The sequence below is a fragment of the Somniosus microcephalus genome, unplaced genomic scaffold (genome assembly GCF_052327205.1).
Source record: "Somniosus microcephalus isolate GS21.2 unplaced genomic scaffold, FLI_Smic_1.0 unresolved_chr2, whole genome shotgun sequence".
Lineage (NCBI taxonomy): Eukaryota > Metazoa > Chordata > Chondrichthyes > Squaliformes > Somniosidae > Somniosus > Somniosus microcephalus.
In genome coordinates, this window is record NW_028225180.1 from 8,267,798 (window position 1) to 8,411,676 (window position 143,879).

At 51.2% G+C, this 143,879-nt stretch overlaps 2 protein-coding genes across 4 annotated transcripts; both read left to right on the forward strand.

Annotated features, from left to right (window-relative positions):
* Positions 1-7,733: 7,733 nt before the first annotated feature.
* On the forward strand, positions 7,734-67,164 carry LOC147092070 (membrane-spanning 4-domains subfamily A member 12-like). 2 transcript variants are annotated; one of them, XM_085975813.1, is made up of 7 exons: positions 7,734-7,930; positions 25,369-25,443; positions 26,997-27,110; positions 48,501-48,557; positions 49,179-49,292; positions 56,332-56,457; positions 66,883-67,164. In XM_085975813.1, the coding sequence occupies exons 2-7, from the start codon at positions 25,402-25,404 to the stop codon at positions 66,889-66,891; spliced, it is 462 nt and encodes a 153-aa protein (XP_085831939.1). In that variant the 5' UTR covers positions 7,734-7,930; positions 25,369-25,401; the 3' UTR covers positions 66,892-67,164. The 2 variants fall into 2 exon arrangements, with proteins under 2 accessions (XP_085831939.1, XP_085831940.1); XM_085975814.1 differs by lacking the exons at positions 7,734-7,930; positions 25,369-25,443 and adding an exon at positions 25,515-25,617.
* A 34,398-nt stretch (positions 67,165-101,562) lies between these two features.
* LOC147092071 (B-lymphocyte antigen CD20-like) lies at positions 101,563-129,682 on the forward strand. 2 transcript variants are annotated; one of them, XM_085975614.1, is made up of 6 exons: positions 101,563-101,637; positions 103,617-103,730; positions 106,272-106,328; positions 114,222-114,335; positions 125,350-125,442; positions 129,394-129,682. In XM_085975614.1, exons 1-6 carry the CDS (start codon positions 101,563-101,565, stop codon positions 129,394-129,396), a joined length of 456 nt encoding a protein of 151 aa, XP_085831740.1. In that variant the 3' UTR covers positions 129,397-129,682. The 2 variants fall into 2 exon arrangements, with proteins under 2 accessions (XP_085831740.1, XP_085831741.1); XM_085975615.1 differs by lacking the exon at positions 125,350-125,442.
* Positions 129,683-143,879: the final 14,197 nt, after the last annotated feature.

Below are 143,879 nucleotides of genomic sequence, written 5' to 3' on the forward strand. Positions count from 1 at the left end.
GAATGGCCTACTCCTGCTCCTATCTTCTATGTTTCTATGATTTCATTCCAGAGCACTGAGTCACCGTTTACAAGTGGATGGATTGTAAACATAGCTGAAAGAGGGAAGTAACTAGGAGATACAATGAGCCAGTAGCCCATCCTTGAACTGGGTTTGAATCCAGCACCAAACATTCACATGCTTCAACTTAATGAGCACCAACCAGGAAGAAGGTGTTTGCAGTAAGGTATCTTCCAAAGGTGTTCAGTCACACACTCATTCTGACCTCTCTGTCCTCGGCCTCCTACACTGTTCCAATGAAGCTCAACGTATGCTCGAGGAACAGCGCCTCATCTTCCGATTAGGCACTTTACATCCTTCCGGACTCAACTTCGAGTTCAACAATTTCAGACTATAACCTCTGCCCCTATTTTTTCAGATGGCCTCTGTTGATGATTCTGCTATTCCCATTTACACCTCCTCTAGACCCATCTTTTGTTACTTTACTTGTCCCATTACCATCTCCTTTGCCTTGTACCATCATCCCTTTCTTCTTCTTCCTTCTTAGGCAGTCCCTCGGAACCGAGGAAGACTTGCTTCCACATTATAAATGAGTTCTCAGGTGACTGATGAGTCCAATGCGGGACCTACAGTCTCTGTCACAGGTGGGGCAGACGGTGGTTGAAGGGGCGGGTGGGTTGGGGGTGCTTGGGTTGACGTGCACTCCTTGCGCTGCCTGCGCTTGGCTTCCGCTTGCTCCCGGTGAAGAGACTCAAGGTGTTCGGCGCCTTCCCGGATGCTTCTCCACTTTGTGCAGTCTTGGGCCAGGGATTCCCAGGTGTCGGTGGGGATGTTACACTTTTTCAAGGAGGCTTTGAGGGTGTCCTTGAAGCGTTTCCTCTGCACACCTGGGGCTCTCTTGCCGTGCCGGAGCTCCGAGTAGAGCGCTTATTTTGGGAGTCTCGTATCAGGCATGCGGACAATGTGACCCGTCCATCGGAGCTGATCGAGCGTGGTCAAAGCTTTGATGTTGGGGATGTTGGCCTGAGCAAGAACACTGACGTTGGTGCGCCTATCCTGCCAATGGATTTGCAGGATCTTGCGGAGGCAGCGTTGGTGGTACCTCTCCAGTGCTTTGAGGTGCCTCATCCCTTTAGTCATTTAATCTCTCCTGCCTTCCACCTTTATCACAGACCTTCCCTTTTGTTCGTTCCTCCCCACCGTCCCTGCCTCTGTACTTGCTTAAAACCTGTTATATCTCTAACTTTTTCCAGCTCTGACAAAAGGTCATCGTTTCTCTCTCCGCAGATGCTGGCTCACCTGAATATTTTCAGCATTTTCTGTTTATAATATAAAAAGTATTCACAGGTAACTACAGAAGTTATCCACAGCCAGGTGTCTACAGAAGATGTTCACAGTAAGGCTTCTACAGAAGATGTTCACAGTCAGGTATCTGCCACTGAGCTACAGCAGGCATTAGGTTGGGACATTCCAGGATATTGACCCAGCGACGATGAAGGAACGGCGAAAAATGTCCAAGTGGGGACGGTGCATGACTTTTGGAGAGGAACTTTGAGGAGATGATGTTCCCACAACATTGCTACCCTAGTTTTTCTAACACCTCAATTTAACAATTCTCATCCTTTTCAACTCCCTCCAAAGCCCTCGCTCACCCACCCTATCCCTGTAACCTCCTCTAAGATCTCTGTGCTCCTCCAATTCTGGCCTCTTGTGCATCCCCCGATTTTAATCGCTCCACCATTGGTGGCTGTGCCTTTAGCCACCAAGGCATCGAAACTCTGTCATTCTTTCCCCAAACCTCTCCGCCTCTCTACCCCTCTCTCCTTTAAGACGCCGTTTGTTCAAGCTTTTGGTCACCTGTCCTAATATCTCATGTGACTCAGTGTCAAATTTGTGTCTGATAATCGCACCTGTGAAGCACCTTGGGATGTCGTACTACATTAAAGGTGCTATTTAAATGCAAATTGATATTGTTGTAGTGGTTGCGGATGGACGGAGATGCCGTCAAAGCAACGTTGGTGAGTTGCTGCAGTGCATCCTGTAGATTGTACACGCTGCAGTCCAGTGCTGGAGTCATGGAAGGGGGTGGATATTGAGTTACAGTGGTGCCTATCAAGCAAAGTCCCCTGACCTGGACAATGCCAAGGTGCTTGAGTCTTGTTGCAGCGACACCTGTCGAGGGGAGCGATAAGTATTCCACCACACTCCTGACTTGGGGCTTGTAGATGGTGGAGGGGCATTGTGGAGTGCTCCTTGATATCGTATGATATCACTTGTTGCCTTTCAAAGGCGTTATGCGTTAACCCATCCCGCTATTAACTCAACGGTGGCTCCCCTAACCACCAAACCCAACTTTTACAACCAACCCTAACCCTGACCATTAACCCCAACCCTAGCCACTAGCTCCAACTCTTAAGACCCAAGCCTAACCCTAACCACTAGCCCCATACCCTAATCATTAAACCTATCCCCGACTACTAACCCCAACTCTTAATACCCAAGCCTAATCCTCACCATTAACCCTAACCCCATATCCTAACTATTAACCCTATCACCAACTACTTACCCCAAATCTAACACCCAAACCTAACCCTAACCACTAGACCCTAACCACTAACCCCATACCCAAACCATTAACCCTAACCACTAACACATACATAACCATTAACCCTAAGTACTAACCCTAACCATTAACCCTGACCACTAGTCCATAACCATTAACCCTAACTACTAACCCTAACCATTAAGCCTAAGTACAAACCCTAACCATTAACCCTGACCACTAGTCCCTAACCATTAACTCTAACCCTAACCATCAACCCGAAATACTAACCCTAACCATTAACCCTAAGTACTAACCTTAACCATTAATCCTGACCACTAGTCCCTAACCATTAACCCTAACTACTAACCCTAACCATTTACCCTAAGTACTAACCCTAACCATTAAACCTGAAGACTCGTCCCTAAGCGGGGCACAAAGCTGGGTGGGCGTGTGTGCTGTGAGGAAGATGCAGAGAAACTCCAGTATGATTTGGACAGGTTGGGTGATTGGGCAGATGCATGGCAGATGCAGTATAATGTGGATAAATGCAAGGTTATCCGCTTTGGTGGCAAAAACAGGAAGGCAGATTATTATCTGAACGGCAATAGATTGGGAAAAGGGGAAGTGCAATGAGACCTGGGTGTCCTTGTGCACTAGTTGCTGAAGGTAAGCATGCAGGTGCAGCAGGCAGTTAAGAAGGCAAATGGTATGTTGGCCTTCATAGCAAGAGGATTCGAGTACAGGAGCAAGGATGTCTTGTTGCAGTTGTACAGGGCCTTGGTGAGACCACACCCTGAGTATTGTGTGCAGTTTTGGTCGCCTTATCTGAGGAAGGATGTTCTTGCCATGGAGGGAGTTCAGCGAAGATTCACCAGACTGATACCTGGGATGGCAGGAATGACGTATGAGGAGAGATTGGGTTGATTGGGCTTGTATTCGCTAGAATTTAGAAGAATGAGAGGGGATCTCATTGAAGCGTATAAAATTCTAACAGGACTAGACAGATTAGATGCAGGAAGGATGTTCCCGATGGCGGGGGAGTCGAGTACCAGGGGTCACAGTCTAAGAATAAGGGGTAAGCCATTTAGGACTGAGATGAGGACGAATTTCTTCACCAAGAGAGTGGTGAACCTGTGGAATTCTCTACCACAGAAGGCACTTGAGGCCAATTCATTAAATATATTCAAGAAGGAGTTAGATATATTTCTTAAGGCTAAAGGGATCAAGGGATATGGGGAGAAACCAGGGACAGGGTACTGAGTTTGGATGATGTGGAGATGCCGGTGTTGGACTGGGGTGGACAAATGTGAGAAGTCGCACACCAGGTTATAGTCCAACAGCTTTATTTGAAATCACAAGCTTTCGGAGCGCTGCTCCTTCGTCAGGTGAAGTGAGGAGATGCATATAGGCACAGCATATATAGTCAGAGAGCACTGCCAGATGATTACACATAATCTTTCTAACTGCCCTTTATCACACCTCGGCAGAGAGATAATCACAGCAATCAAAGGTGTGGATGGCGTCCAAACAGGCCAGTCAGGAAAACATTACATCAAAGAACAATGAGGTGGGGTCACAAGGGGTCAAAATTTTTTTTGCTGGAAATCACAGCAGGTCCGGCCGCATCTGTGTAGAGAGAACAAGCCAACAACGACTCGAGTCTGGATGACTCTACGTCAGGTGAGGTTACATGTAGCGTGACATGAAGCCAAGATCCCGGTTGAGGCCGTCCTCATGGGTGCGGAACTTGGCTATCAGTTTCTGCTCGACAATTTTGCGTTGTCGTGTGTCTCGAAGGCCGCCTTGGAGAATGCTTACCCGAAGATCGGAGGCTGAATGTCCTTGACTGCTGAAGTGTTCCCCGACTGGGAGGGAACACTCCTGCCTGGCGATTGTTGTGCGGTATCCGTTCATCCGTTGTTGCAGTGTCTGCATGGTCTCGCCGATGTACCATGCTCCGGGGCATCCTTTCCTGCAACGTATGACGTAGACAACGTTGGCTGAGTCACATGAGTATGTACCATGTACCTGGTGGGTGGTGTCCTCACGTGTGATGATGGTATCTGTGTTGATGATCTGGCATGTCTTGCAGAGGTTGCCGTGCCAGGGTTGTGTGGTGTCGAGGTCGCTGTTCTCTTGAAAGCTGGGTAATTTGCTGCGAACTATGGTCTGTTTGAGGTTAGGCGGCTGTTTGAAGGCAAGTAGTGGAGGCATGGGAATGGCCTTAGCGAGGTGTTCGTCGTCATCGATGACATGTTGAAGGCTGCGAAGAACATGGTGTAGTTTCTCCGCTCCGGGGAAGTACTGGACGACGAAGGGTGCTCTGTTGGTTGTGTCCCATGTTTGTCTTCTGAGGAGGTCTATGCGATTTTTCGCTGTGGCCCGTCGGAACTGTCGATCGATGAGTCGAGCGTCATATCCCGTTCTTACGAGGGCGTCTTTCAGCGTCTGTAGGTGTCCATCGCGTTCCTCCTCGTCTGAGCAGATCCTGTGTATTCGCAGGGCTTGTCCATAGGGGATGGCTTCTTTAACGTGGTTAAGGTGGAAGCTGGAGAAGTGGAGCATCGTGAGGTTGTCCGTGGGCTTGCGGTAGAGTGAAGTGCTGAGGTGTCCGTCTTTGATGGAGATTCGTGTGTCCAAGAATGACACTGATTCTGAGGAGTAGTCCATGGTGAGTTTGATCGTGGGATGGAACTTGTTGATGTTATCGTGTAGTCTTTTCAGTGATTCTTCGCCGTGGGTCCATAGGAAGAAAATGTCGTCGATGTATCTGGTGTATAGTGTTGGTTGGGGGTCCTGTGCAGTGAAGAAGTCTTGCTCGAACTTGTGCATGAAGATGTTGGCGTATTGGGGTGCGAATTTGGTCCCCATGGCTGTTCCGTGTGTTTGGGTAAAGAACTGGTTGTCAAAGATGAAGATATTGTGGTCAAGGATGAAGCGGATGAGTTGTAGGATGGCGTCTGGAGATTGGCTGTTGTTGGTGTTCAGTACTGAGGCTGTCACAGCGATGCCGTCATCGTGGGGGATACTGGTGTAGAGTGCCGAGACGTCCATCGTGGCGAGGAGTGTTCCTGGTTCAACTGGTCCATGGGTGCTGAGTTTCTGTAAGAAGTCTGTAGTGTCACAACAGAAGCTGGGGGTTCCCTGTACAATGGGTTTCAGGATGCCCTCGACGTATCCAGAGAGGTTATCACACAGGGTTCCATTGCCTGATACGATAGGACGTCCGAGTGTGTTGGCTTTGTGTATCTTTGGGAGGCAGTAGAAGTCTCCCACGTGGGGAGTACGTGGGATGAGAGCGCGTAGGATGCTTTGAAGGTCTGGATCAAAGGTCTTGATCAGTCTGTTGAGTTGGCGGGTGTGTTCTTTGGTCGGATCTGCGGGTAACTGTCTGTAGTGTTCCTGGTTGTCCAGTTGTCGGTATGCTTCTTTGCAATAGTCCATTCTGTTCTGTATGACGATGGTTCCTCCTTTGTCCGCTGGTTTGATGACGATGTTGCGGTTGGTCTTGAGAGCGTGGATGGCGTTGCGTTGTGCTCGGGTGACATTCTGGACTGTCTTGTGAGTGCGGCTGATGAATCTGGCGTTGATGCATCTCCTGACAGCTTGAGCATACATGTCAAGCTTAGGGCAGCGACCCTCCGGAGGGGTCCAATTTGACTCTTTCTTCTTAGGTTGCTGCACCGCATATCCCTCTGTCTGCTGTTCCGGATCACTGATTGTCTCATTGGGTTCGCTGCTGACATCTTGGGATTTGTGGAAGAATTCCCGGAGCCTCATTCTCCTGATGAATTCCTCTGTGTCTGCCGCGAGACCGATGGGTCCATTTTGGTGGTGGGGCAGAAATTGAGCCCTCGGCTGAGAACTTCGATTTCATCTGGTTGAAGGGTGTGGTCGGACAAGATGACGATGGACTTCCCTGTGGTTTCAACCGTGGTACCGGGGGAGGCTTGGTTGCTGCTGGTGGTGATGCCGAGTTTCTCAAGCTTCCTGTTCTTGGTGTGCATGTAGGCAGCGTAGATTCGTTGCCTCGTCTGTTTGGCGGTGTCTCGTAGCTGGTCTGCTGTGTCCTGAGCACAGGCTGAGAACATGGACTCTATCTTGGTTTCGAGGTTGCGGCGTTTGGATGATCAGCCATGATCTCATTAAATGGCGGAACAGGCTCGAGGGGCTGAATGGACTACTCCTGCTTCTATCTTCTATGTTTCTACCATTAACCCTAACTACTAACCCTAACTACTAACCCTAACAACTAAATCTAACTACTAACCCTAACCATTAACCCTAACTACTAACCCTAACCATTAACCCTCACAACTAAATCTAACTACTAACCCTAACCATTAACCCTAACTACTAACCCTAACCATTAACCCTAACTACTAAACCTAACCATTAACCCTATCTACTAACCCTAACTACTAACCCTAACCTTTCACCCTAACTGCTAACCCTAACTATTAACCCTAAGTACAAACCCTAAGTACGAACCGTAACCATTAACCCCGACCACTAGTCCCTAACCATTAACTCTAACTACTAACCCTAATCATTAACCCTAACCATTAACCCTAACTACTAACCCTTCACCCTATCTGCTAACCCTAACTACTAACCCTAACCATTAACCCGAAGTACAAACCCTGTTAACCCCAACCACTAGTCCCTAACCATTAACTCTAACTACTAACCCTAATCATTAATCCTAACCATTAACCCTAACTACTAACCCTAACCATTAACCTTAACCACTAACCCTAACCATTAACCCTAACTACTAACCCTAACCATTAACCATAACCAGTCCCTAAATGGCGCGCAGTCCCCGAGCCATTGTGACACCATGGACGATTCAGATGCCGGCCGCGTGCCCACCCTCCCCGCCGCTTTCCTGCTTCACCTGGTTCGCAAGCAGCTTGTGCGCATGCGGCCTGGCCCTCCCCGCCTGTAGCTCCACATGACTCGCAGCAGCGCCCTCCCCTACTCATTATCACGTAAAGACGCAACGTCGGCCGCGTGACCTCTTCCCCCTCGCTCCAGCTGCTGCTGGAACAGCCTTACGCGCGCATGCGGCTTGGCGCGGCACGCGCTCCACGCCCACGCGTCCAAGTGATGCTCAAACAGCCCGCCCCCTACTCCTTGTGACGTCGTTACACGGGCCGCGCGGGGGCCGGGCGACCCCCAGTCTCCTTGCCCCACGTGACTCAGCCGCTGCGCGCATGCGGCCGAGCCCGGTCCGCCACGCGGGGGAGGTTGGCGAGTGGCGGTTGAGGACGCGTGGAGCGCGGACTTCTTCAAACACAAAGACGGAGCCAAGTCTCCTCCACCCTCCCGCACCCCGGGCGCGGAAGGAGGCGGCAGCGGAGAGAGAGAGACAGCCGGCAGGTAACGGGGTGGGGGAGCGGGTAGAATAATGAGCGAATGACATGAACCAATATCAATGGAGGCGGCAATAAGAGGGAACCGCTCACCCAGAGAGAGGGGGTGCGGGAGACTAGCGCCTGGGCGTTAGGCCGAAGAGTGGGAGGTCGGCAGCGGGTTGCGCCTCAGGGCGGCGCCTGAGGGGAGGTTCATCCTTTTAGGTCCGCATTAGCCCCGCCCTCCGACACGTCGCGCTCGACCAGAGGCGTACGGCGCATGTGCGCCCCTATTGGACACTCGCGGAACTGCCCCCAGAGTGACTATTCCCCCTGATATACACCAGGTTCAGGGGGCAGTGTGATCCTGGAGCAATGTGGAACTGTCCCCAGAGTGACTATTCCCCCCTGATATACACCAGGTTCAGGGGGCAGTGTGATCCTGGAGCAATGTGGAACTGTCCCCAGAGTGACTATTCCCCCTGATATACACCATGTTCAGGGGGCAGTGTGATCCTGGAGCAATGTGGAACTGTCCCCAGAGTGACTATTCCCCCCTGATATACACCAGGTTCAGGGGGCAGTGTGATCCTGGAGCAATGTGGAACTGTCCCCAGAGTGACTATTCCCCCCCTGATATACACCAGGTTCAGGGGGCAGTGTGATCCTGGAGCAATGTGGAACTGTCCCCAGAGTGACTATTCCCCCTGATATACACCAGGTTCAGGGGGCAGTGTGATCCTGGAGCAATGTGGAACTGTCCCCAGAGTGACTATTCCCCCTGATATACACCATGTTCAGGGGGCAGTGTGATCCTGGAGCAATGTGGAACTGTCCCCAGAGTGACTATTCCCACTGATATACACCAGGTTCAGGGGGCAGTGTGATCCTGGAGCAATGTGGAACTGTCCCCAGAGTGACTATTCCCCCCTGATATACACCAGGTTCAGGGGGCAGTGTGATCCTGGAGCAATGTGGAACTGCCCCCAGAGTGACTATTCCCCCTGATATACACCATGTTCAGGGGGCAGTGTGATCCTGGAGCAATGTGGAACTGTCCCCAGAGTGACTATTCCCCCCTGATATACACCAGGTTCAGGGGGCAGTGTGATCCTGGAGCAATGTGGAACTGTCCCCAGAGTGACTATTCCCCCTGATATACACCATGTTCAGGGGGCAGTGTGATCCTGAAGCAATGTGGAACTGTCCCCAGAGTGACTATTCCCCCCCTGATATACACCAGGTTCAGGGGGCAGTGTGATCCTGGAGCAATGTGGAACTGTCCCCAGAGTGACTATTCCCCCTGATATACACCAGGTTCAGGGGGCAGTGTGATCCTGGAGCAATGTGGAACTGTCCCCAGAGTGACTATTCCCCCTGATATACACCATGTTCAGGGGGCAGTGTGATCCTGGAGCAATGTGGAACTGTCCCCAGAGTGACTATTCCCACTGATATACACCAGGTTCAGGGGGCAGTGTGATCCTGGAGCAATGTGGAACTGTCCCCAGAGTGACTATTCCCCCCTGATATACACCAGGTTCAGGGGGCAGTGTGATCCTGGAGCAATGTGGAACTGCCCCCAGAGTGACTATTCCCCCTGATATACACCATGTTCAGGGGGCAGTGTGATCCTGGAGCAATGTGGAACTGTCCCCAGAGTGACTATTCCCCCCTGATATACACCATGTTCAGGGGGCAGTGTGATCCTGGAGCAATGTGGAACTGTCCCCAGAGTGACTATTCCCCCCTGATATACACCAGGTTCAGGGGGCAGTGTGATCCTGGAGCAATGTGGAACTGTCCCCAGAGTGACTATTCCCCCTGATATGCACCAGGTTCAGGGGGCAGTGTGATCCTGGAACAATGTGGAACTGTCCCCAGAGTGACTATTCCCCCTGATATACACCAGGTTCAGGGGGCAGTGTGATCCTGGAGCAATGTGGAACTGTCCCCAGAGTGACTATTCCCCCTGATATACACTAGGTTCAGGGGGCAGTGTGATCCTGGAGCAATGTGGAACTGTCCCCAGAGTGACTATTCCCCCTGATATACACCAGGTTCAGGGGGCAGTGTGATCCTGGAGCAATGTGGAACTGTCCCCAGAGTGACTATTCCCCCCCTGATATACACCAGGTTCAGGGGGCAGTGTGATCCTGGAGCAATGTGGAACTGTCCCCAGAGTGACTATTCCCCCTGATATACACCATGTTCAGGGGGCAGTGTGATCCTGGAGCAATGTGGAACTGTCCCCAGAGTGACTATTCCCACTGATATACACCAGGTTCAGGGGGCAGTGTGATCCTGGAGCAATGTGGAACTGTCCCCAGAGTGACTATTCCCCCCTGATATACACCAGGTTCAGGGGGCAGTGTGATCCTGGAGCAATGTGGAACTGTCCCCAGAGTGTCTATTCCCCCTGATATACACCAGGTTCAGGGGGCAGTGTGACACCCCACAGTGTAATCTTGCAGAGAGCTTTGAACTTCAAATCAGGACAAGCATACCCCTTGTGCAGTGCGATAGCACTTTTATGCAGCAATTATTTTTGCCAAGTTTTTCCCCTTCTAGCCACTTAATCTGCTTTTCATGCTCTTTTCTGCACCCCACTTCCTCCCTGTGCCCTCTCCAAAATATCTAGATGGGTGCTTTCAAAATTGGCTGTCAGGTCCAAAAGCCCTGTACTCAAATTTTTCATGCATGTGCCTTGACAGTGTCAGCCGTGACTCAGTGGGTAGCTCTCTCGCCTCTGAGTCAGAAGGTTGTGCTTTCAAGTCCCACACCAGAGGCTCGAGCACAAAACTCTAAGCTGTTACTCCAGTGTAGTACGAAGAGAGCGCTGCACTGTCAGAGGGGCGGTACTGAGGGAGCGCTGCACTATCGGAGGGGCAGTACTGAGGGAGCGCTGCACTGTCGGAGGGGCAATACTGAGGGAGCGCTGCACTGTCGAAGGGGCAGTACTGAGGGAGCGCTGCCCTGTCGGAGGGGCAGTACTGAGAGCACTGCACTGTCGGAGGGGCAGTACTGAGGGAGCGCTGCACTATCGGAGGGGCAGTACTGAGGGAGTGCTGCACTGTCGGAGGGGCAGTACTGAGGGAGTGCTGCACTGTCAGAGGGGCAGTACTGAGGGAGTGCTGTACTGTCGGAGGGGCAGTACTGAGAGAGCGCTGCACTGTTGGAGGGGGGGTAGTGAGGGAGCGCTGCACTGTCAGAGGGGCAGTACTGAGGGAGCGCTGCACTGTCGGAGGGGCAGTATTGAGGGAGCGCTGCATTCTCGGAGGGGCAGCACTGAGGGAGCACTGCACTGTCGGAGGGGCAGTACTGAGGGACTGCTGCACAGTCGGAGGGGCAGTACTGAGGGAGCGCTACACTGTCAGAGGGGCAGTACTGAGGGAGTGCTGTGCTGTCGGAGGGGCAGTACTGAGGGAGCACTGCACTATCGGAGGGGCAGTACTGAGGGACTGCTGCACTGTCGGAAGGGCAGTACTGAGGGAGCGCCGCACTGTCGGAGGGGCAGTACTGAGGGAGCGCTGTGCTGTCGGAGGGGCAGTACTGAGGGAGCGCTGCACTGTCGGAGGGGCAGTACTGAGGGAGCGTTGCACTCTCGGAGGGGCAGTACTGAGGGAGCACTGCACTGTCGGAGGGGCAGTACTGAGGGAGTGCTGCACTGTTGGAGGGGCAGTACTGAGGGAGTGCCGCACTGTCGGAGGGGCAGTACTGAGGGAGTGCTGCACTGTCGGAGGGGCAGTACTGAGAGAGCGCTGCACTGTCGGAGGGGCGGTAGTGAGGGAGCGCTGCACTATCGGAGGGGCAGTACTGAGAGAGCGCTGCACTGTCGGAGGGGCAGTACTGAGGGAGCGCTACACTGTCGGGGCAGTACTGAGGGCACGCTGCACTGTCGGAGTGCAGTACTGAAGGAGCGCTGCACTGTCGAAGGGGCAGTACTGAGGGAGCGCTGCACTGTCGGAGGGGCAGTATTGAGGGAGCGCTGCACTGTCGGAGGGGCAGTACTGAGGGAGCGCTGCACTGTCAGAGGGGCAGTATTGAGGGAGCGCTGCACTCTCGGAGGGGCAGTACTGAGGGAGCGCTGCACTGTCGGAGGGGCAGTACTGAGGGAGTGCTGTGCTGTTGGAGGGGCAGTACTGAGGGAGTGCTGTACTGTCGGTGGGGCAGTACTGAGGGACCGCTGTGCTGTCGGAGGGGCAGTACTGAGGGAGCGCTGCACTGTCGGAGGGGCAGTACTGAGGGAGCGCTGTGCTGTCGGAGGGGCAGTACTGAGGGAGTGCTGTGCTGTTGGAGGGGCAGTACTGAGGGAGTGCTGTACTGTCGGTGGGGCAGTACTGAGGGAGCCCTGCACTGTCAGAGGGGCAGTACTGAGGGAGCGCTGCACTGTCGGAGGGGCAGTACTGAGGGCATGCTGCACTGTCGGAGGGGCAGTACTGAGGGAGCGCTGTGCTGTCGGAGGGGCAGTACTGAGGGAGCGCTGCACTGTCGGAGGTGCTGTCTTTCGGATGTTCAACCGAGGCCCTGTCTACTCTCTCATATAAAAGAAATAAAAGATCCCGTGGCACAATTTGAAGAAGAACAGGGGTGTTATCCCCAGTGTCCTGTTCAATATTTATCCCTCTGTCAACATCACTACAATCAGATGATGTGGTTATTTTCACATTGCTGTTGCGGGGAGCTTGCTCTGCAAACTGGCTGCCGCGTCTCTTACATGACAACAGTGACTGCAGTTCAAAAAGTACTTAATTGGCTGTAAAGCGTTTTGGGATGCCCTGAGGTTGTGAAAGGCGTTATATAAATGCAAGTCTTTCAAGTCATTTTGACAGTGAGGGCTAAAAGTTCGGTGGCACTTGGGGTGCCAGTCTCGCCTGGGCACCGGAAGTCCCGCCCCAGAAGGAGCCGCTTGCGCCAGCCCGATATTCAGTTTCAGCGCCCCAAACGGAAGCGGGGCGCTGCTCGAAGCGCCCCGCATCCGTCTTGGGGCGCTGCAACTGAATATCGCCGCACAACGTGCCGCAGCGCCACACGCTGCGGCACGGCACGCTGCGGTACTGCAGGCCTTCCTCCCCTTCTTAAAGGGGAGGGGCCTACAACAGCGCGATCAGAGATAGCGAGTGCCGGCAAAAGAGCCCGGCACCGAGGAGACATGCCGGGCTCTTGGGACACAGCCGGCATTGCCCGGTGGGGGGTGGGCCTCAGGAGGCCGGGGACGGCGGCGTGAGGAGGTGCTAGCAGGTGGCCAGCAAAAAAAATGGCCGCCCCGCACCTCCCCTTTAATTATAGCGCCACTACCGCCGCAGGTAGGCCCCCCTGAACCGGTCGCAAATTGCGACCGGTGTTACAGCAGGGGGCGCGACCAAATATCGCGATCGGGACGGTAGCGGGGCACTGTGGCACACCGATGATGTCATCGGTGGCGGCGCAGCGCTACAGGCTAACACCGCCATTAGCGCCCCTCTAAATTTCGCGGGAGGCGTGGCCAGTGGCGCTAAACCCACTAAGTGCCCTCTTTGGGCGCTAACTGGTGGTGCAGCCCACCGAATTTCTAGGCCCGAGTGTCTAATCACACACTGAGCATCAGGGCATGCTCAATTCCGCCCTCAACTGATTTACACTCACATGCTCGGTACAGCATGCTGGTGCTCTCCCCCGATAGGAGTATTGAGTCAAATTACAGCTTCCCCAGCCTAATCCAAGAACTGAGTGGTTATACCTATCAGGAAAGGCTGAACCGGCTGGGGCTCTTTTCTCTAGAAAAGAGAACGCTGAGGGGTGACCTGATAGAGGTCTTTAAGATTATGAAAGGGTTCAATAGGGTAGACATAGAGAAGATGTTTCTACTTGTGTGGGGAACTAGGGACCATTAATATAAAATAGTCACTAATAAATCCAACAGTTCTGGTCTCCATATCACACTTGGAGTTACTGTGCATAGTTCTAGTCTCCGTATCATACTTGGAGTTACTGTGCACAGTTCTGGGCTCCATATCACACTTGGAGCACTGTGCGCAGTTCTAGTCTCCATATCACACTTGGAGTTACTGTGCACAGTTCTAGTCTCCATATCACACTTGGAGTTACTGTGCATAGTTCTGGTCTCCATATCACACTGGGAGTTACTGTGCACAGTTCTCGTCTCCATATCACACTTGGAGTTACTGTGCACAGTTCTGGCCTCCATATCACACTTGGAGTTACTGTGCACAGTTCTGGTCTCCATATCACACTTGGAGTTACTGTGCACAGTTCTGGTCACCATATCACACTTGGAGTTACTGTGCACAGTTCTGGTCTCCATATCACACTGGGAGTTACTGTGCACAGTTCTGGTCTCCATATCACACTTGGAGTTACTGTGCACAGTTCTGGTCTCCATATCACACTTGGAGTTACTGTGCACAGTTCTAGTCTCCATATCACACTTGGAGTTACTGTGCATAGTTCTCGTCTCCATATCACACTGGGAGTTACTGTGCACAGTTCTGGTCTCCATATCACACTTGGAGTTACTGTGCACAGTTCTAGTCTCCATATCACACTTGGAGTTACTGTGCACAGTTCTGGTCTCCATATCACACTTGGAGTTACTGTGCATAGTTCTCATCTCCATATCACACTTGGAGTTACTGTGCACAGTTCTGGTCTCCATATCACACCTGGAGTTACTGTGCACAGTTCTGGTCTCCATATCACACTGGGAGTTACTGTGCACAGTTCTGGTCTCCATATCACACTTGGAGTTACTGTGCATAGTTCTCGTCTCCATATCACACTTGGAGTTACTGTGCACAGTTCTGGTCTCCATATCACACCTGGAGTTACTGTGCACAGTTCTGGTCTCCATATCACACTGGGAGTTACTGTGCACAGTTCTGGTCACCATATCACACTTGGAGTTACTGTGCATAGTTCTCGTCTCCATATCACACTTGGAGTTACTGTGCACAGTTCTGGTCTCCATATCACACCTGGAGTTACTGTGCACAGTTCTGGTCTCCATATCACACTGGGAGTTACTGTGCACAGTTCTGGTCTCCATATCACACCTGGAGTTACTGTGTACAGTTCTGGTCTCCATATCACACTGGGAGTTACTGTGCACAGTTCTGGTCTCCATATCACACTTGGAGTTACTGTGCACAGTTCTGGTCTCCATATCACACCTGGAGTTACTGTGCACAGTTCTGGTCTCCATATCACACTTGGAGTTACTGTGCACAGTTCTGGTCTCCATATCACACTTGGAGTTACTGTGCACAGTTCTGGTCTCAATATCATACTTGGAGTTACTGTGCACAGTTCTGGTCTCCATATCACACTGGGAGTTACTGTGCACAGTTCTGGTCTCCATATCACACTTGGAGTTACTGTGCACAGTTCTGGTCTCCATATCACACTGGGAGTTACTGTGCACAGTTCTGGTCTCCATATCACACTTGGAGTTACTGTGCACAGTTCTGGTCTCCATATCACACTTGGAGTTACTGTGCACAGTTCTGGTCTCAATATCATACTTGGAGTTACTGTGCACAGTTCTGGTCTCCATATCACACTTGGAGTTACTGTGCACAGTTCTGGTCTCAATATCATACTTGGAGTTACTGTGCACAGTTCTGGTCTCCATATCACACTTGGAGTTACTGTGCACAGTTCTGGTCTCAATATCATACTGGGAGTTACTGTGCACATTTCTGGTCTCCATATCACACTTGGAGTTACTGTGCACAGTTCTGGTCTCCATATCACACTTGGAGTTACTGTGCACAGTTCTGGTCTCCATATCACACTTGGAGTTACTGTGCACAGTTCTGGTCTCCATATCACACTGGGAGTTACTGCGCACAGTTCTGGTCTCCATATCACACTTGGAGTTACTGTGCACAGTTCTGGTCTCCATATCACACTGGGAGTTACTGTGCACAGTTCTGGTCTCCATATCACACTTGGAGTTACTGTGCACAGTTCTGGTCTCCATATCACACTTGGAGTTACTGTGCACAGTTCTGGTCTCCATATCACACTTGGAGTTACTGTGCACAGTTCTGGTCTCCATATCACACTTGGAGTTACTGTGCACAGTTCTGGTCTCCATATCACACTGGGAGTTACTGTGCACAGTTCTGGTCTGCATATCACACTGGGAGTTACTGTGCACAGTTCTGGTCTCCATATCACACTTGGAGTTACTGTGCACAGTTCTGGTCTCCATATCACACTTGGAGTTACTGTGCACAGTTCTGGTCTGCATATCACACTGGGAGTTACTGTGCACAGTTCAGGTCTCCGTATCACACCTGGAGTTACTGTGCACAGTTCTGGTCACCATACCACACTGGGAGTTACTGTGCACAGTTCTGGTCTCCATATTATAAAAAGGACATAGAGGCATTGGAGTAGATGCAAGATAGATTTACAAGGATGATACCAGAACTGAGAGGTTACACCTGTCAAGAGAGCTAGAACAGGCTGGGGCTCTTTTCTCTAGAAAAGAGAAGACTGAGACCTTTAAGATTATGGAAGGGTCAGAAGAAACTTCTTTGCCCAGAGAGTGGTGAGAATGTGGAACTCGCTCCCATTGGGAGTGGTTGAGGCGAATAGTACAGACACATTTAAGGGGAAGCTGGATAATCACATGAGGGTGAAAGGAATAGAAGGATTTGTTGATGGGGTGAGATGAAGTGGGGTGGGAGGAGGCTCGTGTGGAGCATAAACACTGGCATAGACCAGTTGGGCCGAATGGCCTGTTTCTGTGCTGTACATTCTGTGTAATTCTATTTTAATCAGGGCAGGAATTGAACCTTCTGGTCTTGTATAGCTTGGTGCGGCCTCCCAGCAGTGCTTTTACTCACTAGGCTACTGGAGGGAGCTATTCTATGACTCCCAGCAGAGACCATATCCATCAGATGGAGTATAATGTAGGGAAATGTGAGGTTATTCACTTTGGTTGGAAGAATAGAAAAACAGAATATATTTTAAATGGTGAGAAACTTTCAAATGTTGGTGTTCGGAGAGATTTGGGTGTCCTCAAGCAATGAGGAAGGCAAATGGAGTGTTGGCCTTTATTGCAAGGGGGTTGGAGTATAAGAGTGAGGAAGTCTTGCTACAATTGTACAGGGCCTTGGTGAGACCACACCTGGAGTACTGTGCACAGTTTTGGTCTCCTTATCCAAGGAAGGATATACTTGTCTTGGAGGCGGTGCAACAAAGGTTCACCAGTTTGATTCCTGGGATGAGAGGGCTGTCCTATGATGAGAGTTTGTGCAGAATGGGCCTATACTCTCTGGAGTTTAGAAGAATGAGAGGTGGCCTCATTGAAACATATAAGATTCTGAAGGGGATTGACAGGGTAGATGCTGAGAGGTTGTTTCCCCCTGGCTGGAGAGTCTAGAACTAGGGGGCATAGTCTCAGGATAAGGGGTCGCCATTTAAGACTGAGATGAGGAGGAATTTCTTCACTCAGAGGGTGGTGAATCTTTGGAATTCTCTGCCTCAGAGGGCTGTGAATGCTGAGTCTTTGAGTATATTCAAGGCTGAGATCGATAGATTTTTGGACTCTAGGGGAATCAAGGGATATGGGGATCGGGCTGGAAACTGGAGTTGAGGTCGATGATCAGCCATGATCTTATTGAATGGCGGAGCAGGCTCGAGGGGCCACATGGCCGACTCCTGCTCCTATTTCTTATGTTCTCCTGGAATGATATCGCACTGCTGCCATCACAGCCCTTCATTCAAATTTTACTTTAAAAAGGGCAACACTTCTCATCTACCTAAATCACACCATATGATGTCAGTATGGGACGTAAAGGCGAGTGATTAAGAGTAACAGCTCGCACCCGAATTGAACTCCACCCGCCATTTTAACAAATCTATTAGCCTGAACCGGGTTCAGATCGGGGCTTAGAGGCGGCTCGCGTATGGCTCCTCACTAGCCCGCCAGAAGTTCCGCTGCCCACACCTGGCTGACTGTCTCCGTGATTGTAAAATCGCCCTTCCTTTCGCAGCTCTCTGTCTCTGCCTGCAGTTATCAGACGTTTGGTGTCCATTTATAACTAGCGGCGATTCCTAGGTCACCAAAAATTGGAGTATGACCATATGGTGAAGGATGACGCTTAGAGCCAGCCAGGTCCCTGGTCTGGAGCTACTCTGATAAGTGGGGGGCAGGGGGCAAATGTTCCATTGACAAAGAGGCTTGGTTAGGCTGCGCTTGGAGTTACTGTGTGCAGTTCCGTTCTCCATACTACGAGAATGGCCCAGAAATTCCGTTCGCAGGCCTCCCGCGGGCGGAGGGCTGCCATCTGGAAAAATCTGCGCTTGGACCAGAGGGATCCTGGGAGGCGCAGAGTTCCGTTGCTGGGCCTCTCCAAACTGCCGGTGCGCAGAGCCCACGTTTCCCAGAGGCGCAGGCGGTTGGCAGCGTCCCTGGGATCACGTGGGCCATGGGGAGCTAATCAGAGAAGGGAATCTCCCTTCATACATTTGACAGGAAGACCTGTCAAATATATGAACATAGAAACATAGAAGATAGGAGCAGGAGTAGGCCATTCGGCCCCTCGAGCCTGCTCCGCCATTCAATGAGATCATGGCTGATCATACAAATTCAGTACCCTGTCCCTGCCTTCTCCCCATATCCCTTGATCCCTTTAGCCTTAAAAAATATCTCCAACACTTTCTTGAATATATTTAATGAACTGGCCTCCACCGCCCTCTGTGGCAGAGAATTCCACAGGTTCACCACTCTCTGGGTGAAGAAATTCCTCCTCATTTCAGTCCTAAATGGCTTACCCCTTATCCTTAGACTGTGACCCCTGGTTCTGGACTCCCCGACCATCGGGATCATCCTTCCTGCATCTAGTCTGTCCAGTCCTGTCAGAATTTTATAAGTTTCAATGCGATCCCCTCTCATTCTTCTAAACTCCAGCGAGTACAAGCCCAATCGTCCCAATCTCTCCTCATACGTCATTCCTGCCATCCCAGGTATCAGCCTGGTGAATCTTCGCTGAACTCCTTCCATGGCAAGAACATCCTTCCTCAGATAAGGCGACCAAAACTGCACACAATAGTCAAGATGTGGTCTCACCAAGGCCCTGTACAACTGCAGCAAGACATCCTTGTTCCTGTACTCAATCCCTCTCGCTACGAAGGCCAACATACCATTTGCCTTCTTAACCGCCTGCTGCACCTGCATGCTTACCTTCAGCGACTGGTGCACAAGGACACCCAGGTCTCGTTGCACTTCTCCTTCTCCCAATCTATTGCCATTCAGATAATAATCTGCCTTCCTGTTTTTGCCACCAAAGTGGATAATTTCACATTTATCCACATTATACTGCATCTGCCATGCTTTTGCCCAATCACCCAACCTGTCCAAATCAACCTGGAGTTTCTCGGCATCCTCCTCACAGCACACACGCCCACCCAGCTTTGTGTCGTCTGCAAATTTGGAGATATTACATCTAGTTCCCTTGTCTAGATCATTAATATATATTGTGAATAGCTGGGGTCCAAGGACCGATCCCTGCGGTACCCCACTAGTCACTGCCTGCCCCTTGGAAAAAGACCCGTTTATTCCAACTCTTTGCTTTCTGTCTGCCAATCAGTTCTCTATCCAAGTCAATACCTTGCCCCCAATCCCATGTGCCTTAACTTTACACGCTAATCTCTTATGCGGGACCTTATCAAAAGCCTTCTGAAAGTTCAAATACACCACATCCACTGGTTCTCCCTTATCTATTTTACCAGTTACATCCTCAAAAAATTCCAGTAGATTAGTCAAGCATGATTACCTTTTGTAAATTTATGTTGACTTTGTCCGATCCTGTCACTGTTTTCCAAGTGCTCTGCTATTACATCTTTTATAATGGACTCTAGCATTTTCCCCACTACCGATGTCAGACTTACCAGTCTGTAATTCCCCATTTTCTCTCTACCACCTTTTTTGAATAGTGGGGTAACATTAGCTACCCTCCAATCCATGGGTACTGTTCCAGAGTCTATCGAGTTCTGGAAGATGACCAGCAATACATCTGGGACAAATAAAATTAGAGAGTTAAATGCGTGGCTCAAAGACTGGTGTGGGAGAAATGGGTTTTGCTTCCTGGGACACTGGCACCAGTACTGGGGCAGGAGGGAGCTGTTCCGTTGGGACGGGCTTCACTTGGCTAGTGCTGGGACTAGAGTCCTGGCGGATCATATAACTAGGGCTGTAGAGAGGGCTTTAAACTAACTAGTGGGGGAGAGGTTCCTAGAGAGCAAATAATAAAAATGACAACAGAGAAGGTCATAGACTTAGGTAGCAGTGGGGAAATTAAAAACCAGAGCGTGTCAGGAAGGGGCAGAAGGTATGGAGTAAAAGGTAAAGTAATAAAAAGGGCAAAAGCAGGAACTAAGTGTCACAAAACATATTTGAAAGTTCTCTATCTGAATGCACGTAACATTCGTAACAAAATAGACGAGTTAATGGCACAAATAACTACATATGGGTATGATCTTGTGGCCATTACAGAAACATGGCTGCAGGGTGACAATGCCTGGGAATTAAATATACCAGGTTATTTAACGATCAGGAAGGACAGGCAGGAAGGAAGGGGAGGTGGGGTGGCTATGTTAATAAAGGAAGGAATCACTGTAATACAGAGAAATGATATTGGGTCAAAAGATCAGGATAATGAAACAGTTTGGGTGGAGGTAAGGAATAATAAGGGGAAAAAAACACTAGTGGGCGCAGTCTATAGGCCTCCGAACAGTTGCAACTATGTTGGACGGAGTATCAATCAGGAAATAGTTGAGGCTTGTAATAAGGGAACATCTATAATTATGGGGGATTTTAACTATCATATTAATTGGACAAATCAAATTGGGCAGGGCTGCCTTGAGGATGAATTCATTGAGTGTATTAGGGATGGGTTTCTTGAGCAGTATGTAACTGAATCGACCAGGGGGCAAGCAACCTTAGATCTGGTCCTGTGTAACGAGACAGGATTAATTAAAAATGTCCTAGTAAAGGATCCCCTTGGAATGAGTGACCATAACATGGTTGAATTCCATATTCAATTAGAGGGTGAGAAGGTTGGATTTCAAACAAGCGTGCTAGGCTTGAATAAAGGAGACTATGAAGGTATGAGAGCGGAGTTGAGTAGAGTGGATTGGGAAAATAGATTAAAGGGTAAGACGATACATGATCAGTGGTGTACATTTAAGGAGTTATTTTACAACTTCCAAAAAAATATATTCCACTGAGAAGAAAAGGGTGTAAAAGAAAAGACAGCCATCCATGGCTAAGTAAAGAAATTAAGGATAGTATCCGACTAAAAACAAGGGCATATAAGGTAGCCAAATCTAGTGGGAGGATAGAGGATTGGGAAAACTTTAAAAGACAGCAAAAAATAACAAAAAGATTGATTAAGAAAGGGAAGATAGATTATGAAAGTAAATTAGCAAAAAATATAAAAACAGATAGTAAGAGTTTTTATAGTTATATAAAAAGAAAAAGGGTGGCTAAAGTAAATGTTGGTCCCTTAGAGGATGAGACCGGGAAATTAATGGTGGGAAATATGGAGATGGCAAAAACACTGAATGAATATTTTGTATCAGTCTTTACAGTAGAAGACACTAAGAATATCCCAACACTGGACAAACAGGGGGCTATAGGGGGGGAGGAGCTAAACACGATCAAAATCACTAAGGAAGTGGTACTCGGCAAAATAATGGGACTCAAGGCGGATAAATCACCTGGACCTGATGGCTTACATCCTAGGGTCTTGAGGGAAGTGGCGGTAGGGATTGTGGATGCATTGGTAATAATTTTCCAAAACTCCCTGGACTCAGCAAAGGTCCGGCAGACTGGAAAACTGCTAATGTAACACCCTTATTTAAAAAGGGCAGTAGACAGAAGGCTGGAAACTATAGACCGGTTAGCCTAACATCTGTGGTAGGTAAAATTTTGGAGTCCATTATTAAGGAGACAGTAACAGGACATTTGGATAATCATCATTTAATAGGACAAAGTCAGCATGGTTTTATGAAGGGGAAGTCATGTTTGACAAATTTGCTGGAGTTCTTTGAGGAAGTAACATATAGGGTGGATAAAGGGGAACCAGTGGACGTAGTGTATTTAGACTTCCAAAAGGCATTTGACAAGGTGCCACACAAAAGATTATTGCTTCAGATAAAAAATCACGGGATTGGGGGTAATATTCTGGCATGGATAGAGGATTGGCTCTCTAACAGAAGGCAGAGAGTTGGGATAAATGGTTCATTCTCAGAATGGCAATCAGTAACTAGTGGTGTTCCGCAGGGGTCGATGCTGGGTCCCCAACTCTTTACAATCTATATTAACGATTTGGAGGAGGGGATCGAGTGTAACATATCAAAGTTTGCAGATGATACTAAGATGGGAGGGAAAGTAGTGAGTGAGGAGGACATAAAAAACCTGCAAGGGGACATAGACAGGCTAAGTAAGTGGGCAGAGATTTGGCAGATGGAATACAATACTGGAAAGTGTGAGGTTATGCACTTTGGCACGAAAAATCGTAGAGCAAGCTATTATCTTAATGGCAAGAAACTGGAAAGTACTGAAGTACAAAGGGATCTGGGGGTCCTGGTGCACGAAACTCAAGTGCAGCAAGTGATTAAGAAGGCCAATGGAATGTTGGCTTTCATTGCTAGGGGGATAGAATATAAAAATTGGGAGGTATTGCTTCAGTTGTACAAGGTATTGGTGAGACCGCACCTGGAATATTGCATACAGTTTTGGTGTCCATACTTAAGAAAAGACATACTTGCTCTCGAGTCAGTACAAAGAAGGTTCACTCGGTTAACCCCGGGGATGAGGGGATGGACATATGAGGAGAGGTTGAGTAGATTGGGACTCTACTCATTGGAGTTCAGAAGAATGAGAGGCGATCTTATTGAAACATATAAGATTGTGAAGGGGTTGGATCGGGTGGATGCGGGGAGGATGTTCCCGATGATGGGTGAAACTAGAAGTAGGGGGCATAGTCTTAGAATAAGGGGCTGCTCTTTCAAAACTGAGATGAGGAGGAACTACTTCACTCAGAGGGTGGTAGGTCCATGGAATATGCTGCCCCAAAAAGCTGTAGAAGCTACATCATTACATAAATTTAAAACAGAAATAGACAGTTTCCTAGAAGTAAAGGGAATTAAGGGTTACGGGGAGCGGGCAGGAATTTGGACATGAGTCTAGGTTTGGATCGGACATGGCCCTGTGGGTAGCGGAGCGGGCCCAGGGGCTGTGTAGCCTGATCCTGCTCCTATTTCGTGTGTCTAATTCTGTTAGATTCAGGAGATGGTTCTGTGATAGTAGATTGGCGGTTAGGATCAGATCAGCCATGATCTTATTAAATGGCGGAGCAGGCTCGAAGGGCCGATTGGCCTACTCCTGCTCCTATTTCTTATGTTCTTATGTCTTATGTACTATCTCTAGGGCCACTTCCTTAAGTACCCTAGGATGTAGATTATCAGGCCCTGGGGATTTATCCGCCTTCAATCCCATCAATTTCCCCAACACCATTTCCCTACAAATACTGATTTCTTTCAGTTCCTCCCTTTCATTAGACCCTATGTTCCCCGGCATCTCTGGGAGGTTATTTGTGTCCTCCTTTGTGAAGACAGAAGCAAAGTATGTATTTAATTGGTCTGCCATTTCTTTGTTCCCCATTATAAATTCCCCTGATTCTGACTGCAAGGGACCTACGCTTGACTTTACCAATCTTTTTCTCTTCACATATCTATAAAAGCTTTTACAGTCAGCTTTTACATGAATGGAGATCACCCCCAAAACATAGTAAACTTTAAATAAATTTTTTTTAAATCACATTTTTAAAATGACTTTAAATTACACAAATTAAGTATTTTAAACAAAAATTTTATGTTTTGAAAAAAGTAATTAAAGCTCTACCTTTCTTTTAAAAAGGTAGTTGAGGCCAATTCATTAAATATATTCAAGAAGGAGTTGGATATATTTCTTAAGGCTAAAGGGATCAAGGGGTATGGGGAGAAAGCAGGGACCGGGTACTGAATTCGGATGATCAGCCATGATCTCATTAAATGGTGGAGCAGGCTCGAGGGGCCGAATGGCCTACTCCTGCTCCTATCTTCTATGTTTCTATGTTAAAGTATTTTTAAATGATAAATCAGTGGAAACATTTTTTTTTACTTTTTTCAACTCTTATCCTGGTAAGAGAAGGCCTTACGCCTGCTTTTACCAGGCGCAAGAATCGTAAGTGTTTTCTGCAGGCGGAGGGTCTCCAAAAAGCGGAACTCTCCGCCCGCAGAGGCCCTGCTCCCGGGCAGGCGGAGAATCTGTCAAGAGCTTTCTTGACAGATCGGAAATGCCGGTTTCCAGCGCATGCGCAGTGCAGGCCTAAAACCGGCATTTCCGATGGCCCTACGGGTGAGTACACAGCGCATACACACTCCCGTAGGGACCGGAATTTCTGCCTCATTCAAGCACCGGAGAAAGTGCAGACAGAAAGATTTATTCAGATGTTAACCAGAATTTTTTAAAATGCAACTGTCAGGAAAGATTGAGCAGGCTGGGGCTCTTTTTTCTGGAAAAGAGAGGGTTGCGAGGTGACCCGATAGCGGTCTATCTGCGGAGGCTCAGTCGGCGAGTATATTTAAGTCCGAGATCGATAGATTTTTGGACACGACAGGAATCGAGGGCAATGTTCCCTTTAAGCTGCGAGGGCGCGCGGCGCTGTGGAGGTCCCGCGCAGCCAGCAAGCCGGCTTTTAAACTTAAAAAAGACATGCTGGCGCAGTATTTTGACTGGGGCGCGCAGCCTCCCAAAAAATTGCAGGGAAGATTGACCAAGGGATGTGGGGATAGTGCGGGAAGGTGGAGCTGAGTCAGAAGATCAGCCGTGATCTTATTGAATGGCGGAGCAGGCTCGAAGGGCCGAGTGGCCGACTCCTGCTCCTATTTCGTCTGCTTTTATGTCTTGAAAATGAGGAAGGGGCTCCATCGGGTGGGCGTGGAGAAGATGTTTCCACTTGTCGGGGGGGGGGAGTCCAGAACAAAGAAGCATAAATATAAGATAAATAAAGAACATAGGAGGAATTTCATTATACAGTGAGTGGTGAGAATATGCAACTCACTGCCTTGTGGAGTGGTACGTGAGGCAGAAGGGAATAGAGGGATATGGGGGCAGAGTGGAAAGAGGTAATTAGAATGGGAGGAGGCTCGTGTGGAGCATAGGCCAGTTGGGCCAAAAAGGCCTGTTTGTGTGCTGTAAGATGCTATGTAATTCCGTGTAGACCTCCACTGACTGAGTGTCCACAGTGCGTATCTGTCCAGAACTGGAGAGCTTGGGGTCAACTTCCAGAGGGAGAGAGAAAATAGGCATTGAAATGGGTCTGTTGCTTTTCTGCATGTTTTCATTCATAAACACTGTGCTTGCATAATCGTTATTTTGACCACCTTTTCCTTTTGCCCGTGCAGCCCATGTGAAGTGCCAGACCAAGAGACTCTGCCATGGCGTCAAAAGGTTTAAGTAGAGAACTGGGTGCTCTAGGAGTAAGGATATATTGTCTTCTGTTCAATCACTTGAGATACACCAGATAAATGGCATGAAATGTTTTTCTTACCTGCAGATTGAACTCCCAAAGGCCTGTTTCCCCGACTCCCCAACTCCCCACTACACAAACTCCAACTTGATCCAAACCACGTGGCTTGAATCCTGCCTCGTGAGTAAGTCCTGCTCGCCTGCCACTCACCATTGGCTCCTTGTCTCCCAATGCACTGAGTTTAAAACTCGCGTCGTCATTTACAAAGGGTCGTTTCCCCACCTTACATCTGCAACCAGCTCTAGCCCTACATCCTAAGTTGTGTACTCCCTGGTTCTTTGACTCTGGCCTCCACACCCATCTGTTGCCCCCTGCCTCTTCCCCCTGCTTCACCATCGACAAGGGAGCCTTCAACCTTCTTGGCCCTCCCGTCAAGATTCCTTTCAGCCTCTCTGCCTTGCTGCTTTTATTCATGCCTTTAAAAGCCGCCTCAAAACCTGTGCTTCCGTCAGATACAGTGCACAGGAACAGGAGCTGGCCACTTAGCCCCTCAAGCCTGTTCTGCCATTCAGTGAGATCATGCCTGATCTGTATCTTAACTCCATCCACCTGCCTAGGCATCATATCCCTTTATACACATGTCTAGCAAAATATAACCTTCTCTAGCAAAAGGTACCCTTGACTAGCAAAATATACCATTGTTTAGCAGAATAATACCTTTTGTCACAAAATAATACCCTTGTCTAGCAAAATATGACATTGTCTAGCAAAATATACCCTTTTGTCACAAAATAGACCCTTGTCGAGCAAAATAGACCCTTGTCGAACAAAATAGACCCTTGTCGAGCAAAATAGACCCTTGTCGAACAAAATAGACCCTTGTCTAGCAAAATAGACCCTTGTCGAGCAAAATAGACCCTTGTCGAGCAAAATAGACCCTTGTCGAGCAAAATAGACCCTTGTCGAGCAAAATAGACCCATGTCGAGCAACATATACCCTTGTCTAGCAAAATAGACCCTTGTCGAGCAAAATAGACCCTTGTCGAGCAACATATACCCTTGTCTAGCAAAATAGACCCTTGTCGAGCAAAATAGACCCTTGTCGAGCAAAATAGACCCTTGTCTAGCAAAATAGACCCTTGTCGAGCAACATATACCCTTGTCTAGCAAAATAGACCCTTGTCGAGCAAAATAGACCCTTGTCTAGCAAAATAGACCCTTGTCTAGCAAAATAGACCCTTGTCGAGCAAAGTAGACCCTTGTCTAGCAACATATACCCTTGTCCGGCAAAATATACCTTTGTTTAGCAACATATACCCTTGTTTAGCAAAATAATACCCTTGACTAGCAAAATATCGCGTATTTATTAGCTTAATTCACAATCCAAAAAATGTCAAGATCGTAAGGTGCTTATTTTATTGTAACACTCTTGTTTACACGTTTATGCAAAGCATCTCATTCATAAAAAGTTCATATTTTAGTGTACAAGTAAAGCTGGTGTTTTTTTCCATTGTGGCTAGTTCTTGTCTAATGGTGCCTGTGTAAACTTGCTCCGATTCGCAGGTCACACAGATAATGCTGGGAGTAATCCAGGTGACGTTTGGCATTCCCCTGTACTTCGCCGCAAGGAATACATTTGGATCCGATCTTGCGACCCCCTGGTGGACTGGATTATGGGTTTGTGGACAGTTTTATAGTCAGCGACAGTTCAAGGGTAGTTTTCTCAACCGTTCCTCATTTGCCATCGACGCACGTCAAACAATATCTGTAGTGTTGATTCTCTGTCGTACTCTCCTGTTGAGCTGCGAGTGGGCTGGGGACCCGTTTCTCTAGAATCATTGGTTACAGCACAGAAGGAGGCCATTCTGCCCGTCGAGCCCGAGCCGGCTCTCTGCAAGAGCACTTCAGCTAGTCCCACTCCCTCGCCCTTTCCCCGGAGCCCTGCAAATTTTTTTTCCTCCAGGTACTTATCTAATTCCCTTTTGAACACCACGATTGAATCTGCCTCCACCACCCTCGCAGGCAGTGCATTCCAGATCCTAACCACTCGCTGCGTAAAAAAGTTGTTCCTCGTGTCGCCTTTGGTTCTTCTGCCAATCACCTTAAATCTGTGTCCTCTGGTTCTCGACCTTCCACCAATGGGAACAGTTTCTCTCTCTCTACTCTGTCCAGACCCCTCATGATCTTGAACACCTCTATCAAATCTCCTCTCAACCTTCTCTGCTCCAAGGAGAACAACCCCAGCTTCTCCAGTCTATCCACGTAGCTGAAGTCCCTCATCCCTGGAACCATTCTGGTCAATCTTTTCTGCACCCTCGCTAAAGCCTTCACATCCTTCCTAAAGTGCGGTGCCCATAATTGGACACAATACTCCACTTGAAGCCGGACCAGTGTTTTATAAAGGTTCATCATAACTTCCTTGCTTTTGTACTCTATGCCTCTATTTATGAAGCCCAGTATCCCGTAAGCTTTTTTAACCACTTTCTCAACTTGCCCTGCCACCTTCAAGGATTTGTGCACATATACCCCCAGGTCTCTCTGTTCATGCACCCCCTTTAGCATTGAACCCTTTAGTTTATATTGCCTCTCCTCGTTCTTCCTACCAAAATGTATCACTTCACACTTTTCTGTGTTAAATTTCATCTGCCACGTGTCCGCCCATTTCACCAGCCTGTCTATGTCCTCTCGAAGTCTGTCACTATCCTCCTCACTGTTCACTATACTTCCAAGTTTTGCGTCATCTGCAAATTTTGAAATTGTGCCCTGTACACCCATTAATATCTATCAAGAAAAGCAGTGGTCCAAGGACCGACCCCTGGGGAACACCACTGTATACCTTCCTCCAGTCCCATAAACAACTGTTCACCACTACTCTGTTTCCTGTTACTTAGCCAATTTTGTATCCATGCTGCCGCTGTCCCTTTTATTCCATGGGCTTCAACTTTGCTGGCAAGCCTATTATGTGGCACTTTATCAAACACCTTTAACAAATCCGTAATAACAACAGAAAATGCTGGAAAAACTCAGCAGGTCAGGCAACATCCGTGGAGAGAAATTTGAGTTGACGTTTCGGGTCGGACTCTTCTTTTGAAGAAGGGTCCGACCCGAAACGTCAACTCAAATTTCTCTCCACGGATGTTGCCTGACCTGCTGAGTTTTTCCAGCATTTTCTGTTGTTATTTCGGATTTCCAACATCTGCAGTATTTTGCTATTTAACAAATCCGTGCTGGCTTTCCTTAATTAATCCACACTTGATCAAGTGGGTGATTTAATTTTCCTGGAATGGTTTAACCCTCTGTCGTGGCGGGAAGTGCAGCTGAAAAATTTGTCGAAAATATACAAGACTGTTTCCTGACTCAACATGTTAATAAAGTAACTCGGGATGATCATATATTAGATCTAGTGTTTAGTAGTGAGCCTGACCTCGTAGCGGGCCACCATGTGGGGGAACATCTGGCCAACAGTGACCACAACATTATACGGATGCCCTCTGAAATGGCCCAGCAAGCCGCTCAGTTGTACCAAACTGCGACAAAGAAGCACGGACTGCAGCGGTTCAAGAAGGCGGCTTCTCAAGGGCAATAAGGGATGGGCAATAAATGCTGGCCTTGCCAGCGATGCCCACATCCCGTGAACGAATATAAATAAAAGAGACGGGTGAGAGGAGATTTGATGGAGATGTTCAAAATCATGAGGGGCCTGGAGAGAGTAGATAGAGAGAAACTTCCCATTGGCGGAAGGGTCAAGAACCAGAGGACACAGATTTAAGGTGATTGGCAAAAGAACCAAAGGCGACATGTGGAAAAAAAATTCACACAGCGAGTGGTTAGGATCTGGAATGCACTGCCTGAAAGGGTGGTGGAGGCAGATTCAATCACGGCTTTCAAAAGGGAATTGGATAAGTACTTGCAGGAAAAAACTTTGCAGGGCTACGGGGAAAGGGCGGGGGAGTGGGACTAGCTGAGGTGCTCTTGCAGAGAGCCGGCATGGGCTCGATGGGCTGAATGGCCTCCTTCTGTGCTGTAACCATTCTATGATTCTATCAAGCAAGGGTGGCATTTTATATTAAAAGTGTTTGCAATCTGTTTCCCCAGCTTGCGTCCGGAGGAGGCAGGGGTCCCTAGTGGAGGGCTCTCTACGCGGGAGTCCCTCCTTTACCTGTTGGGGATTTGGCGTGGACAGTGTCACACGGGGCAATCCTGTGCAATAAGGTTTTAAGTAGGTTCACGGACTCCCAGGCCACCTGCATTATCTGAGGCCTGGAGGATTGCGTGTTCCATGTACATAGAGTGTGAGAGATTGCAACCCTGCTTCCACTATTTGAAGGGGCTGCTCCTCAATTTTTGGCTGCACTTCACTCCCACGCTCCTGATCTTTGGTCACCCGGTTGGGGGCGGGGTGGAGTGGAGGGGGGCGAGTGGGCAAGTCGGAAGACCTCCTCGGTAGGACTGCTCCTGGGTCTGGCCAAGGTGGCATTTAACAGGTCCAGGCAGTCGAGGGGGTCGTTCGGCCCGACTGCCTGCCTCTCTTCCGCGGCTACGCTGGCTCCCGGATGTCCCTGGAGATGAAGCACGCCGTGTCCGCCGGTACACTTGAGGTGGGCACCGGAGGGACTTTTCACATAGACATAGAAGATAGGAGCAGGAGTAGGCCATTCGGCCCCTCGAGCCTGCTCCGCCATTTAATGAGATCATGGCTGATCATCCAAATTCAGTACCCTGTCCCTGCTTTCTCCCCATATCCCTTGATCCCTTTAGCCTTAAGAAATATATCTAACTCCTTCTTATAGTAATCAGAGATGTTATGATTAAGGTTATCCACCAGGTGGTGCTGTAGCCAATGCTGCTGCTAAGGTCAGGGGATTGCTTCCTGTTAAGGTCAGCAAAAGTGGAATGTAAAGGCTGCAGGCCGGTATGTTGTTATCCAGTTGTTAATAAAGTACTCGTACTAGTTCTAAGATATTGCCTCTTCGAGTTCCTTGTTTCACGACATGGATTTATCACATTTGGTGACGAGGTAAAAAAAAAGGACCCTGAATAAAGAAGAGAAGTCTGCCAGGACGTTTAAACAACAAAATCACGAACTACAGTTAGCTACCAGTTGGAAGAGAGCATGGCTGCCACGGTAGGAACGGTCTCCGCTTTTGATATTCAAGCACAAACTTGGGAGGAATACTGTGAAGTGTTGGGTTATTTTTCCAAAGCAAATGAAATAAATGATGCCGGAAAAAGGAAAGCCATTCTGCTTAGTTCAGTGGGAAGCCAAATCTACAGTCTGATGAAGAATCTGCTCAGTCCTGAAAAGCCTGGAGACAAATCCTTTGTTGAATTAGTGGCCTTGCTAAAAGAACATTTCAACCCTAAGCCTAGTGAGATTGTACAGCGGTTCAAGTTTAATTCAAGGAACAGAAAAGAGGAAGAGAGTGTAATGGACTATGTAGCGATGTTGCGTAAATTAGCACAAGATTGCAATTATGGGAACAACCTGAAGGAAATGCTGCGAGATAGGCTAGTTTGCGGAATTATGGACGATCGAATGCAGCGTAGATTATTATCCGAGACTGGGCTTACTTATGAAAAAGCATTGGAACTTGCTCAAGCCATAGAGACAGCGAACCGAGATGTAAAAGAAATACAGGATTCAGACAGGGCTAATGCTAAGCAAGTTGCAGGTCAGGTTATTGTGCACAAGTTGAACATGCGTCAGAAACCACAATGTGAGCATGTGAAGGCATGTTTAGATGCAAGGGCGATCACTTTGCCGGTTTCGGGAGGAAAAGTGCCACAAGTGTGGGAAACAAGGACACATAAAACGAGCATGCAGGGCAAAATCACCTGTGGAGGAATTCAAACCAAAAGGGGGAGGACAGCAAAACCAAGGGAGAGAAGTGAAAAAACATGGAGCACACCACATCAGCGGGGAAGCTGAGGAAGAAGAGGACATGTTCATAATGTATAGCATGTTAGAGAACATTCCAAAAGTGGCTCCTATCACATTGCAACTGACAGTAAATGACTCTAAGGTGAACTTTGAAGTGGATACAGGGTGCGGTGTGACCATAATGAACAAGGCAGAGTACTCAAAATTGTGGAACCGTGCAAAAGTTCGAGTTAAAGCCTTGCTCTCTGCATGGTAAAACATACAGGTGAACGAGTAGCGACATTAGGTACAGTTAATGTAACTGTGCAACACAGGGACACAGTGGAACAGCTACCTGTAGTTATAGTATCAGGTACCGGACCAAACCTGTTGGGTCGGGGCTGGATAAAAGAACTTAAATTAGACTGGGGAGCAGTAAATCAAATAGATGAGGGCAAACAGTTGACTTTGCAAGAAGTGTTGAGTGAACATGAGAATGTGTTCAAGGAGGAACTTGGCACATTTAATGGCCCCCCAGCTAAGATTTATGTAGACAAGGAGGCACCGCCAAGGTTTTTTAAACAACGACCTGTGCCTTATGCCATGAAACCAAAGGTGGAGGGTGAGCTTGACCGTCTATTGAGAGAGAACATACTGGAGCCAGTGCAATGTTCGGAATGGGCAGCTCCCATAGTACCTGTGTTAAAACCGGACAATTCGGTAAGACTCTGTGTAGATTATAAATTGACAGTCAATCAGGTGTCCAAACTAGAGCAGTATCCTATTCCCAAAACAGAGGATCTCTTTGCAAACCTGGCTGGAGGAAAGAAATTAACAAAGTTGGATATGAGTCATGCCTACTTGCAGATTACACTGGATGACGAATCAAAGAAGTATGTTACCATAAATACACACAAGGGTTTGTTTACATATAACCGCTTACCGTTTGGTGTCTCATCTAGTCCAGCTATCTTCCAGAGGACAATCGAAGGTGTACTGCAAGGGATTCCACATGTTTCCATCTATCTGGATGACATTCTGGTGACGGGAAGAACCGACCAGGAGCATCTGAGCACTCTGAGAGAGGTACTACAGAGATTGGAGAGGGCAGGGTTCCGGCTCAAGAGGAGTAAGTGCACTTTCCTGGGGAATGAGGCAGTGTTCCTGGGACACAGAGTGGATGCCACCGGGCTCCATCCACTCAAGGAGAAGGTACAAGCACTGCAGGATGCCCCTGCTCCTACCAATGTGGCTGAGTTAAAAGCTTACCTGGGACTGTTGAACTATTATAACAGGTTTTTACCAAACTTGTCAACAGTGTTAGCACCTCTTCACAAACTACTGCGCAAGGAGACTCAGTGGCAGTGGGGAGAGGAGCAGGGGGTTTCATTTGAACAGTCCAAGAAACTGATGCTGTCGTCGGATGTGCTGGTTCACTACAATGCAGAGAAAGACATCATTCTCTCTTGTGATGCTTCACCTTACGGGGTGGGGGCAGTTCTTTCACACCGCATGGAAGATGGAACTGAAAGACCAATAGGGTTTATGTCCCGAACTCTAACACCAGCGGAAAAAAACTATTCCCAGTTAGACAAAGAGGGGTTAGCAGTAATGTTTGGGTTACAGAGGTTCCACAAGTACATATATGGCAGGAAGTTCACCATATGCACCGATCATAAACCTCTTCTCTCTTCAATGATATGAAAGCAGTTCCACAGATGGTGTCACCCCGGATCCAGAGGTGGGCAGTGACGTTGAGGGCATATGAGTATGTCATCGTCTACAAGGCGGGCAAATACCATGGGAACACAGATGCCTTGAGCCATCTTCCACTGCCCATGCAGCTCCAGAGGACAGAGTGTTGATATTGGAGGACACTGACACGGTACTTGTGACTGCAGAGCAAGTAAGAACATGGACAGGTAAAGATCCAGTACTGTCTAGAGTTCGAGAATATGTGGTGAGGGGATGGCCACAGCATCTGGAAGGGGCCCGACTTCACACCCTACAGTGTCAGGAAAACAGCTGAGGGTGCAGGATGGTTGCGTGTTGTGGGGAGCACGAGTGATTATTCCACAGCCAGCACGACAGTCTATCCTAGAGCAACTACATCAGTGTCATCCTGGGGTCTCACGTATGAAAGCCTTGGCTAGGAGTTACTTGTGGTGGCCAAAGCTAGATGAGGAGATAGAAAATCTAGTTAAGACATGCAGCACTTGTCAGGAACACCGGAAGGCACCAGCAGCGGCTCCTCTCCACCCCTGGGAGTGGCCGGATAAACCATGGAGAAGATTGCACTTAGATTATGCGGGTCCATTCATGGGGAAGATGTTCCTCATAATCACTGATGCACATTCCAAATGGATGGATGTTTATCCTGTAAATTCTGCTTCCGCCACTACTACTATAGACTGCCTGCGTCGGAGATACAGTAATCAAGGGCTACCGGAGATCGTGGTAAGTGACAATGCCACTTGTTTTGTGAGTACAGAGACTGATCCTGCTCCTATTTCGTGTGTCTAATTCTGTTAGATTCAGGAGATGGTTCTGTGATAGTAGATTGGCGGTTAGGATCAGATCAGCCATGATCTTATTGAATGGCAGAGCAGGCTCGAGGGGCCGATTGGCCTACTCCTGCTCCTATTTCTTATGTTCTTATGTTCTAAAAGAGTTCTTGAGAAAAAATGGCGTAGTGCAGGTGACCTCGGCTCCATATCATCCGTCCTCAAATGGACTTGCGGAGAGAGCCGTACAAACATTTAAAGAGATGATGAAAAAAAGTGCAGAAGGGAGTTTAGCAGCCAAAGTGTCACGGGTTTTGTTCAGCTACAGAATAACACCTCAATCCACCACAGGACTCTCTCCTGCTGAGATGTTATTAGGTCGTAGACTATGCTCCACTCTTGACCTTGTCCACCCAGACCTAAAAAGGAAAATGGAAAACAGACAAAACAAACAAAAAGAGAACCATGACAGAAGAACAAAGAGCTGAAGTTTTGGAGAAGGAGATGCGGTCCTTACCAGGAATTTCAGTTATGGACCAAAGTGGATTCCTGGCTTCATAGACTCAATGACAGGTCCAGTATCATACAAGGTCATGTTGGGAGATGGTAGGGTAGTACGCAGACATGTAGATCAGATACTTACCAGAAAAGGGGAAATTGAAATGAAGGTTCCAGATGCAATGGCTGAGGACAGGTTTGCTCCCAGTTATTCAAGTGCATCTGTGGTGCCACCACCCGGGACAGAGACAATTCCACAGGAACCCATTCGTCAAGAGGAAACCATCGTTGCAGAGTCAGATACTCCGAGCACTGCTCAGGAGCAGCTGGTGGCTTCACCACAAACAAGCAGGGACTTTACTGTTAGACGTTCACAAAGGCCTCGCAAGCCACCAGAGAGATTGATACTGACCTGTTAGACTCGTCAAGTATGGAACATGGTGAATGGAGACTTCTTATGTGATCCTTAGGAATGGTTGTTTGTTAAGAAATTCATACCGAAATCTGAAGGGAGGAGGGATATAGTAATCTGGGATGTTATGATTAAGGTTATCCACCAGGTGGTGCTGTAGCCAATGTTGCTGCTAAGGTCAGGGGATTGCTTCCTGTTAAGGTCAGCAAAGGTGGAATGTAAAGGCTGCAGGCCAGTATGTTGTTATCCAGTTGATAATAAAGTACTCGTACTAGTTCTAAGATATTGCCTCTTCGAGTTCCTTGTTTCACTACATGGATTTATCACACTTCTTGAATATATTTAATGAATTGGCCTCAACTGCCTTGTGTGGTAGAGAATTCCACAGGTTCACCACTCTCCGGGTGAAGAAATTCCTCCTCATCTCAGTCCAAAATGGCTTACCCCTTATCCTTAGACTGTGACCCTGGTTCTGGACTCCCCTGCCATCGGGAACATCCTTCCTGCATCTAGTCTGTGTAGTCCTGTTAGAATTTTATAAGTTTCAATGAGATCCCCTCTCATTCTTCTAAACTTCAGCAAGTATAAGCCTACTCGACCCAATCTCTCCTCATACGTCATTCCTGCCATCCCAGGTATCAGTCTGGTGAATCTTCGCTGAACTCCCTCCATGGCAAGAACATCCTTCCTCAGATAAGGCGACCAAAACTGCACACAATACTCAAGGTGTGGTCTCACCAAGGCCCTGTACAACTGCAGCAAGACATCCTTGCTCCTGTACGCGAATCCTCTCGCTACGAAGGCCAACATACCATTTGCCTTCTTAAGTGCTGGAGTGCTTCATCATCCCCGGGAACCAAATTTGAATTTGATTTGTTAAGTTTCCTTTAATTTTTATTTTAAGTTACAGTTTTATTGGTTGTGCCCCTTTAAGAAGTGGGGGTGGGGGGCACATGCTTCCTCCTAATTGGTGATGGCAATTGCCGTCAATTACGTTGTAACCGAAAAAGTTGCAATCTGTTCCCATAATAAGTTATCATGTTCAGGTATCTGACCTGGAGATCTGTAACAATTACCAAAAATTAGTCCCTGCCCGTGAGCTTGTCCACTTCCCAGAGAGCCTCAGCGTAGCCGATGAGGCAAAAATCAAGTCTTTCTCCAGCTGTTAGATTCTCACTGATAAAAATAGCAGCCCCACCTCCTCTTTGACCTCCTTTATCCTTTCTAAATCCCTTGTAGCCCTTTAGGTGAATTTCTGTCCCGTCACTTTTGTCTAGCCATGTCTCAGAAATATACACAATGTCTAATTTCTCCAATTGCAGTTCTAACTATTTGTTTCTAACACTCCTTGCATTTACATAACAAGTTATTTATCCTTCTGGGCTTCCTACCTGGTTTAGCTGTACGCTTAAAATCTATGGAATGATTAAGGTCAGTAAGGCTATCTTTGAACATATCTGCACTATCCCCATGCTGAACTCGTTTAAATGCTTTCAGAAAGCAAGCTCAACACCCTCTGCCAGCCTTTGTGCTCCCAGGAAGTTAAGATGGAGGCCGCCCCCCTCCTAAACAACTTACCTTGTCCAGTGAACACCTCCCAATTGTCAATGAAGTGGAGCTTCCTCTTCTTGCAAAGGTCCCGAAGCCAGATGTTGAATTCTACGATTCGGCTATTCCTCTGGCCATGACATAGTAGCCCGGAGACTCCGACCCTTGCTCACCTTTGCTGAAGGTCAGCTATGAGTGAGGTCTTTGTAGGAATCCTGCGAAACAAATGGATTTCTATCCATTATCTCGTTGGTAACATAGAAACATGGAAACTTAGAAGATAGGAGCAGGAGTAGGCCATTCGGCCCCTCGAGCCTGCTCCACCATTTAATGAGATCATGGCTGATCATCCAAATTCAGTACCCTGTCCCTGCTTTCTCCCCATATCCCTTGATCCCTTTAGCCTTAAGAAATATATCTAACTCCTTCTTGAATATATTTAATGAATTGGCCTCAACTGCCTTCTGTGGTAGAGAATTCCACAGGTTCACCACTCTCTGGGTGAAGAAATTCCTCCTCATCTCAGTAGGTACTTGGTACCAATATGTAAACCTACTACAGTACCTTGGCACTCACTTTCCATCAGATCATTCACACGATCCCAGAGATCAGCTACCTTGGCCCCTGGAAGACCAAAGACTGCTCTTGACGGAGATTTACCTCTACACAGGGTGCTGCCTGTACGCCTGATGGTAGAGTCCCCTATGAGGATTGCACGCCACTTCAAGCTCTTCCTTGGCTGTTCACCCAACGATATCCTCTTGAACTTTGCAGCCTTTCCCTTACCTCTTCCAATATGTTCCTATGAGCATCGAGGCCGCTCAGTCTCACTGGTGCTGACCTCACTGCCTGTTGTGTCCTCCAAATCAAGAAGCGGGGCAAACTTGGAGCAACAAAAGACTCCAGAGTGGTGGAGGGTCCTGTTAAGTCCGTGAACGATTGAGACACGGATTAGCAGGAGTGAAAACATACAAGTCTTTACTGGTGGAAGTCAATAGTGAAAACTAACAAACAGAGGCTCTCTAGCGCCTTTTATACAGGGGTGGTCACTGCCGGTACTGCAGTCTGAGACCAGTTATTCTCTTAAAGGTACATACACAACAATTCCTCCCCTTTTAGATAAACAGTACACAACATTCATTTAACAACTAAATGATAACGAATTACAATCACAATTACTGTTGCTAGATACATTGGTTAAGTTTAAGCAATTATAAGTTCAGTCTTTGAGGAGGCTTCCTGATTCTGTCTGCATAACGCCTCTTTGGGGTATCAGGTTCTTCTGGCAATGTTGCGTCAGGATCAATGTCTTTGTTTGGTTCATCTGCTTCCAATATTACCGGTTCTGCAGTAGCTGCAATTGGAACGTCAATTTCATTACCAGGTGTATCAGATCGTGGTGTGGAGTTGACGTTTTCCAGTGACTCTAGAATCTGGTCAGCATGGCGTCTTACAATGCTCTCCCCAACGTCCATGGTATACATGAGAGGTCCTTGTCGTGTACAAATCGTTCCTGGCTGCCATTTCTCAGTGCGGTAGTCCCGGGCCAAAACTGGTTGACCTATCTTAAAGCTCCTGGTCGGCCTTTCATTCATATTCTGAAACTGCCTGTTCTCCACATCTCTTCGGACGTTTGGCTTAACCAAATCCAAGCGGCATCGTAGTCTTCGATTGAAGAACATCATGGCTGGAGTTTGGTTGGTAACCGCATGTGTCGCATTCCGGTAGGCAAACAAGAAGTTGTCCACCTTGTGTTGTAGGGGTATATCTTCATTACACATTGCCTTGATAGCCTTCTTGAAAGTTTGGACAAATCTCTCGGCCAATCCATTAGTGGCTGGATGATATGGGGCAGATGTGTAATGCTTAACGCCATTGTTCTTTAAGAACCTCCGGAACTCTTCAGACACAAACTGTGGTCCATTGTCAGAGCAAATCTGTTCAGGCAGCCCATTCCTGGCGAATATGGTTCGCAAAACTGTGATAGTTTTTCCGTGGTGGTTGAGGACATTTTTATTACCTCTGGCCACTTTGAATGTGCATCCACCGCAATTAAAAACATCGAGTCCATGAAGGGACCAGCAAAATCAATGTGCACCCGTTGCCATGGAGATGAGGGCCACTCCCATGGATGCAGAGGAGCTTGTGGTGGGGCGTTTTGGACCTTCTGGCATCCTGCACAGCTCTTGGTCATCACTTCGATTTCTCTATCGATTCCCGGCCACCACACAAACGCTCTGGCTAAGTTCTTCATTTTTACCCCACCCAGATGACCCTCATGAAGCTCATTGAGTACTCTATCCGTCAACTTAGGTGGAATTACTACTCTGGATCCACACATCAAGGTCCCTCTGCACACTGACAGCTGTTCTCTTCTCGGCGAGAATGCTGGCAGCAGTGGTTCGCCATGTGCTGGCCATCCCTTCACCATTAAATCATAGACCCGTGATAGTGTCGGGTCATTCCGTGTTTCGTTTTCTATGTTTGCATTCGTCACAGGGAGACATTCAACTATGGTCAAGTGGAATAACTCCATTGGATCCACTGCAAGGTCTTCTTCTTCCACCGTCGGCAACGGTAGGCGTGACAATCCATCAGCATTTCCATGCTGTTTACTTCCTTTGTACTCGATGTCATATTGGTGTGCCCCTAGGAAAAGGGACCATCTCTGCAGCCGTTGTGCCGTCATTATCGGTACGCCTTTCTGAGGGTTGAAAATGGAGACGAGGTTGATGATCGGTTAGTAGAGTAAATTTTTGACCGTGCAGGTAGTGATTGAACTTCTTCACCCCCCACACTAGGCTGAGGGCCTCTCTGTCAATCTGAGCGTAGTTACGCTCGGCAGAAGTTAACGAGTGTGATGCAAAAGCTATCGGCCTCTCTAACCCATCAAGGAACTTATGTGACAGTACCGCCCCAATGCCGTAGGGAGACGCATCACACGCCAGTCTGATCGGCAGTACTGGGTTGTAGTGAGCCAATACTTCCCTTGAAGTGATTAAGTCCTTACTCTTCTGAAAAGCACGCTTACAATCATCGCTCCATTTCCATGCTACCCCCGTTCGTAGCAGGGCATTCAGTGGGTGCAAAATTGTCGACAAATACGGCAAAAACATATGATAGTAATTCACCAATCCGAGGAATGACCTCAGTTGCGACACATTTTCAGGCGCTGGGGCCTTAACAACCGCTTCAATTTTGTCAGGGGACTTATGTAACCCCTCTTCATCAATCACGTGGCCACAATACGATATCTGTTTCTTTAAAAATTCACACTTGGGGCGGTTGGCTCGCAGCCCATGTTCCCGTAGTCTAGTGAGTACCTGTTCTAGGTTGTTAAGGTGTTCACTGTCATCTTCACCTGTTACAAAGATGTCGTCCAAGTAACACTGAGTCCCCGGAATCCCTTGCAAGACTTGTTCCATCGCTCTTTGCCATATCGCCGGAGCCGATGCTAATCCGAATACCAATCGATGATACTGGTAAAGACCTTTGTGAGTGTTTATCGTGAGATACTTCCTAGAGGACTCTTCAACCTCCATCTGCAAATATGCTTGTGCTAGGTCAATTTTTGTAAAACACTTCCCTCCAGACAGTGAGGCGAAGATGTCTTCTATCCTTGGAAGAGGATATTGTACTGTGTGAAGGACAGGGTTCACCGTCACCTTGAAATCCCCACAGATGCGAATCTTCCTTGGCTCTCCGGACTTATTGCTTAACGTTTTCTTCATGACAGGAACGATGGGTGTCGCCCACTCACTCCAGTCGACCTTAGACAACACGCCCGCCTTCTCCAGATTCTCCAGCTCTGCCTCGACGACTGGGCGAATTGCATATGGTACCGGTCTTGCTTTGAAAAACTTGGGAACTGCATTCTCTTCTATTTTTATCGAGGCAGTTACGCCTTTAAGCGTGCCCAGTTCTTGTTGAAATACCTCTTTGGCATTAGCTAAGATTGTTGACAATCGTCCAGGAGTGACGTCTTCATCTTTTTTACCATCCACCATCATTGCATGAATGGAATGCCAATCCAAGTTTATCTTCCTGATCCATTATCGTCCCAATAACGGTGGTCCACCATTTGGCAGTATGTAGAGATACAATTTCCGTATTTTCTTGCCATTGTATTCGACAGGCACCCTTATTTTTCCTCTGGGGTATACTTTTTGCCCCGTATACGTCGTCAAGACGATGGATGTCTCTCTCAAGGGTATGTGTGAAAATAGCCGCTCGTAGTCTCATCGATTCATGACGGTTAGCGCTGATCCTGTATCCAATTCCATTTTAACTTGGGACCCTGCTATCGTGAGGGTGACCCAAATGGTTCGGTGATCCTCTTTTGCGATTACATTGTGAAGTTTGAGACAGCTTAGTCTCCTGTTCTCGGATTCACTATCGCTCATCTGGTCTTCGGAACTACTGTCCGTCATCTTTTGTACTTTCTTGTACGGTTCCTTAGTAGCCTTTTTGTTGTCGCTGGTCTTCTTCCCAGACCTGCAAACTCGTGCAATGTGTCCAATCTTCCCGCATTGTCTGCATATTTTGTCTTTGGACCAGCAGTCCTTCTGGTCATGGTTAGTTCTGCCGCAGCGATAACATTTTGCAAATCCCTGTGTCATTTCGTGGGTGCCATATTCCTGTGGTTTTTGTTGAATTTCTGCAGCTCCCCTGGCTGCTGCTTCATACGATACTGCCACGCTGAAAGCCTTATCTAGCGTCAGCTCTTTTTCTGAGAGTAACTTCTTCTGTGTTCCTTCACTCAGGAGTCCACAGACAAATTTGTCCCGTAGGGTATCTGCCAGTCCTGCTCCGAACTGGCAGTGCTTTGATAGCTTGCGTAGTTCCGTAAGATACTCAGCATTGCTCTCATCTTTGTGCTGAGTTCTCCTGTGGAATTTAAATCTTTCTGCTATCAACAGCGGTGCAGGGTTTAAGTGTTCCTGTAGGACAGCAACAATTTCGTTAAAACTCTTCGCCTTCGGTTTGGCTGGAGTAATCAGGTCCCGCAATAGACCGTACGTTCTAGCGCCCATTAAGTTTAGCAATATCGATGCCTTTTTCCCCTCCGCTATTTCGTTTGCCTCGATATATACCTCGACTCTTTCCACATACGTGGTCCAGTCCTCTAATGTATTATCAAAAGCAGTGATACAGCCAGTCTTCGGCATCTTGCAAATCTAAAATGGTGCCTCCCGCGCTTTGCCTTCTTCCCCGATTTAACAAAATGGCGCCTCCCGCGCTTTGCCATCTTCCCCGCTGTTGTTAGCGCTGCTTTCCACGGTTTCTTGCGCGTTAAATATTGATTCTTTTTCTTTTATTATTTTCCCGTCGTGGAGCGGACCCTCTGGGACACTTCCCTCCCTCTTCTTAGGTCCGAACGCTGCCCGGCTTCGAAGCACCGGCCGCGCCCTGTGTGCTCCACCCTCTCTCTCTCTCTTTGCCTCCCGACTCGCTGCCCGGCCCTGTTGAAAAGCCACCCGATGGAGCTTCAGCCCGCCGCAGCCCAGGAAGGATCAGAGCACTACCTACCACCAGCTCGACTAGCTGGGAAACCACAGACTGGTGAACCGAACCTGGCTCTTGACAGTCTCTCCTGCAAGTTTTCAAACCGATGATTGACGGTCGACGCCCGTTTCTCGAGTTTCTTTGGACTCAATTTTTTTTTTTCTTCTGGCTCCGACCTTCAACAACGTCGTCTGAGGTGCTGCCGAGTTGCAGGTAAGTTCGTTTCTTACTCGTCGCCAGTGTTAAGTCCGTGAATGATTGAGACACGGACTAGCAGGAGTGAAAACAAACAAGTCTTTACTGGTGGAAGTCAATAGTGAAAACTAACAAACAGAGGCTCTCTAGCGCCTTTTATACAGGGGTGGTCACTGCCAGTACTGCAGTCTGAGACCAGTTATTCTCTTAAAGGTACATACACAACAGGTCCGGTAATGTCAATGCCAGACAATGATGACTTACTTTTCGTCCCGGTCAGGAAGTCATTGAAACCCATCAAGTATGTTAGCTGGTCAATCTTCCCTTTTCAGCTGACAATCACCTGCTGCAGAGACAAAACCTGAACACATTTAGTGTGAGTGAAAACCCCACAATGCTTTACTTCAACGCCACTTCTCTCTAACGTTACCTTAAAGGTGTACATGGAGCACACCTCACACTGAAGTCGCTCTCTTCTTTGGGACAAAGATGCATTCAAGGGGAAGCTAGATAAGTACATGTGGGTGAAAGTAATAGAAAGACATGCTGATAGGGCGAGATGACGTAAATAGAGTGGGAGGAGGCTCGTGTGGAGCATAAACACAAGATGGTTGACGGTTGTGTGCACAGAGCAAGGGGAAACACGAAGCAAGTTGATAAATTTCGGGTAGAAGCGGATAGGGTTGGATGAGATGTGGAGGAGGTCATTGAAGTAGGGAAGGAACAGAGTAAGAGAGGAACAGGAGGAGGCCATTCAGCCCCTCGAGCCTGTTCCGCCATTCAATTAGATCATGGCTGATCTGTACCTGAACTCCATTTACCCGCCCTGTTTCTCTGCTGTCAATTCTAAGAGTGCGGCATCTCCGAATTTACCTATTCCAACATTACCGTCGAACCAACTGTTGCCTTGTGTTAACGAATAGGAGGCCGAGGTTGCAAGCAATCTGGTTCGGCCTCAGAGAGTGGGCAGGGAAGAGGATGGAGTTGATGACGGGTACAGAGCTTGTGGCGGGTGTCAAAATTGCGACTCATCCAGGACTGACCCCCATGCCTGCAGATGATGTTGGCGAGGGGCACCATGTAGATCAGGAAGAGAAGAGGGTCAAGGATAAAACCTTCAAGGTGAATGTGAAAAGCAAATTCGTTTTTACTTGGAAAATAAGAATCTAAATGGGGAGAGGAACAAGAATCTAAATGGGGTGAGGAGCAAAGGGATCTGGGAGTACAAATACACAAATCACTAAAAGTAAAGACGCAGGTCAAAAAGGCCATTAGAAAGCAAACCAAGCACTAGGGTTTATTTCTAGAGGGATAGAATTGAAAAATAGTGAAGTTATGCTAAACCTGTATCGAACCTTGGTTAGACCACACTTGGAGTACTGTGTACAGTTCTGGTCGCCATATTATAAAAAGGATATAGAGGCACTGGAGAGGGTGCAGAGAAGATTTACAAGGCTGATACCAGAAATGCGAGGGTTTACATATCAGGAAAGGATGAACAGGCTGGGTCTCTTTTCTCTTGAAAAGAGAAGGCTGAGGGGTGACCTAATAGAGGTCTTTAAAATGATGACAGGTTTTGATAGAGTGGATACAGAGAGAATGTTTCCACTTGTGGGGAAGAGCATAACTAAAGGCCATCGATATAAGATAGTCAGCAAGAAATCCAATAGGGAATTCAGAAGAAACTTCTTTACCCAGAGAGTGGTGAGAATGTGGAACTCGCTCCCACAGGGAGTGGTCGAGGCGAATAGTATAGATACATTCAAGGGGAAGCTGAATAAGCATATGAGGGAGAAGGGAGTAGAGGGTGATGCTGATAGAGTTAAATGAGGAAAGACGGGAGGAGGCTCGAGTGGAGCATAAAGGCCGGCATGGGCTGGTTGGGCCGAATTTGTCAGTACAAAGAAGGTTCACTCGGTTAATCCCGGGGATGAGGGGGTGGTCATATGAGGAGAGGTTGAGTAGATTGGGACTCTACTCATTGGAGTTCAGAAGAATGAGAGGCGATCTTATTGAAACATGTAAGATTGTGAAGGGGTTAGATCGGGTGGATGCGGTGAGGATGTTCCCAATGATGGGTGAAACTAGAACTAGGGGGCATAATCTTAGAATAAGGGGCTGCTCTTTCAAAACTGAGATGAGGAGAAACTTCTTCACTCAGAGGGTGGTAGGTTTGTGGAATTTGCTGCCCCAAAAAGCTGTGGAAGTTACATCATTAAATAAATTTAAAACAGAAATAGATAGTTTCCTAGAAGTAAAGGGAATTAAGGGTTACGGGGAGTGGGCAGGAAATTGGACATGAGTCTAGGTTCGGAATGGTCATGGCCCTGTGGGTAGCGGAGTGGGCCCAGGGGCCGTGTAGCCTGGTTCTGCTCCTACTGTGTTCTAATTCTGTGTTAGATTTCAGGAGATGGTTTTATTCCTGTTCCTGGCTGGGGTGGAGATCGCCTTTACAGAAGGTAAGTACTGTAGAAAATATAGGGACAGAGTGATCTCCTGGAAGAATTTCGATCGCCTAGATGGGTCGGAGAGGAATTTCCCAGATTTTTTTCTCCCAAATTGGCCATTGGGTCTTTATCTGGTTTCTCGCCTCTCCCGGGAGATCACATGGGTTCGGGTGGATGCAGAGTGATAGAAGATTTGAGGTTAGGATCAGATCAGCCATGATCTTATTGAATGGTGGAGCAGGCTCGAGGGGCCGATTGGCCTACTCCTGCTCCTATTTCTTATGTTCTTATGTTCTTATGAATGGCCTGTTTCTGTGCTGTATATTCTATGTAAAATTGCATATGAGCTGTGAGGGATAATGGATTGTTGGGGTGAATGACCTCTTCTTTTAAGCTTATGTTCTAACTTATGTATCTCAAACCCGGCACTAAGCTCATGGTCTACAGAGCAGCAGTGATACCCGCCCTCCTGTATGGAGGGGCCTGTTCAGCCCCTCGAGCCTGTTACACAGGAACAGGAGGAGGCCATTCAGCCCATCGAGCCTGTTACATAGGAACAGGAGGAGGCCATTCAGCCCATCGAGCCTGTTACATAGGAACAGGAGGAGGCCATTCAGCCCCCTCGAGTCTGTTACATAGGAACAGGAGGAGGCCATTCACAGCAGGCACCTCAAAGCACTGGAGAGGTACCACCAACGCTGCCTCCGCAAGATCCTGCAAATCCATTGGCAGGATAGGCGCACCAACGTCAGTGTTCTCGCTCAGGCCAACATCCCCAGCATCGAAGCTTTGACCACGCTCGATCAGCTCCGATGAAGGGGTCACATCGTCCTCATGCCCGATACGAGACTCCCAAAACAAGCGCTCTACTCAGAGCTCCGGCACAGCAAGAAAGCCCCAGGTGGGCAGAGGAAACGTTTCAAGGACACCCTCAAAGCCTCCTTGAAAAAGTATAACACCCCCACCAACACCTGGGAATCCCTGGCCCAAGACCGCACAAAGTGGAGGAGAAGCATTCGGGAAGGCGCCGAACACCTCGAGTCTCTTCGCCAGGAGCAAGCGGAAGCCAAGCGCAGGCAGCGCAAAGAAAACACGTCAACCCAAGCACCCCACCCACCCGCCCCTTCAACCACCGTCTGCCCCACCTGTGACAGAGACTGCAGGTCCCGCGTTGGACTCATCAGTCACCTGAGAACTCATTTTTAGTGTGGAAGCACGTCATCCTCGATTCCGAGGGACTGCCTAGAAGAAGAAGATGTTCTGACACAGAAGGACTCACTTTTCAAGTGCATGTTGGCGTTTAGGGATCTTTGCCCGTCACCAGAGCAAATCAGAAATTCGGGTGTCTCAGATAATTACATCAGAGATTCGTGGGCAACTGCATGCCCGCATTTCCAACGGGCGTTGCCAGTGGGTGAGATTTCTCACCACCAGCGTGCGCACTCAGAAATTAGCCCTGGTCTGTCTTGGGGAGAGTTGGCACAGCAAGGGTTTCTGACAGTCTGATACACCATGAAAGACATCCAGATAACAGCTGATTGTAGGAACAGGAGGAGGCCGTTCAGCCCCTTCAAGCCTGTTACATAGGAACAGGAGGAGGCCCAATCAGCCCCTCGAGCCTGTTACATAGGAACAGGAGGAGGCCATTCAGCCCATCGAGCCTGTTATACAGGAACAGGAGGAGGCCATTCAGCCCTCTCGAGCCTGTTACACAGGAACAGGAGGAGGCCATTCAGCCCCTCGAGCCTGTTACACAGGAACAGGAGGAGGCCATTCAGCCCATCGAGCCTGTTATACAGGAACAGGAGGAGGCCATTCAGCCCTCTCGAGCCTGTTACACAGGAACAGGAGGAGGCCATTCAGCCCATCGAGCCTGTTATACAGGAACAGGAGGAGGCCATTCAGCCCTCTCGAGCCTGTTATACAGGAACAGGAGGAGGCCATTCAGTCCCTTGAGCCTGTTACACAGGAACAGGAGGAGGCCATTCAGCCCCTCGAGCCTGTCACCATAGAAACAGGAGGAGGCCATTCAGCCCCCTGCAGCCTGTTACATAGGAACAGGAGGAAGCCATTGAGCCCCCTCGAGCCTGTTACATAGGAACAGGAGGAAGTCATTGAGCCCCTTCGAACCTGTTACATAGGAAGAGGAGGAGGCCATTCAGCCCCCTCGAGCCTGTTACCATAGAAACAGGAGGAGGCCATTCAGCCCCCTTGGGCCTGTTACATTAGGAATGGGCAGGCCATTCAAGCCCGCACCGCCATTCAATCAGATCATGGCTGATCTGTACCTCAACTCCATTTACCCGCCTTTGCTCCATATTCCTGAATACTCTCACCCAACAAAAATCTATCCCTCTCAGTCTTGAAAGCTCCAATTAACCCCCAGCCTGGGGAGAGAGTTCCAGATTCCCACTACCCTTTGTGTGAAGAAGTGCTTCCTGACATCACCCCTGAACGGCCTGGCTCTAATTTTAAGGTTATGCCCCCTTGTTCTGGATTCCCCCAGCAGATGAAATAGTTTCTCTCTAACTACGCTATCAATTCCCTTTAACATTTTAAACACCTCAATTAGATCACCCATCAATCTCCTATACACAGGGGGAGTACAAGCCAAGTCTATGCAACCTGTCCTCATAATTTAACCCTTTTAGCCCCCGGTATCATTCTGATTTCTTAGAAATCACAGAATCACAGAAACCCCACAGTGCAGATAGAGGCCATTTCGGCCCATCGAGCCTGCACCGACACATATCCCACCCGATCCCCGTAACCCCTACACCAACACATATCCCACCCTATCCCCGTAACCCCACGTATTTAATCCCCCTAACACTAAGGGTCAATTTATTATAGCCAATCAACCTAACCCGCACATCTTTGGACTGTGGGAGGAAACCGGAGCACCCGGAGAAAACCCATGCAAACACGGGGAGAATGTGCAGACTCCACACAGACAGTCGCCCGCCACACAGAAATGAGCCGGCGCACACTCGATGCGCTGAATGGCCTCCTTCTGTGCTGTACTTTTCTATGGTGAACCTGCGCTGCACCCCCTCCAAGGTGAATATTGTAAGGGGTGGTGTGTGGGGTCAGCTTCGCCCCTGACTTATGAGCGGTTCGAATCGCTCCCACTCCCTTGGTTCTAGACCTGGACTTATTTGGGGGTTGTAATGAAATTGCAGCGGACAACTGAATTTGATACAAGAACTTTGGTTTTTATTTGAGAAGGAAAAATACAATACAATAATCTTAACACTCTAATAAAATGGGGAAACACTTCAACATACACGAGGGAAAAATTACAGTAGACAAATACCTCACCCCTCCCAATCCCACCTTACTAGCTAAGTTGGACTCTGAAGGACCAGGGATAATGCTCACCAAACGCAGGAATAGTTTGTAGAGTGGGAAAAACTTGCAGATCTTCGGTTTCTTCCGAGTTGGTTTCTTGTTGGTCGCGGTGGCCCAGTATTACCTGGTTGGCTTCTGGTAATATTTGGTTGTTGGTTTCGTGGGGCCCTTGGTGCCGCGAGGTGTCCGATGATGTGTTACTTCTTCTTCGAGCGAGAACTGCTTCCAGATGCTTGCTTCTGAATCCGCCGAGTTTCGATGGTGTTTTAAACTTGAACGATGGGTCTCTCCTTTCTTCTCGAACTGGTTGAACTGTTTCTGTTGAACTCCTTCTGCTGAACTGAACTCATCGAACTGATTTCTTGTGGAGACAGGTTTTTAGTTTATACTAATTGAGGCCTGCTTATCTGCCCGCCAAATCAGTCTCGGTTCATTGTTAATTTTTGGCGGGCTTATTTGCATTGATTGGTCCCATTTATTTAACTGTTTCGGGATTGCTTCGAAATTGGTTTAAGTGTGTGAAGTGGTTTTGAACGTCTTCCTGAGGTGCATACCCAGAACTGAACCCAGTTACTCCAGATGGATATACAGCACCATCTACGAGAAATCAGTTCAAAACGCTATTATATTTTAGTTGTCGTTAACCAGATGAAGCCCCAACTCTTGCGGAGAACCGAGAGTGCGGCTCACTGAAGTACCTTTGTGTGTGTGAACAAATACTAACCTCTCCAGCGCTCTCTTTTGCAGTACATCATTTCTGGAGCACTGTCAACTGAAATGAAGGATTTATCGAACTTGTTCAAGGTTAGTATTTGCGTTAGTACTGCTACTGGTTTGGCAATCACGTAAAATCAAATGGAGGGAGGGAGGGGTGCCTCCAATGTATGCCCTCCGTGCACTAGTACTGCGCAGTGTCAGCCTTGCAATCTCACAGTGCTGGATGGGGTAGACACAAGGGGGGAGGAACAGGGGGGGGATTCCTCTTCCGTGCTTGGGCACAAAGCATCAGGTGGGTGGAGCGCCCGGAAGAAAGAAAGACTTGCATTTATACAGCGCGCTTCATGACCTCAGGACGTCCCAAAGCGCTTCACAGCCAATGAAGTACTTTTAAAGTGCGGGGACAGCCGATTTGCACACAGCAAGCACCCACAAACAGCAGTGAGTTAGCGACCTGGTGTCCTGAGCCCAACATCACTAAAACAGATGACCTGGCCATTTATCACATTGCTGTTTGCGGGAGCTTGCTGTGCGCAAACTGGCCGCCGCGTTTCCCACATTACCACAGTGACTGCACTTCAAAAAGTGCTTCATTGGCTGCGAAGCGCTTTGGGACGGCTGTGGAATTGGGAGCCCTTTCTTTTCTTTCTTGCTATCTCAGTGCGTTTTTCAGTAGACATCCTGAACGTCACCTTGTATTGTTTGCAGGTGAAGATTGTCCTGATAACGAATATCATCAGTGCTGTTGTGGCAGGACTCGGGGTCATTGCATACTCCGTGTCCCTGTATTTTCCACTGGCCTATTATTCAGCGTGGCGGCCGGTAAGTGCCATTGTTCCATGTAATGGCAATAGTATTATACCATCTCTAATTTATATATTTTTTTTAAAATGGCTTTATGTTATGACTTTTCAATTTGATGATAACGGACCAATTTCCTGGGCCCCCTCTTGCAAAGTGCGCTGTGCCTGTCCATCCCCTGGGATTGCTCCCATCACATGTCCCAAATCAACAACAACTTGCATTAATACCGCGCCTTTAATGTCCCAAGGCGCTTCACAGGAGCGGTTATCAGACAAAACACTGACACCGAGCCACATTCAGACAGGTGACCCAAAAGCTTGGTCAAAGAGGCAGGTTTTAAGGAGCGTCTTACATAGAAACATAGAAGATAGGAGCAGGAGTAGGCCATTCGGCCCCTCGAGCCTGCTCCGCCATTCAATGCGATCATGGCTGATCACTGGTCCTAAATGGCTTACCCCTTATCTTTAGACTGTGACCCCTGGTTCTGGACTCCCCCGCCATCGGGAACATCCTTCCTGCATCTAGTCTGTCCAGTCCTGTTAGAATTTTATAAGTTTCAATAAGATCCCCTCTCATTCTTCTAAACTCCAGTGAGTATAAGCCCAATTGACCCAATCTCTCTTCATACGTCATTCCTGCCATCCCAGGTATCAGCCTGGTGAATCTTCGCTGCACTCCCTCCATGGCAAGAACATCCTTCCTCAGATAAGGCGACCAAAACTGCACACAATGCTCAAGATGTGGTCTCACCAAGGCCCTGTACAACTGCAGCAAGACATCCTTGTTCCTATACTTGAATCCTTAAAGGAGGAAAGAGAGAGAGAGAAGGAGAGTTTTAAGGAGGGAATTCCAGAGGTTAGGACCTACGCAGCTGACGGCGCGGCCGCCAATTGTGGTGCGCTGAAAATCGGGGGATGCGCAAGAGGCCGAAATTGGAGGAGCGCAGTGATTTCGGGGGAGGGGCGGAGAGTTATAATGGAGGCCTAGCTCGGCATGGTCAGCCTTATCCCTAACCCTCCCACCCCTCCCCCCAGCCCCCCACCCAGCAGACCCTCTGCTTGGTGGGGATCTGGGGACAGGCCTCAATGCCAGTACGTCTCTCTCTCCGATCTCAAGAGGCAGGAACATCAGCCGCCATGTGTCGGGAGCTTTCTTACTGTCGCACAAAGCCCAGGAATCACTGCCTGCAACGTTCGCGTACGAAGGCTTCAACGCATTCACGTGTGGTGTTCCTTTATCCGCCATTTAATCAGGCACATTGCTTTCAACACTGAAGCCCTGATGCTCAGAGCTCTTCCAGCCTGAAAGGCAGCCGATGGCCTGGAACACAGGAGGAGGCCGTTCAGCCCCTCGAGCCTGTTGCACCATTCAGTCAGATCATGGCCGTTCAGTACCCCTGGAACAAACGCCCTCCCTGATCATAGGTCCCTTCAGTGCGGCCAATTCTTCCTGCAGGTGTGTTAGGAGATGGTTAGCTCATCGACTAGCCTTAGGGGCAACACTGGAGCCTTGACTGAGTAAAACCGGCGAGACTGTGAGTAAAAGCTCCTCAGAGGCAGTTCTAGGTCACCACAGAAATAATGGAATACCCCGCCCTTGCTTCCATAGAAGCTGCCTCAGTCCATCTCCCCTTTCAGAGTTTAAAGCATCTTTGAATCAGAGTGAATTGACCGATTCCACACGCCCACTGGGGACCTGCGCTCACAGGGAGTGCTGGTCAGAGACAGGAACTCCCTTCAAGCCTGGCTTCCACCCCCCTAGGAGTGTGGTATCAGTGAATTTATCTTCAAAAGGGAATCTCGTTCCCGCCGTGCCTGCATAAGGCAAACAAGATCTCCGGAATCTTGGGATGAGTTGAGAAAAACCCGCTCCACGAACCTGTGTTGCAGAAAGCCAGAATCCTCCAACTTCTTACGTGGAGAAGCAGCACCACTGACCTCACCTTGGGCTATTCTCCCACTTCGAAACAGGCGATGTCCCCAGGGTATTATCACGCTCAAAAAAAAAGTTTAAAAAAAGCAGGTGCATCCTGAAGGATTGGGCCTCCATCTTTCTTTGGCTTCATAGAATCCTAGAATGGTGACAGCGCAGAAGGAGGCCATTCGGCCCGTTGAGCCCACGCCGGCTCTCTGCAAGAGCACTTCAGCTAGTCCCACTCCCCCGCCTATTCTCCATTGCCCTGCAAATTCTTTTCCTTCAGGTACTTATCCAATTCACTTTTGAAAGCCGCGATTGCGTCTGCCTCCATCACTCTTTCAGGCAGCGCATTCCAGATCCTAACCACTCACTGCGTAAAAAAGTTTTTCCTCATGTCGCCTTTGGTTCTTCGCCAATCACCTTAAATCTGTGTCCTCTGGTTCTCGACCCTTCAGCCAATGGGAACAGTTTCTCTCTATCTACTCTGTCGAGACCCCTCATGATTTTGAACACCTCTATCAAATCTCCTCCCAACCTTCTCTGCTCCAAGGAGAACAACCCCAGCTTCTCCAGTCTAACCACGTAACTGAAGTCCCTCATCCCTGGTGTTATGTTCATTAATAACTAGACATTCTTATTATGAACACAGCTAGCTTTTGCTAGTTACTTTATTGAGCACATGTGGACTGGGTGCTGTATCTGTAGAGGCTTCCATCTTGACTGTTGCCTTGTGGGTAGCCTAGTGCCTCATGGGTAATGTAGTCTTAATATCATACAGCTGGGTAGTGTAGTCTTATACATATATACAGCTCTACGGCTCCACCTAGTGTCCACTATAGAATGACATGCTATTGATCACTACATCCCCCTTTCTTTGAGGTTTAACAAAATCAATATCAATCAACTTTCAAGAAAACAATAAAGATAATATCAGTAACACTTTTGTTAGTGCTCTATAAACATAAACATTTTCAAAACAGTCAACACATTTTCAAAGCTTTACATTGTACTCAAAGATTAAGTCTATCAGGCTTTTTTACTTCACGTGTGGATCTTCTCAACACGGGTAAGTCTGATGTGTCTTCATGAGATTGTTCTGGCGGTGAATGACAAGATGCAGTTGCGGCATTGTCATCAATCTGCTCTTGTATAGATCGAGGTCTCCTTGCGATGTTTGCTTGGAGAGGGTTTCAGTGTTTCCTTCACTCTTCATGCCATAACTCTCAATGTAGTCAATGCACTCTCGAAAAACTGCTGGCAGCTGGATCCCATCATACAGCATAGTCCTCTCAGCAGCCTCGGCTAATGGAACACCAAAGATTGGGCTGAGGGAAGAAGGAGTATCCACCGGAACTGCTTCCTGCTCTGGTGCAGGCTTCTTCTTTTTCTTTTTCTCTTTCCACTGCTTAACAACATCTGCTGCGGTTATATCTTTGGACTTTTTCTCCTTGTGTTTTTTCTCTTTGTGCTTTTCTTCCTTTGGCTTCTCTTTGACCTTAAAGTCTTTTTCTTTCTTCTTGGAGAAACTAGGCTTTTTGAAGACATGGATACCCTTTGACCTTTTCATCCTTGATGGGCTCTCTGCTTCATCACCTGAGTCATCTGGTCTGCTTATGGCACAGTTTATACAGTAGACTCTCTTGACCAGTTCTAAGTCTTCACAAGCTTTGTCACCTAGTATCGAATCAAGTCTTTCAGCCACAACAGAAAACATGAGATGATGCACTTTGTCTTTGACTGTCACTTTAAGTCTGCATACACCTAAGCTATCTATTTTCTGTCCATTATAGTCCTTCAGTAGTACTGACTTTTTCTGTATTTTGGGCTTTTCTTTCATATTGTTAATGTCACTCATACTGATTAAGTTTGCTTTTGCCCCAGTGTCTAGTTTCAAGGTAACGAATGCTCCATTTACCTGCAGTGGGATCATCCATTTGTCCTCTTTTACTGCATTAACTTTATGTTCAGCATTGTCCATTTCTGAGGGCTGCACATTTTCTGTATCTTTTTTGATATCGTCACATGACACCATTCCTACAAAAAATGTCTCACTTAAATCAGTGTCCTCAATTACATTAACTCGTTGCCCTTTCTTAGTTTGTACTTTTGAAAAGCATTGTTTGGCAAAGTGATTCTTTCCATTACACTTTGTGCACATTTTTCCAAACGCTGGGCATTGTCTTAACTGGTGTTTGTAACCACAGCGTTTACAATTAAAATTTTCATCCTCCGATTGCTTTTCATTTCTGTTCTGCACATGTTTCTTCCCCTTATAGGACACAGCACCGACAGCAGCATTATCACTCATTACAATCGCATCATTATTGATTTCACTGAAAGTCTTCGCGTGCTTTCGAGCTAGCTCGCTGGCTTGGCATATTTTCACTGCATTTTCCAAATTTAGTTCGGTTTCTCTCAACAGACGTTCCCTGACTTTTTTATTATGAATACCAAACACAATCTGGTCACGAATCATGGATGCTTTGAGCTCAGAGAAATTACATGTCTGTGCTTTCAGTTTCAGATCAGTTATAAAGCTATCAAAAGTCTCATTTTGTTGCTGTGTCCGAGAACGGAAGATGTATCTTTCATACGTCTCATTCTTTTTGGGAGAGCAACGTGCATCAAATTTTTTTAGCACATCTTCTAATTTTTCTCTGTTCTCCGCTGGATTAAATACAAATGTATTAAATACCTCTATCACCTGTGGGCCTGCAACCGTAAGCAGCAATGCTACCTTCCTTGCGTCTGGCTTCATACCGAATCCGATGGCTGCAATGTAGAGTTCGAATTGTTGTTTAAAAATCCGCCAATTGTAGTCGACATTTCCCTCGAGATTCAAACACTCTGGTGGCTTCAAATTCTCCATGTCGCTTTTCACAATTTTCAGCAGATCTTCACCACCCTGGTACCATGTTATGTTCATTAATAACTAGACATTCTTATTATGAACACAGCTAGCTTTTGCTAGTTACTTTATTGAGCACATGTGGACTGGTACAGTATCTGTAGAGGCTTCCATCTTGACTGTTGCCTTGTGGGTAGCCTAGTGCCTCATGGGTAATGTAGTCTTAATATCATACAGCTGGGTAGTGTAGTCTTATACATACATACAGCTCTACGGCTCCACCTAGTGTCCACTATAGAATGACATGCTATTGATCACTACACCTGGAACCATTCTCGTAAATCTTTTCTGCACCTTCTCTAAGGCCTTCACATCCTTCCTAAAGTGCAGTGCCCAGAATTGGACACAATACTCCAGTTGAGGCCGAACCAGTGTTTTATGAAGGTTCATCATAACTTCCTTGCTTTTGTACTCTATACCTCCATTCATGAAGCCCAGGATCTCATATGCTTTTTTAACCGCTTTCTCAACCTGCCCTGCCACCTTCAAGGATTTGTGCACACATACCCCCAGGTCTCTCTGTTCCTGCACCCCCTTTAGGATTGTACCCTTTAGTTTATATTGCCTCTCCTCATTCTTCCAACCAAAATGTATCACTTCGCACTTTTCTGCATTAAATTTCATCTGCCACGTGTCCGCCCTTCACCAGCCCATCTATGTCCTCTCGAAGTCTATCACTCTCCGCCTCACTGGTCACTATACTTCCAGGTTCTGTGTCATCCGCAAATTTTTAAATAGTGCCCTGTACACCCAAGTCTAAGTCATTAATATATATCAAGAAAAGCAGTGGTCCTTGGAAGATCGGGGACTTCGGAGAGGAAAAAATCAGCAGAAGCAGTGTCATCCTTCTGACTCGTTTCATTCGTCCTGGCTTTTATTAAGTACACTGGAGCGGGTGGGGGTGGGGGGTGGGGGGGAGGGTGAAATTTCACAAGGACAGCGGGGGACACTAAACAGGCAGTATCACATTGATCGCCCGTTATACGCCCCGCCCGATATTTAGCTCCGTTTACTTCAGTAGAACTGAATATTGGGCCATGTCCTATGATGGGCGGCCATTGCGATTCCGTCTGTTTTGCGTCTCTTCTCCACCGACCCATGCTTCACCCCCACCCTGTTCAATCTACACAGCTTACATTCGTTTTGTCTGGAAGAAGCTGGAGGCCCTGTTATCCAGGGTGTACTTGGCCTTCAGGCTAGCCCATAATGAGCAGTACCACGCCACACCACAACCACAATGGCATGACATCGAGAGGACAGCGACCTCTCGGGACGTCACTTAGCAATGAAGCAGATTAGGGAGGATCAGGGGTCACAATTTTACGTTGTCCAAGGACAGATCGAGGTTAGATGTCAGGAGGTGGTTCTTTTCCCAGAGAATAGCAGCCCTCTGAAACAGGCTACCATCTCATGCGGTGGACGCCCACTCAGTCAATACCTTCAAGCGAGAACTGGACCTGTTTCTGGCTGGGGCGGACATCACCTCTTACAGAAGGTAGGTACTGCAGCGAATTCAGGGTCAGAGAGATCTCCTGGAATAGCTTTGATTGCCTGGACTAGTTTTGATCACCTCGATGGGTCGGAGAGGAATTTCCCAGGTTCCCCCTCCCCCCACAAATTGGCCTGGGTTTTTAACCTGGTTTTTCGCCTCTCCCGGGAGATCACATGGTTTTGGGTGGGGTGGAGTGTATATTTTGTGATAAACACGCAATCGCAATTGTGTGGGGCAGGCTGAATGGACCAGAGGATCTTTACCTGTCCATCATTATTCATATGTTTGTAATAAGTGGGGGGGTCAGGGGGTTGGGGGAGATCCATGGCCTTGCAGTATTATTCATAGTGCCCCGTCAATCAATCGGAGACCAGAGAAGGTAAGGTGTAATCAAGAAGCAGATCAGATGGACGCCAAGATGCAGTTTTGAAAGTTTGCTGGAGGGGAAACACTACAGTTATGAAGTTGTGTAGCAATGGGATCCCTGGGAAGACAATGGGGCGAGACTTGCCGAGCATGAAGGAATATTAACAGGAGACCAAGAGTAGAACATCTGAGGAGTAATGATCATAAAATAGCAAAAGACAAGATGGAGTGAGGAGGGTGAAGGGGGGATCATGGCCTAAAATGGCACCGATTTCTGCTCGCATGTGTTTATCTTCATCTGTCACACACGTGCTCTTAAGTGTCTTTCGCAACAAGTGCAAGTGAGGTGAATGTCGTTGTGCTTTAATCCACAGTTGACACCGTTCACCTTGGTGATACTGTTACAGTTGTACACAGTGGCGGAGTTGGTCATAGCCATCACATGCACCATGCTAATTGGCAGGCATCTGTTTCGTTGCTGCAACATCAACTCCGTTATGGTAAGAATGCAACGAGCGAGGCAACCGGGGCGGTGGAACAGTGGGATTGACGGGCTAAAGGGGCCTGAATTTTCCCCACACAAGATCCTGCCATGTGCCATCAGCCCCGCCACTGTGGGGTTCGGTTTATATCATTAACATCAACAATAAAAAAACTAACACGTCACTAGCGGCAGAGGAGCAAAGAGATCGGGGGTACAGATTTACAAATCACTAAATGTAGCGACATAGGTCACCAGGGCCACCAAAAATGTAAACAATGCATTGGGGTTCATTTCTAGAGGGACAGAATTGGAAAGCAGAGATGGTATGTTAAATGTGTATCGAGCCTTGGTTAGACCACACTTGGAGTTACTGTGCACAGTTCTGGTCTCCATATCACACTTGGAGTACTGTGCACAGTTCTTGTCTCTATATCACACTTGGAGTACTGTGCACAGTTCTGGTCTCCATATCACACTTGGAGCACTGTGCACAGTTCTGGTCTCCATATCACACTTGGAGCACTGTGCACAGTTCTTGTCTCTATATCACACTTGGAGTACTGTGCACAGTTCTGGTCTCCATATCACACTTGGAGCACTGTGCACAGTTCTTGTCTCTATATCACATTGGGAGTTACTGTGCACAGTTCTGGTCTCCATATCACACTGGGAGTTACTGTGCACAGTTCTGGTCTCCATATCACACTGGGAGTTACTGTGCACAGTTCTGGTCTCCATATCACACTTGGAGTTACTGTGCACAGTTCTGGTCTCCATATCACACTTGGAGTACTGTGCACAGTTCTGGTCTCCATATCACACTTGGAGTACTGTGCACAGTTCTGGTCTCCATATCACACTTGGAGTTACTGTGCACAGTTCTGGTCTCCATATCACACTTGGAGTTACTGTGCACAGTTCTGGTCTCCATATCACACTTGGAGTACTGTGCACAGTTCTGGTCTCCATATCACACTTGGAGTTACTGTGCACAGTTCTGGTCTCCATATCACACTTGGAGTTACTGTGCACAGTTCTGGTCTCCATATCACACTTGGAGTTACTGTGCACAGTTCTGGTCTCCATATCACACTGGGAGTTACTGTGCACAGTTCTGGTCTCCATATCACACTTGGAGTACTGTGCACAGTTCTGGTCTCCATATTACACTTGGAGCACTGTGCACAGTTCTTGTCTCTATATCACATTGGGAGTTACTGTGCACAGTTCTGGTCTCTATATCACACTTGGAGTACTGTGCACAGTTCTGGTCTCCATATCACACTTGGAGTACTGTGCACAGTTCTGGTCTCCATATCACACTTGGAGCATTGTGCACAGTTCTGGTCTCCATATCACACTTGGAGTACTGTGCACAGTTCTGGTCTCCATATTACACTTGGAGTTACTGTGCACAGTTCTGGTCTCCATATCACACTTGGAGTACTGTGCACAGTTCTGGTCTCCATATCACACTTGGAGTTACTGTGCACAGTTCTGGTCTCCATATCACACTTGGAGCACTGTGCACAGTTCTGGTTTCCATATCACACTGGGAGTTACTGTGCACAGTTCTGGTCTCCATATCACACTGGGAGTTACTGTGCACAGTTCTGGTCTCTATATCACACTTGGAGTTACTGTGCACAGTTCTGGTCTCTATATCACACTTGGAGTTACTGTGCACAGTTCTGGTCTCCATATCACACTTGGAGTTACTGTGCACAGTTCTGGTCTCTATATCACACTGGGAGTAACTGTGTACAGTTCTGGTCTCCATATTACACTGGGAGTTACTGTGCACAGTTCTGGTCTCCATATCACACTGGGAGTTACTGTGCACAGTTCTGGTCTCCATATCACACTTGGAGTTACTGTGCACAGTTCTGGTCTCTACATTATGAAAAGGATATGGAGGCACTGGAGAAGATGGAAGAATGAACTACAAGGTTATAACAATCAGGAAAGGCTGAACAAGCTGGGGCTCTTTTCTCTAAAAAAGGGAGACTGAGCCATGACCTGATAGAGGTCTTTAATATTATGAAGAGGTTCGATAGGGTAGACGTAGAGAAGATGTTTCCACTTGTGGACGAGACCAGAACTAGGGGCCATCAATATAAGAGAGTCACTAATAAATCCAATAGGGAATTCCGGAGAAACCTCTTTACCCAGAGAGTGATGAGAATGTGGAACTCGCTGCCACAGGGAGTGGGTGAGGCGAATAGTGTCGATACATTTAAGGGGAAGCTCAATAAACACATGAGGGAGAAGGGAATAGAGGGATAATTGCTGCTGTTATATGAAGAGGGCTGGGAGCAGGGTCACGTGGAGCATTAGCACCAGCTTGACCTGTTGGGCCAAATGGTCTGTTTCTGTGCTGTAACTTCTATGTAATTACAAAGGATATGGAAAAGAGAAAAAGAGATGGATCCCTAGGGCCAAGCAGAGATCAGAAAAATGGAATCTCTAGAGTGTGGGGAGGGAGGAGGGGGCAAACTAACTGAAAATATGCAAACTGTTAGCCGCTCTCCTGAACCCTTGATCGCAGGTAACCTGGGGGCTGGAGAGCAGATGTGATTGTTGCGTTTGCAAAGATAACCCAAGACAGCATGTAGAAATCAACTCATGTCGTTTTTAATGGCCGATCCAACTGCTCTTACAGGCCAAGGCAATCGAGTACCTATCACCAATGTCAGACATGATATATCGATAACAGCACTATCAAACTTCACGTGCTGGAGTAACTCTAATGCAGCACTGTAACCCAGTGTGCAGACATAACATTTCCTCCCCCCTCACAGAATTTCAAACATGAAATGTAGTGACAAAGTCCTGTAGGTGGCCAGGGCGAGAACGTGTGCGAACAGGCCGAGGTGGGGACTGGTGAGGAGCAGGCCGAGGTGGGGACTGGTGAGGAGCAGGCCGAAGTGGGGACTGGGGAGGTTGTGGCTGAGGCACAATATCTGCTTGAGGGTTGGCTGGCTGAGCCACATGTGCATCCCGCCACTCTCGAGGTAAGGCTTGGGGGTTAGATCCGTGTAATCCTGCATCAGGGGGTGCTGGCACCTTCCGAAGGCGGCTGTGAGGCAGAAAGTGGCTGGTCCAAGTTGGCGGCTGATTTGGAGAGGGGAGGACCAGAATGAGGCCATCTTATTGTTGCAGTGAGGCCTGCGGACTCTGACCCAATCGGAGACTGAGATGTTGGGCGCCTTGGCCCCCTTCGACTGGTCGAAGCGGAGTTTCATCTTCTCCTGCTGTCTGGCGACTGTGGCTTGAGCCCGTGGAGCAGGGCTCTGAGCTAGCGAGGGGCAGAGCCTGCCAAGGGGCAGCATGAGCTCACGGCCTAGCATGAAGGATGCAGGTGAGACCCCTGTAGTGGAATGCTGGGAGGCTCTGTAGTGCAGCAGTGTGTGGAGGAGGGCCTTGTCAAACGCACACCCCTGGGATAGGTGTACTCTGAGGCCATTTTTCAGTGTCTGGTTAAAACGCTCCACCCCGCTTTTTGACTCAGGGTGGTAGTACGGCGTACGTGACGGATGCCCTTGCTCTCAAGGTAAGAGGAGAGTTCCAAAGAGACCATTTGGGGGCCATTGTCTGTGGTGATGGCCTTTGGATGCCCCCAGCGGGAGAAGAGGGACTCAAGGATATCGATGATGACCCGAGAGGTGATGGAGCCCACGGCAGTGACCTCTGGCCACTTTGAGTGCAGGTCATAGGTCACCACTAGGAACCGTTGATGGTGGGGGACACCATGGATCTCCCCGCAGACGTCCAGCTGCAGGTGCTCCCAGGGCTGAGAGGGCCAGGCAAGGGGTTGCAGGGGTGGAGGAGCTTGGTGGCCAGTCTTGCCACTTACAAGGCAGGCTGCACAGTCCTTGACCAGGGCCTCGATTTCCCTGTCGATACCCAGCCACCACACTAGGTCTCGGCATCGTTGTTTGAGCTTCACTATGCCCAAGTGGCCCTCGTGTGCCATGGATAAAACACGCGTACGAAGGGCACTTGGGACCACAGTGCAGAGCCCACGTGCAACACAGGAGTCATTCCAGCAGGAGAGCTCCTCTTTAACTCTGGAGTAGGCAGACAGTTCCTCAGGCACCTTGCGAGGCCAGCCATCTCTGATGAAGGTGCACAGCTGGGAGAGGGCCGGATCCTGTTCAGAGGCCTCTTTGAGCTCCTGGAGAGAGACTGTGGTTTGGAGAGGCGTGTGCAGCATCTGTATGAGATCCTGTTCCACATGTTCAAAACCGACGAGTGGGGCTGGGGCAGAGACAGTGCGGGAGAGCAGATCTGCAACAACATTGTCACGTCCTGGCGTGAACTGGAGACTGAAATTGTATTGGCGGAGGCGGTCAGACCAGCGGTGTAGACGCAGTGGTCTGTGGCCCGTGCCGGATGTCGACAGCAGGGCAGTGAGAGCCTGATGATTGGTTCACAGGGTGAAAGCATGGCCATACGTGTACAGGTGCCACTGCTCACATGCCCAGACACACGCCAGCGCCTCACGCTCGCCTACTGAGTACTTCTGTTCAGTGGGGCTAAGGGCTCGGGAGGCAAAGGCGATTGGTTTCTCCACTCCCTTCTGTATCTGCGATAACACTGCCCCCACAGCTGCAGCGGACGCGTCGCAGGTGACGAGGGTGGGGCTGGCGACGTCAAAGTGAGCCAACACTGGAGGCGACGTGAGCTGCGATTTGAGGAGACGTACAGCTTCCGTACAGGCTTATGACCACACCCAGGGCTCATCCTTTCGCAGGAGCTGTCGCAGTGGGGCTGTGGTGGCTGAGTACTGGGGCAAAAACTTCAGGTAGTACCCAGTCATGCCAAGGAAGGAGGCAACCTGTGCTGCAGAGCTGGGTTCTGGGATGCTGTGAATGGCATCCACGTTTGACTGGAGTGGGGATATACCGTCAGCCGACAACCGAAACCCCACAAACTCTTTTCACCATTCAGCAGTGTGAGCTTGTGTTTTGCTAGAGCTGTGAAAAATCTGTGAAGGCGTTCGTCATGAGTGGAGGTCGAGGGCCCATGCACGACGATGTCATCCAGGTAGATGGCCACCCCAGGAATGCCCGCGAGCACAGAGGACATCACCTTTTGGAAGCTGCTGGGTGCCGAGCTAAGTCCAAATGGCATCCTGGTGTACTGAAAGACGCCAGCATGTGTCACAAAAGCAGTGAGGTCCCTGCTGCTGGGCTGGAGGGGAACCTGTAGATAGCCCTGTCGAATGTCCAGTTTCGAGAACAGGATGGAACCATAGAACTGTGCTGTGAGTTCCTCTGACGTGGGCAGTGGATATTTGTCAGGGATCACGGCATTATTCACTGCTTGAAGATCGACACAGACGTGTAGACCACCTGACTTTTTCTTTGCGACCACCAGGTTGGAGACCCATGGGGAGGATTTCATCCCATCCTCGTCGCCAAATGTTGCATTTGCAAAGATAACCCAAGACAGCATGTAGAAATCAACTCATGTCGTTTTTAATGGCCGATCCAACTGCTCTTACAAGCCAAGGCAATCGAGTACCTATCACCAATGTCAGACATGATATATCGATAACAGCACTATCAAACTTCATGTGCTAGAGTTACTCCAATGCAGCACTGTAACCCAGTGTGCAGACATAACAGTGATGTTTTGCTGCTGAGATGGAGCTGTGTTTTATACCTGGCCTAGCCCTTGAATCAACTGGTCAGGTTGTAAATATGTCAGTCTAGAGGTCAGTCAGAGACTAGATGCTGAGGGATATTACCCGCAGCACTCCTGCCCTTGGTGATCAGCCAGGTTATCAAGGTCAGAAATATACTTTAGATGCTTTGAAGTGTGACATACGCATTCTACATGTAAAATCTGCTAACTGAGCACAGGCCGGGGATGGAGCCTGGGCCTTTCCTGCTCTGTGTGTGTGGGGCTCAGTACCACACCGGGTGTGAGATCAGGCTCACTCAGCACAGGCCGGGGATGGAGCCTGGGCCTTTCCTGCTCTGTGTGTGTGTGGGGCTCAGTACCACGCCGGGTGTGAGATCAGCTCACTCAGCACATAGAAACATAGAAGATAGGAGCAGGAGTAGGCCATTCGGCCCCTCGAGCCTGCTCCGCCATTCAATGAGATCATGGCTGATCATACAAATTCAGTACCCTGTCCCTGCCTTCTCCCCATATCCCTTGATCCCTTTAGCCTCAAGAAATATATCCAATTCTTTCTTGAATATATTTAATGAACTGGCCTCCACCGCCCTCTGTGGCAGAGAATTCCACAGGTTCACCACTCTCTGGGTGAAGAAATTCCTCCTCATTTCAGTCCTAAATGGCTTACCCCTTATCCTTAGACTGTGACCCCTGGTTCTGGACTCCCCGGCCATCAGAAACATCCTTCCTGCATCTAGTCTGTCCAGACCTGACAGAATTTTATAGGTTTCGATGAGATCCCCTCTCAATCTTCTAAACTCCAGTGAGTATAAGCCCAATCGACACAATCTCTCCTCATACGTCATTCCTGCCATCCCAGGTATCAGCCTGGTGAATCTTCGCTGCACTCCCTCCATGGCAAGAACGTCCTTCCTCAGGTAAGGTGACCAAAACTGCACACAATACTCAAGGTGCGGTCTCACCAAGGCCCTGTACAACTGTAGCAAGACATCCTTGTTCCTGTACTCAAACCCTCTTGCTACGAAGGCCAACATACCATTTGCCTTCTTAACCGCCTGCTGCACCTTCATGCTTACCTTCAGCGACTGGTGCACAATAACACCCAGGTCTCTTTGCACTTCCCCTTCTCCCAATCTATTGCCATTCAAATAATAATCTGCCTTCCTGTTTTTGCCACCAAAGTGGATAACCTCACATTTATACACATTATATTGCATTTGCCATGTTTCTGCCCAATCACCCAACCTGTCCAAATCGTACTGGAGTTTCACGACATCCTCCTCACAGTTTACCCTCCCACCCAGCTTTGTGTCGTCTGCAAATTTGGAGATATTACATCCAATTCCCTCGTCCAGATCATTAATATATATTGTGAACAGTTGGGGTTCTAGGACCGATCCTTGCGGTACCCCACTAATCACTGCCTGCCACTCGGAAAACGACCCGTTTATTCCAACTCTTTGCTTTCTGTCCGCCAACCAGTTCTCTATCCAAGTCAATACCTTGCCCCCAATCCCATGTGCCTTAATTTTGCACGCTAACCTCTTATGTGGGACCTTATCGAAAGCCTTCTGAAAGTCCAAATACACCACATCCACTGGTTCTCCTTTATCTATTTTACCAGTTACATCCTCAAAAAATTCCAGTAGATTAGTCAAGCATGATTTACCTTTTGTAAATCCATGTTGACTTTGTCCGATCCTGTCACTGCTTTGCACGTGCTCTGCTATTACATCTTTTATAATAGACTCTAGCATTTTCCCCACTACCGATGTCAGGCTTACCGGTCTATAATTCCCTGCTTTTTCTCTACCACCTTTTTTGAATAGTGGGGTAACATTAGCTACCCTCCAATCCATGGGTACCGTTCCAGAGTCTATTGAGTTCTGGAAGATGACCAGCAATGCATCTACTATCTCTAGGGCCACCTCCTTAAGTACCCTGGGATGTAGACCATCAGGCCCTGGGGATTTATCGGCCTTCAGTCCCATCAATTTTCCGAACACCATTTCCCTACAAATACTGATTTCTTTCAGTTCCTCCCTTTCATCAGACCCTATGTTCCCTGGCATCTCTGGGAGGTTATTTGTGTCCTCCTTTGTGAAGACAGAACCAAAGTATGTATTCAGTTGGTCTGCCATTTCCTTGTTTCCCATTATAAATTCCCCTGATTCTGACTGTAAGGGACCTACGCTTGACTTCACCAATCTTTTTCTCTTCACATATCTATAAAAGCTTTTACAGTCAGTTTTTATGTTCCCTGCTAGCTTACTCTCATATTCTATTTTCCCTTTCTTAATTAATCCCTTTGTCCTCCTTTGTTGACTCCTAAACTGCTCCCAATCCTCAGGATTATTGCTTTTTCTAGCCAATTTACATGTCCTCTCCTTGGATCTTATGCTATCCCTAATTTCCCTTGTTAGCCACGGTTGAGTCACCTTTTTTGTTTTATTTTTATGCCAAACTGTGATGAACAAATTCTGTAGCTCATCCATTCGGTCTTTGAATGTTTGCCATTGCCTATCCACCGTCAACTCTTTGAGTGACATTCCCCAATCAATCCTACCCAATTCGCTCCTCAGACCATCGTAGTTTCCTTTATTTAAATTGAGGACCCTCGTCTCTGAGTCAACTACTTAATTCTCCATCTTAATGAAGAATTCGATCATATTATGATCGCTCCGACCCAAGGGGCCTCGTACAACAAGATTGCTAATTAATCCTTTCTCGTTACATAATACCCAGTCTAAGATGGCCTGATCTCTGGTTAGTTCCTCGACATATTGGTCCAGGAAACCATCCCGTAAACATTCCAGGAATTCCTCCTCCACAGTATTGTTACTAATTTGGTTGGCCCAATCTATATGTAGATTAAAGTCACCCATGATGACTGCTGTGCCCTTATTGCACGCTTCTTTAATTTCCCTTTTAATGCCATCCCCAACGTCCGCCTTACTGTTTGGAGGTCTATATACCACTCCCACTAATGTTTTTTTTCCCCTTAGTATTTCTCAATTCTACCCATACAGATTCCACATCATCAGAGCTAATATCCTTCATTACAATTGTGTTAATCCCTTCTTTAACCAGTAATGCTACCCCACCTCCCTTTCCTTTTTGCCTATCTTTCCTGAATATCGAATACCCCTGGATGTTGAGTTCCCAGTCTTGGCCATCCTTGAGCCACGTTTCCGTAATCCCAACCAAATCATATTCGTTTACCTCCATTTGCGCAGCCAATTCATCCACCTTATTACAAGTGCTCCTTGCATTAAGACACAAAGCCTTCAGGCTTGTTTTTTTAACGCTCTTAGACCTATTAGAATTATTATTTACTGTGGCCACGTTTGATTTAAACCGTTGATTTCTCTGACTGCCACTTTTGTTTTTCTCCTTCCCATCTTTTGCTTTTATCCCTGTTTTCCTTTCCTCTGTCTCCCTGCTCAGGTTTCCAACCCCCTGCCATTTTAGTTTAAACCCCCCCAACAGTGCTCGCAAACCTCCCCGCAAGGATATTTGTCCCGCTCTGGTTCAGGTGCAACCCGTCCGACTTGTACAAGTCCCACCTTCCCCAGAAGCAGGCCCAGTGATCTAGGAAACTAAAGCCCTCCCTCCTGCACCAACTCTTTAGCCACGCATTCATCTGCTCTATCCTCCTATTCCTATACTCACTAGCACGTGGCACCGGGAGTAATCCAGAGATTACAACCTTTGAGGTCCTGCTCTTTAATCTGCTACCTAGCTCCCTAAATTCTTGCTGCAAGACCTCATCCCTCTTCCTACCCATGTCGTTGGTCCCAATGTGAACCACGACCTCTGCCTGTTCGCCCTCCCCCTTCAGAATGCCCTGCAGCCGTTCAGTGACATCCTTGACCCTGGCACCAGGGAGGCAACAAACCATCCTGGAGTCACGTCAGGCCGGGGATGGAGCCTGGGCCTTTCCTGCTCTGTGTGTGTGTGTGGGGCTCAGTACCACACTGGGTGTGAGATCAGGCTCACTCAGCACAGGCCGGGGATGGAGCCTGGGTCTTTCCTGCTCTGTGTGTGTGGGGGGCTCAGTACCACACCGGGTGTGAGATCAGGCTCACTCAGCACAGGCCGGGGATGGAGCCTGGGCCTTTCCTGCTTTGTGTGTGTGGGGGGCTCAGTACCACACCGGGAGTGAGATCAGGCTCACTCAGCACAGGCCGGGGATGGAGCCTGGGCCTTTCCTGCTCTGTGTGTGTGGGGCTCAGTACCACACCGGGCGTGAGATCAGACTCACTCAGCACAGGCTGGGGATGGAGCCTGGGTCTTTCCTGCTCTGTGTGTGTGGGGCTCAGTACCACACCGGGTGTGAGATCAGGCTCACTCAGCACAGGCCGGGGATGGAGCCTGGGCCTTTCCTGCTCTGTGTGTGTGTGGGGCTCAGTACCACACTGGGTGTGAGATCAGACTCACTCAGCACAGGCCGGGGATGGAGCCTGGGCCTTTCCTGTTCTGTGTGTGTGGGGCTCAGTACCACACCGGGTGTGAGATCAGGCTCACTCAGCACAGGCCGGGGATGGAGCCTGGTCCTTTCCTGCTCTGTGTGTGTGGGGCTCAGTGCCACACTGGGTGTGAGATCAGCTCACTCAGCACAGGCCGGGGATGGAGCCTGGGTCTTTCCTGCTCTGTGTGCCTTAACCAGCTGAGCAATTTGGGGGAAGTGGTCAAGAACACTTTTGCTCCACAGATAATTATGCCGCGCTCGCATGTTTATTCTTTCCTACAAAATCAGATTAACAAACTATTTTTGCTGCTTTTCCAGCCGCAATGACAGTGTATTCGTGGGAATGGCACTAGCAGCAAGAAGAAAGGTGATAGATTACCATTCAACAGGGGCAGTGAACAAGGAGCAATGAGCAAGACTTGACCTGTTTTATGTTTGAGCTGACCTTGAACAAATTGAGCTGTCCAGTGTTTAATACCGAATCTTAACTGGAATGTCTATCGGTGTAAATGGTCTTTTAGTGTTTGTAACACAGCCCTGGTGACAAGGGCTAAAAACCTGTATCTGCTTAAATATTAAAAGTTGCATGAAGAGGGAGAATGTGGAAATCATTATTTCTATTCAATAATCCTTTTACGGCCAAGGATACCTAACCACCCTCCGTAAACCTGAGCTCATCCGAAATGCTGCGGCTCCGTATCCGAACTCGCACCAAGTCCTGCTCCCCCATCACCCCCACTGTGCTCACTGACCTACATAGGCTCCCGGTTTGGCAGCAGCTCGATTTTAATATTCTCCATCCTCATTTTCAAATTCCTCCATGGCCTCACACGCTTCCCCCCCCCGCAAACGCCCCGCCATCCGCAACCCCCACCCCTGGCTCCCGATCTCTGTAACCTCCTCCAGCCCCTACAACACTCCCTATCTCTGTAACCTCCTCCAACCCCTACAACACTCCCTATCTCTGTAACCTCCTCCAACCCCTACAACCCTCCTTATCTCTGTAACCTCCTCCAGCCCTACAACCCTCCCTATCTCTGTAACCTCTTCCAGCCCTACAACCCTCCCTATCTCTGTAACCTCCTCCAGCCCCTACAACCCTCCCTATCTCTGTAACCTCCTCCAGCCCCTACAACCCTCCATATTTCTGTAACCTCCTACAGCCCTACAACCCTCCCGATCTCTGTAACGTCCTCCAGCCCCTACAACCCTCCTATCTCTGTAAACTCCTCCAGTCCTACAACCCTCCCTATCTCTGTAACATCCTCCAGCCCTTACAACCCTCCCTATCTCTGTAACCTCTTCCAGCCCCTACAACCCTCCCTATCTCTGTAACCTCCTCCAGTCCTACAACCCTCCCTATCTCTGTAACCTCCTCCAGCCCTACAACCCTCCCTATCTCTGTAACATCCTCCAGCCCTTACAACCCTCCCTTTCTCTGTAAACTCCTCCAGCCCTACAACCCTCCCTATCTCTGTAACATCCTCCAGCCCTTACAACCCTCCCTTTCTCTGTAACCTCCTCCAGCCCCGACAACCCTCCGTATCTCTGTAACATCCTCCAGCCCCTACAACCCTCCCTATCTCTGTAACCTCCTCCAGCCCCTACAACCCTCCCTATCTCTGTAACCTCCTCCAGCCCCTACAACCCTCCCTATATCTGTAACCTCCTCCAGCCCCTACAACCCTCCCTATCTCTGTAATCTCCTCCAGCCCCTACAACCCTCCCTATCTCAGTAACCTCCTCCAGCCCCGACAACCCTCCTATCTCTGTAACCTCCTCCAGCCCTACAACCCTCCCTATCTCTCTAACCCCCTGTAGCCCCTACAACCCTCCCTATCTCTAACCTCCTCCAGCCCTACAACCCTCCCTATCTGTGTAACCTCCTCCAGCCCTACAACCCTCCCTATCTCTGTAACCTCCTCCAGCCCTATAATCCTCCCTATCTCTATAACTTCCTCCAGCCCTACAACCCTCCCTATCTCTGTAACCTCCTCCAGCCCCTACAACCCTCCCTATCTCTGTAACCTCCTCCAGCCTCTACAACACTCCCTATCTCTGTAAACTCCTGCGCCCCTACAACCCTCCCTATCTCTGTAACCTCCTCCAGTCCTTCCAACCCTCCCTATCTCTGTAACCTCCTCCAGCCCTACAACCCTCCCTATCTCTCTAACCTCCTCCAGCCTCTACAACACTCCCTATCTCTGTAAGCTCCAGCCCCTACAACACTCCCTATCTCTGTAACCTCCTCCAGCACCTACAACCCTCCCAATCTCTATAACCACCTCTAGCCCCTACAACCCTCCCTATCTCTGTAACCTCCTCCAGCACCTACAACCCTCCCAATCTCTATAACCTCCTCTAGCCCCTACAACCCTCCCTATCTCTGTAACCTCCTCGAGCCCCTACAACCCTCCCTATCTCTAACCTCCTCCAACCCCTAAAACACTCCCTTTCTCTGTAGCCTCCTCCAGCCCCTACAACCCTCCCTATCTCTGTAACATTCCTCCAGCCCTACAACCCCCCCATCTCTGTAACCTCCTCCAGCCCTACAACCCTCCCTATCTCTGTAACCTCCTCCAGCCCTACAACCCCCCCTATCTCTGTAACCTCCTCCAGCCCTACAACCCTCCCTATCTCTCTAACCTCCTCCAGTCCCTACAACCCTCCCTATCTCTGTAACCTCCTCCAGCCCTACAACCCTCCCTATCTCTGTAACCTCCTCCAGCCCTAAAACCTTCCCTTTCTCTGTAACCTCCAGCCCTGCAACCCTCCCTATTTCTGTAACCTCCTCCAACCCCTACAACCCTCCATATCTCTGTAACCTCCTCCAGCCCTACAACCCTCCCTATCTCTGTAACCCCCTCCAGCCCTACAACCCTCCCTATCTAACCTCCTGTAGCCACTACATCCCTCCCGATTTCTGTATCTTCCTCCAGCCCTAACAACCGTCCCTATCTCTGTAACCTGCTCCAGCCCTAAAACCTTCCCTTTCTCTGTAACCTCCAGCCCTGCAACCCTCCCTATTTCTGTAACCTCCTCCAACCCCTACAACCCTCCATATCTCTGTAACCCCCTCCAGCCCTACAACCCTCCCTATCTCTGTAACCTCCAGCCCTACAACCCTCCCTATCTCTGTAACCTCCTCCAACCCAACAACCCTCCCTATCTCTGTAACCTCCTCCAGCCCCTACAACCCTCCCTATCTCTGTAACCTCCAGCCCCTACAACCCTCCCTATCTCTGTAACCTCCTCCAGCCCAACAACCCTCCCTATCTCTGTAACCTCCTCCAGCCCAACAACCCTCCCTATCTCTGTAACCTCCTACAGCCCTCCCTATCTCTGTGACCTCCTCCAGCCCTACCACCCTCCCTATCTCTGTAACCTCCTCCAGCCCTCAGGCATCCGACTTTAAATAAAAGTAGTCCATTGTATACCAGCACCTTTCAGGACCTCAGGACATCCTGAAGTGCTTCACAACCAATGAAGTACTTTTTGAAGTGTAGTCACTGTTGTAATGTAGGAAATGCAGCAGCCAATTTGTGTACAATAAGCTCCCACAAAACATCAATGAGATAAATGTTTTTATGTGTTGGTTGAAGGATAGATATTGGCCCGGATACCAGTGAGTACTCCCCCGCTCATCTTCCAGTAGTGTGTCAGAACGTTTACATCCACCTGAAAGGGCAGTCAAGGCCTTGGTTTAACATCTCATTCTGAAAACAGCCCCTCCGACAGTGCAGCGCTCCCTCAGTACTGCCCCTCCAACAGTGCAGCGCTCCCTCGGTACTGACCCTCCAACAGTGCGGCGCTCCCTCGGTACAGCCCCTGCGACAGTGCAGTGCTCCCTCAGTACTGCCCCTCCGACAGTGCAGCTCTCCCTCAGTACTGCCCCTCCGACAGTGCAGCGCTCCCTCAGTACCGCCCCTCCGACAGTGCAGCGCTCCCTCAGTACCGCCCCTCCGACAGTGCAGCGCTCCCTCAGTACTGCCCCTCCGACAGTGCAGCGCTCCCTCAGAACTGCCCCTCTGACAGTACAGCGCTCCCTAATTACTGCCCCTCCGACAGTGCAGCACTCCCTCAGTATTGCCCCTCTGACAGTGCAGCTCTCCCTCAGTACTGCCCCTCCGACAGTGCAGCGCTCCCTCAGTACTGTCCCCTCCGACAGTGCAGCGCTCTCTCAGTACTGTCCCTCCGACAGTGCAGCACTCCCTCAGTACTTCCCACTCCGACAGTGCAGCGCTCCCTCAGTACTGCCCCCACCGACATTGCAGTGATCCTTCAGTACTGCCCCTCCGACAGTGCAGCACTCCCTCAGTACTGCCCCTCCGACAGTGCAGCACTCCCTCAGTACTGCCCCTGACAGTGCAGCACTCCCTCAGTACTGCCCCTCTGACAGTGCAGCGCTCCCTCAGTACTGCCCCCTCTGACAGTGCAGCTCTCCTTCAATGCTGCCCCTCCGACAGTGCAGCACTCCCTCAGTACTGCCCCCTCTGATGGTGCAGTACTTCCTCGGTACTGAAACCGGGGAATGTCGGTCTGGGGTATTTGAGCTTGAGCCTCTGGAATGTGGGTTTGAACCCACAAACTTCTGACCCAGAGGCAAGAGTGCTACTCACTGAGCCACGGCGAACATTATTTTGATGCGTGTCACCCCAAACTAAACACAGAGACAACTAAAAATATGCAGCATCCCCGGGCAGCACTGATAGTCCATGCCCTTCGTCAGATATGATGATAGTGTGGCAAAACCACCAATGAACTCCTGTACAAACGCATAACTGTCTTTAAACCAATGTTACAGCATCTATGTTCGTTTGCTGAGTGTAAACAGGCTTTCTGTAAAAGCCCTGAAACAACGCGATGACGTCATCACGTTGGTCACGTGATGCCCCGAACGGCGGGAAACGTGATGACGTCATGACGTCAGAGAGTGGGAGGTCCTGGGTTCAGACCTCGTGGAACAAGCTGCTGTATAGACCTGTTTGCTGTTGCTCCTGCATGTTTTTGTTTTGTTCACTTGTTTAATCACATTTGGTTGATTTACTGAACTGACTCGACCTCAGTGATTCAGTTAGGAATCCGTTGATTCCTACAATAGAATATTATAGCACAGAAGGAGGCCATGCGGCCTGTCGTGGATGTGCCGATGTCGGCTGTTTGAAATAGCTGACCAATTTAATCCCACAGCCCAGCTTTCCGCCACTCCTCCCCCCCCCCCCCACCAATAAGTCTGCAAATGAGTCCTCTTCCAGTACATGTCCAATTGCCTTTTGAAAGTTCCTATGGAAACAGATTCCACCATCCTTTCAGGTAGTGTGATCCAGATCTTCACAACCCTCTGTGTGAGGAAATTTCTCCTCATTTCCGCTCTCGTTCTTTTGCAGATTATCTAAAATCTGTGACCTCTGGTTACCGACCCTACATAAGAACATAAGAAATAGGAGCAGGAGTAGGACATTCGGCCCCTCGAGTCTGCTCCGCCATTCAATAAGATCATGGCTGATCTTCTACCTCGACTCCACTTTCCTGCACTATCCCCATATCCCTTGATTCCCTTAATATTCAAAAATCTATCGATCTCTGTCTTGAATATGCTCAACAATGGAGCCTCCACAGCCCTCTGGGGTAGAGAATTCCAAAGATTCACCACCCTCTGAGTGAAGACATTTCTCCTCATCTCAGTCCAAAATGGCTGACCCCTTATTCTGAGACTGTGACCCCTGGTTCTAGACTCCCCAGCCAGGGGGAAACATCCTCCCTGCATCTACCCTGTCAAGCCCTGTAAGAATTTTGTATGTTTCAATGAGATCACCTCTCATTCTTCTAGACTAGAGAATATAGGCCTAGTCTACTCAATCTCTCCTCATAGGACAATCCCCCCATCCCAGGAACCAGTCTGGTGAACCTTCGTTGCACTTCCTCTATGGCAAGTATATCCTTAGGTAAGGAGACCAAAACTGTAACAATACTCCAGGTGTGGTCTCACCAGGGCCCTATATAATTGCAGTAAGACATCTTTACTCTTATACTCAAATCCTCTTGTAATTAAGGCCAACATACCATTTGCTTTCCTAATTGCTTGCTGTACCTACATGTTAACTTTCAGTGATTCATGTACAAGGACACCCAGGTCCCTCTGAATACCAACATTTCCCAATCTCTCACCATTTAAAAAATACTCTGCTTTTCTATTTTTCCTACCAAAGTGGATAACTTCACATTTCTCCACATTATATTCCATTTGCCATGTTCTTGCCCAATCACTTAGCCTGTCTATATCCCCTTGAAGCATCCTTGCAACCTCCTCACAACTTACATTCCCACCCAGCTTTGTATCATCAGCAAACTTGGAAATATTACATTTGGTCTCCTCGTCCAAATCATTGATATAGATTGTGAATAGCTGAGGCCCAAGCAGTGATCCTTGCGGTACCCCACTAGTTACAGCCTGCCAACCCGAAAATGACCCGTTTATTCCTACTCTCTGTTTTCTGTCCGTTAACCAATCCTCAATCCATGCTAGTATGTTACCCCCAATCCCATGAGCTCTAATTTTGTTTAATAACCTCTTGTGTGGCATCTTATCGAAAGCCTTCTGAAAATCCAAATACACCACATCCACTGGTTCCCCCTTATCTATTCTGCTGGTTACAACCTCAAAAAATTCTAACAGTCTTGTCAAACACGATTTCCCTTTCATAAATCCGTGTTGACTCTGCCCAATCCTTTTATTATTTTCTAAGTGGCCTTTTACCATGTTGTTAATAATAGATTCTAACATTTTCCCTGCTCCTGATGTCAGGCTAACTGGTCTGTAGTTCCCTGTTTTCTCTCTCCCTCCTTTCTTAAATAGTGGGGTTACAGTTGCTACCTTCCAATCCACGGAAACCATTCTAGAATCTATGGAATTTTGGGAAATGACAACCAATGCATCCACTATCTCTATAGCCATCTCTTTCAAAACCCTAGGATGTAAGCCATCAGGTCCAGGGGATTTATCGGCTTTCAGTCCCATTAATTTCTCCAGTACTTTTTTTTACTAATATTAATTTCTTTCAGTTCCTCATTCTCGCTAGACCCTTGGTTCTCCACTATTTCCGGGAAGTTTTTTGCGTCTTCTTCCGTGAAGACAGACACAAAGTATTTGTTTAATTTCTCGGCCATTTCCTTATTCCCCATTACAATTTCTCCTGTCTCAGCCTGTAAGGGACCCACATTTACTTTCACTAACCTTTTACTTTTTACATACCTATAGAAGATTTTACAGTCTGTTTTTATGTCTCTCGTTAGTTTACTCTCACATTCTGCTTTCCCTTTCCTTATGAATTCGTTGGTCCTCCTTTGCTGAATTCTAAAATCTTTCCAATCCCCAGGTTGGACCACTTTTCTTGTGGGGTTATTGTGCCTTAAAGGAATGTATATTTGTTGTAAATTATGTATTAATTCTTCAAATGCTAGCCATTGCTTGTCTACCATCATACCTTTTGATGTAGTTTCCCAATCTACCTTAGCCAACTTGCCCCTCATACCTACATAGTTTGCTTTGTTTAGATTTAAGACCCTAGTTTCGGATTTAACTATACCACTTTCAAACTCAATATAAAATTCTATCATATTGTTGGTGAAAAATAAATTCACTCGAGTCTGTCTTAAAGTAAAAGTACACAGTTTTATTAACAGAACGTTCTGGGAGAAGGTCATAGACCCCGCGGTCTAGTGACACCCTTCTCGTTCTCTCTTGTTGGTACAGCTTTTTATTCTATTTTCATCCAATCACATTGTATTACAATAATCACCTGATCACATATGGCTTATTTATTCTTTTCAGTATTAGTAAAGGTTAGTTACATCTTACTATGCCTTTGGTCACAGGTCAAATTCCCATGACCCCTATATTCTGCTGTGTCTACAATTTTTAGCTAAAGCAGCACATTTCTTATCAAAGTTTCTCAAAACACACATATTCTGTCTTGTCCCACGGCTGCGTCTTATCTTTGTTTTGCGAAGCTTTCCTACACACTGTCCATTGTTTAGTTTCGCTTTTTTCACATAAGAAAGTAATTATGTAACTTGCTTGTGCTACTCTGTCTATGTCATTCAGATAATTGTGAAACTTTTTATCGCCACCTGGTTTCTTTTAGCTCTTGTTCACTTTCACATGACCCCACTCTTTTGTTCTGAGTTTAATTTTGCTAGCATCACTTAATTAGTGGTCTCCTCAGCTGTCTGAATTCTGAGAGGGTTCATTTTAACCCCTTCAATATTATGGTCACTCTTCCCTAAAGGCACCTTTACTACAAGGCTATTAATTAACCCTTTCTCGTTGCACAATACTAGATCTAAAATAGCCTGTTCCCTAGTTGGTTCTTCAACAGACTGATCTGGAAAACTATCTTGCAAACATTCCATGAATTCGTCCTCCACACTATTACTGCACATTTGGTTTGCCCAGTCTATAGGTAGATTAAAGTCCCCCATGATTACTGTATTACCCTTGTGACATGCGCCTCCAATTTCCTGACTTATACTCTGCGCTACATTACAACTACATTTTGGGGGCCTATAAACAACTCCCACCAATGTTTTCTGCCCCTTGCTGTTTCTTAGCTCCACCCAAACTGATTCTACTTCTTGATTTTCGGAGCTAAGATCCTTTCTCTCTACTGTCTTTATCCCATCCTTTATTATCAGGGCCACCCCTCCGCCTTTTCCATTTTGCCTATCTCTTCTAAAAGTTAAGTATCCTTGAATATTTAGACCCTCCTTAATCTTCTCTGCTATAAGGAGAACAATCCCAGCTTCTCCAAATCTCTCCGTAACTGAAGACCCTCATCCCTGGTACCATTCTGGTAAATCGCCTTTTAAATCCCCTCATCCTTCCGAAAGTGCGGTGCCCAGGAATTGGACACAATACTCCAGCTGAGGAATTGGATCGATACTGGCTATGGAGAGAAACCGGTGGGGAGTGGGACTAATTGGAAAGCTGTACCAAAGAGCCGGCACAGGTTGGACAGGCCGAATGGCCTCTTTCTGCACTGTATCATTCTATGATTCTATGAGATATATTCTGTTGCAACTTAATGGGATGGTGAAATGCAGAGGGATCTGGGTGTCCGAGTGCATGAATCGCAAAAGGTTAGTGTGCAGGTACAGCAAGTAATTCGGAAAGCTAATAGAATGTTATCGTGTATTGCGAGGGGGAATTGAATACAAAAGTAGGGAGGTTATGCTTCAGTTATACAGGGCATTGGTGAGACCACATCTGGAGTACTGTGTACAGTATTGGTCTCCTTATTTAAGGAAGGATTTTAATGCATTGGAAACAGTTCAGAGGAGGTTTACTAGACTAATACCTGGAATGGGCGGGTTGTCCTATGAGGAAAGGTTGGACAGGCTAGGCTTGTATCCGCTGGAGTTTAGAAGAGTAAGAGGTGACTTGATTGAAACATATAAGATCCTGAGGGGTCTGGACAGGGTGGATGTGGAGAGGATGTTTCCTCTTGTGGGAGAATCGAGAACTAGGGGTCACTGTTTAAAAATAAGGGCCGCCCATTTAAGACAGAGATGAAGATTGTGAGTCTTTGGAACTCTCTTCCTCTGTGAATATTTTTACGGCTGAGGTAGAGAGATTCTTGGCAAGCAAGGGGGTGAAAGGTTATCGGGGGTAGGCGGGAATGTGGAGTAATCGGACCAGCCATGATCTTATTGGGCCAGTAATTCCGGTCCCAACGCGTGAGTACGGACGGGGTACTCACGCGTGGGCCCGTTGGAAGTGCCGGATTTCAGCATGCATAGCGCATGCGCGGGAAACCGGCATTTCCTGTCCTCTGAACCAAGGGGTTCAGAGGACAAATGCGTGCGCGCAGGCGTCTGCGCGTGCGCGCTGAAATTCCTTTTTTCCCACAGGTTTGCGCGTGTGTAAGGGCCTTTCCTTACGAATGTAAAAAGGAGACGTAAGGACTTCATTCTTTAAGGTAAGTGGTCTATTACTTAAAATTATAACATTTTTTCCACAGCTTTATTGTTTTTAAGGACTTTACAGTAAGGTAAATGTAGTTTTAGACCCGATTTTTTTAAAATTATTTTTTCAAAAATTTGATTAATTGTTTAAAATTGTTTTTTTAAAGTTATTTATAGTTTATTTAATTATTGGGATGTTTTTTAAAATTTTATTTAAATTTAAACTAGTCTTTTGGGCGCCCGTACTTTTCATAAGTTTGACAGTTCTTACTATCAAACTCATGAATGAAGTTTTCCCTCCCCTGATTGGCTGCCCAGTGCTCACCTGATCCCAGCCGGCTCATCGCACTAACTACGCCGCTGGATCAGGCAAGCACAGCGCGCCAACTTCTGAACTGGGCCAGTGACAGGAATTCCAAGCAGGCCCAGGCTTCAGATGTCGGCGCGCCGGATGAGTGCACATCGGGGGCTTGCACGCGCGGCAAGCCCCCGAACCTAATTTCTGGGCCATTGAATGGCGGAGCAGGCTCAAGGGGCCGAGTGGTCGACTCCTGCTCCTAATTCATATGTTCAGTATGTTCGTATGTTGAAAGGGCATCGTCATAGAGCACGAACAGTTGCAATGGGAAAAGTGTCTCGTTGCAAATCGCCCATGCAGCAACCCACCATTGCAGCCTCCTTCGCTGCTCATTGATGGCAACTCAGGGCTGGGGGAAGCAGGCCAGGAGCTGCTGAGGATGCGTCTTGTGGCGCCAGCGGCACGTTGTGCGCAGGCGTTACCAACTGGCCCGGCCCCCTCCACGCGGCACGTTGTGCGCAGGCGTTAACATGTGGCCCCGCCCCCTCCCCGCAGCACATTGTACGCAGGCGTCAACGCTTGGCCCCGCCCCCTCCCCGCGGCACATTGTGCGCAGGCGTCAATGCTTGGCCCCGCCCCCTCCCCGCGGCACGTTGTGTGCAGGAGTCAACGCTTGGCCCCGCCCCCTCCCCGCGGCACATTGTGCGCAGGCGTCAACGCTTGGCCACGCCCCCTCCCCGCGGCACATTGTATGCAGGCGTTAACGCTTGGCCTTGTCCCTCACACTCCCCACTCCCGCGGCATGTTGTGCGCAGGCGTTAACACGTGGCCCCGCCCCCTCCCCGCGGCACCTTGTGCGGAGGCGTCAACACGTGGCGCCGCCCCCTCCCCGCGGCACGTTGTGCGCAGGCGTTAACATCTGGCCCCGCCCCCTTCCCGTGGCACGTTGTGCGCAGGTGTTAACACGTGGCCCCGCCCCCTCCCCGCGGCATGTTGTGCACAGGCGTTACCCTCTGGCCCCGCCCCCTTCCCGTGGCACGTTGTGCGCAGGCGTTAACACGTGGCCACGCCCCCTCCCCGCGGCACATTGTACGCAGGCGTTAACGCTTGGCCACGCCCCCTCCCCGCGGCACGTTGTGCGCAGGCGTTAACACCTGGCCTTGTCCCTCACATCCCCCCCCCACTCCCGCGGCATGTTGTGCGCAGGCTTTAACACCTGGCCTTGTCCCTCACACCCCCCCCCCCACTCCCGCGGCACGTTGTGCGCAGGCTTTAACACCTGGCCTTGTCCCTCACACCCCCCCCCCACTCCCGCGGCACGTTGTGCGCAGGCGTTAACACCTGGCCTTGTCCCTCACACCCCCCCCCCACTCCCGCGGCATGTTGTGCGCAGGCGTTAACACGTGGCCCCGCCCCCTCCCCGCGGCACGTTGTGCGCAGGCGTTAACATCTGGCCAGGCGTTAACATCTGGCCCCGCCCCTGCCCCGCGGCACATTGTACGCAGGTGTTAACACGTGGCCCCGCCCCCTCCCCGCGGCATATTGTGCGCAGGCGTTACCCTCTGGCCCCGCCCCCTCCCCGTGGTACGTTGTGCGCAGGCGTTAACACGTGGCCCCGCCCCCTCCCCGCGGCACGTTGTGCGCAGGCGTCAACGCTTGGCCCCTCCCCTCCCTCATGACGTGCTCGGCGGCGGTTTAGAGCGCGCGGCGCGCCTTCAAAAGTCAACCACGTGGGGGCTGCCGCTTGAGCTGCGCAGGTGGCTTCGGGGGAGCTACAGCGGGGAGGTGAGCGGCGGCCGGGGGTCATGGGGACGGGAAACGGGGATGGGATGTCGCGGGGGGGGGATTGGGTGAGAACCAAAAAAAAGGGATAAAGAGAAAAGTGATGGGGCGTCGAGACTCGCTCCTTGCCGGTACGCCTTTCATCAGAGCCGCAACCGCGGCGGCGGTGACGTCACAGCGGCCGGCGGTGTCACAATGGCAGGTGACGTCGCAGCGGCCGGCAGCATCACAGTGGCAGGTGACGTCACAGCCGGTAAGGTCGCCGCAACCGGTGACGTCACAATCGCCGGTGGCGTCACAATGCTTGGAGCCGTCACAATCGCCAGTGGGGCCCACGTGGTTTAGGGATAGGGTGCTGGGGTCAACGTTCGAGTGCCGGTGTCAGGGTCCCAGTGTTAGGGTCTGGTATCCAGTGTTCCACTTTCGCGGTCAGGGTGCGAGTGCTGGTGTCACCGTCCCAGTGTTAGGGTCTGGTATCCAGTGTTCCACTGTCGGGGTCAGGGTGCGAGTGCTGGTGTCCGTGTCCCAGTGTTAGGGTCTGGTATCCAGTGTTCCGCTGTCGGGGTCAGGGTGCGAATGTTGGGGTCAGGGTGCGAGTGTCGAGGTCCGGTTTCGAGTGTAGGGGGTTGGGGTCCAGGTATCGGGGTCAGGGTTCGAGTGCCGGGGTCAGGGTTCGAGTGCTGGTGTCAGCGTCCCAGTGTTAGGGTCTGGTATCCAGTGTTCCACTGTCGGGGTCAGGGTGCGAGTATCAGGGTCAGGGTGCGAGTGTCGGGGTTCGAGTGCAGGGGGTCGGGGTCAGGGTTCGAGTGCTGGGGTCAGGGTTCAAGTGCTGGTGTCAGCGTCCCAGTGTTAGGGTCTGGTATCCAGTGTTCCACTGTCGGGGTCAGGGTGCGAGTGTCGGGGTCAGGGTGCGAGTGTCGGGGTCCAGTTTCGAGGGTCGGGGTTCGAGTGCAGGGGGTTGGGGTCCAGGTATCGGGGTCAGGGTTCGAGTGCTGGTGTTAGCATTCCCGTGTTGGGATCAGGAGTGCAGTGTTGCATTGTCGGGGTCAGGAATCCAGTGTTAAACATAGAAACATAGAAGATAGGAGCAGGAATAGGCCATTCGGCCCCTCGAGCCTGCTCCGCCATTCAGTGCGATCATGGCTGATCATCCAAATTCAGTACCCTGTCCCTGCTTTCTCCTCATACCCCTTGATCCCTTTAGCCTTAAATATATCCAACTCCTTCTTGAATATATTTAATGTATTGGCCTCTACTGCCTTCTGTGGTAGAGAATTCCACAGGTTCACCACTCTCTGGGTGAAGAAATTCCTCCTCATTTCTGTCCTAAAAGGCTTACCCCTTATCCTTAGACTGTGACCACTGGTTCTGGACTCCCCGACCATCGGGAACATCCTCCCTGCATCTAGTCTGTCCAGTCCTGCCAGAATTTTATTATTTTCAATGAGGTCCCCTCTCATTCTTCTAAACTCCAGCGAGTACAAGCCCAATTGTCCCAATCTCTCCTCAAACGTCATTTCTGCCATCCCAGGTATCAGCCTGGTGAATCTTCGCTGAACTCCTTCCATGGCAAGAATATCCTTAGATAAGACGACCAGAACTGCACACAATACTCAAGATGTGGTCTCACCAAGGCCCTGTACAACTGCAGCAGGACATCCTTGTTCCTGTACTCAAACCATCTCGCTATGAAGGCCAACATACCATTTGCCTTCTTAACCGCCTGCTGCACCTGCATGCTTACCTTCAGCGACTGGTGCACAAGGACACCCAGGTCTCTTTGCACTTCCCCTTCTCCCAATCTATTGCCATTCCGATAATAATCTGCCTTCCTGTTTTTGCCACCAAAGTGGATAACCTTGCATTTGTCCACGTTATATTGCATCTGCCATGCTTCTGCCCAATCACCCAACCTGTCCAAATCATCCTGTAGTTTCTCGGCATCCTCCTCACAGCACACACGCCCACCCAGCTTTGTGTCGTCTGCAAATTTGGAGATATTACATCTAGTTCCCTTGTCTAGATCATTAATATATATTGTGAATAGCTGGGGTCCAAGGACCGATCCCTGTGGTACCCCACTAGTCACTGCCTGCCACTCGGAAAAAGGCCCGGTTATTGCAACTCTTTGCTTTCTATCTGCCAACCAGTTCTCTATCCAAGTCAATACCTTGCCCCCAATCCCATGTGCCTTAACTTTACACGCTAATCTCTTATGTTGGACCTTATCGAAAGCCTTCTGAAAGTCCAAATACACCACATCCACTGGTTCTCCCTTATCTATTTTACTAGTTACATCCTCAAAAAATTCCAGTAGATTAGTCAAGCACGATTTACCTTTTGTAAATCCATGTTGACTTTGTCCGATCCTGTCACTGTTTTCCAAGTGCTCTGCTATTACATCTTTTATAATGGACTCTAGCATTTTCCCCACTACTGATGTCTGTACTTTCCCGTTTTCTCTCTACCACCTTTTTTGAATAGTGGGGTAACATTAGCTACCCTCCAATCCATGGGTACTGTTCCAGATTCCATCGAATGTTGGAAGTGATGCGCTATCAATAACTCAAAAGACTGAGATTAAGCGAGTAACTAACAGGCTTTTATTAACAAGAGAATGAAGGTGTGCCTCGAGTGGTCGACCGGTCCAGAATACAGAGGGACTGTGGAGCAGTCACCTTTATACCTGGACTCGTGGGAGGAGTCAGCCGAGACATGTACAGGCATGTACACAGTGGAATACAAACAGTGGTTTACCACATTCACCCCTTGTTTAAAATTGAGTCCGGCGGGGTGAAGTGTATTAAAAGTTAGTGTATTGGAGTCTCTCCGGAGGTCTTGTCTGCCGCTGTGATCGACGTGGCGACGGCAGGGGTAGTGAAGCTTCCGGCGTCGAGTCCCGCGTAGGCTGGGGCACTGGTGTGTAGTCCTCGTAGATGTCGAGCGGGTCGCGGGGCCCAGGCGTGCCGTCCGCTGGGGTTGGATATTGGATCGTGGGGGGGCTGGGTAGTGGGTTACTGGGGCCCCCGAGGGTGCGAGGTCTCGTATGGAGACTGTCCTCCCGCCCGTCCGGGTACGCAATGTAAGCATACTGGGGGTTGGCGTGGAGGAGGTCGACCCTCTCGACCAGGGGGTCCGTTTTATGGGTCCTCGCGTGTCTTCTCAGTAGGACCGGCCCTGGGGACGTCAGCCATGGCGATAGCGATGTCCCCGATGTGGACTTCCTTGGGAAGACAAACATTTTCTCATGAGGGGTGGCGTTAGTGGCAGTGCAGAGCAGTGACCGAATAGAGTGGAGTGCATCGGGGAGCACATCCTGCCAGCGGGAGGTCGGAAGGCCCCTAGACTTTAAGGCTAGCAGGGCGGCCTTCCAAACTGTCGCATTCTCTCTTTCCACCTGTCCGTTCCCCCGGGGGTTGTAACTGGTGGTCCTGCTTGTGGCAATACCCCTAGCGAACAGGTACTGACGGAGTTCGTCGTTCATAAACGATGAGCCCCGGTCGCTATGGATATAGCTGGGGAAACCGAACAGGGTGAAGGGGTCGTTCAGACATTTAATGACCGTGGCACTGGTCATGTCCTGGCAGGGGATGGCGAACGGGAAATGGGAGTACTCATCAATAATGTTGAGGAAGTACACATTGCGGTCGGAGGAGGGGAGAGGCCCTTTAAAATCAACGCTCAGGCGCTCGAAGGGGCGAGTGACTTTTATCAGGTGAGCCCTGTCTGGTCTATAAAAGTGCGGTTTGCACTCAGCGCAGACTTGGCAGTTCCTGGTCATGGTCCTGACCTCCTCAATGGAGTAAGGCAGGTTGCGGGCCTTGATGAAGTGGAAGAACCTGGTGACCCCCGGGTGGCAGAGGTCATTGTGGAGGGCCCGCAGTCTATCGATCTGCGCGCTGGCGTAGGTGCCACGCGATAGAGCATCCGGGGGTTCATTGAGCTTCCCGGGCCGGTACAAGATCTCGTAATTGTAGGTGGAAAGTTCGATTCTCCACCTCAAGATCTTGTCGTTTTTGATTTTGCCCCTCTGCTTGTTGTTAAACATAAAAGCAACTGAACGCTGGTCAGTGAGCAGGGTAAATCGTTTTCCGGCCAGGTAGTGCCTCCAATGACGCACAGCCTCCACAATAGCCTGGGCCTCCTTCTCAACAACGGAGTGTCTGGTCTCCGGGCCCTGGAGGGTTAGTGAAAAGAAGGCCACGGGTCTCCCCGCCTGATTGAGGGTAGCGGCCAGGGCAAAGTCAGACGCGTCGCTTTCCACTTGGAAGGGGATGGATTCGTGCACTGCGTGCATGGTGGCTTTGGCAATGTCTTCCTTGATACGGTGGAAGGCTAAGCGGGCCTCTGCCGTCACGGGAAAAGAGGTGGACTTGATCAGCGGACGGGCCTTGTCCGCATAGTAGGGGACCCACTGGGCGTAATAAGAGAAAAACCCTAGGTACCTCTTCAGGGCCTTGAGGCAGTGGGGCAGTGGGAGTTCCATAAGGGGACGCATCCGGTCGGGGTCGGGACCGATGACTCCGTGTTCCACAACACAGCCAAGGATGGCGAGGCGGGTTGTGCGGAATATGCACTTCTCCTTGTTATACGTCAGGTTGAGGAGTTTGGCGGTGCCGAGGAATTTTTCGAGGTTTGCGTCATGGTCCTGCAAGTCATGGCCGCAGATGGTCACATTGTCCAGATATGGGAAAGTGGCCTGCAACGTATTTTGATCGACCATCCGGTCCATCTCCCTTTGGTGACGCCAAAGGGAACCCTAAGGAAGTGATAGAGGCGGCCGTTTGCCTCAAAGGCAGTATACTGGCGGTCCTCAGGGCGGATAGCGAGCTGGTGGTACGCTGATTTCAGGTCAATGGTCGAGAAGACGCGGTACTGCGCGATCTGGTTGACCATATCAGCTATGCGGGGGAGTGGGTAAGCGTCCAGCAGGGTGTAGCGATTTATTGTCTGGCTGTAGTCGATGACCAGGCGTTGCTTCTCGCCGGTCTTAACGACCACAACCTGGGCTCGCCAGGGGCTGGTGCTGCCCTCAATAATCCCTTCCTTCAGGAGCCGCTCCACTTCGGTTTTAATGAAAACCCTGTCCCCGGCACTGTATCGCCTGCTCTTTGTGGCGATGGGCTTACAGTCGGGGGTGAGGTTAGCAAACAGTTGGGGGGGGGTGACTCTGAGTGTGGAGAGGTTGCACCTGGTGCGCGGCGGGCAATTTGGAAGCTGCTGGCTGCAGACTGTGAGTGGGGGGAGGGGTCCACCGTACGCCATCGTAACACTTTTAAGGTGGCACTGAAAATCTAACCCCAGTAGAACGGCAGCGCAGAGGTGGGGCAGGACCAGAAGTTTAACATTATCGTACACAGTCCTGTCTACTACGAGTGTCACCACGCAGTAGCCGCCAATGTCCGCCGACTGGGACTCGGAGGTCATAGAAATCCGCTGGTGCGCAGGCAGGACTGGGAGAGAGCAACGCCGCACCGTGTCGGGGTGGATGAAGCTCTCCGTGCTCCCAGAGTCAAAAAGGCAGATTGTTTCGTGACCATTTACCTTAATGTCCATTGTGGACCGGGCCAGCTGGTGCGGTCTCGCTTGGTCCAGCGTAACGGAGGCCAGCGTAGGGGTCGGTGTGTCGCTGCGGGTATCAGATGAGGCGGTGTTGGGGGCCTGCTGCGTCCCGGCTGTCGTCCAAGATGGCGGCGTCCATGATCCCCATGTGGCTGGAGGCGTCCAAAATGGCTGCTGTTCCGGTGGTTCGCACATGGCTGGGGAGGCCTGTGGTAAACCACTTTTATCGTTACACTATAGTTATCACTGTTGTATTGTTATCACTGTTGTATCACGATACGAGGTCGCCTCTTGTCGCGCTGTTATACCTGGGCTGACCACCTCCGACTCCGCCCATGGCTCCACCTACCTGCCCAGGTATAAAGGTAGTCGACTGGCTGGTATTCCTCCTTGTTGGACTCGATCACCCACGAGGGTGGGCTCTGTTATTTAGTCAATAAAAACCTTTAGTTACGTTCCTAACTCGTCGCTTTTTATTGGACGAATTGATAGGTATATCAATTTTATTGACTAAATTTTAAAGATGTCTACTACTGGCCAGCCAGAAGCCCTCCCAGAAGCACAGCCACACCAGCCGGCTTGGCTGCAAGCCCTCAAACCACCGTACCTGGATCTAAACCCACAGGCAGCAAACGCAGCCCTCAACTTCAAACACTGGCTGGACTGCTTCGAATCCTACCTGGAAGAATCCGGCGCCCCGCAGAGATCCAAACTAAGACTTCTGAACGCCCAAGCGAGCCCGAGAGTATACGCACTCATACAGGACACGACTACGTACGAGGCCGCTATCAACCTACTGAAACAGCAGTACCGCAGCCCGGTAAATTACATGTACACCAGGCACCTCCTAAGATCCCGCCCGCAACAGCCAGGAGAGTCTGTAGCTGAATTTTTACGGGCGCTAAGAGCACTCGGCAGGAACTGTGACTTTAAAGCGGTGACGGCTGTTGAAAATACGGAAGATAATATCCGCGATGCCTTTGTGAAAGGCCTACGGTCCGACTACTCACGGCAAAGACTGCTTGAAGCTAAAGACCTCGACCTGGACAAAGCTGAAGCCCTCGCTCTCTCCCTGGAGGTGGCCCATCAGGACCAGGAGGCGTTTTCCAGGTACTGCTCGCGACCCTGGGACTCGGGCCCGACCCCTACCGCAATACCCTTCGCAGCGCCACCCCCGGGACCTACCTCAGCGTCGGCGTCCCGGACCCGACCGGGCCCGCCACCCCCGGTACCGGCTCCGACATCGGGCACCCGCGATCGGGCCGCCGGCTGCTTCTTTTGCGGCCAGGAGAAGCACCCGAGGTCGCGCTGCCCAGCCAGGAACTCTACCTGCACAACCTGCAGGAAGAAAGGCCATTTCTCTAAGGCCTGCAGGAGCGGATCTTCAGAGGCCAGCAGTGCCTCATGCGAACTGTGGGGGCGGCCATCTTCTTTCACGGCAACTGAGGCCAGTATCCCCACACGTGAGTCATGGGGGCGGCCATCTTTGATCAAGGCAACCGACCCCAATAGTGCCTCATGTGAGTTATGGGGGCAGCCATCTTCTCCGCCATTTTGTCCTACCTCGTGGGAGACGCCATTTTACCCACCACGCCCGACTGCCACCGGGCCCCCGGACCCGACGACCGCCTCGCCCGCAGACGACAACGACTCGCTTACCTACACGCTAGCCTCCGTCACTCTGGATCAAGCCCGCCCACACCACCTGTCCAAGTCGATGATGGACATCAAAGTAAACGGCCACGCCACGACCTGCCTGTTCGACAGCGGAAGCACGGAGAGCTTCATCCACCCAGACACGGTGAGCCACTACTCCCTCCCTGTCCTGCCAACGCGCAACCGAATCTCGATGGCATCGAGGTCCCACGCCACGGACATTAGCGGCTACTGTGCTGTGACCTTGTCGGTTAAGGGTACAGAGTATAAAAACTTTAAACTCCTCGTCCTCCCCCAGCTCTGCGCTGCCGTCCTACTAGGGCTGGACTTCCAATCCCACCTCCAAAGTGTAACCCTAGCATACGGTGGACCCCTCCCCCCACTCACAGTCGACAACCAGCGAATGTTAAACCGCCCACCGCGTAACACCTGCAGCCTATCCACCCTCAAGGTGCCGCCACCTTCCCTGTTCGCTAACCTCACCCCCGACTGCAAACCCGTCGCTACCAAGAGCAGGCGGTACAGCGCTGGGGACAGAGCTTTCATTAGCTCTGAGGTGCAGCGTCTCCTGAAGGAGGGCATCATCGAGGGGAGCAACAGCCCCTGGCGTGCCCAGGTCGTGGTCGTTAAGACCGGCGATAAAAATCGCCTGGTCATCGACTACAGCCAGACCATAAACAGATACACCCAGCTGGACGCATACCCCCTTCCCCGCATATCTGACATGGTCAATCAGATTGCACAATACCGCGTATTCTCGACCATCGACCTTAAGTCGGCCTACCACCAACTCCCTATCCACCCCGAGGACCGCCAGTACACCGCCTTCGAGGCGAATGGGCGCCTATACCACTTCCTTAGGGTCCCCTTCGGTGTCACCAACGGGGTCTCGGTCTTCCAAAGGGAGATGGACCGGATGGTTGACCAGAACGGACTGCAGGCCACATTCCCCTACCTAGATAACGTCACCATCTGCGGCCGCGACCGGCAGGACCACGACGTGAATCTGGAGAAATTCCTCCGTACAGCCCAACGGCTGAACCTCACCTACAATAAGGAGAAATGTGTGTTTAACACCTCGCGCCTTGCCATCCTTGGCTGTGTAGTAGAGAACGGACTCATCGGCCCCGACCCCGAAAGAATGCGCCCCCTCATGGAGCTACCCCTCCCCCACTGCCCTAAGGCACTTAAGAGAACCCTGGGGCTCTTCGCCTACTATGCCCAATGGGTGCCCAATTATGCGGACAAAGCCAGACCCCTCATGAAGTCCACATCCTTCCCCCTTACGGAGGAAGCGTGCGCAGCCTTCTCCCTCATTAAGGGAGACATTGCCAAGGCCACTATGCACGCAGTGGATGAGTCCATCCCCTTCCAAGTCGAGAGCGATGCATCCGACTTCGCCCTAGCCGCCACCCTTAACCAGGAGGGGAGACCGGTGGCCTTCTTCTCAAGGACCCTACAGGGCCCTGAGATCCGACACTCGTCGGTCGAGAAGGAGGCCCAGGCGATTGTGGAGGCGGTACGACGCTGGAGGCACTACCTGGCAGGCAAACGATTTACCCTCCTTACCGACCAACGTTCGGTCGCTTTTATGTTTAATAACAAGCTGAGGGGCAAAATCAAGAATGACAAGATCTTGAGGTGGAGAATCGAGCTCTCCACCTACGATTATGATATCTTGTACCGGCCAGGTAAGCTGAACGAACCCCCCGATGCTCTGTCACGAATTACATGCGCCAGCGCGCAAAGTGATAGACTTCAGACCCTCCACAACGACCTCTGCCACCCCGGGGTCACCAGACTTTACCACTTCATTAAGGCCCGCAACCTGCCCTACTCCATCGAGGAGGTCAGGACCATAACCAGGAACTGCCAGACCTGCGCCGAGTGCAAACCGCACTTCTTTAGGCCGGACAGAGCAAGCCTGATCAAGGCCACCCGCCCCTTCGAGCGCCTGAGCATCGACTTTAAGGGGCCCCTCCCGTCCTCTGACCGTAATGTGTACTTCCTCAACATTGTTGATGAGTACTCCCGTTTCCCCTTTGCCTTCCCCTGCCCAGACATGACCAGTACCACGGTCATTAAATGCCTGAACGACCTCTTCGCCTTGTTCGGGTTCCCAAACTATATACATAGTGACCGGGGCTCCTCTTTCATGAGCGAGGAACTCCGTCAGTTCCTACTAGCGAGAGGTATTGCAGCAAGTAGGACCACCAGCTACAACCCCCAAGGGAACGGCCAGGTGGAAAGAGAGAACGCGACGGTATGGAAGGCCGTCCTCTTAGCCTTAAAGTCTAAGGGCCTCCCAACCTCCCGCTGGCAGGAAGTCCTCCCGACAGCGCTGCACTCCATCCGGTCACTACTTTGCACTGCCGTTAACGCCACCCCCCATGAACGAATGTTTGTTTTCCCCAGGAAGTCGACTACGGGAACCACTCTACCAACCTGGCTGACCTCTCCGGGGCCCGTCTTGCTGCGAAAGCACGTGAGGGCCCATAAAACAGACCCCCTGGTCGAAAGGGTGAACCTCCTGCACGCCAACCCCCAGTACGCCTACGTGGCTTACCCAGACGGGCGGGAGGACACTGTCTCCTTACGAGACCTCGCACCCTCGGGCACTCCGGAGACACCACCTTTACCCCCCCCCACCACCCCCCCAATTCCAGCCCAGGTAGACGGCATGCCGGAACCCCACGAGCCTTCGCCGACCACGCAGACAACAGCACTAACACCGGATAATGCAGCACCGCCGCTGCGACGATCGGAAAGGCTTACGAGGCCTCCGGACAGACTGACATACCAGAACTGGTAGTACACTTCACCCCGCCGGACTCAAATCTAAACAAGGGGTGAATGTGGTAAACCACTTTTATCGTTACACTATAGTTATCACTGTTGTATTGTTATCACCGTTATCACTGTTGTATCACGATACGAGGTCGCCTCTTGTCGCGCTGTTATACCTGGGCTGACCACCTCCGACTCCGCCCATGGCTCCACCTACCTGCCCAGGTATAAAGGTAGTCGACTGGCTGGTATTCCTCCTTGTTGGACTCGATCACCCACGAGGGTGGGCTCTGTTATTTAGTCAATAAAAACCTTTAGTTACGTTCCTAACTCGTCGCTTTTTATTGGACGAATTGATAGGTATATCAAGGCCCAAGATGGCGGCCCGCACGGCCCACACGCGGCGCTGCTGGGGTTCGGGGTGGCTTTGGCCCTGCAGACGCTGGCGTAGTGTCCCTTTTTCCCGCAGCCCGAGCAGATCGCATTTTTCGCCGGGCAGCGCGCTCTGGGGTGTTTGGCCTGGCCACAGAAGTAGCATTTCTGGCCTTGGGGCACTGCTGTCTGGCCTTGGGACACTGCTGCGGTAGTTGGGCCGTTGCTGGGATGTGGCTGGGGTGGCATGGCGCTATGAGACGGTCCTACCGTGTCCCAGGCTGTCGTTCCCCGCGGCGTCCACGGTGCAGAGGAGTAGGCATCCTTGCCCCGGTAGGCTGCGTCCAATGATAGTGCGAGTTCAGAGGCCTTGTTGAGGTCGAGGTCACTCTGCTCCAACAATCGCTGTCGGGTGTAATTGGACCTGTGGCCCGCTACAAAAGCGTCCCGGATAAGTTCCTCTGTGTACACGGCGGCCTTTACATCCTTACAACCACAGGCCCGGCCAAGCACAGACAGTGCCTGAAGGTATTCCTCGGTCGATTCCCCAGGTTGTTGTTTACGACTCCCCAGAAGGTGCCTGGCGTACACTTCGTTCACTGGGCGTGTGTACTGGTCCTTGAGGAGCTTGATAGCATCCGCGTACGAGGTCACGTCCTGGATGACCGAGTACACTCGGTGGTTCACTTTGGAGGTCAGGACATCCAGTTTGTCCTCGTCCGATTTGACCGTTGCAGCGGAGGCGATCAGGAATTTTTCAAAGCACCTCAGCCAGTGAGTAAACTTGGTGGATGCGTCCAACTCCCGATGGTCTAAGTCTAGGCATGCTGGTGTGAGGATCTTCTCCATTATAAAAATCTTGTTAATAAAATTGATGCGCTATCAATAACTCAAAAGACTGAGATTAAGCGAGTAACTAACAGGCTTTTATTAACAAGAGAATGAAGGTGTGCCTCGAGTGGTCGACCGGTCCAGAATACAGAGGGACTGTGGAGCAGTCACCTTTATACCTGGACTCGTGGGTGGAGTCAGCCGAGACATGTACAGGCATGTACACAGTGGAATACAAACAGTGGTTTACCACAGGAAGATGATCAGCAATGCATCTACTATTTCTAGGGCCACTTCCTTAGCTACCCTGGGCTGTAGATTATCAGGCCCTGGGGATTTATCGGCCTTCAATCCCATCAATTTCCCTAACACCATTTCCCTACAAATACTGATTTCTTTCAGTTCCTCCCTTTCATCAGACCCTATGTTCCTCGGCATCTCTGGCAGGTTATTTGTGTCCTCCTTTGTGAAGACAGAACCAAAATATGTATTTAATTGGTCAACCATTTCTTTGTTCCCCATTATAAATTCTCCTGATTCTGACTGCAAGGGAGCTACACTTGAATTCACTAATCTTTTTCTCTTCACATATGTATAGAAGCTTTTACAGTCAGTTTTTATGTTCCCTGCAAGCTTACTCTCATATTCTATTTTCCCTTTCTTAATTAATCCCTTTGTCCTCCTTTGTTGAATCCTAAACTGCTCCCAATCCTCAGGTTTACTGCTTTTTCTGGCCAATTTACATGTCCTCTCCTTGGATCTTATGCTATCCCTAATTTCCCTTGTTAGCCACGGTTGAGTCACCTTTTTTGTTTTATTTTTATGCCAAACTGGGATGAACAAATTCTGTAGTTCATCCATTCGGTCTTTGAATGTTTGCCATTGCCTATCCACTGTTAACCCTTTGAGTGACATTCCCCAATCAATCCTACCCAACTCGCTCCTCAGACCATCGTGGTTTCCTTTATTTAAATTGAGGACCCTAGTCTCTGAGTCAACTACTTCACTCTCTATCTTAATGAAGAATTCAATCATATTATGATTGCTCCGACCCAAGGGGCCTCGTACAACAAGATTGTTAATTAATCCTTTCTCGTTACATAATACCCAGTCTAAGATGGCTTGATCTCTGGTTGGTTCCTCGAAATATTGGTCCAGGAAACCATCCTGTAAACACTTAAGGAATTCCTCCTCCACAGTATTGTTACCAATTTGGTTAGCCCAATCTATATGTAGATTAAAGTCACCCATGATGATTGCTGTGCCCATATTGCACGCTTCTCTAATTTCCCTTTTAATGCCACCCCCAACCTCCGCATTACTGTTTGGAGGTCTATATACCACTCCCACTAAATTGTTGCATTGTCGGATTCAGGAATCCAGTGTTGCATTGTCGGATTCAGGAATCCAGTGTTGCATTCTCGGGGTTGAGGTTCGAGTGTCGGGTCAGGGTTCTAGTGTACGGTCAGGGTTCGGGGGTCTGGGTCCGGGTGTCGGGGTCTGGGTCCGGGTATCGGGGTCTGGGTCCGGGTATCGGGGTCCGGGTATCGGGGTCTGGGTCCGGGTATCGGGGTCCGGGTATCGGGGTCTGGGTCCGGGTATCGGGGTCCGGGTATCGGGGTCTGGGTCCGGGTATCTGGGTCCGGGTATCGGGGTCTGGGTCCGGGTATCTGGGTCCGGGTATCGGGATCTGGGTCCGGGTGTCGGGGTCTGGGTATCGGGATCTGGGTCCGGGTATCGGGGTCTGGGTCTGGGTATCGGGGTCCGGGTATCTGGATCTGGGTTCGGGTATCGGGGTCCGGGTATCGGGGTCTGGGTCCGAGTATCGGGGTCTGGGTCCGGGTATAGGGATCTGGGTCCGGGTATCGGGGTCTGGGTATCGGGGTCTGGGTCCGAGTATCGGGGTCTGGGTCCGGGTATCGGGATCTGGGTCCGGGTATCGGGGTCCGGGTATCGGGGTCTGGGTCCGAGTATCGGGGTCTGGGTCCGGGTATCGGGATCTGGGTCCGGGTATCGGGGTCTGGGTCCGGGTATCGGGGTCTGGGTCCGGGTATCGGGATCTGGGTCCGGGTATCGGGATCTGGGTCCGGGTATCGGGGTCCGGGTATCTGGGTCGGGGTCCGGGTATCGGGATCTGGGTCCGGTATCGGGGTCTGGGTCCGGGTATCGGTGTCCGGGTATCAGGGTCTGGGTATCGGGATCTGGGTCCGGGTATCGGGGTTCGGGTCCGGGGGTCTGGGTGTCGGGGTCTGGGTCCAGGTGTCGGGTCGGGGTTCGGTGTCGGGGTCTGGGTCCGGGTATCAGGGTCCGGGTGTCGGGGTCCGGGGGTCTGGGTCCGGGTGTCGGGGTTCGCGTCCGGGTATAGGGGTCTGGGTCCGGGTATCGGGGTCCGAGTATCGGGGTCCAGGTCTGGGTGTCGGGGTCCGAGTATCGGGGTCTGGGTCCAGGTATCGGGGTCCGGGTGTCTGGGTCCGGGTATCGGGGTCCAGGTATCTGGGTCCGGGTGTCGGGGTCTGGGTCCGGGTATCGGGGTCCGGGTATCTGGGCCCGGGTATCTGGGTCCGGGTATCGGGGTCCGGGTATTGGGGTCCGGGTGTCCGGGGCCTGGGTCCGGGTGTCGGGGTCTGGGTCCGGGTGTCGGGGTTCGCGTCCGGGTATAGGGGTCTGGGTCCGGGTGTCGGGGTCCGGGTATCGGGGTCTGGGTCCGGGTATCGGGGTCTGGGTCCGGGTATCGGGCTCCAGGTCGGGGTCCGGGTATCGGGGTCTGGGTCCGGGTATCGGGGTCTGGGTCCGGGTATCGGGGTCCGGGTGTTGGGGTCCGGGTGTCGGGGTCAGGGGTCCGGGTATCGGGGTCCGGGTATCGGGGCCCGGGTGTCGGGGTCTGGGTCCGGGTGTCGGGGTCCGGGGCTGGGCGTCGGGGTCTGGGTCCGGGTATCGGGGTCCGGTTGTCTGGGTCCGAGTGTCGGAGTCCGGGTATCGGGTGTCGGGGTCCGGGTATCGGGGTCCGGGTATCGGGGTCTGGGTCCGGGGATCGGGGTCTGGGTATCGGGGTCTGGGTCCAGGTGTTGGGGTCCGGGTGTCTGGGTCCGAGTGTCGGAGTCCGGGTATCGGGGTCTGGGTCCGGGTATCGGGGTCTGGGTCCTGGTATCGGGGTCCGGGTATCGGGGTCTGGGTCCGGGTATCGGGGTCTGGGTCCGGGTATCGGGGTCCGGGTCCGGGTATCGGGGTCCGGATATCGGGGTCCGGGTGTCGGGGCCCGGGTGTCGGGGCCCGGGTGTCGGGGTCCGGGTGTCGGGGCCCGGGTCTGGGTATTGTGGTCCAGGGGTCTGGGTCCGGGTGTCGGGATCCGGGTCCGGGTATCGGGGTCCGGGTATCACGGTCCGGGTGTCGGGGTCCGTGTATCGGGGTCTGGGTCCGGGTGTTGGGGTCCGGGTATCGGGGTCCGGGGCTGGGCGTCGGGGTCTGGGTCCGGGTATCGGGGTCCGGTTGTCTGGGTCCGAGTGTCGGAGTCCGGGTATCGGGTGTCGGGGTCCGGGTATTGGGGTCTGGGTCCGGCGATCGGGGTCTGGGTATCGGGGTCTGGGTCCGGGAGTTGGGGTCCGGGTGTCTGGGTCCGAGTGTCGGAGTCCGGGTATCGGGGTCTGGGTCCGGGTATCGGGGTCTGGGTCCTGGTATCGGGGTCCGGGTATCGGGGTCCGGGTATCGGGGTCTGGGCCCGGGTATCGGGGCCTGGGTCCGGGTATCGGGGTCCGGGTATCCGGGCCCGTGTATCCGGGTCCGGGTAACGGTGTCCGGGTCTGGATCGGGGTCCGGGTGTCGGGGTCCGGGTATTGGGGTCTGGGTCCGGGTATCGGGGTCCGGGTATCGGGGTCTGGGTCCGGGTATCGGGGTCTGGGTCCGGGTATCGGGGTCTGAATCCGGGTATCGGGGCCCGGGTGTCGGGGTCCGGGTATCGGGGTCCGGGTATCAGGGTCCGGGCCCAGGTATCGGGGTCCGGGTATCGGGGTCTGGGTATCGGGGTCCGGGTATCGGGGTCTGGGTCCGGGTATCGGGGTCTGGGTATCGGGGCGTATGTCCGGGTTTTGGGGTCCGGGTCTGGCTATCGGGGTCTGGGTCCGGGTATCGGGGTCCGGGTATCGGGGTCCGGGTCCGCGTTCTAGTTGCATCACTAGTTCCTGGTTACAGAAACATCCTCAACAAGATGGGCCCACGCCCGAGTATTTATACTCCTTGGACGGTGCCACCAGCTGGCCGCCCAGTGTTACTTCATGAGTTATTTCTTCATGAATGATGAGATTCATGACCGGGGTGAGGGACGTGGAGTCAGGACGGGGAGTCGGGGCGGGGGACGGGGAGTCGGGGCGGGGGACGGGGAGTCGGGACGGGGAGTCGGGGCGGGGGACGGGGAGTCGGGGCGGGGGACGGGGCGAGGGACGGGGAGTCGGGGCGAGGGACGGGAGTCGGGGCGGGGGACGGGGAGTCGGGGCGGGGGACGGGGAGTCGGGGCGCGGGACGGGGGGACGGGGAGTCGGGGCGGGGAGTCGGGGCGCGGGACGGGGAGTCGGGGCGCGGGACGGGGAGTCGGGGCGGGGGACGGGGAGTCGGGACGGGGAGTCGGGGCGGGGGACGGGGAGTCGGGGCGAGGGACGGGGAGTCGGGGCGAGGGACGGGGAGTCGGGGCGGGGGACGGGGAGTCGGGGCGAGGGACGGGGAGTCGGGGCGAGGGACGGGGAGTCGGGGCGCGGGACGGGGAGTCGGGGCGGGGGACGGGGAGTCGGGACGGGGAGTCGGGGCGGGGGACGGGGAGTCGGGGCGGGGGACGGGGAGTCGGGGCGGGGGACGGGGAGTCGGGGCGAGGGACAGGGCGAGGGGCGGGAAGTCGGGGCAGGGGACGGGGAGTCGGAGCGGGAGTCGGGGCGAGGGACGGGGAGTCGGGGCGAGGGACAGGGCGAGGGGCGGGAAGTCGGGGCAGGGGACGGGGAGTCGGAGCGGGAGTCGGGGCGAGGGATGGGGAGTCGGAGCGGGAGTCGGGGCGAGGGACGGGGAGTCGGGGCGGGGGACAGGGCGGGGGACGGGAGTCGGGGCGAGGGACGGGGTGTCGGGGCGAGGGACGGGGAGGAGGGACGGGGTGTCGGGGCGAGGGACGGGGAGTCGGGGCGAGGGACGGGGAGTCGGGGCGAGGGACGGGGAGTCGGGGTGAGGGACGGGGCGAGGGACGGGGAGGAGGGACGGGGATTTGGGGCGGGGACAGGGAGTCGGGGCGGGGGACGGGGAGTCGGGACGGGGAGTCGGGGGCGGCGGACAGGGAGTCGGGGCGGGGAGTCGGGGCGGGGGACAGGACGGGGAGTCGGGACGGGGAGTCGGGGCGGGGGACAGGGCGGGGAGTCGGGGCGGGGGACAGGGCGGGGAGTCGGGACGGGGAGTCGGGGCGGGGGACAGGGCGGGGAGTCGGGGCGGGGGACAGGGCGGGGAGTCGGGGCGGGGGACGGGGAGTCGGAGCGGGAGGAGGGACGGGGAGTCGGGACGGGAATCGGGGCGAGGGACGGGGTGTCGGGGCGGGGGACGGGGAGTCGGGACGGGGAGTCGGGGCGGGGGACGGGGAGTCGGGGCGGGGGCCGGGGAGTCGGGGCGGGGGACGGGGAGTCGGGGCGGGGGACGGGGAGTCGGGACGGGGAGTCGGGGCGAGGGACGGGGAGTCGGGGCGAGGGACGGGAGTCGGGGCGAGGGACGGGGTGTCGGGGCGAGGGACGGGGAGGAGGGACGGGGAGTCGGGGCGAGGGACGGGGAGTCGGGGCGAGGGACGGGGATTCGGGGCGAGGGACAGGGGTCGGGGCGAGGGACGGGGAGTCGGGGCGAGGGACGGGGAGTCGGGGCGAGGGACGGGGAGTCGGGGCGAGGGACGGGGAGTCGGGGCGAGGGACGGGGAGGAGGGACGGGGATTTTGGGCGGGGACAGGGAGTCGGGACGGGAGTCGGGGCGGGGGACGGGGAGTCGGGGCGGGGGGCGGGGAGTCGGGGCGGGGAGTCGGGGCGGGGGACAGGACGGGGAGTCGGGGCGGGGGACGCGGAGTCGGGACGGGGAGTCGGGGCGGGAGGAGGGACGGGGAGTCGGGGCGAGGGACGGGAGTCGGGGTGAGGGACGGGAGTCGGGGCGAGGGACGGGGTGTCGGGGCGAGGGATGGGGAGTCGGGGCGGGGGACGGGGAGTCGGGACGGGGAGTCGGGGCGGGGGACAGGGCGAGGGGCGGGGGACGGGGAGTCGGAGCGGGGGATGGGGAGTCGGGGCGAGGGACGGGGAGTCGGGGCGAGGGACGGGGAGTCGGGGCGAGGGACGGGGAGTCGGGGCGGGGGACGGGGAGTCGGGGCGGGGGACGGGGAGTCGAGGCAGGGAGTCGGGGCGGGGGACAGGGAGTCGGGACGGGGAGTCGAGGCAGGGAGTCGGGGCGGGGGACAGGGAGTCGGGACGGGGAGTCGAGGCAGGGAGTCGGGGCGGGGGACGGAGTCGGGACGGGGAGTCGGGGCGGGGGACAGGGAGTCGGGACGGGGAGCCGGGGCGGGGGACAAGGCGAGGGGCGGGGAGTCGGAGCGGGGGACGGGGAGTCGGGGCGAGTGACGGGGAGTCGGGGCGAGGGACAGGGAGTCGGGGCGAGGGACGGGGAGTCGGGGCGAGGGACGGGGAGTCGGGGCGAGAGTCGGGGAGGAGGGACGGGGAGTCGGGGCGGGGGACGGGGAGTCGGGGCGGGGGACCGGGGGACGGGGAGTCGAGGCAGGGAGTCGGGGCGGGGGACGGGGAGTCGGGGCGGGGGACGGGGAGTCGGGGCGAGTGACGGGGAGTCGGGGCGGGGGACGGGGAGTCGGGGCGGGGGACAGGGCGAGGGGCGGGGAGTCGGGGCGAGTGACGGGGAGTCGGGGCGAGGGGCGGGGAGTCGGGGCGAGGGATGGGGTGTCAGGGTGAGGACAGGGTGTCATGATTTGGTTCAGGATATTCATGGTTCAGGGTAGTGGTTAGGGTATTGGGATTAAGGGCAGTGGTGAGGGTTCATAGTTAGGGTGCTGGAGTTAGTAGTTAGGGTGTTTTTGGTTCGTGATTAGGATGTTGTTAGGGTTAGAAAACGCTGTTAGCATTGCTGCAAAACTTTGTAATCTGGAAATCTGCAATAAAAACTGAAAATGCTGGGAACACTCAGCAGGTCAGGCAACATCTGTGGAGAGAGAAACCGAGTTAACGTTTCAGGTCTGGAACCTTTCATCAGAGCATTGCCGTTGTCACAAGGCAAGTCTTGGAATAATCCGGCAGGGGAAGGAAGGAGAAGGCGTTCGGTGAAGGAGAGGTGTTGGAGAAAGGGTAGGGGCAATAGAAGTGAGAGAAGGGGAGAAGAGAGGGGATGGAAAAGGCGGCAATGAGAGAAGGGGATATGGGGATGGCAAAGAAAGAGAGAGTGAAGGGGCAGGGGACAATAGAAGTGGGGAGAAGAGAGGTGGAAAGGGGAGGGCGAGGAGGAGAGGGGTGGAGAGAAGGTGTGGGTAGGGAATAGGAAAGAGGAGCGGGTGGAGGAGAGAGAAGGGAGAGTAAAGTGGGGGAGGGGGATGGTGTAGAGAGGAGGGGGAGAAAGGGGACAAGAGATGCAAAGCGAAGGGGAAGGAAGGGAGGAGGAGGAAGCAAAGAGGAGGAAAGGGCTAGAGAGGGGGAATTGGAGGATGGAAAGGGAGAGGAGTGGACTAGGGAGAGGGAAGGAGGGAGGAGGACTAAAAGGGGAATGGAGAAGGTGGTGGATAAGGGGAAGGTAAGGGCAGCGAAGGAAGGAGGGGAAGGACAGAGGAAGGGAGAGACAAAAGCAGAGCGAGAAGGGGATGTTAGAGGAGGGGAAGGAAGGGGGAGGGAAGGAAGACAGAGGGGATAGAGGGTGGGTGAAGGGTTGGAAATTTGAGTGGGAAGTGAGTGAGGAGAGGGAGGGTTGCGGAAAGAAGGCGAGAAGATGTTGAGAAGAAGTAGGCAAGGGGCTGGGATGCCAATATACATGGTCATATCTTTCGGGAGAATCTGAAGGCCAGTACAGGAAACTCTCGTTTAAACGGCACCTAAATATCCAGAATTCTCTATTAACCGGCAAAATTCTCGCTCTGAAAACAACACCTCAATAACCGGCAGTGTTGCCGAGTCCGAGTCTCCCGCGGTGGCCAAGTTAGTCAGTGGGGGTAGTTCTCCAAACTGCCTCTACTCGGCTTCTTGGCGCTGTCGGGAGTCAGAACACCTCAATAACAGGAGTCTGACTCTCCCGCGCTGCCGGTAGTCTCTTCTGATCCGCCATTTTACAGGGGTACTGTGTGTCTCCCACGCTACTGGTAGTCATTGCATTATGGAAATCCCAAAAGTTGGTCCAAGCAAAAGGAAGAGAGTGGTGTTAACTTTAAAACAGAAAATCGACATATGCCAACGACTAGAAAGGGGAGAGAAGCGTATCAACATTATGAATGAATTCAAAATCGGTTCGCCAACAATCTACGACATCAAATCGCAGAAAGATAAGCTGCTCAAGTTTTATTCAAGCTCGGAGACATCTAAGGGTGTAGAGAAACGGCGTACACTTCGTAAGCCTAAGCTTGAAGAGCTGGATACCGTGCTTTATGAGTGGTTTTCTCTTAAGCATTCAGAGGGTGTTCCGATTTCCGGACCCATGCTAATCGAAAAAGCGAAGGATTTCTACGCAAAGATGGAGCTCACTGACAAGTGTGCTTTCTCCAAGGGTTGGTTAACGTGCTTCAAGGCACGGCACGGGATACGACGACTCGATATTTCTGGGGAGAAGAAATCAGCTGATGTCGACGCCGCAGAAGAATACTGCGATTATTTCAATCGGATTGTGCAGCAACATGATTTGTTGCCAGCACAGCTATACAATGCCGATGGAACTGGCTTATTTTGGAGGTTTTTGCCAGAATCAACGCTTGCTGGGGTTAGTGAGGCTAATGCTTCAGGTTACAAGAAAAATAAAGATCGTGTAACCGTGCTAACATGTGTGAACGCTGCTGGATCACACCGGGTTAAACTTCTTGTCATTGGGAAGTATAAAAATCCCCGTGCATTTAAAAATGTGAGGCACTTACCTGTTGAGTACAAAGCTCAAAGAAATGCTTGGATGGATAAGGAAATCTTTTCGAATTGGTTCCATCATATTTTTGTTCCATCTGTGCGGGAACACTTCCGTAGAATAGGGAAACCTGAAGATAGCAAATGCATTTTATTGCTTGATAATTGTAGAGCCCATCCGCATGAATCCGAGTTGGTTTCGGGAAATATTTTCACCGTTTATTTGCCACCAAATGTAACTTCTCTCATACAACTCATAGGGCGTTATCCAAAATCTCAAGTGTCATTACAAGAAAGACTTCTTACGTAAACTGATAAGCCAAGATGACAATATTCACGCATTTCAGAAGGAATACAACCTTAAAGATGCCATCTTTAATGCTGCATGTTCCTGGAACTTGGTGAAAGGTCACACTTTTGAGACAAGCCTGGCGCAAATTGTGGCCTTCTGTAATGTTTGCTGAAGGTTCTTCTTCAGAGGAGGAATTTCATGGGTTCAATGTTCGTCCCAAGAGGACTACAGTAATAGAAATGGCTGGCATGGTGAAAAATGTAGGCCCAGCAAACCCTCTACGTCACCTCAGTGAAAGTGATATTGAGCAGTGGGTTGATGCAGATCGAGAAGTTGCTGTTGTGCATATGTGAAGTGATGATGAAGTAATGGAGAATGTTTTGAATCCAAAGAAAGAAAAGGAAAGTGAAGAGGATGAGATTTCTGAAGAGAAGAAGATTTCTTGGGCTAAAGCTGCAGAAGATTTTGCTTCATTCCTCCAATTTGCTGAAAGGCAGCCTTGCTATTCTGCCCACGAAGTTATGCACCTCCATATTCTGCATTCCACCTTTCTACAAAGAAGGCAAGAGTCCACTAAGCAAGCAGACACCCGGGACATGTTTAGGAAAGCTTCCAAAAGAGTTGAAGCAGTGGAAGTGCCTGAAGAATCTGTTGAAGTGCATGATCCTGATGACCCAGCCGACATGGATATTCCTGATGAACCAGTTGACTTGGAATAAGTGTACAGTCAACCACCGTACTTTATACTGCACTGTATAGTCGTTTATAAGTTTTGTTTTACTGTTAAGTAATTAAAGAGTTATGGATTACCCTCAACTGGCAGTACTGTTGTACTGTCCTCCCTAAGTGTATGTGTCTGTATGCAGTTAGACAGCCAGCCAAACTCCTTTCAATAACGACATGGGAGTCAGGATGTAGTGTCCAAGCTCCGGTGTTTAATGATGCCACACTTGCATGAGGTCAATGAAACAATACAAATCAGTTGCATTGGGTTGGAGTAAAACTAAGAAAGACAAAAGAAAGAAATGCACCTTGATACATACATGAGATATAACTAACATTTAAACATGAATATGTAATGAAACCATTCAACTCACAGGCAATGCTTTCGAAGGCGTAACGATGTAAGATTGCAGCGGATTAACTTGCAGCACGTTCCATGCTGTGGTGTGACCTCCTTGTTTGCTATCACTATACTACTTCCTGTTGAGTGACCCTACTGGTCATTTCCCTTTACTGCCACCTACTGGCGGCAACAAAACAAACTCCTGCAATTATAAGGCAGAACAACTGTACTTAACCAAGCATCTTCCACCATCTATTTAACACAATATTCTGTAGTTGAGTACCCAATTACTGTATACTGCACATTTCTTGATTTTTTTTATTATTCTTTGTTAAAAATAGCCTCGGTAGATAACCCTCTCCGTCATCCGCAAATTTTGATAAACCGGCAACACGCCAGTCCCGTCGGCGCCGGATAAAAAAGTTTCCTGTACTTCCCGTTCTGTCACTTGCAGTGTGGCCTGATACCTTTCAGTCAATGTCTGCACATCATCCTCAGCTTGGGTCTCCGTGCAAGCAATAAATGTTTCTCAGCAGGGCAGTGCACACGTGGCCCAAGTTCTCGGCACCTGTAGAGAGGTGTTGGGCTGATTTCCTGATTAGGCAAGAGGCCAGAATTTCCACTTCAGGACCGCCAGTTGGAAACATCAGAAAAGCCTGAGGTGGGGGTGCGGCCGACCGACTGTAACTCCCTTGCAATGGCCTCTCGCTTGAAGACATGCGTCCACGCTTTAACAGCGGAGCAAATTGCACGTGGCAGGTGGACAGGACTTCTCCGCGCAACTGACAAACGGAAACGAGTTCTCACCCAATCTCTTGTTTCCAAGGTGTCACGGGGGCCTCCCACCCGATTCACGTCCTGGGTTGAAATTGGGGCTATTGTCTCAACATCTTGCTCTTACACAGCGCCTCTGATGTCGTAAAACGCCCCCAAGGCGCTTCACAGGAGCGGTTATCAAAAGAAAATTTGACACCGAGCCAAGTAAGGAAATATTAGGACAGGTGACCAAAAGCTTGGTCAAAGTGGCAGGTTTTAAGGGGCGCCTTCAAAGAGGAAAGAGAGGTGGAGAGGTTTAGGGAGGGAATTCCAGAGCTTAGGAGCCTAGGCAGCTGAAAGGCATAGCCGCAAATGTGGGGGGAAGGAAATCGGGGAATGAGCAAGAGGCCAAAATTGAAGGAGCGCAGAGATCTTGGAGGGTTGTAGGGGCTTGAGGGGGTTACAGAGAGAGGGAGGGGGGTTGAGGACCATAGAGCGCTAGTTTATCTTGGCGTACCCTAATACAGACTTCCTTTCCAAACAGGAGATGCCATCTGTCTTTACTGCCTGCTCTCCTGCAAATCTACTGCGTGAAGAACCACGGCGCATGAGACATTTTGGCGTAAGATGATACAATCTGTGTTTGTGTTTCACATACTTGCAGCGCTTTGGGAAGGAGCTGGGAGTTAGCCGTGGCTCAGTGGTGTTGCTCTCACTTTTGAGCCAGAAGGGCGTGCGTTCGAGCCCCACTCTAGAGACTCGAGCCCCAGAATCCAGGCCAACACTGCCCGGTGCCAGTACTGCACTGTCGGAGGGGCGGTACTGAGGGAGTGCTGCACTGTCGGAGGATCAGCACTGAGGGAGCGCTGCACTGTCGGAGGGGCAGTACTGAGGGAGCGCTGCACTGTCGGAGGGGCAGTACTGGGGGAGTGCTGCACTGTCGGAGGGGCAGTACTGAGGGAGCGCTGCACTGTCAGAGGGGCAGTACTGAGGGAGCGCTGCACTGTCGGAGGGGCAGTACTGAGGGAGCGCTGCACTGTCGGAGGGGCAGTACTGAGGGAGCGCTGCACTGTCGGAGCAGCAGTACCGAGGGAGCGCTACACTGTCGGGGCAGTACCAAGGGAGTGCTGCACTGTCGGGGCAGTACCAAGGGAGTGCCGCACTGTCGGAGGAACATTACTGAGGGAGCGCTGCACTGTCAGAGGGGCAGTACTGAGGGAGTGCTGCACTGTTGGAGGGTCAGTACTGAGGGAGCGCTGCACTGTCGGAGGGGCAGCACTGAGGGAGTGCCGCACTGTCGGAGGGGCAGTACGGAGGGAGTGCAGCACTGTCGGAGGGACAGTACTGAGGGAGTGCCGCACTGTCGGAGGGGCAGTACTGAGGGAGTGCAGCACTGTCGGAGGGACAGTACTGAGGGAGTGCTGCACTGTTGGAGGGGCAGTACTGAAGGAGAGCTGCACTGTTGGCGGAGCAGTACTAAGAGCGCTGCACTGTTGGAGTGGCAGTACTGAGGGAGTGCTGCACTGTCGGAGGAGCAGTACTGAGGGAGTGCTGCACAGTCGGAGGGGCAGTAATGAGGGAGTGCTGCACTGTCAGAGGGGCTGTACTGAGGGAACGCTGCACTGTCGGAGGGGCAGTACTGAAGGAGAGCTGCACTGTCGGAGGGGCAGTACTGAGGGAGCGCTGCACTGTCAGATGGGCAGTACTGAGGGAGCGCCGCACTGTCGGAGGGGCAGTACTGAGGGAGTGCTGCACTGTTGGCGGAGCAGTACTAAGAGAGCGCCGCACTGTCGGAGGGGCAGTACTGAGGGAGCGCTGCACTGTCGGAGGGGCAGTACTGAGGGAGCGCTGCACTGTCGGAGGGACAGTACTGAGGGAGCGCCGCACTGTCGGAGGGGCAGTACTGAGGGAGCGCTGCACTGTCAGAGGGACAGTACTGAGGGAGCGCTGCACTGTCGGAGGGACAGTACTGAGGGAGCGCCGCACTGTCGGAGGGGCAGTACTGAGGGAGCGCTGCACTGTCGGAGGGACAGTACTGAGGGAGCGCTGCACTGTCGGAGGGACAGTACTGAGGGAGCGCCGCACTGTCGGAGGGGCAGTACTGAAGGAGAGCTGCACTGTCGGACTTGCCGTCTTTCGGATGAGACATTAAACCGGGGCCCCATCTGCCCTCTCAGGTGAATGTAAAAGATCCCGTGGCCACTATTGGGAAAAGAGCAGGGGTATTCTCCCAGGTGTCCTAGGCGTAATATCTGTCCCTCAGCCAACGTCACTTAAAAAAACAGATGATCTGATTATTATCTCATTGCTAATAGTGGGACCTTGCTGTGCGCAAATTGGCTGCCGTCTTTCCCTACATTATAGCAGTGACTACACTTGCCTGTAAAATGCTTCGGTGTGTCCTGATGCCGGAAAAGGCACCGTGTAAATTCCTTTCCCTCGTGATCGGCGGCATAGGAATGGAAAACTTTGGCTCTTTCACATTCACTGGCATATATGTCTCTTCTTGAACTGATGCTTTTTAAAAGATCTTTGACTTCCCAGATTATTTAGGATGCAATGAACTCTGCTCTAATGGTCTCTGTGTGTCTCTCTGTGTAGGTCGTGCAGATCATGCTGGGACTGATTCACTCGACATTTGGTGTCCCGTTGTATTTCTCGGCGCCGTATGTAGTTGCCATTCGATTGTGGGTCCCCTGGTGGTTAGGAGTACTGGTTTGTCAAATCTCTTCTACTTTAATAGGCACGGTAACTTGCTGAATGCATTTTTCCTTCCATTCCATTCCGCTTCCTCCTTGAACACTCAGTAGCAGCTCTTAGATCGGGTCTCACCTTTGCAGACTAAGATTTTGCACGCTATGTCCTTGCAAAGAGACTGCATGTACCTGACTGGCATAATACGTGTGTAAAAAAAACATGTGATAGTTGCAGCGATCCATTAAACAGTTGCTGGTAAACAAGGCAACGCTGGGGGTTGATATTCCGCGATGCGACTTTTGAATGAAATTCCTCTTTACTTTAACCAGGTGTCAGGCGTGGCTCAGTGGGTGGCACTCTCGCCTCTGAGTCCGAAAGGCTGTGGGTCCCACTCCAGAGTCTTCAGAACAAAACTCTAGGTTGACACTCCCAGCGCTGCACTGTCGGAGGTGCCCTATTTTGGATGAAACATAGAAACATAGAAGATAGGAGCAGGAGTCGGCCATTCGGCCCCTCGAGCCTGCTCCGCCATTTAATGAGATCATGGCTGATCATCCAAATTCAGTACCCTGTCCCTGCTTTCTCCCCATATCCCTTGATCCCTTTAGCCTTAAGAAATATATCTAACTCCTTCTTGAATATATTTAATGAATTGGCCTCAACTGCCTTGTGTGGTAGAGAATTCCACAGGTTCACCACTCTCTGGGTGAAGAAATTCCTCCTCATCTCTGTCCTAAATGGCTTACCCCTTATCCTTAGACTGTGACCCCTGGTTCTGGACTCCCCGACCATCGGGAACATCCTTCCTGCATCTAGTTTGTCTAGTCCTGTTAGAATTTTGTAAGTTTCAATGAGATCCCCTCTCATTCTTCTAAACTCGAGCAAATATAACCCTAATCGACCCAATCTCTCCTCTTACATCATTCCTGCCATCCCAGGTATCAGTCTGGTGAATCTTCGCTGCACTTCCTCCATGACAAGAACATCCTTCCTCAGATAAGGCGACCAAAACTGCACACAATACTCAGGGTGTGGTCGCACCAAGGCCCTGTACAACTGCAGCAAGACATCCTTGCTCCTGTACTCGAATCCTCTCGCTACAAAGGCCAACATACCATTTGCCTTTTTAACCGCCTGCTGCACCTGCATGCTTACCTTCAGCGACTGGTGCACAAGGATGCCCAGGTCTCGTTGCACTTCCCCTTTTCCCAATCTATTGCCGTTCAGATAATAATCTGTCTTCCTGTTTTTGCCACCAAAGTGGATAACCTCGCATTTATCCATATTATACTGCATCTGCCATGCATCTGCCCAATCACCCAACCTGTCCAAATCATCCTGGAGTTTCTCGTTAAACCGAGGCCCCATCTGCTCTCCAAGGTGGACGTAAAAGATCCCATGGCACTATTTCAATCGAGCAGGACAGTTATCACTAGTGTCCTGGCCAATATTTGTCCCTCAATCAATATCACTAAAAAAAACACATTATCTGATAATTAGCGCATTGATGTTTGTGGGGACTTGCTGTGCGCAAATTGGCTGCCGCGTTTCCCACATTACAACAGTGACCACACTTCAAAAGCACTTCATTGGCTGTAAAGCGCTTTGGGACGTCCCCATTGTGAAAGGCGCTGTTGGAATGGGGAGCCCTTTTCTTTTCTTTTTAACCTCGCCCAGAAGCGCTGGGTTGAAACTGTAGCTGATGAGATTTCGATTTATTCCATCTGCTTCATTTAGAGAGTGAAGGAGCAGAGACAAGGGGCGGAGATTTCCTGCTTCTCATCTGAGATGATTCGCCACGAGCCTGTGCTTTTCTGCCCAGTGATTCTAGCTGACGGTCAATCAGTATCCCAGTAACACACAATCCTGCAGTTGCTGGACTGGAAATTGCAATCATGGATGGGTTTAACCCGCTCGTGTTCCATTTGTTTTATAAGGTATTTATTCACAGGGTGTGAGCCTCACTGGCAAGGCTGGCGTTCATCGCCCGTCCCCTAATTGCCCCTTGAGAAGGTAGTGGTGAGCCGCCTTCTTGAACCGCTGCAGTCCCGTGTGGTGAAGATGGTCCCTCGGCACTTTTCTGCTTGGGTCGATCCGTCCAGTTTTATTCTTCTCGTACTTTTGTTGAAGCGGTTCGCTAGGGCATTTCAAAGGGGCTTAAGAGTCGACCACATTGCTGTGGGTCTGGAGTTGCACGTAGGCCAGACCAAAAGGACATGAGTGAACCAGTTGGGTTTTTATGACAGGTTTCATTGTGGTTTCGTGGTTTCATGGTCACCATTACTGATCCTAGCTTTTTAGTCCAGATTTATTTCATTAAATTTAAATTCACAATCTGCCATAGCGGGATGTGAACTCGCGTTTCCAGATTATTAGTCCAGGTCTCTTTGGATTGACCAGTCCAGTAACCTAACCACGATGCCACTCAGCAAGTGGCGCTTTTATTTTTATGCGTTTGTACATGATATTGGATGGAGCGGAATTTCCATCCAGCTCTGTTGTGCTTCAGCACCGGCGGGCAGCCACCTAACACTCTTTGTTGCTTTGTCCCTGTTGCAGTTTGTGATTTCAGGAGCACTGACAATGCTAAATGTCGGCAAACCAGAGCAGCGTGTGGTAAGTACAGCAGCGAAACCCAGCACTGAGCACCGAGTGAGGGTAGAGGCGGCTCGCTGTCAGGGAAACCTTTGTAAATGGCCATTGGTTCGCAGACACCTTGCTTATCACTGTCCCACCGCTTTGCCCAGGCAGCCGGGGCTCAGTGGGTAGCACTCTGGCTAAGAGCGTGGGTTCAAACCCTACTTGAGCACTATAATCCAGGCTGGCACTCCGCGGTGCCATTACTGAGGGAGCGCTGCACTGTCAGAGGGGCAGTACTGAGGGAGCGCTGCACTGTCGGAGGGGCAGTACTGAGGGAGCGCTGCACTGTCAGAGGGACAGTACTGAGGGAGCGTTGCACTGTCGGAGGGACAGTACTGAGGGAGCGTTGCACTGTCGGAGGGGCAGTACTGAGGGAACGTTGCACTGTCAGAGGGGCAGTACTGAGGGAGCACTGCACTGTCGGAGGGGCAGTACTGAGGGAGCGCTGCACTGTCCGAGGGGCAGTACTGAGGGAGTGCTGCCCTGTCGGAGGGGCAGTACTGTGGGAGCGCTGCACTGTCCGAGGGGCAGTACTGAGGGAGTGCTGCCCTGTCGGAGGGGCAGTACTGAGGGAGTGCTGAAATGTCGGAGGGGCAGTACCGAGGGAGCGCTGCACTGTCGGATGGGCAGTACTGAGGGAGCGCTGCACTGTTGGAGGGGCAGTACTGAGGGAGCGCTGCACTGTGGGAGGGGCAGTACTGAGGGAGCGCTGCACTGTCGGAGGGGCAGTACTGAGGGATCGCTGCACTGTCGGAGGGGCAGTACTGAGGGAGCGCTGCACTGTCAGAGGGGCAGTACTGAGGGAGCGCTGCACTGTCGGAGGGGCAGTACTGAGGGAGCGCTGCACTGTCGGAGGGGCAGTACTGAGGGAGCGCTGCACTGTCAGAGGGGCAGTACTGAGGGAGCGTTGCACTGTCGGAGGGGCAGTACTGAGGGAGCGCTGCACTGTCGGAGGGGCAGTGCTGAGGGAGCGCTGCACTGTCAGAGGGGCAGTACTGAGGGAGTGCTGCAATGTCGCAGGAACAGTACTGAGGGAGCGCTGCACTGTCGGAGGGGCAGTACTGAGGGAGTGCTGCACTGTGGGAGGGGCAGTACTGAGGGAGCGCTGCACTGTCAGAGGGGCAGTACCGAGGGAGCGCTGCACTGTCGCAGGGACAGTACTGAGGGAGCGCTGCACTGTCGGAGGGGCAGTACTGAGGGAGCACTGCACTGTCGGAGGGGGAGTACTGAGGGAGCGCTGCACTGTCAGAGAGGCAGTACTGAGGGAGCACTGCACTGTCGGAGGGGCAGTACTGAGGGAGCGCTGCACTGTCAAAGGGACAGTACTGAGGGAGCGCTGCACTGTCGGAGGGTCAGTACTGAGGGAGCGCTGCACTGTCGCAGGGACAGTACTGAGGGAGCGCTGCACTGTCGGAGGGTCGATACTGAGGGAGCGCTGCACTGTCGGAGGGGCAGTACTGAGGGAGCGCTGCACTGTCGGAGGGTCAGTACTGAGGGAGCGCTGCACTGTCGGAGGGGCAGTACTGAGGGATGGCCGCACTGTCGGAGGGGCAGTACTGATGGAGCGCTGCACTGTCGGAGGGGCAGTACTGAGGGAGCGCTGCACTGTCGGAGGGGCAGTACTGAGGGATGGCCGCACTGTCGGAGGGGCAGTACTGATGGAGCGCTGCACTGTCGGAGGGGCAGTACCGAGGGAGCGCTGCACTGTCGGAGGGGCAGTACCGAGGGAGCGCTGCACTGTCGGAGGGGCAGTACCGAGGGAGCGCTGCACTGTCGGAGGGGCAGTACCGAGGGAGCGCTGCACTGTCGGAGGGGCAGTACTGAGGGAGCGCTGCACTGTCAGAGGGACAGTACTGAGGGAGCGCTGCACTGTCGGAGGTGCCGTCTTTCAGGATGAGGTGTTAAAGCGAGGCCCCCAACTGCCCTCTCAGGTGGATGTAAAAGATCGTAGGCCACTATTTTGAAGAGCAGAGCGAAGATTTCCCCGGGATACTGGGCCCAATATTTATCCCTCAACCAACAGCACTCAAAAACAGATGATCTGGTCATTTATCACATTGCTGTGTGTGGGAGCTTGCTGTGTGCAAACTGACTGCCTCGTTTCCTACATTGCAACAGGGATTACACTTCAAAAAAAGTACTTCATTAGTTGTGATGCGCTTTGGGACTGGAAAGAATGACTTGCATTTCTAGCGCGCCTCTCACAGCCAATGAAGTGCTTCTGACGTTGAGAGTTTTGACATATTCCCATAGCTTGCAAACTGTTTGACCCATGTGGGAAAAACACACAAAGTTCTATTCCCCTCCCGTTCTGAACAGCAGTCCATGCTCCAGCGCTATAGCCCCATGTTCAGTCTTCGCGCGGAGCGATACTCCGATTCGGAAGGTGCAGAGTTCCAACCAGTCCCAGACAATCCCTGCGACGGGAGACTCTGAATTCTGGGTTGACTGCCAGATAGATACTCCCGTGTGGTGGGCGTGGATGTCTCCCCTCCCTTTTCACCCCCTCCCTCCGCCTCCCCCCCGCCACCCCCCCCATTGTATTGGGATGTGGGAGCCCCTCCCGCCCTATAGGCTGGTTTGCAGCCCTGGAAGGGAGCGTTCAGGGCGCAGGCCGTCAGACTGTTAATCAGCCCGTGAATCCTCCCACGACAGACTAAAGCTCACTCAAACACTCCCAGGACAGGTACAGCACGGGTTAGATACAGAGTAAAGCTCCCTCTACACTGTCCCCATCAAACACTCCCAGGACAGGCACAGCACGGGTTAGATACAGAGTAAAGCTCCCTCTACACTGTCCCATCAAACACTCCCAGGGCAGGTACAGCACGGGTTAGATACAGAGTAAAGCTCCCTCTACACTGTCCCCATCAAACACTCCCAGGACAGGCACAGCACGGGTTAGATACAGAGTAAAGCTCCCTCTACACTGTCCCATCAAACACTCCCAGGGCAGGTACAGCACGGGTTAGATACAGAGTAAAGCTCCCTCTACACTGTCCTGTCAAACACTCCCAGGGCAGGTACAGCACGGGTTAGATACAGAGTAAAGCTCCCTCTACACTGTCCCATCAAACACTCCCAGGACAGGCACAGCACGGGTTAGATACAGAGTAAAGCTCCCTCTACACTGTCCTGTCAAACACTCCCAGGGCAGGTACAGCACGGGTTAGATACAGAGTAAAGCTCCCTCTACACTGTCCCATCAAACACTCCCAGGGCAGGTACAGCACGGGTTAGATACAGAGTAAAGCTCCCCCTACAATGCGCCATCAAACACTCCCAGGGCAGGTACAGCACGGGTTAGATACAGAGTAAAGCTCCCTCTACACTGTCCCATCAAACACTCCCAGGGCAGGTACAGTACAGGTTAGATACAGAGTAAAGCTCCCTCTACACTGTCCAATCAAACAATCCCAGGGCAGGTACAGCGCGGGTTAGATACAGAGTAAAGCTCCCTCTACACTGTCCCATCAAACACTCCCAGGGCAGGTACAGCGCGGGTTAGATACAGAGTAAAGCTCCCTCTACACTGTCCAATCAAACACTCCCAGGGCAGGAACAGCACAGTTTAGATACAGAATAAAGCTCCCTCTACACTGTTCCATCTAACACTCCCAGGACAGGTACAGCACGGGTTAGATACAGAGTAAAGCTCGCGCTACAGTGTCCCATCAAACACTCCCAGGCCAGGTACAGCACGCGTTAGTTACAGAGTAAAGCTCCCTCTACACTGTCCCATCAAACACTCCCAGGGCAGGTACAGCACGGGTTAGATGCAGAGTAAAGCTTGTTCTGCACTGTCCCATCAAACACTCCCACGAAAGGTTGAGCATGGGGTTATATACAAGGTAAAGCTCCCTCTACACCGTTCCATCAAACACTCCCAGGACAGGTACAGCACGGGTTAGATACAGAGTAAAGCTCCCTCTACACTGTCCCATCAAACACTCCCAGGGCAGGTACAGCACGGGTTAGATGCAGAAACAACAAAAACCCAAAGCAAACTCAATTGCTACTTGGCCCTAAACAGACAATACAACATAGCTGATTACCTGACCATGGTAAAGGATAACAAACTGAGAAGAACCTTGACAAGGTACAGACTTAGCGAACATAGCCTAGCGATCGAAAAAGGCAGACACAGGCAGACCAGGCTGCCAAGAGAAGACAGGATATGCTCTCACTGCAGTCAGGGAGTAGTTGAGACAGAGATGCACTTCCTCACAGCCTGTGGAAAATATCAAGGCATCAGAGAGAATTTCTATCAAAAATTCTCACAAATATGCCCTGAATTCAGAAATCTGACTGACAACCAAAAACTCCCATTCCTACTGGGGGAGGAGAGAAGCTGTGTAACACTGGCGGCACACTATGTTACAGCTTGCCATGAACAGAGGGACAACCAGTAAACTAAGACAAGAGTATATATAAACAAGGCGAAAATATATTTATAAACTCAGGGATATACCTGTTTATACACTGTATGAATGGAACCGCGTTTATGTGTTCAACCATAAATGTATTTTGATGCTTTGGCAACATAAGATGTACCTTATCATGCCAATAAAGCGATTTGTATTGTATTATTGTACAGAGTAAAGCTCCCTCTACACTGTCCCATCACACACTCCCAGGGCAGGTACAGCACGGGTTAGATACAGAGTAAAGCTCCCTCTACACTGTCCCATCAATCACCCGCAGGGCAGGTACAGCATGTGTTAGATACAGAGTAATCTCCCTCTACACTGTCCCATCAAACACTCCCAGGGCAGGTACAGCACGGGTTAGATACAGAGTAAAGCTCCCTCTACACTGTCCCATCAAACACTCCCAGGGCAGGTACAGCACGGGTTAGATACAGAGTAAAGCTCCCTCTACACTGTCCCATCAAACACTCCCAGGGCAGGTACAGCACGGGTTAGATACAGAGTAAAGCTCCCTCTACACTGTCCCATCAAACACTCCCAGGGCAGGTACAGCACGGGTTAGATACAGAGTAAAGCTCCCTCTACACTGTCCCCATCAAACATTCCCAGGGCAGGTACAGCACGAGTTAGATAGAGTAAAGCTCCCTCTACACTGTCCCATCAAACACTCCCAGGGGCAGGTACAGCATGAGTTAGATACAGAGCAAAGCTCCCGCTACACTGTCCCATCAAATTCTCCCAGGACAGATACAGCACGGGTTAGATACAGGGTACAGCTCCCGCTACACTGCCCCATCAAACACTCCCGGGGCAAGTACAGCACAGGTTAGATATAGAGTAAAGCTCCCTCTACACTGTCCAATCAAACAATCCCAGGGCAGGTACAGCACGGGTTAGATACAGAGTAATCTCCCGCTACACTGCCGCATCAAATTCTCCCAGGACAGATACAGCACGGGTTAGATACAGGGTACAGCTCCCGCTACACTGCCCCATCAAACACTCCCGGGGCAAGTACAGCACAGGTTAGATATAGAGTAAAGCTCCCTCTACACTGTCCAATCAAACAATCCCAGGGCAGGTACAGCACGGGTTAGATACAGAGTAATCTCCCTCTACACTGTCCCATCAAACACTCCCAGGGCAGGAACAGCACAGTTTAGATACAGAATAAAGCTCCCTCTACACTGTTCCATCTAACACTCCCAGGACAGGTACAGCACGGGTTCGATACAGAGTAAAGCTCGCGCTACAGTGTCCCATCAAACACTCCCAGGCCAGGTACAGCACGCGTTAGTTACAGAGTAAAGCTCCCTCTACACTGTCCCATCAAACAGTCCCGGGACAGGTACAGCATGAGTTAGATACAGAGTAAAGCTCCGTCTACACTGCCCCATCAAACACTCCCAGGACAGGTACAGCATGAGTTAGATACAGAGTAAAGCTCCCTCTACACTGTCCCATCAAACACTCCCAGGGCAGGTACAGCACGGGTTAGATGCAGAGTAAAGCTCCCTCTACACTGTCCCGTCAAACACTCCCAGGGCAGGTACAGCACGGGTTAGATACAGAGTAAAGCTTCCTCTACACTGTCCCATCACACACTCCCAGGGCAGGTACAGCACGGGTAAGACACAGAGTCAAGCTCCCTCTACACTGTCCCATCAAACACTCCCAGGGCAGGTACAGCACGGGTTAGATACAGAGTAAAGCTCCCTCTACACTGTCCCATCAAACACTCCCAGGGCAGGTACAGCATGGGGTTAGATACAGAGTAAAGCTCCCTCTACACTGTCCCATCAAACACCCGCAGGGCAGGTACAGCACGGGTTAGATACAGAGTAAAGCTCCCTCTACACTGTCCCATCAAACACTCCCAGGGCAGGTACAGCACGGGTTAGATACAGAGTAAAGCTCCCTCTACACTGTCCCATCAAACACTCCCAGGGCAGGTACAGCATGGGTTAGATACAGAGTAAAGCTCCCTCTACACTGTCCCATCAAATACTCCCAGGGCAGGTACAGCATGGGGTTAGATACAGAGTAAAGCTCCCTCTACACTGTCCCATCAAACACTCCCAGGGCAGGTACAGCACGGGTAAAGCTCACAGCACTATGTCTGTACCCTAGCCTTAGAAGAGCACTCTATACTGCATCAGTTTTCCCCATTTCCCAACCCAACTATATTTGCGGATTCTCTTTAAGTGCCATTGACCTTTTAATGCTGAATTGGGTCAGCAATGTGCTGTGGAACCCATTGTCACCATGCACTATTTTGCAACTCATTCCCCTGTAAGATCTGTACAGCCACCATGAGAGGCGATTTGAAACCAGGTCCCAGAGATGAAAGGATGGCCATTTTCATGAAACTAGCCACGGGCTGGGCTGCCATCACTGACACACACCTGACATTCATGTCTGTTCATCTCGACAATCCTCCAAGATCACTAGTTAGGCCTCAGCTAGAGTACTGCGTGTAGTTCTGGTCACCACATTACAGGAAAGATGTGATTGCACTAGAGAGGGTACAGAGGAGATTTACAAGGATGTTGCCAGGAGTAGAGAATCTTAGCTATGAGGAAAGACTGGATAGGCTGGGTCTGTTTTCTTTGGAACAGAGGAGGCTGAGGGGAGACCTTATTGAGGTGTATAAAATGATGAGGGGCCTAGACAAAGTGGATGGAAAGGTCAAAAACCAGGGGGCACAGATTTAAAGTAATTGGGGGAAGGTTTAGAGGGGAAATGTCTTCACCCAGAGGGTTGTGGGGGTCTGGAACTCACTGCCTGAAAGGGTGGTAGAGGCAGGAACCCTAACCACATTTAAAAAGTACTTGGATGTGCACTTGGGATGCTGTAACCTGCAGGGCTACGGACCAAGAGCTGGGAAGTGGGATTAGGCCGGATAGCTCTTTGTTGGCCAGCGCAGACACGATGGGCCGAAATGGCCTCCTTCCGTGCTGTAACTTTCTATGATCTCTGCGCTCCTCCAACTCTGGCCTCTTGCGTATCCCCCGAATTTAATCGCTCCACCACTGGCGGCCCTGCCTTCAGCTGCCTGGGCCCTACGCTCTGGAATTCCGTCCCTAAACCTCTCCGCCTCTATCTTCTCGTTTAAGATCCTCCTTAAAACCTACCTCTTTGACCAAGCCTTTGGTCACCTGCCCTAATATCTCCCTATGCGGCTCGGTGTCAAATCTTGTTTCACAATCGCTCCTGTGAAGCGCCTCGGGACGTGTTACTATGTTAAAGGTGCTGCATCAATGCAAGTTGTCAAAGTCGCCATATAAATGCAGGCTGTTGTTGTTCTTGCTGTGTTAAAGGCGCAGTATAAATGCAGGTTGTAGGTGACGGGATGTTCATCGCTGCACCTGCTGATGTAGAATCTGTTTCTGAGTGGCAGTATTTCCGTCCTTCACCTGTCCCTATGCGTTGTTTTCAGAGAAAGTTGACAATGATCTTCAATTTCGTCAGTGCTATCGCGGCGACCCTCGGAGCTGTGGTGTTCGTCATCTCAACCTTGCTGTCTCGATCCGGCACTGCCATTCACGTCGCAGTAAGTACCGCCCTCGCTGCTGTCGTTTCATATCCTGCGCTGCAGCATTTTATTCAGCGCCCTCGCGCGGCGTGTGTTCTAAGAAGTGCTTTCCCGCGGAGCAGTGCTGCTTTGCCCTTCTTCCTTTCGCGATCGTACTGCTGATTGCCTGATGCCTCTGTTCTGGGGAACTTGTTAAGCTACACAGAGCAGGAAGTGCCCAGGCTCCATCCCCGGCCCGTGCTGAGTGAGCTGATCTCACACCCAGTGTGGTACTGAGCCCGACACACACAGAGCAGGAAAGGCCCAGGCTCCATGCCCGGCCTGTGCTGAGTGAGCCTGATCTCACACCCAGTGTGGTACTGAGCCCCACACACACAGAGCAGGAAATGCCCAGGCTCCATCCCCGGCCCGTGCTGAGTGAGCTGATCTCACACCCGGTGTGGTACTGAGCCCCACACACACACGGAGCAGGAAAGGCCCAGGCTCCATCCCCGGCCCGTGCTGAGTGAGCTGATCTCACACCCGGTGTGGTACTGAGCCCCACACAAACACGGAGCAGGAAAGGCCCAGGCTCCATCCCCGGCCTGTGCTGAATGAGCCTGATCTCACACCCGGTGTGGTACTGAGCCCCACACACACAGCAGGAAAGGCCCAGGCTCCATCCCCGGCCTGTGCTGAGTGAGCCTGATCTGACACCCGGTGTGGTACTGAGCCCCACACACAGAGCAGGAAAGGACCAGGCTCCATCCCCGGCCTGTGCTGAGTGAGCCTGATCTCACACCCGGTGTGGTACTGAGCTCCACACACACACACAGAGCAGTAAAGGCCCAGGCTCCATCCCCGGCCTGTGCTGAGTGAGCCTGATCTCACACCCGGTGTGGTACTGAGTCCCACACACACACGGAGCAGGAAAGGCCCAGGCTCCATCCCCGGCCTAGTGCGGAGTGAGCCTGATCTCACACCCGGTGTGGTACTGAGCCCCACACACACGGATCAGGAAAGGCCCAGGCTCCATCCCCGGCCTGTGCTGAATGAGCCTGATCTCACACCCGGTGTGGTACTGAGCCCCACACACAGAGCAGGAAAGGCCCAGGCTCCATCCCCGGCCTGTGCTGAGTGAGCCTGATCTCACACCCGGTGTGGTACTGAGCCCCACACACAGAGCAGGAAAGGCCCAGGCTCCATCCCCGGCCTGTGCTGAGTGAGCCTGATCTCACACCCGGTGTGGTACTGAGCCCCACACACAGAGCAGGAAAGGCCCAGGCTCCATCCCCGGCCTGTGCTGAGTGAGCCTGATCTCACACCCGGTGTGGTACTGAGCCCCACACACACGGATCAGGAAAGGCCCAGGCTCCATCCCTGGCCTGTGCTGAATGAGCTGATCTCACACCCGGTGTGGTACTGAGCCCCACACACACAGAGCAGGAAAGGCCCAGGCTCCATCCCCGGCCTGTGCTGAGTGAGCCTGATCTCACACCCGGTGTGGTACTGAGCCCCACACACACACAGAGCAGGAAAGACCCAGGCTCCATCCCTGGCCTGTGCTGAGTGAGCCTGATCTCACACCCGGTGTGGTACTGAGCCCCACACACACACAGAGCAGGAAAGGCCCAGGCTCCATCCCCGGCCTGTGCTGAGTGAGTCTGATCTCACACCCGGTGTGGTACTGAGCCCCACACACACAGAGCAGGAAAGGCCCAGGCTCCATCCCCGGCCTGTGCTGAGTGAGCCTGATCTCACACCCGGTGTGGTACTGAGCCCCACACACACAGAGCAGGAAAGGCCCAGGCTCCATCCCCGGCCTGTGCTGAGTGAGCCTGATCTCACACCCGGTGTGGTACTGAGCCCCACACACACACAGAGCAGGAAAGGCCCAGGCTCCATCCCCGGCCTGTGCGGAGTGAGCCTGATCTCACACCCAGTGTGGTACTGAGCCCCACACACACACAGAGCAGGAAAGGCCCAGGCTCCATCCCCGGCCTAGTGCGGAGTGAGCCTGATCTCACACCCGGTGTGGTACTGAGCCCCACACACACGGATCAGGAAAGGCCCAGGCTCCATCCCCGGCCTGTGCTGAATGAGCCTGATCTCACACCCGGTGTGGTACTGAGCCCCACACACAGAGCAGGAAAGGCCCAGGCTCCATCCCCGGCCTGTGCTGAGTGAGCCTGATCTCACACCCGGTGTGGTACTGAGCCCCACACACAGAGCAGGAAAGGCCCAGGCTCCATCCCCGGCCTGTGCTGAGTGAGCCTGATCTCACACCCGGTGTGGTACTGAGCCCCACACACAGAGCAGGAAAGGCCCAGGCTCCATCCCCGGCCTGTGCTGAGTGAGCCTGATCTCACACCCGGTGTGGTACTGAGCCCCACACACACAGAGCAGGAAAGGCCCAGGCTCCATCCCCGGCCTGTGCTGAGTGAGCCTGATCTCACACCCGGTGTGGTACTGAGCCCCACACACACACAGAGCAGGAAAGACCCAGGCTCCATCCCCGGCCTGTGCTGAGTGAGCCTGATCTCACACCCGGTGTGGTACTGAGCCCCACACACACACAGAGCAGGAAAGGCCCAGGCTCCATCCCCGGTCTGTGCAGAGTGAGCCTGATCTCACACCCGGTGTGGTACTGAGCTCCACACACACACACAGAGCAGTAAAGGCCCAGGCTCCATCCCCGGCCTGTGCTGAGTGAGCCTGATCTCACACCCGGTGTGGTACTGAGTCCCACACACACACGGAGCAGGAAAGGCCCAGGCTCCATCCCCGGCCTAGTGCGGAGTGAGCCTGATCTCACACCCGGTGTGGTACTGAGCCCCACACACACGGATCAGGAAAGGCCCAGGCTCCATCCCTGGCCTGTGCTGAATGAGCTGATCTCACACCCGGTGTGGTACTGAGCCCCACACACACAGAGCAGGAAAGGCCCAGGCTCCATCCCCGGCCTGTGCTAAGTGAGCCTGATCTCACACCCGGTGTGGTACTGAGCTCCACACACACACACAGAGCAGTAAAGGCCCAGGCTCCATCCCCGGCCTGTGCTGAGTGAGCCTGATCTCACACCCGGTGTGGTACTGAGTCCCACACACACACGGAGCAGGAAAGGCCCAGGCTCCATCCCCGGCCTAGTGCGGAGTGAGCCTGATCTCACACCCGGTGTGGTACTGAGCCCCACACACACGGATCAGGAAAGGCCCAGGCTCCATCCCTGGCCTGTGCTGAATGAGCTGATCTCACACCCGGTGTGGTACTGAGCCCCACACACACAGAGCAGGAAAGGCCCAGGCTCCATCCCCGGCCTGTGCTAAGTGAGCCTGATCTCACACCCGGTGTGGTACTGAGCCCCACACACACACAGAGCAGGAAAGACCCAGGCTCCATCCCCGGCCTGTGCTGAGTGAGCCTGATCTCACACCCGGTGTGGTACTGAGCCCCACACACACAGAGCAGGAAAGGCCCAGGCTCCATCCCCGGCCTGTGCTGAGTGAGCCTGATCTCACACCCGGTGTGGTACTGAGCCCCACACACACACAGAGCAGGAAAGGCCCAGGCTCCATCCCCGGTCTGTGCTGAGTGAGCCTGATCTCACACCCGGTGTGGTACTGAGCCCCACACACACACACACTGAGCAGGAAAGACCCAGGCTCCATCCCCGGCCTGTGCTGAGTGAGTCTGATCTCACACCCGGTGTGGTACTGAGCCCCACACACAGAGCAGGAAAGGCCCAGGCTCCATCCCCGGCCTGTGCTGAGTGAGCCTGATCTCACACCCGGTGTGGTACTGAGCCTCACACACACACACACTGAGCAGGAAAGGCCCAGGCTCCATCCCCGGCCTGTGCTGAGTGAGCCTGATCTCACACCCGGTGTGGTACTGAACCTCACACACACACACACACTGAGCAGGAAAGGCCCAGGCTCCATCCCCGGCCTGTGCTGAGTGAGCCTGATCTCACACCCGGTGTGGTACTGAGCTCACACACACAGAGCAGGAAAGGCCCAGGCTCCATCCCCGGCCTGTGCTGAGTGAGCCTGATCTCACACCCGGTGTGGTACTGAGCTCACACACACAGCAGGAAAGGCCCAGGCTCTATCCCTGGCCTCGGTTGCCACGGCAGCCATAGTGTGCCAAAATCGCCAATGTTTCTTGTGCATCTTGGGACATTGCTGTGTGGGGAGCAGCTGAATATTCAGTGCTCTGCCTTTCAGAAACGCCAACCCGTTTGGGCGAGGAGGTGTGGGGGGGGGGCGGCCAGACCAACGTGGGGGCTGGCATCGTCTGACAGGATTGCCGCTCATGCCAGATCCTGCCCGCCCGCGCCCTGTAAATAAGCCAACCTGGAATTCGGTACTGGCTGGGGGGGCGGGGGTGTGGAGTGGCAACTACTGGGTGGGGCCTCTGGCCAGGATACGCACCAAACCTGTTATCAGCACCCGCCACCTTACTGCCTATTCACTGCCGCCTGTTTTGTTTTGGCGCCAGCCCCCGTCGCATTCGCAGCCATTGCAAGTGCGGAATTCTCCCAGGCTCCAAACTGCGGGAAGGGGCAACGCTCACACAGTGGGCCCAGGAACAGAAACACCCCAGGTGCATCAGGCGCTTCTTTGGAAAAGAATCGATAGGGGTAGAGAGAGAGAAAAGATAAATGGTGAAAAGCTCCGAACAGTGGAGACCCAGAGAAATCTAGGGGTCCATATACACAAATCATTAAAATGCAGAGATCCGGTACAAAAAATAATCAAAAAAGGCCAATGAAATGTTAGCCTTCATCACTAGAGGGCTAGAATATAAAAGGGAGGACGTTTTGCTGCAGCGATGCAAAGCCCTGGTTAGACCACTAATACGATAGCAAAATACTGCGGATGCTGGAAATCCGAAGTCTGGCAGTCTCTCAATGTCTCTTAATCTCTCTCCGGCTTTCTATCCTATCACTCTCCTTCCCTTTTGTTCTTTCATCCCCTCCCCCTTTTCCCAGCCCCTAAACTTGCTTTCCATTTCCTGCTTTTTTTCCAGTTCTGACGAAAGGTCTTCGACCTGAAACGTTAACTCTGTTTCTCTCTCCACCGATGCTGCCTGGCCTGCTGAGCGTTTCCAGCGGTTCCTGTTGTTATTCCTGGTTAGACCACATTTGGAGGACTGTGTACAGTTCTGGCCCCCGCACCTCAGAAAGGATAGATTGGCCTTGGAAGGAGAGCGGCGCAACTTCACCAGAATGTCACCAGGGCTCCAAGGGTTAGATTACAAGCAGAGATGACATAAACTAGGCTTGTATTCCCTGGAATATAGAAGGTTAAGGGGGTCATTTGATTGAGGTTTTTTAGGATTTGGAAAGGTATTGATAGAGTTAGATAGAGAGACACTTTTTCCGCTGGTGGCTGGGGGGAGTCTAAGACAAGGGGTCAAAACCTTAAAATCAGAGCCAGGCCACTCAGGAGAGAAGATAGGAAACACTTCTTCACACAAAGGGTGGTAGAAGTTTGGAACCCTCTCGCACAGAAAGCAGTCGATGCCAGCTCAATTATCACTTTAAATCTGAGAGCGATTGATTTTTTTGCTACTCGAGGAACAGCAGCTCATCTTCCGATTCGGCACTTTACAGCCTTCCGGACTCAATATCGAGTTCAACAACTTCAGATCATAACCTCGGCCCCGATTATATTTTTATATTTTTTATCCACACTTGGTTTGTGCCTTTTCCTTTTCTCTCTCCCACATGGCAGCTGTCTCTCAATCTGCCAGCGCATTTCACACTTGTGGTAAACCACTTTTATCGTTCACTATCGTTACACTATGGTTATCACTGTTATATCGTTACACTATGGTTATCACTGTTTACACTGTTGTATCACTACACGAGGGCGCCTCTTGTCGCGCTGTTATACCTGGGCTGACCACTGCTGACTCCGCCCATGGCTCCACCTACTTGCCCAGGTATAAAGGTGGTCGACTGGCTGGTATTCCTCCTTGTTGGATCCGATCACCCACGAGGGTGGGCTCTGTTATTTAGCCAATAAAAACCTATAGTTACTGTCTTAACTCGTCGCTTTTCATTGGATGAATTGATAGGTATATCAATTTTATTGGCTAAATTTTGAAATGTCTTTAACGGAGCAGCCAAACGACCAGTCAGACGCCCAGCTACAACAGCCACAGCAGCCGGCCTGGCTGCGAGCCCTCTGACCGCCGTACCTGGATCTAAACCCACAGGCAGCAAACTCAGCCCTCGACTTCAAACACTGGCTGAGCTGTTTCGAATCCTACCTGGGAGAATCCGGCGTGCCTCAGAGATCCAAACTAAGAGTTCTGACCGCCCAAGTGAGCCCTAAAGTATTTGCACTCATCCAGGACCTTACTACATACGAGGCCGCCCTCAACCTGCTGAAAGAGCAGTACCGGATCCCGGTAAATTCATGTATGCCAGACATCTCCTAAGATCCCGCCCGCAACAGCCAGGAGAGTCTGTAGATGAATTTTTACGGGCGCTACAAACACTCGGCAGGGACTGTGACTTTAAAGCTGTAACGGCTGCAGAAAATACTGAAGAGAATATCCGCGATGCCTTCGTGAAAGGCCTTCGGTCCGACTACTCATGGCAAAGACTGTTCGAATCAAAGGACCTCGACCTGAACACAGCTGCAGCCCTCGCTCGCTCTCTGGAAGTGGCCCATCAGGACCTCGAGGCGTACTCCAGGTACTGTGCTGCGCGACCCTGGGACTCGGGCCCGACCCCGACCGCAATACCCCTCGCACCACCGCCTCTGGGACCTACCTCAGCGTCGGCATCCTGGACCCGATCGGGACCGCCACCCCCGGTACCGGCTGCGACATCGGAGCCCCGCGATCGGGCCGCCGGCTGCTTTTTCTGTGGCCAGGCAAAACACCCGAGGGCGCGCTGCCCTGCAAGAAACGCGACCTGCTCCGACTGCCACAAGAAAGGCCACTTCGCGAAGGCCTGCAGGGGGAAAGCCACAGACGCCAGCAGTGCCTCATGCGAGTTGTGGGGGTGGCCATCTTTCATCAAGGCCACAGATGCCAGTATCCCCTCGTGTGAGTCGTGGGGGCGGCCATCTTTGATCAAGGCCACCAACACCTGCAGTGCCTCGTGAGTTGTGGGGGCGGCCATCTTCTCCGCCATTTTATGCAACATCGTGGGCACCGCCATTTTGTTCACCACACTCGACCGCCACCTTGTCTCCAGACCCGACCACAGCCTCACCCGCAGACTACAGCAGCTCGCTCAGCCATACACTAGCCTCCGTCACACTGGACCAAGCTCGCCTGCATCACCTGTCCAAGTCCATGATGGACATCAAAGTAAACGGCCACGCCACGACCTGCCTGTTCGACAGCGGAAGCACGGAGAGTTTCATCCATCCAGACACGGTGAGCCGCTACTCCCTCACTGTCCAGCCAACGCGCAACCGGATCTCGATGGCGTCGAGGTCCCATTCAACAGACATCAGCGGATACTGTGTTGTGACCCTGTCGGTTAGGGGCACGGAGTATAAAAATTTTAAACTTCTCGTCCTGCCCCAACTCTGCGCTGCCGTCCGACTAGGGCTGGATTTCCAATCCCACCTTCAAAGTGTCACTTTGGCATACGGTGGACCCCTCCCCCCACTCACAGTCGACAACCAACAGCCTTTAAACCGCCCACCGCGTACCACCTGCGGCCTATCCACCCTCAGGGTTCCGCCCCCCTCCCTGTTCGCCAACCTCACCTGCGACTGTAAACCCGTTGCTACCAAGAACAGGCGGTACAGCGCCGGGCACAGAGCTTTTATTAGCTCTGAGGTGCAGCGTCTCCTGAAAGAGGGCATCATCGAGAGGAGCAACAGCCCCTGGCGTGCCCAGGTCGTAGTCGTTAAGACCGGCGATAAAAACCGCCTAGTCATCGACTACAGCCAAACCATAAACCGGTACACCCAGCTGGACGCATACCCCCTTCCCCGCATATCTGATATGGTCAATCAGATTGCACAGTACCGAGTATTCTCTACCATCGACCTTAAGTCGGCCTACCACCAACTCCCTATCCGCCCTGAGGACCACCAGTATACCGCCTTCGAGGCGAATGGCCGCCTCTACCACTTCCTTAGGGTTCCCTTCGGCGTCACCAACGGGGTTTCGGTCTTCCAAAGGGAGATGGACCGGATGGTTGACCAGAACGGGCTGCAAGCCACGTTCCCCTATCTAGATAACGTCACCATCTGCGGCCGCGACCGGCAGGACCATGATGTTAATCTGGAGAGATTCCTCCGTACGGCCCAACGGCTGAACCTCACCTACAATAAGGAGAAATGTGTGTTTAACACCTCGCGCCTTGCCATCCTCGGCTGCGTAGTAGAGAACGGAGTCATCGGCCCCGACCCCGAAAGAATGCGCCCCCTCATGGAGCTTCCCCTCCCCCACTGTCCAAAGGCGCTGAAGAGGACCCTGGGGCTCTTCGCCTACTATGCCCAATGGATGCCGAATTATGCGGACAAAGCCAGACCCCTCATGAAGTCCGCCTCCTTCCCCCTGACGGCAGAAGCGTGCGCAGCCTTCTCCCTCATTAAGGGAGACATTGCTAAGGCCACAATGCACGCGGTGGATGAGTCTATCCCTTTCCAAGTGGAGAGCGATGCATCCGACTTCTCCCTAGCCGCAACCCTTAACCAGGAGGGGAGACCGGCGGCCTTCTTCTCAAGGACCCTCCAGGGCCCTGAGATCCGACACTCCTCGGTCGAGAAGGAGGCCCAGGCGATCGTGGAGGCTGTACGACGCTGGAGGCATTACCTGGCAGGCAAACGATTTACCCTCCTCACCGACCAGCGTTCGGTCGCTTTTATGTTTAATAACAAGCTGAGGGGCAAAATCAAGAACGACAAGATCTTGAGGTGGAGAATCGAGCTCTCCACCTATGATTATGAGATCTTGTACCGGCCTGGTAAACTGAACGAACCCCCAGATGCTCTATCACGAAGTACATGCGCCAACGCGCAAATTGATAGACTACAGACCCTCCACAACGACCTCTGCCACCCCGGAGTCACCAGACTTTACCACTTCATTAAGGCCCACAACCTGCCCTACTCCATCGAGGAGGTCAGGACCATGACCAGGAACTGCCAAACCTGTGCCGAATGCAAACCGCATTTCTTTAGGCCGGACAGAGCAAGCCTGATCAAGGCCACCCGCCCCTTCGAGCGCTTGAGCATCGATTTTAAGGGGCCCCTCCCATCCTCTGACCGTAATGTGTACTTCCTCAACATCATTGACGAGTACTCCCGTTTCCCCTTTGCCTTCCCCTGCCCAGACATGACCAGTACCATGGTCATCAAATGCCTGAACGACCTCTTCGCCGTGTTCAGGTTCCCGAACTATATACATAGCGACCGGGGCTCCTCCTTCATGAGCGAGGAACTTCGCCAGTTCCTACTAGCGAGAGGTATTGCTGCAAGCAGGACCACCAGCTACAACCCCCGAGGGAACGGCCAGGTGGAAAGAGAGAACGCGACTGTCTGGAAGGCCATTCTCTTAGCCTTAAAGTCCAAGGGCCTCCCAACCTCTCGCTGGCAGGAAGTCCTCCCGGCAGCGCTGCATTCCATCCGGTCACTGCTTTGCACTGCCATTAACGCCACCCCCCATGAACGAATGTTTGTTTTCCCCAGGAAGTCGACTGCGGGAACCATGCTACGAACTTGGCTGACCTCTCCGGGGCCCGTCTTGCTGTGAAAGCACGCGAGGGCCCATAAAACGGACCCCCTGGCCGAGAGGGTGGACCTCCTGCACGCCAACCCCCAGTACGCCTATGTGGCATACCCAGACGGGCGGGAGGACACAGTCTCCTTACGAGACCTTGCACCCTCGGGCACCCCTGAGACACCACCGTTAACCCCCACCACCCCCCCAAATCCAGCCCAGGTAGACGGCATGCCGGAACCCCACGAGCCTTCGCCGACCACGCAGACACCAGCATTAACATCGGATACTGCATCACCGCCGCCGCTGCTGCGACGATCGGAAAGGCTTACGAGGCCTCCGGACAGACTGACATACCCGAACTGGTAGTACACTTCACCCCGCCGGACTCAAATCTAAACAAGGGGTGAATGTGGTAAACCACTTTTATCGTTCACTATCGTTACACTATGGTTATCACTGTTATATCGTTACACTATGGTTATCACTGTTTACACTGTTGTATCACTACACGAGGTCGCCTCTTGTCACGCTGTTATACCTGGGCTGACCACTGCTGACTCCGCCCATGGCTCCACCTACTTGCCCAGGTATAAAGGTGGTCGACTGGCTGGTATTCCTCCTTGTTGGATCCGATCACCCACGAGGGTGGGCTCTGTTATTTAGCCAATAAAAACCTATAGTTACTTTCTTAACTCGTCGCTTTTCATTGGATGAATTGATAGGTATATCAACACTTCATCTAGAGCCATTGTTTGTTTCTTTACCTGTCCTATTACCATCTCGTCTCACCTTGAATATCTCTTAATGTCTCTTCTTTCATCCCCTCCCCCATTTCCCAGCCCCCAAACTGCCTTTTGTTTCATTGCCTGCCTTTTCTCTCAGTCCTGACGAAGGTTTTCGACCCGAAACGTTGACTCTATTTCTCTCTCCACAGATGTTGCCTGGCCCGCTGAGTTTTTCCAGCATTTTCTGTTGTTATTTCGGATTTCCAGCATCCGCAGTATTTTGCTATCGTATCTGATTTTTTTTTGCTAGCCCAGGGTGTAAAAAGGATATGGAGCCAAGGCGAGCGGATGGAGTTAGGATACAGATCAGCCGTGATCTCATTGAATGGCGGAACAGGCTTGAAGGAGCTGAATGGCCTCCTCCTGTTCCTATGTTCCCCACAAGCCCCACCGCATTGCCAGGCTCGACAGGTGTTAGAGGGTCAGGGGGTAAAACGATTCCATTTTCATTTACCGTTCAGTCTAGTTTCACTTGCATGATATTGGCTGAAACGAAAAATAGATTGCTTCCACCAGCAGTACTCGATCGACCAATGCTATTTTATTCTTTCTCACCCCCACAGCGTGCACCTATGTTTATATTGGCCTTGCTTTTTCTATACTCTGTGGTGGAGATTTTTAGCGCCCTTCTGGTTGCCATCATCATCTGCAAACACGTAAGTCGATGCTGGGTCGCAGCCACCTGAAGGTAGACGGAAGAGAGGCGGTGTGGAAAAACGGAAGGATATATTGTCCTTGGAGGGAGCGCGGCGTAGATTTACCAGAATGATACCTAAAAATTAGAGCCAGGCATTTTCAGGAGTGAAGTTAGGAAACATTTGTACTCGCAAAGGATGGTAGGAGTTTGGAACGCTCTTCCGCAAACGGGAGTCGATGCTGGGTCAGTTTTTAATTTTAAATCAGAGATTAATGTTAACCAAAGGTGTTAAGGGATATGTGGGCAAAGGCGGGTGACATGAATCAGTCATTCATTAAATAATACTGAGCGGCCTAGGGGTGGTGCTGTCCAGGGAGGGTATAAATACTCGGGCATGGGCCCAGCTTGCGCAGGACATTCTTAACAGGAACTAGTGAAGGACACAACTAGACCTCCATGTTGTAAAACAGTTGATTAAAGGTTTGTTTAACGCTTAGACCAAGTGCCTAGTAGTTTTCTTACGTCAGTGGGTATATGGAGTTAGGTTGCAGATCAGCCCTGGGATGGCAGGAATGACGTATGAGGAGAGATTGGGTCGATTGGGCTTATATTCGCTGGAGTTTAGAAGAATGATAGGGGACCTCATTGAAACTTATAAAATTCTAACAGGACTAGACAGACTAGATGCAGGAAGGATGTTCCCGATGGTCGGGAAGTCCAGAACCAGGGGTCATAGTCTAAGGATAAGGGGTAAGCCATTTAGGACAGAGATGAGGAGGAATTTCTTCACCCAGAGAGTGGTGAACCTGTGGAATTCTCTACCACAGAAGGCAGTGGAGGCCAATTCATTAAATATATTCAAGAAGGAGTTGGATATATTTCTTAAGGCTAAAGGGATCAAGGGATATGGGGAGAAAGCAGGGACAGGGTACTGAATTTGGATGATCAGCCCTGATCTCACTGAATGGCGGATCTGGCTCGAGGGGCCGAATGGCCTACTCCTGTTCCTGTGTTGAGTCTTTCACATGTAAACAGAAAGCGTGGTGAACCGTTTTGTCACCGGGTCAGGATTTTACTGCCACGCCTGCAATTAGTGGAGGTGGTTGTGAAAGGAACAAAGATTTAGATATTAGGGACCGGAGAGGAAGATCTCCCATTTATACAGCGCCTTTCACATCCTCAGGATGTCCCAAAGCGCTTTAGTAGCCAATGAAGTACCTGTGAAGTGCGGTCACTGTTGTAATGTAGGAAACACAGCAGACGATTTGCGCACAGCAAGCTCCCACAAACAGCAGTGTGATAAATGACCAGACCGCCTGCTTTAGTGATTTTGGTTGAGTGATAAATATTACCCCAGGACACAGGGGAGAACACCACTGCTCTTCTTCCAGTAGCGGCCGTAATATCTTTTAGGTCCATCCAAGAGGGCAGACAGGGAACCTCGGTTTAACGTCTCATCAGAAAGACGGCACCTCCGACAGTACAATGCTGCTTCAGTACTGCCCTTCCGATAGCACAGCGCTCCCTCAGTACTGCCCCTCCGACAGTGCAGCGCTCCCTCAGTACTGTCCCTCCGACAGTGCGGCGCTCCCTCAGTACTGCCCCTCCGACAGTGCGGCGCTCCCTCAGTACTGCCCCTCCGACAGTGCGGCGCTCCCTCAGTACTGCCCCTCCGACAGTGCGGCGCTCCCTCAGTACTGCCCCTCCGACAGTGCGGCGCTCCCTCAGTAATGACCCTCCGACAGTGCGGCGCTCCCTCAGTACTGCCCCTCCGACAGTGCGGCGCTCCCTCAGTACTGCCCCTCCGACAGTGCGGCGCTCCCTCAGTACTGCCCCTCCGACAGTGCGGCGCTCCCTCAGTACTGCCCCTCCGACAGTGCGGCGCTCCCTCAGTACTGCCCCTCCGATAGTGCGGCGCTCCCTCAGTACTGCCCCTCCGACAGTGCGGCGCTCCCTCAGTACTGCCCCTCCGACAGTGCAGCGCTCCCTCAGTACTGCCCCTCCGACAGTGCGGCGCTCCCTCAGTACTGCCCCTCCGACAGTGCGGCGCTCCCTCAGTACTGCCCCTCCGACAGTGCGGCGCTCCCTCAGTACTGCCCCTCCGACAGTGCGGCGCTCCCTCAGTACTGCCCCTCCCAACAGTGCAGCGCTCCCTCAGTACTGCCCCTCCAATAGTGCAGCGCTCCCTCAGTACTGCCCCTCCGACAGTGCGGCACTCCCTCAGTACTGCCCCTCTGAGAGTGCAGCACTCCCTCAGTACTGCCCCTCCGACAGTGCGGCACTCCCTCAGTACTGCCCCTCTGAGAGTGCAGCACTCCCTCAGTACTGCCCCTCCGACAGTGCGGCGCTCCCTCAGTACTGCCCCTCCGACAGTGCGGCACTCCCTCAGTACTGCCCCTCTGAGAGTGCAGCACTCCCTCAGTACTGCCCCTCCGACAGTGCGGCACTCCCTCAGTACTGCCCCTCTGAGAGTGCAGCACTCCCTCAGTACTGCCCCTCCGACAGTGCGGCGCTCCCTCAGTACTGCCCCTCCGACAGTGCGGCGCTCCCTCAGTACTGCCCCTCCGACAGTGCGGCGCTCCCTCAGTACTGCCCCTCCGACAGTGCGGCGCTCCCTCAGTACTGCCCCTCCGACAGTGCGGCGCTCCCTCAGTAGTGCCCCTCCGACAGTGCGGCGCTCCGTCAGTACTGCCCCTCCGACAGTGCGGCGCTCCCTCAGTACTGCCCCTCCGACAGTGTGGCGCTCCCTCAGTATTGCCCCTCCGACAGTGCGGCGCTCCCTCAGTACTGCCCCTCCGACAGTGCGGCACTCCCTCAGTAGTGCCCCTCCGACAGTGCGGCACTCCCTCAGTACTGCCCCTCCGACAGTGCGGCGCTCCCTCAGTACTGCCCCTCCGACAGTGCGGCGCTCCCTCGGTACTGCCCCTCCGACAGTGCGGCGCTCCCTCGGTACTGCCCCTCCGACAGTGCGGCGCTCCCTCAGTACTGCCCCTCCGACAGTGCGGCGCTCCCTCAGTACTGCCCCTCCGACAGTGCGGCGCTCCCTCAGTACTGCCCCTCCGACAGTGCGGCGCTCCCTCAGTACTGCCCCTCCGACAGTGCGGCGCTCCCTCAGTACTGCCCCTCCGACAGTGCAGCACTCCCTCAGTACTGCCCCTCCGACAGTGCGGCGCTCCCTCAGTACTGCCCCTCCGACAGTGCGGCGCTCCCTCAGTACTGCCCCTCCGACAGTGCAGCACTCCCTCAGTACTGCCCCTCCGACAGTGCGGCGCTCCCTCAGTACTGCCCCTCCGACAGTGCGGCGCTCCCTCAGTACTGCCCCTCCGACAGCGCGGCGCTCCCTCAGTACTGCCCCTCCCAACAGTGCAGCGCTCCCTCAGTACTGCCCCTCCAATAGTGCAGCGCTCCCTCAGTACTGCCCCTCCGACAGTGCGGCACTCCCTCAGTACTGCCCCTCTGAGAGTGCAGCACTCCCTCAGTACTGCCCCTCCGACAGTGCGGCGCTCCCTCAGTACTGCCCCTCCGACAGTGCGGCGCTCCCTCAGTATTGCCCCTCCGACAGGGCAGTACTGAGGAAGTGGTGCACTGTCGGAGGTGCCGTCTTTCAGGAGAAAGGTTAAACCGTGGCCCCGTCTGCCCTCTCCGATGGAGGTAAAAGATTCCACGGCTGCTGTTGAGGGGAGTGCTCCATGGCAGAACAGGCGGAATCACATTGGCCGATTGTTACAGGACATGCCCGATGTTCGACTCTACTGCAGTCAATGGAACTGACAGGATGGAGTGTATAACAGGTAACCGATGCGAAACCGCCTGTTTTTGTGTGTGTGTGCGTGTCCCTCCACCCCATCCCCCATGGACTGTGCAAGAGCCACTGGGCCCTTCCCGATGTGACCACAACACCTGTTTTAACAATCAACACGCTCTCTCCCTTGTATATCGTGCTAATTCAGGGCTTGCACTTTTTAAACAGTAATGAAGAGGCCCGAGACAATGCGATGCCCAGGCAGGAGTTTCGATACCAGGCCCGAGAAAGAAAGAACAAAACCCACATGCACCGCTGCTTTACTCAGGTGGCGGGAGATGGACGGTAAAAACCCGGGAGCCTCGCTGTGGGGAAATAAAACGTTTGCCTTTAACACAGCAAGAGCAGGTTTAACAGAAGATGTCCATCGATGCTAAAATGCATTGAGTGTTTATACTGCTGAGAGGAGAGGCGCTCTGTATATATTTAAATATTAAAGTTACATGTACGGAGATTTCATGATATGGTTTGTCTGCTTGGCAACTGGTTAATGAAGAGGAGAATTACTGGGGTCAAATTGTTGAACGCGTTAAGCAACTGAAAGCACTTTTCTGGACTAAAGATCTTGGTCTGGTGAAATTTACATACAACTACATAGAAACAGTCCATTCTGGGGTTTATGCTCCACACGAGCCTCCTCCCACCCTATTTACTTCATCCAACCCGATCAGCAAATCCTTCCATTCCTTTCTCCCTAATGTGTTTATCGAGCTTCCTCTTAAATGTATCGACACTATTCGCCTCACCCACTCCCTGTGGCAGCGAGTTCCACATTCTCACCACTCTCTGGGTGAAGAAGTTTCTCCGGAATTCCCTATTGGATTTATTAGTGACTCTCTTATATTGATGGCCCCTAGTTCTGGTCTCGCCCACAAGTGGAAACATCTTCTCTACGTCTACCCTATCGAACCCCTTCATAATCTTAAAGATCTCTATCTGGTTTTCTAGAGAAAAGAGCTCCAGACTGTTCAAACTTTCCTGATAGTTATAACCTCTCAGTTCTGGTATCATACTTGTAAATATTTCATGCACCTTCTCCATTGCCTCTACATTATTTCTGTAATGAGATCAGAACTGTACACAGTAACTCCAAGTGTAATATGGAGACCAGAACTGTGCACAGTAACTCCAAGTGTGATATGGAGACCAGAACTGTGCACAGTAACTCCAAGTGTGATATGGTGACCAGAACTGTGCACAGTAACTCCAAGTGTGATATGGTGACCAGAACTGTGCACAGTAACTCCAAGTGTGATATGGAGACCAGAACTGTACACAGTAACTCCCAGTGTGATATGGAGACCAGAACTGTGCACAGCAACTCCCAGTGTGATATGGAGACCAGAACTGTACACAGTAACTCCCAGTGTGATATGGAGACCAGAACTGTGCACAGTAACTCCCAGTGTGATATGGTGACCAGAACTGTGCACAGTAACTCCCAGTGTGATATGGAGACCAGAACTGTGCACAGTAACTCCAAGTGTGATATGGAGACCAGAACTGTGCACAGTAACTCCAAGTGTGATATGGAGACCAGAACTGTGCACAGTAACTCCAAGTGTGATATGGTGACGAGAACTGTGCACAGTAACTCCAAGTGTGATATGGAGACCAGAACTGTGCACAGTAACTCCAAGTGTGATATGGAGACCAGAACTGTGCACAGTAACTCCAAGTGTGATATGGAGACCAGAACTGTGCACAGTAACTCCAAGTGTGATATGGAGACCAGAACTGTGCACAGTAACTCCCAGTGTGATATGGTGACCAGAACTGTGCACAGTAACTCCAAGTGTGATATGGTGACGAGAACTGTGCACAGTAACTCCAAGTGTGATATGGTGACGAGAACTGTGCACAGTAACTCCAAGTGTGATATGGAGACCAGAACTGTGCACAGTAACTCCAAGTGTGATATGGAGACCAGAACTGTGCACAGTAACTCCAAGTGTGATATGGAGACCAGAACTGTGCACAGTAACTCCAAGTGTGATATGGAGACCAGAACTGTGCACAGTAACTCCCAGTGTGATATGGAGACCAGAACTGTGCACAGTAACTCCAAGTGTGATATGGAGACCAGAACTGTGCACAGTAACTCCAAGTGTGATATGGAGACCAGAACTGTGCACAGTAACTCCAAGTGTGATATGGAGACCAGAACTGTGCACAGTAACTCCAAGTGTGATATGGTGACGAGAACTGTGCACAGTAACTCCAAGTGTGATATGGAGACCAGAACTGTGCACAGTAACTCCAAGTGTGATATGGAGACCAGAACTGTGCACAGTAACTCCAAGTGTGATATGGAGACCAGAACTGTGCACAGTAACTCCAAGTGTGATATGGAGACCAGAACTGTGCACAGTAACTCCCAGTGTGATATGGTGACCAGAACTGTGCACAGTAACTCCAAGTGTGATATGGTGACGAGAACTGTGCACAGTAACTCCAAGTGTGATATGGTGACGAGAACTGTGCACAGTAACTCCAAGTGTGATATGGAGACCAGAACTGTGCACAGTAACTCCAAGTGTGATATGGAGACCAGAACTGTGCACAGTAACTCCAAGTGTGATATGGAGACCAGAACTGTGCACAGTAACTCCAAGTGTGATATGGAGACCAGAACTGTGCACAGTAACTCCCAGTGTGATATGGAGACCAGAACTGTGCACAGTAACTCCAAGTGTGATATGGAGACCAGAACTGTGCACAGTAACTCCCAGTGTGATATGGAGACCAGAACTGTGCACAGTAACTCCCAGTGTGATATGGAGACCAGAACTGTGCACAGTAACTCCAAGTGTGATATGGAGACCAGAACTGTGCACAGTAACTCCAAGGGTGATATGGAGACCAGAACTGTGCACAGTACTCCAAGTGTGATATTGAGACCAGAACTGTGTACAGTAACTCCAAGTGTGATATGGAGACCTGAACTGTGCACAGTAACTCCAAGTGTGATATGGAGACCAGAACTGTGCTCAGTAACTCCCAGTGTGATATGGAGACCAGAACTGTGCACAGTAACTCCAAGTGTGATATGGAGACCAGAACTGTGCACAGTAACTCCAAGTGTGATATGGAGACCAGAACTGTGCACAGTAACTCCAAGTGTGATATGAAGACCAGAACTGTGCACAGTAACTCCCAGTGTGATATGGAGACCAGAACTGTGCACAGTAACTCCAAGTGTGATATGGAGACCAGAACTGTGCACAGTAACTCCAAGTGTGATATGGAGACCTGAACTGTGCACAGTAACTCCAAGTGTGATATGGAGACCGGAACTGTGCACAGTAACTCCAAGTGTGATATGGAGACCAGAACTGTGCACAGTAACTCCAAGTGTGATATGGAGACCAGAACTGTGCTCAGTAACTCCCAGTGTGATATTGAGACCAGAACTGTGCTCAGTAACTCCCAGTGTGATATGGAGACCAGAACTGTGCACAGTAACTCCCAGTGTGATATGGAGACCAGAACTGTGCACAGTAACTCCAAGTGTGATATGGAGACCAGAACTGTACACAGTGCTCCAAGTGTGGTATGGAGACCAGAACTGTGCACAGTACTCCCAGTGTGATATGGAGACCAGAACTGTGCACAGTAACTCCAAGTGTAATATGGAGACCAGAACTGTGCACAGTGCTCCAAGTGTGATATGGAGACTAGAACTGTGCACAGTACTCCCAAGTGTGATATGGAGACTAGAACTGTGCACAGTACTCCCAAGTGTGATATGGAGACCAGAACTGTGCACAGTACTCCCAAGTGTGATATGGAGACCAGAACTGTACACAGTGCTCCAAGTGTGATATGGAGACTAGAACTGTGCACAGTACTCCCAAGTGTGATATGGAGACTAGAACTGTGCACAGTAACTCCAAGTGTGATATGGAGACCAGAACTGTGCACAGTAATCCAAGTGTGAAATGGAGACCAGAACTGTGCACAGTGCTCTGTGTGATACAGAGACCAGAACTGTGCACAGTAACTCCAAGTGTGATATGGAGACCAGAACTGTCTCATTGAATCCAAAACTGGCTTAGTGGCAGAAGGCAGAGGGTGATGGTCGAAGGTTGTTTTTGTGACTGGAAGCCTGTGTCCAGTGGGGTACCGCAGGGATCGGTGCCGGGTCCCTTGCTGTTTGTGGTCTACATTAATGATTTGGATGTGAATGTAAAAGGTATGATCAGTAAGTTCGCAGATGACACGAAAATTGGTGGGGTGGTAAATAGCGAAGAGGGTAGCCTCAGTCTGCAGGACGATATAGATGGGTTGGTCAGATGGGCGGAACAGTGGCAAATGGAATTTAACCCTGAAAAGTGTGAGGTGATGCATTTTGAAGGGACTAACAAGGCAAGGAAATACACAATGAATGGTAAGACCCTAGGAAAGACAGAGGATCAGAGGGACCTTGGTATGCATGTACATAGATCCCTGAAGGCAGCAGAACAGGTGGATAAGGTGGTTAAAAAGGCATATGGGATACTTGCCTTCATTAGCCGAGGCATAGAATATAAGAGCAGGGAGGTTATGATGCGAGCTGTACAAAACGCTGGTTAGGCCACAGCTGGAATACTGTGTGCAGTTCTGGTCGCCACACTATAGAAAGGATGTGATTGCTTTGGAGAGGGTGCAGAGGAGATTCACCAGGATGTTACCTGGGCTGGAGCGCTTCAGCTATGAAGAGAGACTGGACAGGCTGGGGTTGTTTTCCTTAGAGCAGAGAAGGCTGAGGGGGGACCTGATTGAGGTGTACAAAATTATGAGGGGCATAGATAGGGTGGATAGCAAGGAACTTTTCCCCTTAGTAGAGGGGTCAATAACCAGGGGGCATAGATTCAAGGTAAGGGGCAGGAGGTTTAGAGGGGATTTGAGGAAGAACTTTTTCACCCAGAGGGTGGTTGGAATCTGGAACTCACTGCCTGAAAGGGTGGTAGAGGCAGGAACCCTCACAACATTCAAGAAGCATTTAGATGAGCACTTGAAACGCCTTAGCATACAAGGCTATGGACCAAATGCTGGAAGATGGGATTAGATTAGTCAGGGCTTGATGGCCAGCGCGGACGCGATGGGCCGAAGGGCCTCTTTCTGTGCTGTATAACTCTATGACTCTACTCCAAGTGTGATATGGAGACCAGAACTGTGCACAGTACTCCCAAGTCTGATATGGAGACCAGAACTGTGCACAGTAACTCCAAGTGTGATATGGAGACCAGAACTGTGCACAGTAACTAAAAGTGTGATATGGAGACCAGAACTGTGCACAGTAACTCCCAGTGTGATATGGAGACCAGAACTGTGCACAGTAACTCCAAGTGTGATATGGAGACCAGAACTGTGCACAGTAACTAAAAGTGTGATATGGAGACCAGAACCGTGCACAAAAGAAAGTCGCATATCCTGCCTTCACAGAGATGCGATAGATCGTGTGTCCCCTGGCCCCCTCGTGGGAGACGGCTCGGTTTGGGCTCGAGGTGAGATCAACGGGAAGAGAAACAGCCTTGTGCTTGCAGGTGAAGCTCTATTGAGAGGACCCCCAGATGACCCAGAACCACCCGAACCTGGGGTGGGGGCGTGGTTGAGTGACTCCGTAGTCGCTCTCAAGCCAGCCTGAAGTCACACCTTCCTGGCGTTCAATGGCGTTCCTTCCAAGAAGGCTCCAAGTTGGTGTCGTTATTAAAATGGCCGACAGCCAGGAGAGCCATTTTGGTGGGCGTTTGTGGAGGAAAGATAATGAGGGTGGTAATTTTATGAAGATCTTACAATGATACAGCACAGAGGGAGGCCATTCGGCTCATCGTGCCAGTGCCGACGTTTGAAAGAGTTATCCAATTAGTCCCACTCTCCACCGCTCCGCTCCTGCCCCATAGCCCTGTAAAATGTCCCCCCTTCAAGTATTTCTCCAATTCCCCTTTTGAAAGTTAATATTGAATCTGCTTCCACCGCCCATTTCAGGCAAGTGCATTCCAGATCACAACAACTCGCTGTGTTGTGGCCTCTGGTTCTTTTGCCAATCACCTCTCCGTATACTTTGGTTACTGACCCGCCTGCCACTGGAAATAGTTTCTCCTTATCTATCTATATATATAAATCGGTACTTCTGTCTGTCTGTCTGTCTGTCTGTCATTCTGTCTGTCATCGCCTGTGCGTCTGTCGGGCTATGCGCTCGAAAGTTACAGGGCGTACCTACGCGCGCGTTACCTCCAAAGAAAGCTTACGCTTCCGAGACGGTTTTAAGCGTATTTACGTTTCGGCCGGGCTAAAATTGCGCCCGCGGTATCCCAAAAACCTTCAACGTTCCGCTCATTAGCATCTCATTATCCACTCATTAGCGACAGAGTGACCTCGAGCTCGACCAATCGTACGCCGGGTTGCTGGTGTGTGCCGCCGGGCCAATCAGTGCGTGTGTGGCCGGGCCTTATCGTTCTGAACGGAGGTGAGTCGCCGCCATCTTGATTCCAAACTTTTCCTTTCTTTTTCCCGCTTTCTGCGTCTTAAAAAAAAACGTTGCTTTTAAAACACATATTTAAAAAAAAAATGATTTAGAAAGTAATTAACTTATCTAATCTCATTAATTTTCCTACCTTTCCCCGTTTTTCCAGGTAGGCCTAGAAGCCTCGGCGTCTCCTCTGCACCCACGCCCGAGCTAGGCACCTCCCGGCCCCACTCGAAGGCTGGAGGGCCGAGCCTCAGCCCAGCGCCGCTAGGGTGCGCGCGCAGCAGGAGCTGAGACGCGGCGTCTCTCTCTGGCTCGGCTGGGGGGCGGGGCTTGCTGAGCGTCCAGCGTTACCCTGGCAACGGCCCCACCGGCCGTCTCGCACAGCCGCAATCGGCGGTCTTCACCTCGGGGGGGGGCCACGACCCTCGGGGGGTGGGCCGCGCGCGCAGCAGGAGCAGCTGAGACGCGGCGTCTCTCTGGCTCGGCCGGGGGGCGGGGCTTGGTCAGCGTCACGGTTACCCTGGCAACCGGGCCCGCCGGCCGAGCCAGAGAGAGATGCCGCGTCTCAGCTCCTGCTGCGCGCGCAATCGGCGGTCTTCACCTCGGGGGGGGGGCCGCGACCCTCGGGGGTGGGGGCCGCGACCCTCAGGGGGAGTCCCCCGCCCTCCCTTCCCCCCCTCCCCCCCCACCCTCCCTTCCCCGCCCTTCCCCGCCCTCCCCTCCCCTTCCCCCCTCCTCCCTTCCCCCCGCTCCCCCCTTCCCTTCCCCCCCTCCCCCCCTTCCCTTCCCCCCCTTCCCCCCTTCCCCCCCGCCCTCCCTTCCCCCCCCGCCCTCCCTCCCCCCCCCCCCAGTCGCTCTCTCTCTCTCTCTCTTCCAACAACAACATGCCCTCGAAAAAGCCTCGGCACCGCCGGGCACTTTAGCTAGTTTACTATAAATAAAAACAGAAAATGCTGGAGAAACTCAGCAGGTCGGGCAGCATCTGTGAAGAGAGAAACAGAGTTAACGTTTCAGGTCGATGACCTTTCGTCAGAACTAGAAAAAAGCAGGAAATGGAACAGATTTTTAAGCAAGTAAAGAGGCTGGGAAAGGAGGGAGGGGAGGAAAGAACAAAAGGGAAGGTCTGTGAAAGGATGGAAGGCAGGAGAGATTGAGAGACATTAAGAGATATTCAAGGCAAAGTGTAAATTATGCTGGCAGAATGAGAGACAGCTGCCATGTGGGAGAGAGAAAAAAAGACACAAAAAGTGTGGATAAAAAAAATATATATCTATATATATATATATACCTATATATATATATATATATACAGGTACACTATCCCTTATCCGAAAGCCTTGGGACCAGCTGAGTTTCGGTTTTCGGAATTTTTGGGATTTTAGAAGGTATTATTATAAGACTGGGAAATTTGTATTTAATATAAATTTTAAAAGTTCAGGCTACCTCTTGCGACTGTTCCGTGTCTCATTCCCCTTCCTGCTTCTCTGGAAAGCCGGATATCGGCTGACTCCTACTAAGCTGGCCTGCAAATCAGGTCGGGGGTCGGGTGGGGGGGAGAAAAGAATATCGGACGGGCCGCGGTTCAGGTCGGTGGGGGGTGGGAGGTCCGGGGGGGTTCGGGTCGGGAGGGAGAAAAGAATATTGGACGGGCCACGGGTCGGGTCGGGTGGGGGGGGAGAAAAGAATATCGGACGGGCTGCGGGTGGGGGAGGGGGAAAAAGCATGTCGGGTCGGGTCGGGAGAAAAGAATATCGGGGGTGGCGGGGGGGGAGAAAACAATATCAGACGGGCTGCGGTTCGGGTCGGGGGGAGAAAAGAATATCGGACGGGCCGCTGTATTGTTGGGTTCACTCTCCCGGTACCTCCTTGACACTGCCCGGCTTGGCCTGCAATCTCCTACCCAGGAGGGAACTCTGTGACCCTCTGCCCTGCTCAGTGTAAGTCGTGCGCCACTCTGGTCATGTCGTGCGCACGACTTACGCTGAACGAAAAAACTTTCGGTTTTTAGAGGTTTTCGGTTTTCGGAAGTTCAGATAAAGGCTAGTCTACCTGTATATGATAGGGGCCGAGGTTATGATCTGAAATTGTTGAACTCTGTGTTGAGTCCGGAAGGCTGTAAAGTGCCTAATTGAAAGATGAGGTGCTGCTCCTTATTTACTCTTACCTAAACCGTTCATGTTTTGAACACCTCTATCAAATCTCCTCTTAACCTTCTCTGCTCTCAGTCTCTCCACATAACTGAACTCCCTCATCCCTGGTACCATTCTAGTAAATCTCTTCTGTACCCTCTCTAAAGTCTTAACATCCTTCCTAAATTGCTCAGAATTGGTAATATTACACCAGCCTGGGACCTAACCAGTGTTTTATAAAGGTTTAGCATAACTTCCTTGCTTTTGTACTCTATTCCTCTATTAATAAAGTCAAGGATCCTATTTGCTTTTTTAACAGCCTTATCAACACGTCCTGCCACCTTCAAAGATTTGTGTATGTACACCCCCAGGTCTCTCTCTTCCTACACCCCCTTTAAAATTGCACCATTTAGTTCAGATTGCCTTTCCTCATTCGTCCCACCAAAATGTATCACTTCATAATTCTCTGTGTTAATTTTCATCTGCCATGTGTCTGCCCATTTCACCAGTCTCTGTATGTTCCGAAGTCTGTTACTATCCTCATTGTTTACTACATTTCCGAGTTTCGAAACTTTAAAATTAAGCCCTGTATACCCATGTCCAGATCATATATATATATTTTTTTATTCATTCACGGGATGTGGGCATTGATGGCGAGGCCAGCATTTATTGCCCATTCCTAACTGCCCTTGAGAAGGTGGTGGTTGTTGTGTATGTAATATGTGTGCTACTTTGAACCTATGGACAGGACTGCACTACTTGTTGGGCGTAGTGATACGCAGTACCACTCCTGTCCATAGGGGTATAAATAGTACTGTGGGTACTGATCTCCCCTCAGTTCCCGCCTGTGGGCATGAAGTAAAGACCTACGTATAGTCCCTACCTCCAACCAGTAAAGACCTGTTTTATTGTTACTGATTAAGTCTGAGTATTAATTACTTGAACAACTCACAGATTTAACACTGGCGACGAGTCTGATTCGGACCCTGCGGCAGTCACTCCACGGCAGCTTCGTCCACAGCCAGGACGTTGCAGAGAGGTTTCCACCCTCTCCACCCCACTGGAAGACATCCTGACCTCGGAGCCTCCATCGGCGACCGTCAGCTTCTTCTCCAGCTTGGTGGTGGGTAAGCCGTTGTCTGAGCCGGGCAGCGACGCGACAGGCAGTCGACCGCGTTGGCCGCACGAACGGGGCTGGGGGAGCTGGAGGAATAGGGCGCGAGAGCCGCTTCGAGCGGGAGGCGTTTCAACGGAGCGATCGCATCTCCTGATAAGAGCCGAGAGCCGCTTCGCGATCCAGCGATCGCATCCGCTGATAAGGGCCGCACTCGGGCGATCGCGGCGAAGATAAGGGCCGCACTCGGGGGCTGAAGGGAGACGGCGTTGGGGGACGGGTGAAGACCGCCAAGCGCGGGAAAACCGCCATTTTGTGGGCGGAGGACGACGGCAAGAGCGGGAAGCCGCCATCTTGGATAGCAGTAAAAAAAAAAAATCTGAGAAATTGCAAATCTACAATGCCTAAACACGGGAATATTAGCACCTTTGATAGTGACCTCGAAGATTGGGCCATATATGTTGAAAGAGTAAAAAATTATTGTAAGGCCAATAAAATTCGTGACCAAGATAAAGCTCTAACATTATTAAATTTAATGGGTGCGAAGACATACGGGCAATTGAAACACCTGTTATCACCAGATGAACCGGCGGATAAGACGTTCGATGAGATTGTTACTGTCCTGAAAGATCATCTAAACCCCACGCCGCTGATGCTAGCGGAACGATTTAAATTTTATGACAGAAGGCAGCTACAGCATGAAAGCAATGCTGATTATTTGCTGGAATTGCGTAAATTAGCGAAATATTGCCAGTTTGGAACGGGACTGACAGAGGCACTTCGAGACAAATTTGTGTGTGGTTTATTTAAACAGGATACACAAAAGCGACTGCTCGAGGAGAATGAGCTGACGCTTGAGAAGGCGGTCACTATGGCAGCAGCACACGAAGCCGCAGCGAGAGGCACGGCAGTAATGCAGCTACGGTCACCGGAGCTCAGTGCACACAAATTGGGTGTGAGTTCTGGCAAATGTTATCGTTGTGGAAAGACAACGCATGATCAGAACCAGTGTTGGTTTAAAAACCAAGAATGTAGAACTTGTGGTAGGCTTGGACATATAGCTAGAGTATGCAGGTCAGCGAAGAAGACCAGCAACAAGAAGTCACCGCAAGGAAAATACGCAAAGGTACACAAGGTGACCGAACAGGAGTCCGATTCAGACGCTAGCAGTAATGAACTGGCTAGCTTAAGAGTACTCAACGCTGGTAAGGGTGCAGACCTCCAGACAATTTGGGTCACTCTTCAGATAGAAGGAGTCCAAGTAAAACTGGAATTGGATACTGGATCGGCATTGACGGTCATAAATAAGAAAGATTACGGAAAGTTATTCCAACATATTCCCCTACAGGATACGGGGATTATATTGGAAACATACACGGGGCAAAGAGTGTACCCCATCGGGAAAATAGAGGTTGCAGTGGTCCACAAGGGCGAAGACAGTCAAATAATGGACTTATATGTGATATCTGAAGGAGGTCCTCCACTACTAGGACGGGAGTGGATTAGGAAAATGAATATGGACTGGCATTTCCTACAAACAATAACGAGTGAGAACTCGGTGAAGATAGTCGGCCCAGACTCTGGAACGGATGATGGTAAGCCCAACTCAGGTGCAAAAGACAAAGTTTCAGCACAGAATTCCACTGAGCAACAACAACATAGTTTAACTGTGGATTCTGAGTCTGGCAAGTCTACTGATGTGCCCATTTCTGAGGGACACCGGGCTCGAACTCAACTCCATTTCAAACTACAACAGCAATTAGAACAAATGCTTCGCCGTTGTGAGCAAGAGTTGAATGCAACGAAAGAGTTCTTTGATATAGAGTTGGAGAATCTGGAAAGACAACAGAAGCAGCTGATGGAGAAAATGGAACAGGAGCACACAAAACGTCTGATGTCAGAGGAGTTAACGGCCAGCCAACTCCTGCATATGCTGAAGGACAGGACTCTGAAATGGGAAAAACTTGAACACGAACTTCAATATTCAAACGAAAGGGGTTCGGAGCTCTCAAAGGTTATTGGAAGAGCTGAGGTGGCAACACAGACTGAGATGACTGCAACAGAGCAGCCCTTGGATGCCAAAAGTACGCTGACTCACGTCAACGTAGAACAACAGACCGCTGAAACAGCTGCTCCGGTAGAGGGATTGCATAGTCCGATCAATCAATCTCCAAAGGAAGTTGAAGTATTAAAATCACAAATGAGGTCACTAGTAAACGACTTGCTGAAAGCCCAGAAAAAGCTGGATGCAGAGGTACACATGAAGAAGTCTCTTCAGGAAAGATGTCTGGATTTGGAACAAGAGCTGGCTAACGTCCAGCTGGGTATGGAGGAAATAGACGACCCTCTCACTGGTCTAGCTCAGGACGACACCGAATATTACTATGACCTGGTGGACGACACCGAATATTACGATGTCCTGTCCTGCCCAGCTTGTAACTTCGACTCCCAAAGTGCAGAAATCATGGAGGAGCACCAAAAGTCTACGGAACATCGGGAGAAGCTGGCTCTACGACGGAAACAGGAGGAAGAGAAGGAGGAACTGCGCATGCAGCTGGCAGCTGTGGCAGCTGACAATGGAGCCCAGAGAGTCTCCAAGAAGCAGAAAAGGAAAAGTAAAAACAGAAGATGACCCATCTGAACCATTATCACCTCTACCAGATCACACACGTGGTCCCTCCGAACGGAGCCAATTCAGTTCGGAAGTTCAAACTGTTAAATCCATGGAAGGACTATTGAATGAGTCACTCCAGCAACGTGAACCGACTACACCACAGAGATTGAATCTGTGAACTGTTTTCCGCAGAGACTGAATCTGTGATCTGTTTTGACATGAAGTTATCTATGTATCTATGTTATTCTGTTATGTAAACCTGAAGTTATATATGTATATATGTTATTACGTTATGTTAAATGGGGAGATGACTGTAAAGCTAGGAAGGGAGGAATGTTGTGTATGTAATATGTGTGCTACTTTGAACCTATGGACAGGACTGCACTACTTGTTGGGCGTAGTGATACGCAGTACCACTCCTGGCCATAGGGGTATAAATAGTACTGTGGGTACTGATCTCCCCTCAGTTCCCGCCTGTGGGCATGAAGTAAAGACCTACGTATAGTCCCTACCTCCAACCAGTAAAGACCTGTTTTATTGTTACTGATTAAGTCTGAGTATTAATTACTTGAACAACTCACAGATTTAACAGTGGTGAGCCGCCGCCTTCAACCGCTGCAGTCCGTGTGGTGAAGGTGCTCCCACAGTGCTGTTAGGGAGGGAGTTCCAGGATTTTGACCCAGCGACGATGAAGGAACGGCGATATACTTCCAAGTCAGGATGGTGTGTGACTTGGAGGAGAACGTGCAGATGGTGTTGTTCCCACCATCAAAAATATCTTCATAAACATTTTTTTAATAATATATAATGGAGGAGTACTTTGAACCAATTAGCTATTTTTGAATTCTTCTCCAAACATGTGCATGCCGTAATATTTCCAAGGCTCCCTTTCACAGTTGTGCAGGACTATTCCTGCACGATAATGGGAACACCATTGAATAAACTGCTTCCGCTCAATACCGTAAGTTTGGTTCATGGAAGACTCGCACAGGGCAAGTATAGACATCTTCTACTGTCAACGGGCAAGTATAGACATCTTCTACTGTCAACGGGCAAGTATAGACATCTTCTACTGTCAACAGACAAGTATAGACATCTTCTACTGTCAACGGGCAAGTATAGACATCTTCTACTGTCAACAGACAACCTGTCGAGAAGAAACTAGGTGTTCCTGGGCAAAAGATCTGACTGGATGGGCCAGAGAAGAGAGCTGTTGGGAAATGCAGCAGAGAAGGGAATGATTTTAAGGCTGAAAATTAAACTTCTGGGCAATGGTGGGAATGGTAGCATGTTGGTAATGTCACTGGGCTAGTAATCTATGAAGCCTGGCCTAATGATCCAAGAGATATGAGTTCAAATCCCACCAGGGCAGCTGGGGAATTTAAATTCAGCTAATTAAATAAATCTGGAATAAAAAGCTAGTATGAGTAATGGTAACCACAGAACTATTGGATTTACTAATGTCCTTTAGGGATGAAATCTGCGGTCCTTACCTGGTCTGGCCTCTGTATGTGACTCCAGATCTATGTTTACCTGCCCTCTGAAATGGCCGAGCAAGTCACTCAGTTGTAAAAAACCGTGACAGAAACACAATGGCCCAGAAATTCAGGTACGCACGGGGTATTCACCCGTAAGCCCAATGGAAGTGCCAGTTTCCTGCATGCGTGGAAACCGGCACTTCCGTTCCCCTGAAAGAAGGGGTTCAGAGGTCGAACGCGAGGCTGCGCGGGAGAGGCAGCGCGTGCGCATCGAACTTACGTTTTTTTTTGCAGGGTAAGTCTCCAGAAGTTAGACATTTAAAAAGCAGTCGCAAGGCCTGCTTTTTACAAGGTAAGTGGTGAATTAATTAAAATTAAAACATTTTTTCCACAGGTTTATTATTTTTAAATACTTTAAAGAAAGGTAAGTTTATTTTTAGCCCCGTTAGAAAATAAAATTATTTTTTTCAAAAATTTAAATTATTGTTTAAAATAGTTATTTCATGTAATTTATAGTTTATTTAAAAAATGTGATTTAAAAAAAAAATTATTTGAAGATTTAGTGATGTTTTGGGGCTTATAGTATTCATAAGTTTGACAGCCCTTCCTGTCAAACTTATGAATGAAGCATTCTGTGCTCCGATTGGCTCCCCATGGCCCACGTGATCCCAGGGGACGCATCGAACTAACTGCGCCCCTGGGATACGCAAGCACTGCGCGCCGACAGCTGGACCAGGCCCAGGATCGCAATTCCACGCGGGCCCACAGCTCAACGGCCGGCGCGCAAGGTAAGTGCAGGTCGGGGGCTTGCACCCGCGGGAAGCCTCCGACCCGAATTTCTGGGCCAATAAGGATGAAGCCGGAC

What these genes read in the sequence shown, in the direction of transcription:
- LOC147092071 (XM_085975614.1), top strand. Translation starts at nt 101,563, where the DNA reads ATGCCATCTGTCTTTACTGCCTGCTCTCCTGCAAATCTACTGCGTGAA. An exon ending in GGCGCATGAGACATTTTGGC is followed by an intron (nt 101,638 to 103,616) that starts GTAAGATGATAC and finishes CTCTCTGTGTAG; the next exon opens with GTCGTGCAGATCATGCTGGG. An exon ending in GCAAACCAGAGCAGCGTGTG is followed by an intron (nt 106,329 to 114,221) that starts GTAAGTACAGCA and finishes CGTTGTTTTCAG; the next exon opens with AGAAAGTTGACAATGATCTT.
- LOC147092070 (XM_085975813.1), top strand. Translation starts at nt 25,402, where the DNA reads ATGGCGTCAAAAGGTTTAAGTAGAGAACTGGGTGCTCTAGGA. An exon ending in CCTGGTGGACTGGATTATGG is followed by an intron (nt 27,111 to 48,500) that starts GTTTGTGGACAG and finishes TCTCTTTTGCAG; the next exon opens with TACATCATTTCTGGAGCACT. An exon ending in ATTATTCAGCGTGGCGGCCG is followed by an intron (nt 49,293 to 56,331) that starts GTAAGTGCCATT and finishes TTTAATCCACAG; the next exon opens with TTGACACCGTTCACCTTGGT.